A 121,896-nucleotide genomic window follows, 5' to 3' on the forward strand; every position below is an offset into this window, starting at 1 on the left:
TGTCTCTAAGAGTTTTACACACCTCGATTGTACCATACTTTTTACATTATTATTTTTTAAATCCTTCAAGCTCTGTCAAGTTGGTTGTTGATCATTGCTAGACAGCCATTTTCAAGTCTTGCCATAGATTTTAAAGCCGATTTATGTCAAAACTGTAACTAGGCCAGTCAGGAATATTCAATGTCGTCTTGGTAAGCAACTCCAGTGTATATCTGGCCTTGTGTTTTAGGTTATTGTCCTGCTGAAAGGTGAATGTGTCTCCCAGTGTCTGTTGGAAAGCAGACTGAACCAGGTTTTCCTCTAGGATTTTGCCTGTGCTTAGCTCTATTCCATTTATTTTTATCCTAAAATACTCCCAAGTCCTTGCTGATGACAAGCATACACATAACATGATGCAGCCACCACCATGGTTGAAAATATGAAGAGTGGTTCTCAGTGATGTGCTGTGTTGGATTTGCCCCAAACATAACACTTTGTATTCAGGACAAAAAGTGAATTTCTTTGCCAATGTTTTTTCAATTTTATAGTGCCTTATTGCAAACAGGATGCATGTTTTGGAATATTTGTATTCTGTACAGGCTTCCTTCTTTTCACTCTGTCATTTAGGTTAGTATTGTGGAGTAACTGCAATGCTGTTGATCCATCCTCAGTTCTTCTTTCTTCTATCACAGCCATTAAACTCTAACTGTTTTAAAGTCACCATTGGCCTCATGGTGAAATCCCTGAGCGGTTTCCTTCCGCTCCGGCAACTGAGATAGGAAGGATGCCTGTATAGTTGTAGTGACTGGGTGTATTGATACACCATCCAAAGCGTAATTAATAACCTCACCATGCTCAAAGGGATATTTAATGTCTGCTTTTTAAAATTTTACCCATCTACCAACAGGTGCCCTTCTTTGCGAGGCATTGGAAAACATCATTGTTCTTTGTCGTTTAATCTGTGTTTGAAATTCATTGCTCGACTGAGGGGACTTCACAGATAATTGTATGTTTGGGGTACAGAGATGAGGTAGTCATTAAAAAATATATGTTAAACACTATTATTGCACACAGAGTGAGTCCATGCAGCATATTATGTAACTTGTTAATCACATTTTTACTCCTGAACTTATTTAGGCTTGCCATATCAAATGGGTTGAATACTTGACTCAAGACTTTTCAGTTTTTTATTAATTTGTAAAACTGGAAAAACAATTTCACCTTGATATTATGGGGTATTGTGTGTAGGCCAGTGACACAAGCGGTGCGTTCGTAAATTCACTCTGGCTATCTATTCCGATTTCAGAGGACTCTTGACTAAGTGTACCAGAGTGCAGAATAACTGATCAATTTACGAACGCTCAACACCCGCTGAATATGGCCTGTGTTAGTAAACGTCGGCAAAAAAAAAGTCTAATTAAGTTGTTGCCAGCAGCACAGTTACAGTCACCAATGCTCTGGATAAAATGAAAACAGCCTAACCAGCTCTGCTAGGGCAAGTAAAATGGTCAGAGTGAGGTGTTCTCTCACTTGTGTCTGGAAGTAGCTACCAAGGTAGCCAACGTTAGAAAGTTAGCTTGGGTGCTTGACTGCCGTTGTGTGGTCGGAACGCTCGGACCAACCCTACTCCTCCTTTAGACCGTTCACTGTGCGCTCTGAACGCTCCGAGAGCGAAACGCTCTGAATTTACAAACACACCCAAAATATAAATTTAATCAATTTTAAATTCAGGCTGTAACATTTGTTTGTGTGAATACTTTCTGAAGGCACTGTATATGGTTGTGTGTAAAGCAACTAAAGAGATGTCTTATTCAAGACACTGTTGAACTATGTTACTCTATTCCATTCTGTAACATCTGTTTTTACCTCGCAGAGTGAGGTTCGCATCCTTGGATTACTCTCCGGGGCCTTACCGTGAACACTATGAAGACTACCCCAGGAGTTTTGACCTCCAGACATTCCACGCCCTGGACGTTCTACGCCAGAGCACCAGCGCCTCTCAATGTGCCCCCGAGACGGCTTACCAAGAGGAGTTTGGCCTGCAGTCCCACCTCTACCGTCAGTGCTGCTTCATTCCTAGCTCTGGTCCAGAGTGTTACTTGCTTTTTGCTGATAGAATCAGCAAGCCACATGTAACGCCATGGACTAGAGTTACCTCACTACCATCTCTCTTTTCATCTATTGTTCTGCTCCTTTAATACACCTGAAGACTGTAACGCAGGGGTAGGCAACACTGTTCCTGGATTTTGTTCCAACTAGGCACCACACCGGACCAACTGAGCTAATTGATCAGTTCAGTGATTGCCTAAATTCAACACACATGGTCTTCCAGGTCGGTTAAATCAAATATCCCTGGTACCCCTGGTATAGAGTGATTCCTCATGATACCAGGGCAACAAAAAAAACGATTTGGGGAATTTTCACGAAATGTTTGGAGGAAGGATTGTTGACATATATTTGACATTTGTATCTAAGAGCATAATTGAGAAATAATGAATAGCCTACCAGGCCTCCTTACGACTCCATAATGTTTCATCTGTGAGCTACAAAGCAAATATTGGTGTCATATGACGCTTTATCGCTTGCTCTGTATTATGAGTAGTATTTGGATTTCAATAAAACATGTTTTACGTTCATTTATGAATATTGACAAATGTAAACATGAATTTTGAAAACATTTTTTTTTTAATATATATATAATTTTTTCTATATATTGTTGAACGTAATATACTCTACCGCCATAGCAAAGTTCCAGAGTGGGATCTCTGCTACTTTTGGAGTTATGATTCAATTTGTAAGCATTACCAACAGACTGAATGTGAAAATGCTTTTCAAAATGGTCGCCCCCTGCTGGTGATTTGCAGGATGTGCAATGATACAAGTTAAAGTAGGGCTGTGATTGGTTACATTGCCTGCTACGCCAATTTCTCTGTATAAAATGGGCCATTATTTAAAACTAGCAGAGATGCCACTCAGGAACTTTGATATGCCCGTAGAGTATATTATGTTCAAATTTGCAGAACAAGCGATAAAGCCTCATATGTCACCAATGTTTGCTTTGTAGCACATACAAACATAATGGAGTCTTAAAGGAGGCCTGGGTAAGGTCAAAATGTCATAAAGATGCCAACTTTTATTCATTATTTCTCAATTGGGCTTTTAGATACAAATGTCAAATATACACTGAGTGTACAAAATATTATTGTCACTTGTTAAATCCACTTCAACCAGTGTAGATGATTCACAGGACACAATTTAAATAAGGATTTCTAAGCCTCGAGACAATTGAGACATGGATTGGGTATGTGTGCCATTCAGAGGGTGAATGGGCAAGACAAATTATTTAAGTGCCTTTGAACAGGATATGGTAGTTGGTGCCAGGCGCACCGGTTTGGGTTAAGAACTGCAACGCTGCTGGGGTTTTCACACTCAACAGTTTCACATGTGTATCAAGAATGGTCCACCACCCAAAGGACATCCAGCCAACTTGACACAACTGTGGGAAGCCTTGGAGTCAACATGGGCCAGCATCCCTGTGGAATGCTTTCGACACCTTGTAGAGTCCATGCCACCACGAATTGAGGCTGTTCTGAGGGCAAAAGGGGGGAGGGTGCCACTCAATATTAGGAAGGTGTTCCTAATGTTTGGTAAACTCAGTGTATGTCAACAATCCTTCCTATAAAATACCATTCTATGGATACAATTTTGTGGAAATCCCCCAAATCATGGTCTTTTCTTATCCTGGTTTAGTGAGGAATCACTTTGCTAACGTGTATGTCTAAAAAATGGAGTAAATCTACTAACTTTAAACTCTAATCATTTATAAAGGCCTAACACAGCATAATAAGTATATGTTGTTACATGTGAAATGATGTGTTTAATATGTGTTATTTCAGCTCCGGATAACACTAAGTTTACCCTGTACTCTCACCCTGGGCCTATGCAGCGGTTGGAGACAGGGAGTGAAGAGGAACATTTCACAACACCATGGCAATCAAACTGAACTCCATCCATTAAAAGTAACCAATGAAAATGGTGCATTGCATGCATTTTTGTTTGAATGACTGGTTGTAAAATCTTGCATTGCAATCATATATACGACTGTAGAAGCATTTCATCTCAAGTAATGCTAATATATAATGTGTTTATTATATGTACAGTACCAGTCAAAAGTTTGAACACACCTACTCATTCAAGGGTTTTTCTTTATTTGGACTATTGTTGAATAATGTTGAATAATGGTGAAGACATCACAACACATATGGAATCATGTAGTAACTAAAAAAGTACCAAGAGTGTGCAAAGCTGTCATCAAGGTAAAGGGTGGCTACTTTGAAGAATATAAAATATAAAATATATTTTGATTTATTTAACACTTTTTTGGCTACTACATGATTCCATATGTGTTATTTCAAACTTAACTGGTACTGTATATTTCTATGAAAGTCCATTGGCACAAAAAGTGTAATTAAATCCAAAAATCTTAGCAAATATTAATCAAATCAAATCAATCCTTATTTATTTATATAGCACATTTCAGACATGGAAGCAGCGTAATGTGCTTCACAGGAAAAAAAACTAAATTAAATAAATATAAATACAAACAGAAATATTTACTTAACAACAAACATCAGAGGATAAAAAACTAAAGAATATCAATAAAAAACTAAAAGACTAAAAAGCACCTTAAGGAAAAGCAGAGCCAAAAAGATGTGTTTTAAGATCCATTTTAAATAGATCCACAGTTTCGTTCCCTTCAGGTTCTCTGGCACGCTATTCCAGAGGCTGGGGGCAAAGTAACTAAAGTCTGCCTCTCCATGCCTCTTGGTCCTGGGCTTTGTGATAGTTAAAAGGCCAGTACCAGAGGACCCGAAGGACCTACTGAGTACATAGCTGGCATGTCTGGCATGTATTGGGGTGCACAATCGTGGATTGATTTCAAAACCAAAAGAATAATCTTAAAATTAATTATAAAAACTCACAGGCAGCCAGTGCAGAGACTTTAAACCAGGTGTAATGTGTGCTCTCTGTCTGGTCTTGGTCAGTACCCGCGCTGCAGCATCCTGTATGTTTTGCAGTTGACCAATGGCTTTCTTGGGTAGACCAGACAGGAGAGCATTACAGTAGTCAAGCTTACTTGTGATAAAAGCATGGATGAGTCTCTCTGTATCAGCCTGAGAGAGAAACGGCCGTACCTTGGCAATGTTCATCAGGTGGTAAAAAGCTATTTTGGTCACATTCCTAATGTGTGATTCGAAATTGAGTTCAGAATCTAAAATGACACCTAGGGTTTTTACCTGGTGTTTTATCTTTATTGCCCGTGAATTAAAATGTGCAGCCAGAGTCTCTCTCTGTGCTTTGACTCCAACAGTAAGCACCCCGGTCTTGTCTTGATTTAGCTGGAGGAAGTTCTAGCCATCCAAGTATTTAAATCGCAAATACAGTCTAATAATTTATCCGTGGAGCTAACATTCTCTAGTGACATAGAAATGTAAAAATGTGTAGCAGTGAAAATCAATGCTGTGCTTTCTGATAACACTGCCAAGGGGTAACATATATAAACTGAACAGTAATGGACCCAAAATCGAACCTTGAGGAACAACATCTACAATAGAGGATATGTCAGTAGAAAGCCCCTTGGTAATGACCAGGTCCTGAGTATGGCTCCGGTTATGGGTGGGCCCAGTAACATGTTGGATAAAGTCCAAAGAGCTGATGAAGATGAAGATGAATAAAACCAATGGCTTTGGAATCAGTCTCTTTGTCAACATGAAAATGAAAATCGCCCAACACAATGATTTTATCATAGTTCTCAAGGACATTAGACAATAGTTCAGAGAAATCCGTAAAGAAAGTGGGGCAGTGCTTTGGTTGCCTACACAGGGTTATAGCCAGCACTGGTGGCTGACATTAAAACCGCTTAGATTTAAAGTCCTCTGTTTAGGGGACCTGCATGGTTCCGGTACCGGTTACGACCAACATTTTGGCTTATAGATCGATCTTTAGACGCCGTAGATTGAAATGGCTTGCCTCTCCATGCTTCTTCTGAGCCTGTGTGACGTAGGATGGGAAATCAAATCAAACTTTATTTGTCACATGCGCCGAATACAACAAGTGTAGATCTTACCGTGAAATGCTTACTTGCAAGCCCTTAATCAACAGTTCAAGCTAGAGTTAAGAAAATATTTACCAAATAAACTAAAGTAAAACATAATAAAAAGTAACACAATAAAATAACAATAACGAGACTAAATACAGGGGGTACCGGTACCGAGTCAATGTGCGGGGGTACAGGTTAGTCGAGCTAATTTGTACATGTAGGTAGGGGTGAAGTGGGGGGGTGTCAATGTAAATAGTCCGGTGGCCATTTTGATTAATTGTTCAGCAGTCTCATGGCTTGGGGGTAGCTGTTAAGGAGCCTTTTGGTCCTAGACATGGTGATCCAGTTCCACTTGCTGTGCGGTAGCAGAGAAAAGTCTATGACTTGGGTGACTGGGGTCTTTGACAAATTTTGGGGCTTTCTTCTGACACTGCCTAGTATATAGGTCCTGGATAGCGGGAAGCTTGGCCCCAGTGATGTACTGGGCCGTAATCACTACCCACTGTATTGCCTTACGGTCAGATGCCGAGCAGTTGCCATACCAGGCGGTGATGCAACCGGTCAGGATGCTCTCGATGGTGCAACTGTAGAACGTTTTGAGGATCTGAGGACCCATGCCAAATCTTTTCAGTCTCCTGAGGGGGAAAATATGTTGTTGTGCGATCTTCACGACTGTCTTGGTGTGTTTGGACCATGATAATTCGTTGGTGATGTGAACACCTGTAGTCCACGATCAGCTCCTATGTCTTGCTCACATTGAGGGAGAGGTTGTTGTCCTGGCACCACACTGCCAGGTCTCTGACCTCCTCCCTATAGGCTGTCTCATCGTTGTCGGTGATCAGGCCTACCTACCACTGTTGTGTCGTCAGCAAACTTAATGATGGTGTTGGAGCCGTGTTTGGCCACGCAGTCGTGGGTGAACAGGGAGTACAGTAGGGGACTAAGTACACACCTCTCAGGGGCCCCAGTGTTGAGGATTAGCGTTTGCAGACAGGTTGTTGCCTACCCTTACCACCTGGGGGCGGCCCGTCCGGATGTCCAGGATCCAGTTGCAGAGAGAGGTGTTTAGTCTCAGGGTCCTTAGCTTATTGATGAGCTTTGTGGGCACTATGGTGTTGAACGCTGAGCTGTAGTCAATGAACAGCATTCTCACATAGGTGTTCCTTTTGTCCAGGTGGGAAAGAGCAGTGTGGAGTGCGATTGAGATTGAGTCATCTGTGGATCTGTTGTGGCGGTATGCAAATTGGAGTGGGTCTAGTGTATCCGGGAGGATGCTGTTGATGTGAGCCATGACCAGCCTTTCAAAGCACTTCATGGCTACTGACGTGAGTGCCACGGGGTGGTAATCATTTAGGCAGGTTACTTTCGCTTCCTTGGGCACAGGGACTATGGTGGTCTGCTTGAAACATGTAGGTATTACAGACTCGGTCAGAGAGAGGTTGAAAATATCAGTGAAGACACTTGCCAGTTGGTCCGCTCATGCTTTGAGTACACGTCCTGGTAATCCGTCTGGCCCCGCGGCTTTGTGAATGTTGACCTGTTTAAAGGTCTTGCTCTAATCGGCTACCGAGAGCATTATCACAGAGTCATTCAGAACAGTTGTTGCTCTCATGCATGCTTCAGTGTTGCTTGCATCGAAACGAGCATAAAAGGCATTTAGCTCGTCTGGTAGGCTCGCGTCACTGGCCAGCTCGTGTCTGGGTTTTACAGTTTTTAATGTCCCGTTGGTAGGATAATCTTGATCGTAGATCATCCATTTTATTTTCCAATGATTGCACGTTGGCCAATAGAATGGATGGCAGTGGGGGTTACTCACTCACCTACGAATTCCCAGAAGGCAGCCCGACCTCCTCCCCCTTTTTCTCAGTCTTTTCTTCACGCAAATGACAGGGATTTGGGCCCTTTCCGAGAAAGCAGAATATCCTTCATATCGTACTCGTTAAAGAAAGTGTTTTCTTCCAGTTCGAGGTGAATAATCGCTGTTCTGATGTCCAGAAGTTCCTTTCGGTCACAAGAGAAGGTAGCAGCAACATTTTGTACAAAATAAGTTCAAAAATATGTTACAAACAACGCAAAAAAACTAAATAGCACAGTTGGTTTGGAGCACGTAAATGTCAGCCATCCCCTCCGGTGCCATTCTATTCGGAAACCACTTCTAATCTGAAACCACTTGAAGCTGGGATGTCCCTCCTACCATTTAATTCGCTCTTCTGACTGTCCACTGGCTGAACCCTACTGTATATCACAGCCATTGACAAAGCACATGCCTGCCATACTTACATCATAGCACAGCAGGAGAGCGTGGTTTAATCACTGTAGGACATTCAGAGATTCATTTATAGCCATAAATCTAAAACCCTTTCTGTTTGTCATAGATGGACAAGATTAATATGAGATGAAAGGTTCGTGAAGCCAAGCTAGAGCTCTGTGAGACGTTCACAGTGATGGGGGCAGATGTTTTGATCAAGAGAGCTTTAGAAAATATGCACATTTTATCTAATACTAAACATACAAATACGTATTTTACACTTTTAAGGAAGGTGGAATTTTATAGTTAATTATTTAAGAATTTGATTATACTGTATTTAGAAAGCATTTAAGTCATTTCATCCCTTATTCAGTTTTGTTGAATAGGAAATACATCATATAGGAAATACATCATATCAAATCTTTCAGATTTTCATATTTTTATCATATTTGTACTGTGTATTTGACCTTGTGTCCTCAAAGTGACTACACCTCAGCAATTCAATTATTTTTACCAGAAAAGTGAGATTTTAACCGTTGTTGGAGTATGCAGCATTACTAGTTATTGTTTATGGCCCTCTCATGATAAATAATTAATTTGCGGGATTATGTAGATTGCATTTTTTAAACAGTATAGCATGATACTCAAAAGACTCAAAGTCGCCAAAAAAATGTCCTTACAGCTGAGAACATTAGTAAAAATAGAGGCTGTCTCCCCACCCTTTTCCCCTTTTTTGATAGAGTATGAAAAGCTGTAGTCCGGGGGGAGGCTTCAATAATAGTGGCACTACAATCTGAAGACAGACATGTTTCAGTGGGAAACATGCAATGAACTTTGCACTCAGTAATGAGGTCATTCACGAGAATGGTTTTCCAGTGATTGCTCTAACATTTAAAAGTGCCATATTCAATATGTGGGCCACTCTGGGGCATCAGTCTCGAGGTAACCAATGGAATAACAAATACATGAATAATGTTACAACCACGTTTTCTGAAAGTCTCCAATCTATCAGAATGGTAGGAGATGACAGTTTTTATAAACTCAGTAGAAGGCTGATTTAGAGGAACATAATTTAGTTTACTCACAAAAACCAGAGACATTTCTACGGGAGTTGATATGGTTTCCAAGTCCTCTGTTGCTTATTCTGCCAGGAAGGACTGGATCACTATCAGACCCTGTCTGTCAGTCTCCAAAACAGTTTACAATGTTGCCGGAAATACTCCTGGAACCCCTGCGGTTAGGGTGAATCCCATCTCTTTAAAAAGTGCAGGTTGCTCCCACTGCAAATCAAAGTTGCCACAAAAGGAAACATTCCTGTTGTTATAAAGATTCTTCAGGTACTCGTTTAGGGCAACAATCATTATCTGGAGGGATGATTCTGGTGTGAAACAAGAGATCTAAACTATAAGGAAGTAGAATGTCATGGCCCTTGGTCCACTGAATGTTTGGGACTTTAAAAAACAAAAGAAGGAGTAAACTTATTAAAATGACACAGAACCTGTTCAACAGCAAACATGACATACAGTTGAAGTCGGAAGTTTACATACACTTAGGTTGGAGTCATTAAAACTAGTTTGTCAACCACTCCATAAATGTCTTGTTAACAAACTATAGCTTTGGCAAGTCGGTTAGGACATCTACTTTGTGCATGACGCAGGTAATTTTTCTAACAATTGTTTACAGACAGATTATTTCACTTATAATTCACTGTATCACAATTCCAGTTGGTCAGAAGTTTACATACACTAAGTTGACTGTGCCTTTAAACAGCTTGGAAAATTCCCAAAAATTATGTCATGGCTTTAGAAGCTTCTGATAGGCTATTTGACATCATTTGAGTCAATTGGAAGTGTACCTGTGGATGTATTTCAAGGCCTACCTTCAAACTCAGTGCCTCTTTGCTTGACATCATGGGAAAATCAAAAGAAATCAGCCAAGACCTCAGAAAAAATTGTGGACCTCCACAAGTCTGGTTCATCCTTGGGAGCAATTTCCAAATGCCTGTATGACGTTCATCTGTACAAACAATTGTATGCAAGTATAAACACCATGGGACCACGCAGCCTTCATACCGCTCAGGAAGGAGACGCGTTCTGTCTCCTAGAGATGAACGTACTTTGGTGCGAAAAGTGCAAATCAATCCCAGAAGAACAGCAAAGGACCTTGTGAAGATGCTGGAGGAAACAGGTACAAAAGTATCTATATCCACAGTAAAACAAGTCCTATATCAAAATAACCCGAAAGGCCGCTCAGCAAGGAAGAAGCCACTGCTCCAAAACCGCCATAAAAAAGCCAGACTACGGTTTGAAACTGCACATGGGGACAAAGATCGTACTTTTTGGAGAAATGTCCTCTGGTCTGATGAAACAAAAATAGAACTGTTTGGCCTTAATGACTATCGTTATGTTTGTAGGAAAAGGGGGAGGCTTGCAAGCCGAAGAACACCATCCCAACCGTGAAGCACGTGGCAGCATCATGTTGTGGGGGTGCTTTGCTGCAAGAGGGACTGGTGCACTTCACAAAATAGATGGCATCATGCAGAAGGAAAATTATGTGGATATATTGAAGCAACATCTCAAGACATCAGTCAGGAAGTTAAAGCTTGGTCGCAAATGGGTCTTCCAAATGGACAATGACCCCAAGCATACTTCCAAAGTTGTGGCAAAATGGTTTAAAGACAACAAAGTCAAGGTATTGGAGTGGCCATCACAAAGCCCTGACCTCAATCCTATAGAAAATTTGTGGGCAGAACTGAAAAAGTGTGTGCGAGCAAGGAGATCTACAAACCTGACTCAGTTACACCAGCTCTGTCAGGAGGAATGGGCCAAAATTCACCCAACTTATTGTGGGAAGCTTGTGGAAGGCTACCTGAAACGTTTGACCCAAGTTAAACAATTTAAAGGCAATGCTACCAAATACTAATTGAGTGTATGTAAACTTCTGACCCACTGGGAATGTGATGAAATAAATTAAAGCTGAAATAAATCATTCTCTCTACTATTATTCTCACATTTCACATTCTTAAAATAAAGTGGTGATCCTAAATGACCTAAGACAGGGATTAAGTGTCAGGAATTGGGAAAGACTGAGTTTAAATGTAGTTGGCTAAGGTGTATGTAAACTTCCGACTGTATGTGCTTTTACCAAGCGATAGTACCCACATATTCTGAACAGCTCGGGACATTACGCAAACCCAGTGGACCTGATAGGAAGACATGAGCCTGGATTGTCTGATTAATAGGTAGTGTACACATAGATTGTACAACACATTTGAGACAGTACAACACATTTGTGATACAATGGAGAGTTTGTCTGCACAAAAATGTTTACACAACCGTTGTCTCAAGTGAGTTATACATCATTTGTACAACCTGAGTGTGTAGGGGGACATAGTGTTTGGTTATTGAATACAGAACCACATTTCTGAACGTTTTGTTCAGAAAACGCAAAGAAAGACAAAGAAAACATGATGGCATCTTAAGTTCTTGATGATTGGTTATGGTTTCCATTCAAGGTATTGTGAGTTAAATGGTAGGCAGGATGGGGCTCATATTACACATTGTTATAGCTTCAGTCTTGAGTTCTCATCTCGACACCCACAGTAATTGACATAATCAGGTGATCACAGTGACTAGGCAAAAATAAAAATAAATGCCAGCTAACCAGTCAACCATGTATGCTTAGTGTGGTACACCTTGCAAACATGTGTTTTCATTGTGTTCAGTTGTATAATACACAGTAATATCATGGGATCATGTGTTTGTGGAATGTTTGATTTTGGGATAAAGTGAAGTCCATTTGAACAGGTCACAGTTGGTCTCGGATGGACCAAAGTGTTAGTAACCTGAACGACAAACACAGATGAAAGTGATGATAAAACGAGGAGTCAATTATGACTGCCACTGAGGTCCTTTAGATAAGAATCATGTCAGGTGTAGCCCGTTACTGCTTGGCTGGAACAAAAAACTGCACCGACACCAGCCCTGACAGGTGACCAGATTGCCCAATCCTGGTTTAAAGTGATGGTTAGAGTTTGTGTCATCTTTATATCATTGTTCTCATGCTACATTGTGCTAACGCAGACTTGCCCTTTAACACCTAAGCTTCACTCCCACCTTTGCAATTAAGATCTACAGTGTCTGTGTACATACTGTACTTTCCATTACTTTGCTGACGTGATGGGTTATCACCCAATGGCCTGAGAACAAAATGTGAAGAATTGGCCCACCTGGCTACCCGTCCGGCTACCCATCCTTCCCGTATAAAAACCCTGATGTGTTGTCTGCCAGACACAGAAGAGTAGGTACAGCTCGATCAGCTGTGCTATTTTACACGGAACACTGTTCATCGCTTACCTGATCGGAACGACTGGTAAGGACATTTTTATTTAACGGACTCATTGTTTTGACCTGTGTTGAATGTTCAGTGAAAAGTCAATGTTATGGTCGTAGAGATACTTCTGAGAAATGTGATGTACTTTGAGAAAATGCATGTTTTGATAATTGAGTTCTCACAACATCACCGATTTGCTAGCTAGCTCAGAAATATACAAATGTAAATACATAAATAAATATACATTTTAGAATTGTATATATTTTTTATATTTAAATACAAGAATAAATAAAAAACTTGATGTTTATTCATCCCTCACGGTGATAGCTTTGAAATATATTGGTTATGGTGAATACACTATACGTACACTTGACAAAACATTTTAAAACATACATGAGAGTGTTGGTTGAAAAATCCTTCAATTACCTGCTCAGGTTTCATCTTTTTTTGCCGACAACAATAATGTAAAGCCTCTCATGAACTTGAATTGAAGAGTTTCATTCCAAAAGGATATTCTTTAGGTACCTTCGTGTGTGTAAAATATTACTGTTCTCAGATTTTTAATTAATAGATTTTAGATGTGTATTAAAATGGGTTTTTGTTGCAAAATGCTATATATTGTTTAGCTGGAATGGAATGTTGCTATCCTGTATATTTGACTGTGATATGTGGTTGTCTCACCTAGTTATCTTAAGATGAACGCACTAACTGTAAGTCAATCTGGATAAGGACGTCTGCTAAATGACTAAAATGTCAAAAGAAAATATTTTACATACAGATCTCATATTACTGTATTGATTAATTTGGTTTATATATTGACGTCACACATGTATTATAAGTTCTTTATTAAAAATGTAGTTATTTATCACATTTGACTGTGTAAAACCCAGCAGTGCTACTTATTCCTCTGAGAGTGAGAAGGATATATAGCGTTTTGCCACAAAACATGATTATTTGTCTCTCTGAAATTAAACCATCAAGTGATAGATTTCAAACAAATACACGTCTGTCATTGAACACCATGCCATGATTAGATGGTGAAAAACCATCCATCTCTTTCATAAGTTCTTTAAACAATAAAAGCTAATTTACCAACATTTCAGAAAATGGATATAGTGTAAGCAATAATTTCTGATGAAAAAAAACAAATGTGAAGAATTGCTGTATGCAGTTCCTTCGGAAAGTATTCAGACCCCTTGATTTTGTCCACATTTTGTTACGTTACAGCCTTACTTTAATGACAAAGAAAAAACAGGTTTATAGAAATTGTTGCAAATTTACATTTAAAAAAAAACTGAAATATCACATTTACATAAGTATTCAGACCATTTTACTCAGTACTTTGTTGAAGCACCTTTGGCAGCAATTACAGCCTTGAGTCTTCTTGGGTATGACGCTACAAGCTTGGCACACCTGTATTTGTTTTTTTCCCCCCTTCTTCTCTGCATATCCTCTCAAGCTCTATCAGGTTGGATGGGGAGCGTCACTGCACAGCTATTTTCAGGTCTCTCCAGAGATGTTCAATCGGGTTCAAGTCCGGGCTCTGGCTGGGCCACTGAAGGACATTCAGAGACTTGTCCTGGAGCAACGTTGTCTTGGCTGTGTGCTTAGGGTCCTTGTCCTGTTGGAAGGTGAACCTTCACCCCAGTCTGAGGTCCTGAGCGCTCTGGAGCAGGTTTTCATCAAGGATCACTCTGTACTTTGCTCTGTTCATCTTTCCCTCGATCCTGACTGGTCCACCAGTCCCTGCTGCTGAAAAACATCCCCACAGCATGATGCTTCCACCACGAGCTTCACCGTAGGGATGGTATTGGCCAGGTGATGACCGGTGCCTGGTTTCCTCCAGACGTGATGCTTGGCATTCAGGCTAAAAAGTTAAATCTTGGTTTCATCACACCAGATAATCTTGTTTCTCATGGTCTGAAAGTCCTTTAGGTGCCTTTTGGCAAACTTCAAGCGGGCTGTCATGTGCCTTTTACTGAGGAGTGGCTTCTGTCTGGCCACTCTACCATGAAGGCCTGATTGATGGTGTGCTGCAGAGATGGTTGTCCTTCTCTAAGGTTCTCCCATCTCCACAGAGGAACTCTGGGCTCTGTATGAGTGACCAACAGGTTATTGGTCACATCCCTGACCAAGGCCCCTTCTCCCGCGATTGCTCAGTTTGGCCATGCGGCCAGCTCTAGGAAGAGTCTTGGTGGTTCCAAACTTTTTAAACTTTTCGATTTGTTCTTGGGGACCTTCAATGCTGCAGACATTTTTTGGTACCCTTTCCCAGATCTGTGCCTCGACACAATCCTGTCTCGGAGCTCTACGGACAATTCCTTCAACCTCATGGTTTGGTTTTTGCTCTGACATGCACTGTCAACTGTGAGACCTTATATAGACAGGTGTGTGCCTTTCCAAATCATGTCCAATCAATTGAATTTACCACAGGTGGACTCCAATCAAGTGTTCTCTGTTTGTCTGTTGCCAGTTTGTCTTGTTTGTCAAGCCAACCAGTGTTTTTGTGTCAGCTCCTGCTTTTCCCCAGTCTCTCTTTTCTCGTCCTCCTGGTTTTTGACCCTTGCACGTCCTGACCTTGTACCCACCCGCCTGACCACTCTGCCTGCCACTGAGACTGCCTGCCGTCCTGTGCCTTTGCCCCACCTCTGGATTACAGACCTCTGCCTGACCTGACCCTGACCCTGACTGCCGTCCTGTTCCTTTGCCCCATTGCTGTAATAAACATTGTTACTTCGACACAGTCTGCATCTGGGTCTTACCTTGATTCCTGATAGTATAGTGTTTTGGAATGAAACTCTTCAATTGTGCCCTTTGTGTAGAACAGCCTTACAGCTTATCTTTGTAGGATAATCATGTATTTTTGTTATCCTATATCTTTCCATACCATTCTAAACAGATCACCCAAAGACAACATGAAGCTGGAGCTGCTGGTGGTGTTGGCTGTAGCAACCCTGGTTCCCAGCCTGTCTGAGGGGCTGCTGCTCTCCAAATGTGAGCTGAAGGACAAACTGGCAGAGGCTGCTGACCAATTCAATATGAATGAGAAAAATGCAGCAACAGGTGTTGAACTGGACGACGTCTTGGCCAAAAGTGGGTTGTGAATTCTATGTAGGCCTATTGTATTTCTGCGAGTTTCGAGAGATTACTTGAAGGTGGTGTGAGATAGCAAAAAACATCAATGTCACTGAACAACGTCTCAAATTTAGTTAAAGGGGAAGTTCAATATTTTACAATTTAATGTTAAAGGGGTCGTCAACCTAGTAGTCTATGGACCTGGAGATTTTTTTTCTTTAAAGAGCCACTACAAACTTCAGTGAACTTCAGCTAAAATCAATTGGAATGATAGGGGCAATTTACAAAATTCAATGGCCAAATCAAGTGAGATAAACTCAATAATTGATTAAAGTTCATTAAAGGTGATTTGGCCATTAAAAAAAACATTGCACGGTTGCCCCTAGCTAGCGGTTCCTAAGGTTAGCTGAAGTTTGTAGTGGCTGTTTAAAGAAAAAAAAACATGGATTACAGTTTATTTTACAGACTACTTTCAGGGTGAGGAACCATCTAACATCAAGTTGTAAAATACTGAACTTCCCCTTTAATGATGGCACCCTGAGGATCATGTCAGGCTTTTGATCATGTCAAACCCTTACTTTGGTGTTCAACAACACACCTCCAGGTACTGCTGTTTTAAAACGTCCAAATATATAATCTCTCTCTATTCCCTTCCTGCTCTCACTGTGACTTGGTTGGTCCAGTTATCTGCAGTTTGGACCTAAAGTCTGGCTTAAACACCAGCCTTGTGACCAGCCTTGTCCTGCGCAAACCTATCCTGCATAAACCCAAAAGGCGCCCCATCAGCAGGAGACCTGTGAGACTTTTCGGGCGCAAACGTCCAGGTAGAGATGTTGAGTCAAAGGAAGATGGAGTTAGTTCTGAGGGAGAAGAGGACAAGCCTAGACCTAATGGGAAGCCTGGGGGAAAGAGTCCAAGACCTATAGGAAAGCCCGGGGGAATGCAACCAACACCTACTGGGGAAACAGAGGGAGTGAGCCCAAGATCAGAGAGGCCTGAGGGGAAGAGACCGAGACCGAGACCAGGGCGTCCTGCGAGAGGAAGGAACAAGCGTGAGGCCGAGGAGTCCACTGGTGATGAGGAAGAACATGACAAAGTTGAGGCGCAAGAAAGCAAAGCGGCGGAGGAGGAAGAGTTTGGCGGCTATGAGGACGAGGGTGATGAAGATGAGGTTGACGAGGATGAGCTGGACGAGGAGGACCTGGAAGAGTTAGAGGCGGAGCTGGACGAGCAAGAAGGAGAGGAACTGAACGAGAGAAAGGGGAACAGGAGGAAGAGACACATCCCAAAGCAGTTCAAAGGTCACGGACACAGCCGCAAGCCACCGCCACGTAAGCCGATGCGCAAGCCGTTCAGGCCATTCAAGCCGATCAAGACCCTGTCCTTCAGCTTTTTTGGTCTCTTCCAGCTGAGCAATCGCCTCGCCTGCGTCTCCTCCAACACCACTCGCTCTCTCAATCTCTGTAAGACAGAGTGCAGCTGTGAGTACAAACATCTTTCCGTCCACAACCTTATTAGCACAATGTCATCAAATGCCTGCATGTATGTATGTACAGTACATGTATGTATGAAAAAATGAATGAAATAATAAACGTCAGGCTTTTGATCACGTCAAACCCTTACTTTGGTGTTCAACAACACACCTCCAGGTACTGCTGTTTTAAAATGTCCAAATACATAATCTCTCTCAATTCCCTTCGTGCTCTCACTGTAACTTGGTTGGTCCAGTTATCTGCAGTTTGGACCTAAAGTCTGCCTTAAACACCAGCCTTGTGACCAACCTTGTCCTGCGCTAATGAATGAATGAATGAATGAACGAACAAACAGATGGATTGTTCTTGTGTCATGAGACAAGACAAGAGAATAGAACTAGTGGGTTTCGTAATCACACTCACTCCGTTTAGTCCTACGTTAGCGAACCGTTTTAAGGTTCGCTAATGTGCACACAAAGGCCTTAGGCAATGTGCACACAAAGGCCTTAGGTAATTGACGGGAACTGTACTGACTGTATGACTGTTTCTGCCCTTCCAGCCTTCGTTGATGATGACATCCGTGATGACATTGCCTGCTTTGTGAAGTCTCATGCCTGGATGTAAGTTAACGCCTGCCAATACTAGTGAATAGTGAGGACAGTGACATTGATGCCACACTGATGTTGATCCATAAAACATGAGAGTGAAGCAGCCCCCTGACAGCACAAAAGAGGTGTGGTTTGGGCCTTAATTACTGCAATCTTATTCAATAGCAATTTGACATTCAAAATGCAATAACATAAATGGTTACTTTTGTACGGTAATCGTCTTTTAAGCCGCTGTACAACTTTGAAGCAAGAATATACAATAAGAAAATAATAATCACCATTTTCATTTGTGTATTCCAGGAAGGCTCTGAAATGTGCCAAGCTGCAAGCCTCTGAGTACTTTGAGTGTGACCAACCATTTAACAGTACTATGAGTACTTTGCAAACAACAAAATGGCATTTTCCTTCTTTCTCTGAACTCTTATCTTCTGCTATAAGTGGCACTTAGCAAATATGCTACTTTCCATCACCTCTAGATGGCGTGCTAGGGAGGATTTGAGCCCGTTATTCCTTGGGACAAGTGCCTCCTATAGACATTAGGCAACAGTATCCCATTCTCATTCTCTCCTCCAACTGTCCAACTACCACCAGTAAGGAAGTTCAATTTAACAGATACCATTATGTTGAAAATGTCTCCTTTGTTGCTTGGTAACATTTCCTTCTTTGAAAAACAAAAATACATAAAATGATCATGAAGACTTTTGGTTTCCAGTGTATTATTTCCTATATGCAAATATCTGAATGTCTGTACATTGCTTGTGTGTATTAAATAAATACAATTCTATTAAATTAAGCATTCCATTTTAATCTCAAAGAAATGAAACCCAACATGTATTATTAAGTTGTCATTATTTGGAGGGATGATCATGGTATGAAATGAGATATGTAGAATAGAAGCTACCAACTGGGTACAGACATCAATTCAACGACGTGGTGCAATAAGTACCCAATTGTCATAATAGAGTAAAAGTAAAGATACCTTAATAGAAAATGACTCAAGTCAATGTGAAAGTCACCCAATAAAATACTACTTGTCTAAAAGTATTTGGTTTTAAATATACTTAAGTATCCAAAGTAAATGTAATTGCTAAAATATATTTAACTATCAAAAGTAAAAGTATAAATCATTTCAAATTCCTTATATTAAGCACACCAGAAGGTACCATTTTCATTTAAAAAAATATTTAACAGATAGCCAGCAGCACACTCCAACATTCAGACATCATTTACAAATGAAGCATGTGTGTTTAGTGAGTCTGGCAGATCAGATGCAGTAGAGATGACCAGGGACGTTCTCTTGATAAGTGTGCGAACTTGACAACTTTCCTGTCCTGCTAAGCATTCAAAATGTACTTTTGGGTTTAAGGGAAAATGTATGGAGTAAAGAGTACATTAGTTTCTTTAGTGAAGTAAAAGTAGTCCAAAATATAATAGTAAAGTACAGATACCCTAGAAAATGACTTAAGTAGTACTTTAAAATCACTGATTCAACGTCTATCCCCCGTTGGTTCAATGTAATGTTGTTGAAATGATGTGGAAACAACGTTGATTCAGCTAGTGTGTGCCTGTAACGCTCGTCGTTAGGTGGAAGAGAGGAGGACCAAGGCGCAGCGTGGTAAATGTTCATGATGATGAATTTGAATGCAAAATCCAACAAACAGAACACTAACAAAATAATAAAGGACGTGAACAGACCTGAACTTGAGAACATATAAAACATGAACGCACGAACAGGAACAAACGAACGAAAACAGTACCGTGTGGCAAACAAACACAGACACGGCAACAATCACCCACAAACAAACAGTGAGAAAGTCTACCTTAATATGGTTCCCAATCAGAGACAATGACAAACACCTGCCTCTGATTCAGAACCATATCAGGCCAATACAATGAACCCTTACATAGAAACACATAACATAGAATGCCCACCCAGCTCACGTCCTGACCAACTAAACAAGGCTAAACAAAGGAAATAAGGTCAGGAACGTGACAGTGCCCAGTGGGTATTAACAGAACATGTCATGGGCCTTGGGTCAGTGGATGCTTTGAAAAAAAAATGGGGGTAACAACAATAACAAAAATGACAAAAATGAGAAACATACCTAAGCAAACTTGGTATATTCCAAAAATATAGCCTGTGCACTGATTCAAATAATATATTGTGGTTCCTCTAACCACAATTTTGTCAATTTGAAAACATGATTCATTAACAAAGTAATCTGTACACATTGCATAACTTGATTATTCATCAAACTGACTGGGAGCAGAAATCAGCCCAATATTAGCCAAATAATGTTAATTCGGCACAAAATCCCCAATGTAGTCAGACCCACTGGGCTAAAGATGGACCAGCCCATCTCTCATTTGCCAGAATTTTGCTGTGGCCATTCTGCCTCTGATTACTTATAAATCCCACTGACTACAGTACAGCCTCCTAAGAAACATAATGAAGAAAGCCACTGAGTGCTTGGGCTGGGGCTGCTGGAGAATGGGAGCAACTGCAATGACATGACAAAAATGACAGTTAACCAGCAAACCAAAATTTGTTCTGTGAACGTTCCCAGAACATTCATTAGGTTGCCCTAAAAGTTATAATAACACAAAACGGTCCAGTTGTGTTGATGATAATACAATGTTTGTATAAAACATTTGCCTGGTGGTAAAAGAACGTTCCCAGAACACAGTTTCTTATTACATTACCTGGAAACCCAATAAGAACATTAGTGGAATGTTCTGTGGTGTTTTTTTACAGATGGTGTGTACAACATTTGAGTGAATGTTAGAACATTCTAAGGATATTTAATTTAAAACATTTTCTGAAAAGAATCAAATGTAATTCTTCATCAAAAACATTATTGAAATGTTTTTGGGATGTTATCATCCTAATGTTAGATAAAAGCCTAACTAAAACTTAATGGGAATGTTATTTAATGTCCTGGGAATGTTCCCGGTTTGCTGTGAACCAGGTAAATGTGTTGCAAGTCCACAATTTACATTTCTGTTTGTTCTGAACACTCTATAGCCTTAATTAAGGATCAGACCCTTTTTTTTTTTTAAATCGCCTAAAATGACATACCCAAATCTAACTGCCTGTAGCTCAGGACCTGAAGCAAGGATATGCATATTCTTGATACCATTTGAAAGAAAACACTTTGAAGTTTGTGAAAATGTGAAAGTAATGTAGGAGAATATAACACTTTAGATCTGGAAAAAGATAATACAAAGAAAAAAACATGTGTTTTTTCCCCCATCGTCTTTGAGATGCAAGAGAAAGGGCAAAATGTAATATTCCAGGTTAGGCGCAATTTCGATTTTGGCCACTAGATGGGAGCAGTGTATGTGCAAAGTTTTAGTTTTAGACAAAATGTTGTATCAAAACTGCCCAAATGTGCCTAATTGGTTTCTTAATACATTTTCAAGTTCATAACTATGCACTCTCCTCAAGGAAAGCGAGAGAAGCAGAGTGGGCGGTGGGACCATTGAGCATTATGAGCATGGGCGAGGGCTGAACAGGGCGGGACTAAAGTTGTAGAAAGCTGAACTTTATTAAAATCCTCTACGATATTTTTTTATTTCACCTTTATTTAACCAGGTAGGCCAGTTGAGAACAAGTTCTCATTTACAACTGTGACCTGGCCAAGAAAAAGCAAAGCAGTGTGACAAAAACAACAACACAGAGTTACACACAAACAACCGTACAGTCAATAACACAAAATAAAAACTTAAAATCAAATCAAATCTATGTACAGTGTGTGCAAATGTAGAAGAGTAGGGACGTAAGGCAATAAATAGGCCATAGAGGTGACATAATTACAATTTAGCATTAACACTGGAGTGATAGATGTGCAGATGATGATGTGCAAGTAGAGATACTGGGGTGCAAAAGAGCAAGAGGATAAATAACAATATGGGGATGAGGTAGTTGGGTGTGCTATTTACAGATTGGCTGTGTACAGGTACAGTGATTGGTAAGCTGCTCTGACAGCTGATGCTTAAAGTTAGAGAGGGAGAAATAAGACTTCAGTTTCAGTGATTTTTGCAATTCGTTTCAGTCATTGGCAGCAGAGAACTGAAAGGAAAGGCGGCCAAAGGAAGTGTTGGCTTTGGGGATGACCAGTGAAATATACCTGCTGGAGCGCGTGCTACGGGTGGGTGTTGCTATGGTGACCAGTGAGCTGAGATAAGGTGAGGCTTTACCTAGCAAAGACTTCTAGATGACCTGGAGCCAGTGGGATTGGCAACGAATATGTAGCGAGGGCCAGCCAACGAGAGCATACAGGTCACGGTGGTGGGTAGTATATGGCGCTTTGGTGACAAAACAGATGGCACTGTGATAGACTACATCCAGTTTCCTGAGTAGAGTGTTGGAGGCTATTTTGTGAATGACATCGCCGAAGTCAAGGATCGGTAGGATAGTCAGTTTTATGAGGGTATGTTTGGCAGGATGAGTGAAGGAGGCTTTGTTGCAAAATAGGAAGACGATTCTAGATTTAATTTTAAATTTTAATGTGAGTCTGGAAGGAGAGTTTACAGTCTAATCAGACACCTAGGTATTTGTAGTTGACCACATATTCTAAGTCAGAACCGTCCAGAGTAGTGATGGTGGGCAGGTGCGGGCAGCAATCGATTGAAGAGCATTTAAAAGCAGTTGGAAGCCACGGAAGGAGTGTTGTATGGCATTGAAGCTCGTTTGGAGGTTTGCTAGCACAGTGTCCAAAGAAGGGCCAGATGTATACAGAATGGTGTCGTCTGCGTAGAGGTGGATCAGAGAATCACCAGCAGCAAGAGCGACATCATTGATATATACAGAGAAAAGAGTCGCCCTGAGATTTGAGCCCTGTGGCACCCCCATAGAGACTGCCAGAGGTCCGGACAACAGGCCCTCCAATTTTACACACTGAACTCTATCTGAGAAGTAGTTGGTGAACCAGGAGAGGCAGTCATTTGAGAAGCCAAGGCTATTGAGTCTGCCGATAAGAATGCGGAGATTGACAGAGTCGAAAGCCTTGGCCAGGTCGATGAAGACGGCTGCACAGTACTGTCTTTTATCGATGGCGGTTATGATATTGTTTAGGACCTTGAGGCTGAGGTGCACCCATGACCAGCTCGGAAACCAGATTGCATAGTGGAGAAGGTACGGTGGGATTAGAAATGGTCGGTGATCTGTTTGTTAACTTGGCTTTCAAAGATTTTAGAAAGCCAGGGCAGGATGGATATAGGTCTATAACAGTTTGGGTCTAGAGTGTCTCCCCCTTTGAAGAGGGGGATGACCACGGCAGTTTTCCAATCTTTGGGGATCTCAGACAATACGAAAGAGAGGTTGAACAGGCTAGTAATAGGGGTTGCAACAATTTCGGCGGATAATTTTAGAAAGAGTGGGTCCAGATTGTCTAGCCCAGCTAATTTGTAGAGATCCAGATTTTGCAGCTATTTCAGAACATCAGCTGTCTGGATTTGGGTGAAGGAGAAGCGGGGGGTCTTGGGCAAGTTGCTGCAGGGGGTGCTGAGCTGTTGGCCGGGGTAGGGGTAGCCAGGTGGAAAGCATGGCCAGCCGTAGAAAAATGCTTATTGAAATGATCGATTATCGTAGATTTATTGGTCATGACGGTGTTTCCTAGCCTCAGTGCAGTGGGCAGCTGGGAGGAGGTGATCTTATTCTCCATTGACTTTACAGTGTCGCAAAACGTTTTGGAATTTGTGCTACAGGATACACATTTCTGTTTGAAAAAGCTAGCCTTAGCTTTCTTAACTGACTGAGTATATTGGTTCCTGACTTCCCTAAAAAGTTGCATATCGCGGGGCTATTCGAAGTCCGTCATGGCATATGGTTTACATCGTTTTCATGCTCATCAAACCATTCAGTGAAGTTGAAGCCTAGGCTAATCACCGGTGATGGCCATTGTGCTCGTGCCAATAGCCTATCTCAAATAAGATACTTTGAAAACACTGCTGTTCACTCAAAATTAGGAGTTGTTGAGAAAGAAAAATTGTCAGCTTCTACAGACAGATCCCACTTGGAAAAACTGGTTGAATCAACGTTGTTTCCACATCATTTCACCCCCCAAAAAATCAATCTGATGATGTTGAATCAACGTGGGAAAACTGACTGGATTTGCAAAAAGTAATCAATTTAAGGGCATTTTGTCTTTTTTTCACCCAACTTTTCACCTAAATCCAATAACATGGTGACATGTTTTGTTGATTTCATGTTGAATTCATATTAGATGAAAACTCAACCAAATCTAAATCAAAAATAGACGTTGAATTTACATATGTGCCCAATCTTCTCTTTTCAGCAGTAGGCATTTGCTTTCCAAACTGAATATTTTTCCCACTATTGTATTTTGAAATTTGCAAAAGGCAAACTGACAGCAGCAACCAACCATAGAAATATAATCCATAGATAGAATTTTCAATTCAAGTCAGGACTGGCAGCCATTGCCAATGTACCCATGAGTTTAACAGTCAAATTCCCAGGGTTAGAGGTTCCATAACCCTTCTATGAATTATATGTCTATGGCCACAACAGAACAAGCTGTTCTACTGCATATTTACCACGCTTGCTGAATCCACAGCTATTTTTTAGATGCTATTGCTCCTCGGTGGCTAAATGATGCTCTCTGGTGTAGTATTTTGAAGGCTTTTATTTAGGCCTATGTCTATTCAGACAACGGTAGCCTAAAATAATTTAAGGCAAAATCATTTATATTTCAATTTATCAGAGGGTGCTGCAGCACCTCCGGCCTCCCTACTTCCCAAACCCATGTAGGAGGCTACTGAAAAAAAGCATGTGCAGAAAATACAGATTTGGTTGCTCTGTCCTTAATTATTGTTGAAGATCATGGTCGGCGTATGACTTCATAAAAGTCACTTATTTCTTACCACTTCCTAAATCCGTTATGGTCTGGCGTAGGTATAATAGCTAAGTTGGTAGAATTATATGTTTTGCTGGAGAAATGTGCTGTAGACTTATAGTTTGTGGGTGTATAAGAACCTCTCGTAAACCACAATGTGAAGTATTGGCAATGATTTAGAGTGAAAAGATGGATTCCTTTGTAATGGGAATTTTAATGTTTGTGCTTTTCTTATATCAAATCATTTCTGGGTAACCTTACTGTGATTGTTTTCAATTCAAATGGATAAAAATAAACAAAACAGCTTCTTAGCAAAGAGCAATTTCTCTAGAAAGAATTTGCTAGGACTGTCTAGGAGCAGTCTGCGTGGGGAGGGGAAAACTGAAAACTATGGTTTGGAGGTTTGGAACTCTCTTTGTTATTGGTCTATTAAGCAATTTACCGCCTGGTGACCGGCAGGCCAAAACTCCATCCCACCAAAACAGGCTGACATTTCAGGCGATCTTTTCAAACAACTCTTACATTAAAATGGCATTATCATAATTTTCACAATATTATTCCAACATAAATATATAAACTCAGCAAAAAAAGAAAAGTCCCTTTTTCAGGACCCTGTCTTTCAAAGATAATTCGTAAAAATCCAAATACCTTCACAGATCTTCATTGTAAAGGGTTTAAACACTGTTTCCCATGCTTGTTCAATGAACCATAAACTATTAATGAGCATGCACCTGTAACAGTATAACTTTAAACCGTCCCCTTGCCCCGACACGGGTGCGAACCAGGGACCCTCTGCACACATCAACAACAGTCACCCACGAAGCATCGTTACCCATCGCTCCACAAAAGCCGCGGCCCTTGCAGAGCAAGGGGCAACACTACTTCTAGGTTTCAGAGCAAGTGACGTAACTGATTGAAACGCTATTAGCGCGTACCCGCTAACTAGCTAGCCATTTCACATCTGTTACACTCACCCCCCTTTCAACCTCCTCTTTTTTTCCCGCAAAAACCAGTGATCCGGGTCAACAGCATCAATGTAACAGTATAACTTTAAACCGTCCCCTCGCCCCGACACGGGCGCGAACCAGGGACCCTCTGCACACATCAACAACTGACACCCACGAAGCATCGTTACCCATCGCTCCACAAAAGCCGCGGCACTTGCAGAGCAAGGGGCAACACTATTTCTAGGTTTCAGAGCAAGTGACGTAACTGATTGAAACGCTATTAGCGCGTACCCGCTAACTAGCTAGCCATTTCACATCCGTTACACACCTGTGGAACGGTCGTTAAGACACTAACAGCTTACAGACGGTAGGCAATTAAGGTCACAGTTATGAAAACTTAGGACACTAAAGAGGTCTTTCTACTGACTCTGAAAAACACAAGAAGAAAGATGCCCAGGGTCCCTGCTCATCTGCATGAACGTGCTTTAGGCATGCTGCAATGAGGCATGAGGCCTGCAGATGTGGCCAGGGCAATAAATTGCAATGTCCGTACTGTGAGACGCCTAAGACAGCGCTACAGGGAGACAGGACGGACAGCTGATCCTCGCAGTGGCAGACCACGTGTAACAACACCTGCACAGGATCGGTACATCCGAACATCACACCTGCAGGACAGGTACAGGATGGCAACAACAACTGCCCGAGTTACACCAGGAACGCACAATCCCTCCATCAGTGCTCAGACTGTCCACAATAGGCTGAGAGGCTGGACTGAGGTCTTGTAGGCCTGTTGTAAGGCAGGTCCTCACCAGCGTTTATCGTCAAAGGAATCAGCGTTACACTGAGGCCTGTACTTTGGAGCAGGATCGATTTGGAGGTGGAGGGTCCGTCATGGTCTGGGGCGGTGTAGCACAGCATCATCGGACTGAGCTTGTTGTCATTGCAGGCAATCTCAACGCTGTGCGTTACAGGGAAGACATCCTCCTCCCTCATGTGGTACCCTTCCTGCAGGCTCATCCTGACATGACCCTCCAGCATGACAATGCCACCAGCCATACTGCTCGTTCTGTGCGTGATTTCCTGCAAGACAGGAATGTCAGTGTTCTGCCATTGCCAGCCCGGATCTCAATCCCATTGAGCACTTCTGGGACCTGTTGGATCGGAGGGTGAGGGCTAGGGCCATTCCCCCCAGAAATGTCTGGGAACTTGCAGGTGCCTTGGTGGAAGAGTGGGATAACATCTCACAGCAAGAACTGGCAAATCTGGTGCTGTCCATGAGGAGATGCACTGCAGTACTTTAATGCAGCTGGTGGCCACACCAGATACTGAATGTTACTTTTGATGTTGACCCCCTAGTTCAGGGACACATTATTCCATTTCTGTTAGTCACATGTCTGTGGAACTTGTTCAGTTTATGTCTCAGTTGTTGAATCTTATGTTAATACAAATATTTACACATGTTAAGTTTGCTGAAAATAAACGCAGTTGACAGTGAGGACGTTTCGTTTTTTGCTGAGTTTATATAAAACAAGTTTACTGCACTGTGCCTTTAAGCTCATTCTTGAAGTGAATACTGTACCTTCACACAAGTAAATCCTCAAGATACTCTTGAAACAGTGTTATATCATTGTTATATGTCATATTTTGGTTGCTTGGTTTATTACAGACCTATCCTCCATCATCACCTCCACAAGGCCAGTTATCGGTGGTCCTCCACCTGACCCAACAACCTTCTACGCACATGGAAGAAAGTAAAGAGTCTAACAGCAGTCTAGAGGCCTGGCCGGTGTGAAGGGTGAGAGTAACAAACATGAGTGAGACTGAGGCTTTACTTGCACTGGTGTTCTGCACTAAATAGAGGTTGTCCTTTCCTACTTTCACAGATCCATGCAGCAGACATGAACATACTGGGCCAGGAACAGAAGATCAGCCCTGGGACGGAATGTCTTGCAGTCTCCAACAGACCAGCTCAAAGTCCTGTGGTCCAGGGCAGACCAACAGCGGAGCCCCAAGACCGGCAGAGGGTTGGCTTGGCTTTGGGCACAAGGCCACCTCCAAGTTGACCCCATGAAATCTATAAGATTTCTGTTCATATCCTGTCTAGAAACATTAGTGGAATACACAGACCCTTGGCCCATTTTGCATGCTGAGTTGGTTGCGTGGCAATGGTTGACAAGTGATAGGTAGAGTGACATATGACAATCAATCTTTGACTCTTACACATGTCGTCTGGGATCAGACACTAAATAGATGGGAGGATAGGAGGAGCGCACCGCAGTCAGAGGCTGTCATTTTAAAAGCAGAGCAGTCATTGTATTTTAATTGTGACCATGTAATACTTGTTCTGATTGTAAAATGGGATATTGTTTTTAAATTGCAGAGGAAGCCTCCACCAATGGGGAAGTACACCCCTTCACCAATGTGAAACACAGGCTGCGGGTCCTCCCAAGGGTGTCAATAATATTAGCATGTACTCTGAATGCCACACTTAACTTCTCATACCGCATCAGCCAATCATGGCTCTGGCTGGTGTTCTCACCCCCAACAGCTGCTTGTGCTAGTTACACCATTTAGCTCTGATGGAACAGCCTGGGAATACCCAATTGAAATGATTTTATCCATGTTTAAAATGCTGGGCACTGAAGTGTACAATATGTGCATGTTATGTAGTAAATTCAGTGTGGTGTAGACCACCGGAACCTCCATTTTAAAATTATTTAATTCCTCTTTTGTACTGGAAGCAAGCTTTATGCTTACCAAAAACCACCCAATTTGACACATTTTGTAATAAAGTTTATTTACAGGTTGTAGTAGAACAAGGAAGTGTCTGTACACTTGTGAAGTTGTGAGGGACTACAGTACACATACAAAAAGACATACAGGAAACAAGAACATTTAAAAGTTGAAAGTGCTTTGGTTCTCAGGAATTTGGAAGGCGTAGCCGTCAGTCGTGATTTCTGGAGCAACAGACTCGTCCTCCTCATCCTGAAAGCAAGACAGATGGTGTCACCAGAATAGTTTAAAATTGCAACTTCATCCACCATGGCTGAGTTTCACTCAAAAGAGCTGTTCTCTACCAATAACACCTGAAGCCCTTTAGAGTCACAGTAAGGTGCACCAAGTCAGATGTGAAAAGACACTTGTGGAATAAAACCCAGCTCATGGTCAATGTCTCCTTTTGATAACAATCAGCCGCTTCACCCATGAATGGACCTGAAAGAGGCGAGACAAGCTAAAGAGGACAAAAGTGTATTTGGACTTAGTCATTGCTTGGTGAAGGTCTCACCTCGCCAGAGAAGTACTTCTCGATGAGGTTGAGAGAGGCCTTGTAGACCATCTCATTCTCGTGGGACTGCAGCGCCTCGATCTTGTCCAGGCCGCCACACTCCTCGATCATCTCGCACAGCTTCTCCACCTCGCCGATCTTCTCTCCTGCCTAAGACGTTTAGTATGGGTTTTCACACGCAAATCCATTGTATCCATTTCTAATTTTAAAATCAATAAAAATTACATATACAATCAAATTTGAAAATAGCAAATCAATGCCAAAACATGAATGTCTCAACAACCGGGCTATAGAAGTTACTTAGAGTGGTAGCTCCCATGCATAAATCGCAGAGATTAATATTTTCCAGGCAATCAAAACCCACAGACCAGCACGGTCCAGCTGTCTCTAGGAACCACAAGGCAAACTGTCAGTGTTACAGGGTGCTCATTAACCATAATGTGTTACTGATAGAATTATGGGTTGTAAGAGGGATATCTTCACCGTCATAATGATTGTGTCATGACTTAAGCTCTACCCATTGGTTCTTCCAACAGACCAGAAATGAACTTACCAGGAAGATGTTGGTTATGGCGTCCAGAATGACCAGGATGGTCTTGCTGTCCTTGGCCGAGAGCAGGTTGAGCAGGGGCTCCAGCACATTGGCCTGTACCAAATAGATCACCTGATCCACTGTCCCCCCGCTGGTGTAGTTGGTGATGGCCCACACCGCCTCCTTCTGGGTCTTGTAGTCTCCCTGGTTGAAGAAAAAGACAAATGGGGCAAGGTCATAGAGCTAGCTAGGGGACTCATCTTTGTATTTGTGCCATTAGTGTCTATGACAGCATTGTCAACACCATTGAGGCAATATCAATTTTGGAGCAGTCAATTTCCTTCATGATTGGCTGACCACTCCTGATGTCCCAGTTGGACATGACTCCAACGGGTTAACCAGGAGAGATCAGCCAATGAAGTCCAAACAGTTGAGTACATTCATATGGTGGAAGGCCTCAACGGCACTGCCCATGCTAACACAACATTTTGGCCACTAGAGGCCTCTATCAATCTCTATGGGCAGGTCTAGCTTCATGCATAGACTCATTCACAGGTTGCATTTCTGCTGTCGGCACCCTCAGACATGGAGTGCAGATGTCTGTGGAGCAGCACAACAGAAACCAGGCATAAGATCAGTAGGCATGAAACGGAAGAAAACAGTCGAACGGGGGAGATCAAATCTGAGGCTGCATGTAGCAATCGTCTAGGATCAGGTCCTAAAAGGAAAAATGTATCTAGTCGATCAGCCCTTGATGCATACTAGCCCCTGAATGGTTTGCCCCCTAATGAAGAACCCATGTTGTACCTTTTTGAGGATGTCCACCAGCAATGGAACGAGGCCGGCGTTGAGGACTTCCTGGATCTGGGTGTCCTTGCCAGCCGTGACGTTGGACAGGGTCCAGGCCGCCTCTTTTTGGATGTTAGACTTGTGGTGGCGGAGCAGCGCGGGGAACATTGTCAGAGCGCCTGAGTTCAGCACACACTGCGTCTGCTCATCTGTGCCAGTCACGATGTTGCCCAGCGACCGCAGAGAGGGAGTCTGGAAAGGGGGGGGGGGGGGGGGTCAGGATTTGGATGCAAGCTACACAATTGCCTGCTGTCTGTGACAACAGGCTTTCCTCACTAACTTGGAATGTCTCAACAACCGGGCTAAGGAAGTTACTTGGAGTGGTAGCTCCCATGCATAAATCGCAGACGTTAATATCTGCCCGTCAATCAAAACCCACAGATCAGCACGGTCCAGCCGTCTCTAGGAACCACAAGGTCGACCACTGTACAGGTGCAATCAAACATGTAAAGCCTAGTAACCGTGGCAAAGGGACGTACCACGATGGTCAGCTCCCCGGAGCCAAGCAGCTGGACGAGGCGGGGCACCAGGCCGGCCTGCACCACCACTTCGATGCGCTCGTTAGGGCCGTCCGTCAGGTAGGACACGGCCCAGCAGGTGTCGGCCAGCACCTCCTTGTCGTCGTGGTGAAGCAGGCGCACCAGCGTGGGCAGCAATAGCTGCACGGCCGCCAATGGCGGGGCAGGGTTCTTGTTCCGACAGAGGTTAGACAGGGTCCATGTCACGTTCCTCAGGTAACCAGACTGGAAGGAGCAGGGAGATGTTGTTAGAGATCAATATGCCACACCGTTACCAGCTATATTTAGATTTATGGATGCATCAAATTGAGGTAATGAGCAAAGACGAAGATGAGAAAGCTAAAGCAGTCAACTTTATATAAATCAACCACACCTATTTTACAAGAACCACCAGGAAAAATAGCTGATGAGTGGAATTTCCCACAGCACTTGCTAACAAATTCCACAACAACCCAGAGCTTTTAATCATTATATGTAAACTTACAGAAAACACAGACAGGTCAGGGGCGGCCAGCAGAGTCAGGAGGGGCTCAATGGCGCCGTGTTTGATGACCAAGTCCCTGTAGGTGGAGCCATCACCTAAGGAGGAATCAAGCCATGTCAAAAATGTGGTCACAGAAGACCGTTGACCTGGCATACAACCACAGAGTAAGGAGGCTTATTGCAAAAGGTATATTGAACTAACATATGTTCAAGTGGTAGTATTTTCAAAAGAGAAATACTGATAAATTGATATTGTTACTTGCCTGGTAGCAATATCAATCTTTATCTGCATTTCTGGTGTAACAAACATGAAGTTTCACACTAAAGTTGCGCCGGCGTAAAGATGTTTGAAAGACACAGGGTTTGACAGGAACAGGTATTCCAACAAACACGGGAAAAGCTTTCAGATCACTGTTCCTGTACTATCAATGACAATGGCAACAGTCATGCCATAGTCACTTTCGATACAGGTGAAAGTGTGCTTTCTCATACCAGCGATGTTGCCCAGGGCCCAGACGGCCTGCTCGCTGATGTGGGGGTGCGGGGACATCACCAGGCTGATGAAGGCTGGGATGGCTCCTCCGTCCACCACTGCGGTGGTTTGGTCCGAGTTGCCAGAGGCGATGTTGGTCAGGGCCCAGGCCGCTTCGAACTGTATGGGAGGACACTCAGCCAGGCTCAGGAAGCGGACAAAGTTTGAGATGAGCCCGGCGTCGATGATGCGATCAATGGGAGGGTGCCTCTCTCTGGACAGCAGCTTCCTGTGGTGGAAGAAGGCCAGGTCAAAAGTCATGGTTAGGGGCAGACAAGGCCTACAGTCAGAACGGAAACAGTGATTACCCAACACCGGTTTCCAGTGGAAAGCTTAGTGACTTACCTGGCTGCCTGGGTAGCCTGCACCTGATGATCTAGGCTTTGGCTATTTACACCAGCCACAATCTCCTCAACAGTCCAGTGCTGTGCAGGCTATGGAAACATGGCAGGATTACACATTAATTACATGACCTGGCATGCCATCTGTGGAGCGTCTGCATGCGTGTCAATGGGAAAAAAAGTGACGGAATATAGGCACTAGCTAACAGGCCTCTGATAGAGTACAGGACAGAAAGGAACCAAATCAATCTATTGGGAAAATTGACATCTTTGGCTTGCTCACCCTTTGTTGATGGCCTGTACAAAGTCATAATCCAAAGCTTGCCATTGCCCGTTTTAGTTTCAAATAAGGGTAATTACAGTATGGATACAAAATATTACCTGTGCATTTTGGTCCTTCTCTTGGAGTGGAGATGTAGGCTCATCTGGGCAGATACTGACGTTCCTTCTTTTGAGAAGCTGGTCATCTTTCTTTGCCTTTCGAAGTTCGACGTTGACCTCGACTCTTCTGCGCCTCAATTCCTGCAGATGAACAATGTCAAGTAGCATGGTGCTAAACAAATGGCAATACTGTAAACTAGGTGTTAATGGTTGATCAATCAAGATTAGGCATCAAAGGCGATATCAACTTACGTTGGTATCTTTTCCCTTGTTTTTGAATTGGGTGATACGATCGGCGTCGTTCGCAGTTGTCGACATTGTGCTCGTTGCTTATTGAACAAGGCGAGGACTTCACTGTAGTGTTGATCACTAAGGTGATGGGGTGGATAAAAAAAAAAAAAGTTAGCTATGTGCCTGTTTTAAATAAAATAACCAACGTTTTCCTAGCTAGCAAGACAGTTCCGCTTTCCTGCTGCCCAGCGAACTATAATCTGACGTAGACCACCATGTGGCCGGTTGAATCCGCTTAAATTTACAATTTTGTCATAACCAGTACACCAGAAAACCAGTAATAATTCAACAATATATCAACGCATATCATTTATATCGAATGCACCCAGTAACTACAATATTTTAACCATTAAAATAAACCATAACTAACAAAAGCATAAGGACCGCACTCACCTTGTTCTTGTTCTTGTTCTTACTAGCAATGACGTCAAACGTGAGACCGACTTTAAATTTCCGGCTTTCTCGATCTGTGATTGGCCCATTCGAGTCAAAGCACCTCTTCATTGGCCCCTTTTTGAAAAAGTCGGAAAGAGTCACTGGTGGTGAAGCGCTGTTATCGCGAGACGATACTACAGTTTTTCACAAAATGTGACAAAATTTGCCTGCGACATGTCGCAGAGCACAGTAGTTTAGCTAAACCGGGTAGCAAATATGTTGATCATTCATTGGCCCTTTTTGAAAAAGTCGGAAAGAGTCACTGGTGGTGATGCACTGTTATCGCGAGACGATACTACAGTTTTTCACAAAATGTGACAAAATTTGCAGAGCACAGTAGTTTAGCTAAACCTGGTAGCAAATATGTTGATCATGAAATCAAATATACACAAATCTATGGAACATTGCACGCATTTAGCGTCATGTTTTCAATTTTATAAATTGTGCCTGTGCTCACTCGGAACGTGATGACCCAGTGGCCTAATGGATAAGGCATCAGCCTCCGGAGCTGGGGATTGTGGGTTCGAGTCCCATCTGGGTCGTATTTAGTTTCCGTTTTACGTGAAATGACATAGAAAATAATAAATGATTGATAATAGCTACGTGGATTATAAAACCGGAGGGATGCACTCCGACAACAATTTGTCTCATATAAATGTGATTGCATTTGCAAACGTCTAAACTAAGCTATGGAGCTTTGACCCACGAAAATGTACCATACAAATCAATCACATACATAGCAATAAGGTTTAATCACGACTTTAATACAAATGTTTGAAATTTGCAATACCACGAGCATCCGAGCGTCGCCTCACAGTTTGAAACATTGTGTCCAAAAGGGGGCAGTGGTTCTACGCGTATGACTTTTACCGGTATAGGCTACACATTCACAGTGGCAAACATAATTGTATTTATTTATTTAACCTTTATTTAACTAGGCTAGTCAGTTCAGAACAAATTCTTATTTACAATGACGGCCTACCAAAAGGCAAAAGGCCTCCTGCGGGGATGGGGCCTGGGATTAAAAATACAGAATAAATACAATATAAATATAGGACAAAACACACATCACAACAAGAGAGACAACATAGCACTACATAAAGAGAGACCTAAGACAACAACATAGCAAGGCAGCAACACATGACAACACAGCATGGTAGCAACACAACATTGCAGCAGCACAAAACATGGTAAAAACATTATTGGGCACAGACAACAGCACAAAGGGCAAGAAGGTAGAGACAACAATACATCACACAAAGCAGCCACAACTGTCAGTAAGAGTGTCCATGATTGAGTCTTTGAATGAAGAGATTGCGATAAAGCTGTCCAGTTTGAGTGTTTTAACAGCTCGTTCCAGTCGCAAGCTGCAGCAAACTGAAATGAGGAGCGACCCAGGGATGTGTGTGCTTTGGGGACCTTTAACAGAATGTGACTGGCAGAACGGGTGTTGTATGTGGAGGATGAGGGCTGCAGTAGATATCTCAGATAGGGGGGAGTGAGCCCTAAGAGGGTTTTATAAATTACCAGTGGGTCTTGCGACAGGTATACAGGATGACCAGGTTATATAGGAATATAGAGTGCAGTGATATGTCCTATAAGGAGCATTGGTGGCAAATCTGATGGCCGAATGGTAAAGAACATCTAGCCGCTCGAGTGCACCCTTACCTGCCGATCTATAACTTGTGTATCAGTAATCTAGCATAGGTAGGGTGGTCATCTGGGTAGGGTTAGTTTGGCAGCTGGCATCTGAAAGAGGTGCGATTACGATAGAGGAAACCAAGTCTAGATGTAACTTTAGCCTGCAGCTTTGATATGTGCTGAGAGAAGGACAGTGCACCGTCTAGCCATACTCCCAAGTACTTGTATGAGGTGACTACATCAAGCTCTAAACCCTCAGAGGTAGTAATAACACCTGTGGGGAGAGGGGCATTCTTCTTACCAAACCACATGACCTTTGTTTTGGAGGTGTTCAGAACAAGGTTAAGGGTAGAGAAAGCTTGTTGGACACTAAGAAAGCTTTGTTGAAGAGCATTTAACAGAATAAATAAGAAACAATTAGTTGACACATTTTCATACAGTATTTATCCCGGTGTTTCACCCAACGGGCACAGACTTTTCTGTTTCCATCTATGCGGGCCGGCACCCGTGTCTGACTGGGCCATGGATCTAGCGGACCTGCTCTCATTTCGGGCAGAGAGGAAGAGGCGAAGCGAGAGGGATAATTGGGCCCAAAATCTGTCTTTTCCAGCAGGTGGCGTTTTTTCCCGTTTTTTCGCTCACCAAGCGAGGAGTTTTTGTATGGAGGTCAATGAGCGTGTCGAATTCGGTTAACAAAAAATGTAATGTCTTATTTGCTACGTGTAGATTATTTGATCGAATATACGTTTCGTAAGGATTACGTTGTTACGAGTGTACTGATATAAGTAGGACACGTGACATCCCGGCAACTTTGAGAAAAAAACAGTTTATATCGGAGTTGTGCCTGGTCGTCACTAGTTACTACAGCCATAAACACGCCAATTTTTTAAATGTCTCTTTTTTAAATATTATTTTAAACCTAACCATAACCACACTGCTAATCTTATGCCTAACCCTAATCTTAAATTAAGACCAAAAAGCACATTTTTGTTTTCATGAATATTTACTATAGACATATTTTGACTTTGGGGCTGAAGTAACTAGTAACTAAACGTTCACACGCGAATCTGTCCCACCTGATCTTGCCGCCTCCCGACTGCCTCCCATTTTTGAAGACATTTATTTTCACTGTTAGAGCGGGTACTAGAGTATCTGGTCAATATAATGGATAATCTGTGTTGAGGACCAAAGCCAGGCCACTGGTACTTTTCAGATGTAATTTACATAACAATCGCTAACTGTGAACTTTAACGCCGTGTTACTTTTTTTTATTACTGGTCCCACGCCCACAGCCTATCACAATCCGTAATCACTAATAATCACTATCATCAGTAATTAGTGAAATTAAAGGCTAAAATCTGGGCCACGTTTTATTTAAATGTCCCACACACAGTAGCCTACTAAAGACCGAAGGGCGTTTCATGCATAGAATTAGGAATTTAATAGGACCTCTATGGCTTCATGAATGAAGTGTCTCTGATGTCACTCTGTTTACCTCTGCGTCGGAGTGACACGCCTTCAATTCCAGGCTCGAGGCATATAAACCTCAGGAATTCAGAGCCACTCCAGCAGACTTCGAAGTTGGTTCAATAGTACTTTTCAGGATGACAGTGATTATTCTACTCCTGCTGGTACTTGCGTTGACTTTTTCTGAAGCGGAGGACAATGGTAAGTCGGGTAACAATTATTGCTGCTTTCCAACTATGTCTTATTACATTTACATGTTGCATTTTAAGGAGAAGAATGGTGACAGTATTATTGTAGATCAGAAGATCCATTAGGAAATAGCAAGTTTTAAAACCAATATACTTTGAAACTTTTTTTTGTATCTATTGTAAATGTGATGACATGGTGATTTATAAAGCATTTTCTCAGAGGTGCAATAAAGAAATAGATATATTGGCTTATCAAATCGACATTTTATTTATTTATCACATGCGCCGAATACAACTGATGTAATAGACATGACTAAATGCTTGCTTACGAACCTTTCCCAAATGATGCAGTTTAAAAATAATAATACAAAATATTAACTAACACGAGGAATAAAATAAAATACACAAGAATGGAGCTATATACAGTGAGTACCAGTAACCTACCAGATCAATGTGCAGAGAGAGGTACGAGGTATTTGAGGTAGATACAGTCTGCACATGAAGTCAGGGTAAAGTGACTAGGCATCCGGATAGGTAATAATAAGAGTAAAACAAGGAAAAGAATAGCAACAGCAAATTATGAGTGTAAAAGTGTCTGTGAGTGTGCGTGTGTGTTTGTGTTGTGTTGATATGCGTGCGTGTGTCATGTGTGTATGTTAGGGTTTTGTGTGGGAGTGACAGTGTAGTGTGTGTGTTAATGGTGTGTGTATATAACATCTAGCGAATGTGCGTAGGGTCAGTCAGTGCATGGTAGAGTCAATGCAGGTAGTTTGGGTACCCTTAATTTACCTTTTAGCAGTCTGGCTATTTAGCAGTCTTATGGCGTAGGGCAGAAGCTGTCTCGGGGCCTGTTGGTCTGAGAGCTGATGTTCCGGTACCGTTTGCCGGACGGTAGCATAATGAACAGTCTATGACTTGAGTGGCTGGAGTCTTTTGCAATTTTTCGGGCCTTCCTTTGACACCGCTTGATATGAGTTCCTGGGTGGCATAACTTCATGTATATTTATGTTTGGAATTAAAGTACATTTTATGATTGATATTAAAAAAAATATCTTTCACAAATATAAGCCTATAATTAAATCTCCGACATATCTAATTCAATATTTGTAAAGGCTACTTTGCAACAATATAATAATCTGAAATGTGCATATCATAAAGCTGGAGTTTACAAAAAGAGTGACATTCTCCTAATCTGACAACTATCGGTGTCAGGCAGTTACAGCTAGTTCGAATTACAAAGCATACTGCCACTAGACATTTACGTAAGCTCTTATCCAGAGTGATTTACAGGAGCAATTAGGGTTAAGTGCCTTGCTCAAGGGCACATCAACACATTTTTCACATAGTAGGCTCTAGGATTCGAATCAATGATCTTTCAATTACTGGACCAAGGCGCTTAACTGCTACCTCCTGTCTATCTGCCACCCCATAATGTCGGTTTTGATCATTGAGAATACAATGATTATCCTGTGAATGTTTTACTTTACTTTTGGGTGTTTGGCTTGTGTGCTGACAGTAAGACTATATAGGCGTACTTATAAGATCTGGATGAAAATGTCTTTATAAATGACTATGTAATATCAGTAAATTAGATTATATGGTGAATACATTAAAAAAACACAATTGAATAGAATATGTGCAGTGCATTTTGCATGCTTTAGTTCAGTGCCCATACTCTTTATATTTATTTTATGTTACCAGGTTAGTCTTATTGAGATGAAATATCTATTCTACAAGAGACCTGGCCAAATATCACCACACATTTACAACATAATAAAACACAGAGCATTACAGTTTAAAAACATAAATTTAAAGATTGAGCAGGCAAGATACTTTGGGGAGGTGTGGTGCATCCTGGGGTCAGAACATTGACAGCCCCCCACTTCATTGTCCACCATAGTTTTTACCCTAGCTTTAAACACATTCAAGGAGACAAGCTCCTGTAATTTCATGCCCTTTGGTAGTTTCTTCTAAGTGGAAAGGGCAGAGAACTGAAATGCTTTTTTTTACCCAGCTCTGACAGTAAAAAAATAATATTGATAGTCTCAAGCTATTGCTTATATTAAGAAGCAGTCAACTGTACTCAGAACCTTTTGATGGAGGTATGATATAGGGGCCATTGATATTATAATGTTATAATATACTGCTGAGTGTAACTGTCCTTGCCTGCTTTATCCAGAGCTGTTCTCCGTGATCAGCACCCCCCCTGAGAAGGGCCAGAGTGTTTTACCCGACCCTGGCCAGAACCAGAGCACAAGGCTAGGGGCCAAAGACCCCTCTCTCACCATCAACGAGCCCCTGGAAAAGAGCAGCAAAGCCGGGGACCCCAAGTACGCCCTCCACCCCCTTCCCTCTGGGGTCTGGCCCAAGCACAGTGACCCTCGCCCCGGCCCCCACAACAAGAGCAAGAAGGGCCCTAAAAATGACCGCCTGATCGAGCACAACAGCGAGAAGAACCGCGGCGAGGCGAGTCTAGCACTTCCCAAAACGCCACTGACCGCTGCTACCAACCGCACACAAAAAGTAAACGTGGACCCTTACCGAGACCCCCACACTAACTTCAACAACCCCCCGCAGATTGACCCGGACAGTCACCCCAACTCCAGATCCAGGGGCCACCCCCACATTCACCCAGCCACCCCCCCTCGCAGGGACCCCCCAACCAGAAAGATGGACCCGGAGGAGAACCGCCCTGGAGGGAAGTCCAGTCTGTACCAGTCCGGCGGCGCCAACCGGAATAACAGCCGCTCATCTGTGCTCCTCAACCGTCGCTCCTCCAGCCTGCTCTACCACTTCGACATCCTGAAACGAGGTACGGAAAGTGAAACTACACCCCCACACTATGTATGGTACAAAGGGAGTCGTGACAGTGAGACTGCTGCGATTTCGGGATAGTTAACTGATTACCCCTCCAGCCACAAATTGCTGCCTACATCTGGATTGAATATGTCCCTTTGTGTGAAGTCTTGGGGGGTGAGAGGTCATGATAGCAATGCTAAATATGCCTAAGTGAGATCAGTTATGATGCAGTAATTAAGGGGTGAGACCGGAGCGGGGAGGATGGGGAACGTGGAGCCCCCTCCTGCGGAATGCGATGCCTGGGTTCTGTAATGACAACCCTGGTCCTTCGAATGACACTGGAATGAAGTCTGGCTTCACACAAGCAGGCAAGGCACGGTCGGTCACTCTCTCTCCTTCTTCTCATCTCCGTCTCTCTCTTCCTTTCTCTTTGTCTCCCTGTCTCGCAGAGTCTGACTTCACTCACGAGGCCGTCTGCATGAGTGAGTGCAGGAAGGAGAAGGAGGAGAGAGAGCACTACTGCTACAGTGAATTTGGTGAGTGTGTGTGTGTGTGTGTGTGTGTGTGTGAACGAGGTTAGACTATTGTATGAGAGTGAGATGGATGGCCTGGCAACCATCTTCCAGTGATCTCTCCATAAAGACTGTAAGTGAAGTGAAGGGATGGGGAAAAGGGGACAAAATAAGGGCATGACACAATGTCTGGTGTAGTCTATTTGCAATCCGCCAATCATGCTGGAGTTTAGACTGGATTGACAGACATTCCCTTTGGTCATGTAGAGTCTTCTCACCATGGTGAAGTTGCCCCAAAACGCTGATCTTGGGTCAATTTTGCTGATCCTAGATCTGTACCTATGAGTGCTCTGTGCTACTATCCACTTTAGAGTTACAAACAATGACCTTTACTTTAATTTCACCATTTACCTTTGACATTTCAGCCGTCAATGGGATCGTTCATGACATAGACATGGTGCGTAAGGGGATTAGACTCATCACACTGATGGTGAGCAGCGATGGCTTCTACAAGATGAGCCGTCTCTACGTCACTCCAGACAGCTTCTTTCTCAAAGTGCGTCTCCTAGTCCTGGACACCTACAAATGTAGCAAGCCTTGTCCTGACATCAAACTAGGTAAGTGTCAATTTAAGGAACTAATGAACGCATCCCAAATAGCACCCTATCCCCTAAATCAAGGCTCTCCAACCCTGTCCCTGGAGAGCTTCCCTCCAACCCAGTGGTAACTGGGGCGGCAGGTAGGATAGTGGTTAGAGCGTAGGGGATGTAACCAAAAGGTTGCAGAATCTCCAAGGTAAAAATCTGTCGTTCGTCCCCTGAACAGGGGCAGAACGACAGTAGGCTGTCATTGTAAATAAGAATTTGTCCTTAACTGACTTGCCTAGTTAAATAAAGGTTACATAACTAAACTGATTCAGTTCATCAACCAGCTAATTATTAGAATCAGGTGCGCTAGATTGGGGTTGGAGTGAAAACCTACAGGATGGTAGCTCTCCAGGAGCAGGGTTGGAGTGAAAACCTACAGGATGGTAGCTCTCCAGGAGCAGGGTTGGAGTGAAAACCTACATGATGGTAGCTCTCCAGGAGCAGGGTTGGAGTGAAAACCTACAGGATGGTAGCTCTCCAGGAGCAGGGTTGGAGGGAAAACCTACAGGATGGTAGCTCTCCAGGAGCAGGGTTGGAGTGAAAACCTACAGGATGGTAGCTCTCCTGCCCTATGTGGTGCAGTAGTAGACCATATAGGGCAGGAGTATTCAAATCCTATCCTGGAGGTCTGAAGTACTGCTGGTTTTCTGTTCTATGTGATCATTAATTGCACACACCTGGTGTCCCAGGTCTAAATCAGTCCCTGATTAGAGGAGAACAATGGAAAAAAAAGCAGTGGAACTGGCTTTGCGGTCCAGTTTTGAATTTGAGGGATATAAGGTGCCACCATGGCTACGTTCCGATATCAACACTAGCATATTACTTCTAATGGATTCCCAATACATTTCTCCATGCTATGTGGTATACTATTATAGTCAATGGTACTGAACTCATGTCTACCAGTTGAGCAGAGAGACCAAATACTGCTAATAAATTCACTGACACCCTCTCTTACCCCAATGCTATTCTATAGGTAGCCGGTACATTGTAATGGGCCAGATCTACCACCGGAGGCGCCACCTCCCCAATGACCTTCTGGCCCTGCTGGGGGGCAAACTGAAGCCAGGGGACGGCCTCCTGCGCAGCAACAACTACGTCAAGCGCTTCAACAAGAGGAGACACCAGAAAGCCCTGGAGGCTACCCGCTCCAAGTGTAGGTGAAACCAAAACACACTATCGCCCCCTACAGCGGTGGAAAAGACATTGCAGCCGTCAACATGAAGTGACTGTGACCTATAACCCTACAGCATTTCAGCAGAGACGTAGATGGACGAGCCCAAGGTGTTGTTGTTTTTCCCGGCATGGACCTCCTGCACTTGTTTGTATCATAATCCAGGTTGAGTGGTAATGTTTTTGCTTGTCTGTCTGTACAGTCTTTACCTTGTAGCTTTGCGTCCTCTTCGATAGAAGACACAAGTGGAGTCTATATCAAAGGTTCTCATCTTTAAACCTCTGCTTGAAGTGTTGCCCCATCAGATTTCCTCATACTGTTGCTCTCTATTATTGTGCATGAGCATTTAGTTGGATAGAGGGCACACTTAACAAAGGTAAAAGATGAGCTCTCTAGTATACCTCTATGTTCATAAGTCTTCTATACTCATTTATTAAGATGTCGTAGTACTTCAAATGATCATTTATTCATGTCTGGTACATGAATCGGTCAGATCAGTGCCTCCCTCTTATTGGTTTCTTTTACGATTTAAATATTCTGCCAGCAAACCCAGAGTTCTGGTTCAATGGAATCATTTAGGTAGAGGACATTTTCATTGGCAAATTCGATGTAACACAACTTTTCATCAGAATGTTTTGGTTGTCTCGTGTCCACGTTTGAAGATGTTGTCCGAGCATGTGAAAGAAGCCCATATTTGCCCTGAGGGAGGAAGACTGCCAACTCCAGCCCCACTATTCATGCGAACACACACACACACACACACACGCATCTCCAATTGGCTTGTTCCAGGTTATCCCAATCATCCATGGGAAAGACAATCTGTTCAGATCTAGTTGCACACTGGTGCTTCTCCAATGGCAAGAGTCCAATTACATTTCGCCTTTGGAACTTGGTAGGAAACTTTAAAGGACTTCCTATTGACTGAGTATACAATATCAGCAAACTCCTATTTATGCCTGTAAGAAAAGCTGTCGCATCTTCACACTGTTTTGTTCCTGTCATTTGATTGCAGGAAATGCACTTTTACTGTATGTGAAAGAGAAGAGGGGGGTGGGATGTAAGACTAGAAAAGGAGCATCAACAACAACAAACCCCAGAGGAGGGAAAAGTTGAGAAAAGAGACAAAAAGAAACCTATTTTTCTAATGTTAAAGATGTGTACACGTTGAAATATCCGACGGAGAAAACAGACTTCATAAGGGAACCTGGTGGTATTAGTGAGTGTTTTTGTAAACCTAATCGTGGAAATCTGATCCCCGGGGCACCTGGACACACGGATTCAGAAAAGTGCGGCTCTCCTTGCCGGCTCTCTTTGGAGATGGTGAGGTGAAAGCTAATGCCACCTCTGACCCTTATTTGCTCATGCACACACACACAAACACACGCACCCACATCCGATGCGGAACAAAGTTCAAAGGAGACATTTTAGAGTGGCATAGCAAGGAGAGATGTGAGGAGGAGGGAAGGAGGGAGGGAAGGAGGGAGGAGGAGGGAAGGAGAGAAGGAGGAGGAGGGAAGGCAAAAAAGAAAGAAGAGAAAGAAGGTTATAGTGCCTACAGAAAGTATTCACACCCCTTGACTTTTTCCTCACTTTGTTGTGTTACAAAGTGGGATTAAAATGGATTTAATTGTCATTTTTGGTCAACGATCAACACAAAATACTTTGTAATGTGGAAGAAAAAATTGAATATTTATTACAAAGTTCAGAAAAATAAAATACTAATATATCTTGATTAGGTAAGTATTCACCGCATCATAGACAAAACATGTTACAAACACATTTGGAAGAGGTTACAGCTGTGAATCTGTAGGTGAGTCTCTAAGAGCTTTGCACACCTGGATTGTACAATATTTGCCCATTATTCTTGGTAACATTCTTTAAGCTCTGTCAAGTTGGTTGTTGATTGTTGTTAGAAAGCCATTTTCAAGTCTTGCCATAGATTTTAAAGCCGATTTAAGTCAAAACTGTAACTAGGCCACTCAGGAATATGCAATGTCTTGTTGGTAAGCAACTCCAGTGTATATTTGGCCTTGTGTTTTAGGTTATTGTCCTGCTGAAAGGTGAATGTGTCTCCCAGTGTCTGTTGGAAAGCAGACTGAACCAGGTTTTCCTCTAGGATTTTGCCTGTGCTTAGCTGTACTCCGTTTATTTTTATCCTAAAAAACTCCTGAGTCCTTGCTGATGACAAACATACCCATAAGATGATGCAGCCACCACCATGCTTGAAAATATGAAGAGTGGTACTCAGTGACGTGTTGTGTTGGATTTGCCCCAAACATAACGATTTGTATTCAGGACAAAAAGTTGTTGATCCATCCTCAGTTTTCTCCTGTCACAACCATTAAACTCTGTAACTGCTTTAAAATCATCAATGGCCTCATGGTGAAATCCCTGAGCAGTTTTCTTCCTCTCTTGCAACTGAGTTAGGAAGGACAGGCTGCATCTTTGTAGTGACTGGGTGTATTGATGCATCATCCAAAACCTAATGAATAACTTCACCATGCTCAAAGGGATATTCAGCATCTGCTTTATTTTGTATAATTTTTTACACATCTACCAAACGGTGGCCTTCTTTGAGAGACATTGGAAAACCTCCCTGGTCTTTGTGGTTGAATCTGTGCTTGAAATTCACTACTTAATTGAGGTACCTTACAGATAATTTTATGTGTGGGGTACAGAGATTGGGTAGTCATTCAAAAAGAATGTTAACCACTATTATTGAACACTGAATGAGTCCATGCAACTTATGTGACTTGTAAAACACATTTTTACTCCTGAACTTATTTATGCTTGCCATAACAAAGGGGTTGAATACTTATTGACTCAGGACATTTCAGCTTTTCATTTTTTATGAATAAAAAAAATGTTCTACAAACAAAATTCCACTTTTACATTATGTGTAGATCAGTGACACAAAATCTCAATTTAATCAATTTTAAATTCAGGCTGTAACACAACAAAATGTGGAAAAAGTCAAGGGATGTGAATATTTTCTGAAGGCACTGTATGTACATACATCAAGAGAGAGACCCTGGGAGAGAAAGAGAGATCCTGGGCTCTCTCCATTCCTGAGGGAAAACTTTGAATGGATGATAAGATAGACATCCAGGCCACAGACCCTTGGTCTGGCCTGTCATCTTTGACTATGATCATACTTAAAATGAGAGAAAAGCCAAAGGTTTGCACTGCGCATATCTCATCTCATACTACATGGAACTAATAAAGATGTATTTGTTTTTTACTCATTGGGTGTCGGTGTGGTCTGTGGGTCTTATTCATGTGTTATCGGTGGGGGCTAACACTCAGCCGAAGCCTTGCAAACACACATTCTTGAATGGCACCACAGAATTACATATATAATCCCTTTTGGATTCATTCCTGACCAAGATGCCTGCCATAATGAACACATTCTGGAATTATGAGGGTCTATGACATCAGCCTCTCTAGTGAATTATAGGATCTCTATGTATGGTGCACACAGATTTGAACTGGAGTGTATATTTAAAAATACTGTTTCAATCCTGATGATAACCCCTGGTGATTAAGTGCCCAAAAACAGGGTCATAATTAGGGTGTAATAGGGGCTCCGTCTGGCCTCGGGAATGATTTTCGAACCAAGCCGTTTCCATGCTTTGAAGTCCATCTGGGAACAGAGCTGGAGGGAACAGATGCAGTCGGGCAGGAAACGGGAGCTCGCTCGCATCTCGGCTACCATCACAGTGGGACAACATTCCTTTTGGAGAGGAATAGGGATAAGGGGTTGGGATGGGGGAAGAGGTGGGAATTTGTCCTAGTTCCTTCCTGCGTGACAGAGAGAGCGAGAGAGTTCCAGCCCCCAAGCCACAGTGAGAGGAATTGATGGGACTTGTGGTCATCTGTAGTCCATTTGGTGTCCATGCAAAGCTCTGGATTCAGTTAGGGGTTTGGAGTGAAGGGGGAGCGTGAAGAAGGGAGACAGGGAGGGAGGGGTGTGTATATCTTCGGTGAGAAGGGAAGGTTAAAGGAAAGCTCTTTTGGTATTTGTTTCATTAGTCCATTGTTGATAATAGTCCCAAAATGTTTTGCATGTCAGCAACAAAGTTTTCAAGATATGTAACTGAAAATACAGAAATCTGGCCCGTATGATGCATTTTGCATCATATGATGAAAAACACAGAATCATATGACGCAAAATGCATGATACGGGACTATATCAACAATGAACTAATGAAACAAATACCCCCAACATTTTTTGGGGTGTTTTCCTTTAATGACAGCGGTGACTTGTGTTCAACGCTCATTTATACAGGGGAAATACAATGTGTGTGTGTGTGGGGGTACCCAAAGTATAAGTGCTGCCCTCAGGCATCATCCCCTGCTTTGGTCTGGGTAGAAGTTGCCTCTAGGCACAGATCTAGGATCAGCTAATCCTCCACAAATGTCTTACCTTTTGTGGACCCCAGGAAGAGTAGTTGCTGCTTTCTCAGCAGCTAATGGGGATCCTACTAAATACCAAAATACCTGAAACAGGGAAGCTGACTCTAGATCAGTGTCTGAGGCAACTTAATTCAACTCCACCGTGGAAAGGAATGAAAAAGGTACAAACTACTTAGTATTCATTATATTATACGTTCCTGACCACGTGACCTGACAGGATGAACAAGTCCGGACAAAACTCCTGGCCCTTAAACACAAATTAATTACAACATAAGTACACAAAACCAAAGATGACAGCACATTGGACAATTGATGTCAAAAACATGACTTTATTATCTTGGATGAAATGTCCTATCAAGTACAAAAAAGGATCTCTTAAGAGTTGCCACAATCTGTTAAAAACATAGTATTTTCCCCCAGTTATGTTTCCTCTTACATTTACTAAAAAATGAAATATTTTCAGCGATATGAATAAATAAAAACAGATATTGTGATGAAGTTATTAAGAGATGTGTAGAACTGTTTGGTTCTTAAAAAAAAAAATCTTCAAGAAGAGTCAACATTCTCCACCCCGTTTTAAATCAATATGCACACAATATGCAGCACTTTTAATATAAAGGGCAATTTGACCTAAATGTAGAGTTCACTTTGACAAAAGATAGAGAATATCTATTGAATGTACAGGTAGGCTTAGTTGCTGGTTAAAAATGGACAAAAATAAAAGTACTAATGCTCTAAAAACCTCTAAAATCTCTTTGTATATTGACAGCCATATTATACAATATGAAATACAAACAGGTCTGTGAATAGGACTGACAAACAGGCTTCGGTCACCTCATCTCTCAACTCCGTCCACCTCCGAAAAAGTTGTTGGCACTTCAAACCAGGGTTTCGGTTATTCCCATTTCAATTCCGGAAGTAAACTAAAAATCCAATGAAAATGGACATTTCAGTTCACTTCCAAAACTGAAATTAAATTTACCCCAACCCCTCTTCAAACCTAAGGCTCCCCCCCTACTATTAAGTTGATCTTTAAGAGATATTAATTAAGAGCACCAGCGACAACTCCAAAAATGTTCTCCCCCCAACAAACAGTACTGCCTCGACACAATTATTACAGATTAGAAAAGAGTTCCAAATATGATAAAAATGCCAGTTCCTAAAAAAATCTTCATACAAACCCCAAATTAGAATAAAGATTCCTCAACGAAGGTTGACTTTCTGATTTACTGTTCTAGACCACAACATGTTTACTTGATGCAGTGGAAAACTCAAAAGCATTTGACTTAATCCTTTATAGGGGGCCTATGAGTTGAGAGATGCATGTGATCCAACCTTCTTGACAAAACATCGGGGGAGAGAGGGGGGAGATTGCGGTGTGGATGGTCAGTACACTTAGGTTAAATATGCCCTTCAACGGTTTTCACATTCTCCAAGTCCATCCTCGGTTATTTTCCTGTGGAAGGACTTCGGAGAGCTTTTCTTGTTTTCATCGGATGAATGTCTTCAATTAAAAATGTTAGAGAAGCCTCTACATGGCGAGAAATAGAGCTTGTTTTCTCTATGTCGGCTGTTTCATATACACCAATATTCCCATCTTAGGTGGTAACAAAGAAAAAGGAGAACAGAGGTTCAACGTCAGAAAAAATAAGGTTTTACAAACAGGATAGCATTTCCACAGTGAGACATGACATAGAAATGGTAACTTGGACTCTCCATGGCCTGTTTGGAGGTCAGGGCACATACATCTTCAAGGTGGCACCAAGTGGGTTCACGATGATCTAGGATCAGCTCGTTCCAAACACAAGCAGCCAGACAGGTGTGTGCTATTTAGACCCATTTCGAATGAGGGATCACGAGATGAGGAAGCAGAGACAGCTGGAAAGTGTCAGTGGTTGTCATCCCAAATGGAATCCTATTCCCTTTATAGAGCACTACTTTTGAACCAGGGCCCATATGGCTCTGGTCAAAAGTAGTGCACTATATAGGGAATAGGGTGACATTTGGGACATACAGTCTGAAATGGGAGTTGACCCCCAGGGAAGGAAGAATAGCTGATACAAAAGAGATGTGAGATTAGTTACGGAATAAACAACTTGAAAAGAGTCTACTGCTGCCTTGTTTCGTACTGCCCTTGAACGGCCCATTAGCTTATTGACTTCAGGGGGGTTTTCTCCCACCATCCCTCCATTTCATCCACCAGATCGGAAGTGCTTTGAAGGAAGGAAACAGGCTGTGAACTGAAAGTCTGAGCCTCCCTCCCCCGTCTGTTGGGGATGTGGTATCTCCCATCATGAATACTAAGGGTTTGGATAATGGAACCTTCCACTGCCAGTCTCTTCTCTTTCCACGGCCTTAGAGGTGGTTGAGGAGCGGCGAGGGCTCATACGGTTTGGTAACAAGGCCGTTCGGCCTGAAGCATGCGTCGGCTACGATCTTCGAGGAGTGTGTGCTGGTTTTAAACGGGGGTGTGACTCCCACTCCCAAGTCCGACAGGTGTGGTGGTGTGTGTGTGGACACGTAAGAAGTAGCCTGGCTTCCCCATTGGAGTATGAGTGTTCAGGGGGAACCACATTGGCAGCCATTTTGACAGTAAGCTTTAGAAGGAGTGCCGACTGTGTATTCTAAGAGGCTGTAGACTGCAGTTTGTTGTTATGAGACCTACAGAACGCAGAGAGAAGGGGAAACAGTTGATGTGATCGTTTGACGTGTTTTTTTTTATTTATTAAAAGCTTGACAAATCACAAAATATGCACGAGGGAATAAAAAAACACTTATTGGATGCCAGTGGGGTCAGACGTTTGCGCAGAGAGCGCAGCCATGTTGGTGTAATGTTCTAGAAGGCTTGTATATACAGTGAGAACATACCATGTAAAACGTGGGACAGTCGAGTGCACCAGAAATGAACTGCAAAGCTACACAAAAAACTATGACCTATACCATACCATTATTTTTCTCTTTGAACATACAATACTCCTTCACAAAAGGATATAATATGCACATAAAACAATAACATTATACATTAATAATTCAGATAAAAGACTAACTGATAAATGTTGTTAGTCTTTTAAAAATGGCCAGCTAAGAGGAGATACAATCTTTGCACTTCATCGACACAATAAATGTACTCCATTAAATTAAATGATAGGTCATCTGCACATGTGGAACTGAGTTGAATACAACATTACATGTGTGACAAATGACTTTCAACATTTTAGCAAAATCTAATCACAACGATGTTGTGAACTAACCTTTTCGATACTTGATATTGTGCCTCACACGTCACCAGAATGAGATAAACAGAAATGAACTCAACTTCCATCTAATATATGTCGTCTGTGAATGTAAAAAAAACCTAACAGATGTTTCCCTTGATTGCTGTTTGTGACCAACATGGCTGCCATTATCAAAATGGAGAAATGTTTTTAAAGTGTCTTTCCTTCTAAAAATACAAAAAAAAACACACCTACGGTGTGGTTTATACTGTAAATATACTTTTTTACAAATAGTTTGACGCTGTTTTAAAGACATAAAAACAGCAAGGTCCAGGATAGCCTAATGTTTTTTTTTAGAGTGACCCCGGCACCCAGCTCAGATTCCAACTACAAGGCCAGACTTATGACATCACAATCTGTAAGAGAGGGAGAGAGAATGGATTACATAAACACATGCAGGTGGAAGCACATGGTCATAAGCACACAAACACGCAATGCAGGCGGAGGGGAGGAGGTATAGATGCAAAACTACGTGCAAAAGACAGGAGATGGGATGCTAAGGACATTGAGCATGGATTGGACATTGCTACTACACAGCTCTAAAGTGAAAAGGGTGGGATGAGCTCAGAGTTCAAAAGGTCAGAGTTGACTGACGAGGTCTTACCTGCTGGCTTTGAACCCTTTGAGCTTCTGGACGAAGAAGTTCTCGAGGACCTCGGCGCTCTGGTAGAACGGCGAGTCGCTGGGGTTGTAGTAACGGCAGTTGTCGAAGACTTTGGTCATGTCCGCCACGAACTCCGTCAGCTTGATGTAGTAGCGCTTCTGCAACCGCTCCTCCATCGTAGAAAGATCTAGAAGGGAGGAAGAACAGAACATGAATCACCTCGGACTCATCAAGTCGACTCTTCTCCAGCATCTCGCATAGTTGCTTCAAAAGTAATTGCAGTTTTTGTGGTGTGAATGTTTGATAGATATTCAAGTATGCGTCTGAAAGCGCAATACATCACTTGTACATCAACTTGACTGTCAGAAATCCCAGCTCAACGCCAGGTTCAAGCCTCAATCTCTGCCTCGGCCCTTTCAAAGTGAATTACACGGGATGTGACCGAGCGGCCGACCCGTCGATTCTGGCAACATGCTGTCACCGTTATGAAATTCGCCTTTGAAAGAAGTTGAAAGTTGACCCTCAATTATTACGATAGGTAGCGAGGTAAGCTAGCAACAAGCCTGGTCCTTCATAATTCCCCAAAGGGCAGCAGTGGTTTTCTCCCGTGTCGCGCCCCAAGGCTCCATTTTAAACAAACATATCCGATTCTTAACCTTCCCTCACCCCCCACCCAGTCAGCAGGCCGACCCCTTGCCCATATCAAAGAGGGCCTTCTTCTCCGTCATCAGACTTCATCTACAAACCCCAAACTTACGCCGTCCGGACCGCCGTGGCTAGACTTGGCTTTTTTTCCTGCAGGGTGAAAAGGTTTCTTTTTTGCGGGAGGTGGACTAGAGTTTCCAGGCCCAAGTCGAATGCACTGTAGTGTAGAAGGGGGCTACTGTAGTATCCAAGTGTAGAAGTCTCTGGGGTTTTTCCGCCAGCTCATTAATGGTTTGTTTGTGTGGAAGTTCAAAAAGGCCCTGTTGACGCAAGTCCGCCTTTTACATGGGCAGTTTGATCTGAGTTGGAGGCCTTTCCTCTCGAGCAGGGCGATGGGGTGTGTGTGTGCGTTTGGGGGTGTGTTTGTGTGTAGCAACTTAGGAGTCCCTTGTGATGACTATTCCATTTATGACAACAGCACCTCTTTTTACAATGTTGAATCAATGCAAACCGGCAGAACTCTCCCCCCCACTCACCCATTGGTTCCTTAATGACTCCGTAGTAGTCTGGGGCGTCGTTCGGATCCACCGGCTCCAGGAACGGCCACGCCATTTTGTGAGCCTGAGAGAGGTAGGGAGAGAGAGGGAGAAAGAGAGGAGACACTTGAGAGACGTGCAGAAAAAAAAAAAAAAGAAAACGAAGGAAAACAAACAGAGGTTGAAAATGGCATTGGAAGCAGCTGGTTCAACACAGATGTGCTCCGTCTACGTCCGTGCCATGCGGACACAGAGGAGGGGAAGAAGAGAGAGGAGAGAAGGAACAGGGTGGAAAAACCCCTGTAGCCAGGGCAGTTGTCCAAGTGCCGCCCAGGGGACCAGCATACAGATCAGATAAGAGATGAGAACAGAGGAGGGCTTTGTTTCGTACCGTCCCGACGCTACGCTAGGTAGAGAGGGAAGGAGAGCGAAGGGAGGAGGGAAAGAAGGGGTGACATACCTGTAAGGAGCGCAGGATTCTCCTTAACCCCTCGTTATCCTTGTCGGTGAGCGGCGTGAGCACCGTCATGGCGTCCTCTGTGGACTGGCACTGCGGACACACGTACTGGTCGATGTGGTTGGCCTCGCTCTGCAGGATGCCCACGCAACGGCCGTGGTACCAATTCTGGCAGCGGTCGCAGCCGATGTAGAACCTGAGCGGGGGCGAGGAGGAGGGTGGCAGGGGTGGGTCACGTTCATTGTGCTTGATGAACACGACCCTGGTTTCTGTTCCAAGTCTGATTGAAGAAATAGACTCTGGCGTGTCTTGAATACCCTCGTCGCATTCTAAATAGTAGGCATTTTGGGTATGTGAAATTAATTTATAGTAAGGAACATTTCAGAAAATGTGTATGCTTTAAAAGCCAGGGTGATATAGACATACTCATTTCAGGTTTACATCGAGTAGAATTCGCTGCACACTATTGAAGGAGAGGATAGTCTTTGGAGTCCCATGTGTATAGGGTAATAGGGGATGTGCTCTACCAAAATTAACAAATGGCGGGAATCGACGCAATTGTGCATTAGATGATGCAGTCTCAGTATGGATGAGCCTGGAATGCTGATATGTTTTGCTTGGAAGGTTGTTTTTAGTAAACAGTACGTTGCAAACAGCACGTAGTACGATTAGCACACAGTATGTCGTTTTAGTCAGTAGTGGGCAAGACAGATTTCGGACACGGCCAATGTCTCGGCATAAGGAATTCAAGCTGTTACATAGAACAACCTTCAACATCAAAGGAAATATGAAACAATACAACGTATAACTGAAACTAAACAACAAAAGCTCAACCGATATCACCATCTAATAGACAATATTGTACGTTTTCGCCACTGAGGAACCATACAGACAAAAACACACACACACACACACACTCCTATGCACTTACTGTGCTTCATCGTAGGGCGTTCGACAGATGCAGTAGAGCTCCTCGGTCTTTCCCTCCTGGGCCCGCTTGCACTCGCTGCAGATGTAGTCGTCCATCTTCTTGGCGTCCTTCTCGGTGACACCCACACACTCGCCGTGGTACCAGTTGGTGCACAGGTCACAGCCAATGTAGAACCTGGGAGAACACAGGACGTGAAAGAATGCCAAATCACTATCGGGTCAAATGAGGTCATTGTAATCACCATGGTTTCAGGTGCGTTTGTTAGGAATGTATTGAATTGTTGCCATAGTGTTTCAACTTCCTGGTTGATGGCATTTCAGGAAGATAAATAATGGAGAGTCACCTGTTAAAGTCCCAACACACCGCAATAGTTTCAGGTGAAATTGATCTTCACTTCTGATAATTTTTGAGCTTCCTCGTAAATGGTTAATGGTATACATTTTGACTGTCTCTTCAGAGAGGCATTGGCGGTAGCTTACTATACATTTAACGTGTTTGAACTATATTGAGGCTCCTCAGAAGGGCTTTAGACAAGGGTCATGTTTGAGTTACAAACATTGGGTCCCAAATGGCACCATATTCCCTAGTGCACTACTTTTGACTACAACCCAATGGACACCCTAATTCCTGTATAGTGTACTGCTTTTCACCAGGGCCCTGGTTAGGGAATAGGGTGCCATTTAAAACACAGCTGGTCTCTTACTTGGACTCGTCGTAGGGCGTTTTGCAGACACAGTAGAGCTTGATCTCCTTCTTGCTGTCTGAGGTAGTGGTGGTGATCATCTTCTTCTTCTTGGTGTTAGCCGTCGACGCCGCGTCCCTCTCCTCCTCCCGCTTCCGCTTGTGGACGAAGGCCGCCGGGTTGAGTTGGGAGGTGTGTGTGAGGGCGTGATGCGTGTGTGCGGCGGCGGCCGCCTGATGGGCGGCGGCCTGGGCCCTTTCCTTGTCCCGTCGCAGCTTGGCGAGGTCCCTCCTCAGCTCATCCTGTGGAAGGAGATAAGGGTAGAGAGTAAGATCAAAAAGTGTGTGTGTGTGTGTGTGTGTGAGTTGGACATCTGTGCACAGCTCTGCTACCATGTGTCCATCGTGAGTACAGTATCTTCATGGGAGAATGCCGTGTGTGTGTGTGTGTGTGTGTGTGTGTGTGTGTGTGTGTGTGTCTGACCTGCGTCTCCAGCTGCAGCTCCTTGTCCAGCAGGGCTCTCTTCTTGAGGATCTCAGCCTTGAGTATCTCCTTGTGCCGGCAGAGCAGCGACGACAGCTTGGTGGCGTTGGCCTTGGTCCTCTTCTGCTCGCCTGCTTCCTCCTTCTTCCTCTTCTTGACCGCCTGCTTCTCGTCCTTGTCGATCTTGTCCAGGATGAACTTCATCACCTGGTTGCACACAATCATCCTGGGTGGAAGGGGAGAGAGACAACATGTTATAGGCCTTATAAGACATTATAAAGGCTCCTATACGCTTATAACAAGTTTAGCATTATGCTGCCAGCCACACAACATCCTGGGGGGAGGGGGATAGACATAACATATTATAATACTTGTTATGAGATATTATAAAGGCTCATACATGCTTATAGCCATTTATAAAGATGAATACCAACAGGAACCCAATCATCCCGAGGGGAGGGATGGATGGGATTTTAAAACATTTTGTATTTAGGTGAAGGGACAATGTACAGTCTTCATTTCAGTGTTCCCATCAATGTAACATGAGAGTTAGCTATGAAGCTCATTTTCATCCATAGTCCAGTGAAGGAATTTTAAGGACATTTGAAGTGAATATATTTTGGAGGGGGTTATTCAAATGATCAAATATAAATTGACTTGAAGGAAATGTAATGTATAATGTTTCCATACATCATAAACCATTCCATCACCCGTTACCTCACACTACGAAACAAAACACTGTAAGCCAATCGGTAGCCATGCCACAAGGTCACATGTGACAGATGTCAAGAGTGTTTTTGTTCCCCGTGTTTATTTAGAGGTGGGGCCGGAGAGCGATGGAAAGATAGACTTGCAATAGGAAGCCACTGCTCTCTCGCGCTCTTTCTCTTTCTCACACACACACACACACACACACACACACACACACACACACACACACACACACACACACACACACACACACACACACACACACACACACACACACACACACACACACACACACACACACACACACACACACACACACACACACAAGCTGTGGAGGTCAAGGTCAACCATGGTTCCCAGACACTGGGGAGCTCTGGTCAAAAGTGGTGCACTACATAGGGAACAGGATGCCATTTGGGACACACAGCCACAGTGCCCGGACTTGCCCTGCTCCAGGACTGTAGGTCTGGTTTAAACCCAGTGATGAGGACACAACACATGGTCTGTCTGTGGTAACCTTTCCCATGACCCAGACACATTAAATATAACCCCTGGCTTTCTCCACAGGGAGGGAGAGGATGACACCTCCACACACACGGCGGGTCAACACAAGGTCTGATCGTCATGGCAACAGCGCTAGCTCCTAGCTCCTAGTCCCTCACCTCTGGTTCTCCTCTCTCTCGGCGGGGGACATGGGCTTCTTCTGCTTGAGGTGCTCGATCACCGCGTTCTGCTTCATCACCACCTGTCACAGAGGAGACCGAGGTCAACTCACACGGTTCCGTCCCAAATGGCACCTGATTCCCTCTGTAGTGCACTACTTTGGACCATGTTCCATAGGGTTCTGGTCAAATGTAGTGCACTATATAGGGAATGGGGTGCCATTTCAGAGGTACCCATAGTGTGTATGCACTAGACTAGTGGCACACGCAAGCCACAAACACACACACACACACACACACACACACACACACACACACACACACACACACACACACACACACACACACACAGACAGAGGTAGCATTTAAAACAGACAAAGACGGTGGCGGTGGACAGCTTGGAAAATAAACCAGTCGTGGGAGCAGGCTGTTTGAGAGGACTGTTTATGTGCTGATGTCAGAGAGAGACAGGGCCTACTATAGTGTTACACCACCTGTGTCTGGCTGGCTGGCTACACACACACCTCCCCATCATCCAAACACACAGACATACGCGCACACACACGCAAGTACACATTTCTGATATTGATCACCTGTTTCTGGATGATGTGGCTCTGGCTGGCTGCCACCAGCGCCTGCTCCCGCTTGGCCTCGGCCGCCAGCCTCTTCTTCTGCTGCTGCTGCTCCCTCAGCTGCTGGATCCTCTGGAGCTGCTCCTGCACGCTGGCCGTCTGGATGGTCACCACGTTCTGGATCGGACCTCCAGGCTGGGCTCCCCCGACCCCGGGTTGCTGGATCTGGATGGGAAGCTGGAGCTTGATCTGCTGGGGGAGAGAGCCTCCGGAGGTCCCCTGTTGGGCCTGGAGCTGAGCCAGGACCTGGACCTGTTGCTGGAGGCCTGGGACGGTGATGAGCTGGTGGGAGGAGCCCTGGAGCTGGAGGGTCTGCTGGGGCCGGCACATGGGAGTGCCTGGGGGGTGTTTGAGGGACTTGACCTGGAGGGGGGTTGGGGATTGGATGGGCATGTGGGCCTGGGTCTGGGAGGGGAGTTGGCTCTGGGGGGTGGTGGATGGGGGGGTGCTGGTGGCCAGGGCGGCGCCGGCCTGGATGGGAGCTGCAGCCTGCTGGGCGGGCTGGGCAGGGGCCTTGGTGGTCTGTCCCGGGGCGGTGGGGGCTGAAGGGAGGAGAGGAGAGAAAGGCAGACCTTTAGAAGACACACAGGCTATGAATATTTTATACAGGTGAATATTTGAATGGTAAAACAATGATCTGCGAGTGTGTGTGTGACTGCTGGTGGGCTACATAACATTTGGGTACTGGGTCCTGTTCAGTGGGCACTAAACAGGATAAAACACTTTTGACGTATGACCGTAACCTCTCACTGTTTGTTCGAAAACATTTCCCCCTTTTGTGTCTACTGAACACAGCCCTGCAGTGGATGATGGTGACCGTGTGTGTCCGTATCCGTGTCAATAACACACACGATTATCAGCTCCTTTGACTACCTGTGGAGGTTGGGGTAGCGGCAGGGGCCATTGGGGTGAAGAGGAAGCGTTGGACCTGGCCGTTGGGCATGGCCGCCTGCATGAGCTGCTGACCGGGCCCGGGGATGACCGTGACCCCCTGAGGGATGACCTGCAGCTGGCCCGTGGCCTGGCCTTGGCCCTGGATCATCACCGTCAGGCCCTGGGCCCCGCCGCCTGGCCGCTCTACTGCCTGGCTCTGCTGCTTCTGGAGAGACAGGGAGATGAGGGAGGAGTGATGCTTTTGGAGGTAGTTTAGAGGTACAACGGTAGCCTGGTCCCAGATCTGTTTGTCATGCAATATATAGCAACGACCATAGGAGTTGGCTCGACAAACTGATCTGCGATTAGGCAAGGGTGTACTACTCTTTCAAAAAACAAACAGACCATGTTGAAACTAGCACATATAGACATACTAACAGGGACATGAAAGGGAGTTATTCCGATCTTTCCCGTTGAATAGGACTAAAATCAAAACATACTTGTTTTGAAAGGTACAGAATTACGATACACTAGATGCGCAGAGCAGAAGCCTATTGTCCCACTGTTGCCTAACATCAGTAGAAGGGTTATTATGGGGTAGCTGATGTTACCTGGGTGAGCTGGGTGAGTTGTGCCAGGGTGAGTTTGACCTGGCCCTGGCCCTGCTGTGCTCGCTGCTGGGGTGTCTGGGCCGTGTTGGGTTGGCCCGGGGTTTTGGGGGCACTGCCCACCCTCTGCCCGGCCACGGTGGTGACGGGGCTGGCACCCGAGATGGCAGTTGACACGGCCTGCCCGCGGATGATCTGAGTCACCACCTGCTGGCCTGCCTGACCTGGAGGAGGAAAACACACACACACACACACACACACACACACACACACACACACACACACACACACACACACACACACACACACACACACACACACACACACACACACACACACACACACACACACACACACACACACACGTAAGTGGACACACACACAAGTACAGACACACACAGTCAGAACTTGCATGAACACACAAGTTAGTGAAAGAGACTATTCTAACTGGCCTATCAAGCTAAAATGAGTGGGTAAATAGAAACAGCCTACCTTGCTGCACCATGAGGGGGGTCCGGAGGATGGTTTTACCCATGGCGCCTGTCTGATGGATGGGGGTGCGGATCACGGTCATCCCCGGACGGATCTGGCCTCCAGCGGTGAGCACCTAGAAACACAGCCAAGATCAGAAACACTGGGACTTCCCCTTATACCACAGGGACGACACTGACTCCAGTGAAGGGTTGCTGTTAATAGTTCATGGGGAATTCTTTCAATAACGTGTCGATCACGTGTTACTGCTAATGACCTGTTTTAGAGGGCTGTGGGGAGAAGAAGTGACAAGGGGGCAGGGTGGATGTCGGTAAGGAAGGGTGAATTTGAAGATCTAGGTGGGGTTACCGTAAAGCCCTTTGTGACAACTGATGGTGTAAATAGGGTTTTATAAATAGATGTGATTGATTGACTGACAGATGGGGAAAGATGGTCTACGGGGTGTAACCTGCTGTGGTGAGCCAGGCATGCCTGGCCTGATGTTGATGGTTGTGGTGCGAGGCTGGAACGAGGCGAAGGTCTGGGCGCCGCCAGCTTGGCTTGAGGGAATGATGCCCAGCACCTGCTTCTGAATCATACCTGGGGAGAGGAGAGGACATTATTACTGTGAACATACAGGATTGGTATTTATCTAATACTCTGCATCGTTGAAAAAGGACCTGTAAGTAAGCATTTCACTGTCAGTTTACACCTGTTGTTTATGAAGCAAGTGACAAATAAAAGTGATTTGATTTATATCACCATAACATTAGCATTAGGGAGAAAATCAATATTCAGAATACTATACTTGTGTGTTATTCTGACTTTTGATGATCAAATGCGTCACATTTAAAGACAGAAATGAATCCACTCAAAATTCACCAACATCTGTTAAAAACGCTATCCCTAATCTAGTTATTCACTTTTGTCTTTTGGCAATGAAGAAAGCTGAAATGTCCCCTCAAGGCTACCAGTTTCACTTCATCAGGTATAGAAACAAACTATCCATTCTGCACGGTTCATGATGTATCAATATGTCACTCAATAAATTACTTGTGGATTTTGTTCCTTTCAAGTCGCAACCCTCTCTGATCTTGACCACAGTAAATATTAACCCAGCAAGTAAACAACATCAAAACTATCTTCAAACGGGGTATGTTTGTTTGAATCCATCACGTATGACCTGCTCATAAATTATGTATGTTTTTTTCCTTGAATTCATATTTTTTTTTATAGTGTTTCATATTTGTTACTTTGGTCGCGCTTCAATATTTTTTTCTCTCGCGTGGACACAGGACGGCAACCCAAATGAAAACGCGTTTCCTCAAAAGACGTTAAATTGTCGTCTTTTTTTCTCTCTCTTCACCATCTCCTCTCTCTGTGTTTTTTTTGTGTGCCTTTGATCTGACCACAAAACCGATCAGGTAAAGCTATACATCAATGGTTTCCCTCTTCAAATAGCGGAGGTTAAATCAGCTACAGTAGAAGACTGGGGAGTTTCAGTTCTGGCACCGACATCAAACGCCCACTTCATAAGTGTAGCTGTTTGGAGAGTCGGTGAGCTAGCGAGTAAGCGACACAGAAAGGAGGGGGGTGGAAATCCTTCCATCCTCCACCTCTCTATAGCGGGTTACCTGTCTGACGAACCAGACCTCAAGGTAAACTTGTTTTCCTGCTCCGCTTCCTTAGCACGCTCCAAAACAAACAGGCATTGAAACAGTCACGCTGGAAAAATATACTACTGCCCCTTAATACCAGCTCTCTCTCTCCCTCCCTGGTCGACAGGATGAAACACAGTTGTCACTAGACAGGAGCGCTGTTTGTTTGCCGAGTAATTTAGCCTACCCGCTTGAAACATGGATGTGTTGTGTGTGTGTGAATGAGAGAGCATGTGTATGTGTATATATATTTATTCAAGGAGTGTAGCCATGAGCCTGACCACCCTTTTATATAGATAATTGGAAACAGGAAAGATTTTGTGAAATATGGGAGGCACAAACGGGTTCAGGACAAGGTCATGTTTTTGCATTGTATAAGTTTTAGTAATAATGGTGAAAAAGCTAAGCCTTATTGAAGTAAGACAACGTTTCGGCACAGATAAGGCTACGAGCTTATCTTCCGTATCTGACCTTTATCGACACTAGAAAACTACCTCACCTACAATCACTCACACACTAACAACCAAGTATTAGTCCAGGTCAGTCATTGTGAAGCATCTAATACTTACAGATATCCAATTGGAATTTCAATGAATTGCCATTTGGCTGAATAAACAAATGAAGGTTTGCGTCTTTAAACAGTGTTGTACACTCGTCATCAACCCACTATTAAAGGTGAAATCAAACGGGACAGTGGTTCTAAAAATATGAACCATCACCTCATCCGATGGGTCAATATTGACTTCTAAATTAGCTAGAGTGCTACTTCCAAAGACGGTCTGGCTAAGTTCTTAGACTACACAGTCTACCGTTCTGTCCCACCTAAAATAACAATGTTCTATTCCATTACCATGCCGACAGGGCACAACTAGACGTGATGTGCATGTGCTACTCCAGACTGAGCCACTGACTCACAGGTTGGCGGGTGGCGGCGCACCACAATGGGGTTGGCATCGAGTGGGCACCGCACCACTGGCCTGGTCAAGAGGACAGAACTTACCACAGTGTTGTGCCACATCAGTTGTGTGAGACAGTGCTTCTGTCAATAGCGGTAAGTTAGGTTAGTGGTCGGAGAAGACGGCGGTTGGTAGAGAAACATTTTGCTTTCAGTCATCCATCCTTGTCATCATGGAAAAAGGGAGGAATGAAGGATGCATTTGAACAGCATTAAAACAGGGACCTCTCTCTTGTTTAATTTAACCTTATTTTACCAGGTTCTCCCATTGAAGTCAAAATATATATTTTTCAAGCGAAACCTCTCGCTCGCTGTGTCTCAGGTGTGGGCACAGGGGAGTTACTGTACCTCCTTGAGTGTTTGGCACGTTGACAGTGACAATCTTGCTGTTGGCGGGCAGCGGCAGCTTGGCGGTGAGCACCTTGCCCCCCATGGACGTGCCCGTGATCTGGAAAGTCTGTCCGGCCGACGTGGCCACCGTGCCCGGCGAGGCTACAGGGAAATATGCAAATGAGGCTCTGCTCGAGAGTCTAACAACAACCGCTGCTAAACAAGCACAGCTGCTAGCGGTGACTCAAACATTACATTTAGTTTGTTAGGGGTTGATTCATACACCAACCACTACTACTTTCTATTTGCAAGGATTCCCTACTGAGTAAAAAATAACATCACATGAGTATAAATTAAATCAGGACACATTTTATTGAGATTCAATGAGGTTATTCTCTTTACCAATCTACTGGCTTGTGAACAAAGAAAAGGACCTATGACATACCTCCACTGGGCTGCCCCTGCTTGACCCAGGAAGCAAACGACTGCTGGAAGTTCTTGTTCTGTTGGAAGGTGACGGGGGTGCCCATCTTGGTGGCCAGTACCACTTTGGTTCCGGGGGTGGCCTGGCCCGACAGGGTCACTACCTTGGGGGTGGAAGCGGGGGTGGCTGGGCTCCCCGGGGTGGTGACGATGGTAGAGCCAGCGCCAGTTTTCTGGTCCAGACGCTTCTAGAACAAGAGAAACCGTGAAATAATCCGGAAACACAACAAAACATCCCTATTTTTCACACGGCTGGTGGTCCTACTCACCTTGGCCTGTTCCACCGCCTGGGCTTTCTCTTTCTCAACCCTTTGAAGACAAAAAGAGATGCATCATACACAAACCAGAGAAAGAGTTAGAAATAACTATTTTCCCCCCCAAATGAATGCAATTAGCTATACAAAAAGTATAGTAAAGCAAATTTAGGGAATTGTTTAAAAAAAATTAGTCTAAGAGAGTCGAAGTGGGTTAATAACAGAAACTATTGACAGTTCAATCCAATAGCATGGAGTATGCAGTTACTATGCCCCCTAGAACTCGTGCCCTTTGCCCTCTGACCTCTCGGAGAAGGCCCTGATCTCCCAGAGGTCCAATTCCTCCTCGGCAACCCAGGACTCAATCACCACCGGCCCAGTTTCCTTTTTGGGCTCTGGCTTCTTGGGCCGCAGGTTGCTGGAGCGCAGGCCTTTCCTCTGTGGCGTGTGGGTCTCTGTATGTGTGTGTGTGGAATGGATGCAAGAGAGAGAGGGGGGTGGGTAAGGGTAGAGCAAGAAAACAAAAGTAGAGGGGGAAGGAGTGAGAAGAATAAGAGAGAAAGAGACTGAGTCAACAATGGCATTAAATGAACCACCTTGACAAAAAAATAACACAATCACCATCATCCTCTCTTTTACATTCCATGTGGAGTTTTAATCTAGCCGGCTGCTGCTCCCTCACCTTTCGGGGTCTCGGGAGCCCCGAGGGGGCAGATAATCTTGCGGATGCAGTATTCCGAGCGGATGCCGTAGGGCCCCACCTCGCGGCGCTTGATAATCTCTGTGGTGGTGATCTCCGTCTCGGAGGTCTCTGTGGCAATGAGTGGGGATAGGGCTGGGTTGGTGTAGGATGAAGGAGGAGGAAGATGCAGAGAACAACTCCCAAGACATGACACAGTAACGACTTAATATGCTGCCATTCAATACAGTACACAGGAATGACATTCCATGGGAAAAGCCTCTGACATTTGAGTAAAAAAAGAGTAGCAGAGGAAATAGGCTTCATAGTGGATATTTTAGTATATACACTCCCCTACGTATTTATTTGAACAGTAAAACTAAAACCTTTAATTTGGCTCTATACTCCGGGATTTTGGATTTGAGGTAAAAATACGAGCCAACAGCACATAGTCACCTTTAATTTGAGGGTATTTTCATACATACAGTGCCTTCAGAAAGTATTCATGCCTCTGCACTTATTCTACATTTTGTCGTGTTACAGCCTGAATTCAAATTCAAATTCTGAATTCAAATGGAAAATATATATTCACACCCTTGAGTCAATACCTTGTAGAAGCACCATTGGCAGCGATTACATCTGTGAGTGTTTCTGGGTAAGTCTCTAAGAGCTTCCACACCTGGATTGTGCAACATTTGGCCATTATTATTTTCAAAATTCTTCAAGCTCTGCCAAATTGGTTGTTGATCATTGCTAAACAACACGTTTCAGGTCTTGCCATAGATTTTTAAGCAGATTTAGGTCAAAACTCAAACTCGGCCACTCAGGAATATTCACCATCTTCTTGGTAAGCCACCTCCAGTGTAGATTTGGCCTTGTGTTTTAGGTTATTGCCCTGCTGAAAGGTGAATTCATCCCCCAGTGTCTGGTGGAAAGCAGAAAATCAGGTTTTCCTCTTTGATTTTGCCTGTGCTTAGCCTCATTGCGTTTATTTTTTTTTTTATAATGAAAAACTCCCCAGTCCTTAATGATTACAAGCATACCTATAACATGATGCATGTACTATGTAATGTATTGTATTTGCCCCAAACTTAACATTAACACAAAGTTCCTTACTTTGCCTCATTTTTTGCAGTTTTCCTTTAGTGCCTAGTTACCAAACAGGATGCATGCTTTGGAATATGTTTTATTCTGTACAGGTTAGTATTGTGGAGTAACTACAATGTTGTTGATCCATCCTCAGTTATATCCTATCACAACCATTAAATTCTTCAACTGTTTTAAAATCACTATTGGCTTTATGGTGAAATCCCTGAGCAGTTTCCTTCCTCTCCGGTAACTGAGTTAGGAAGGACGCCTGTATCTTTGTAGTGACTGGGTGTCTTGATATACCATCCAAAGTGTAATTAATAACTTCACCATGCTCAAAGGGATATTCAATGTCTGCTTTTTTTTCTGCCAGTGTCTCACTTCCACATTGGAGGTGAAAGGTGGCCGAACTAGAGCAGTGTTTGTCAGACCATGAGACATCCAGAAAATCATTCTTCTTACGTAAATGTCTGTAGCGTCCGAAAGGTTTGTCCTACAAAACTATTATGACCGCTCTATGGAAAGGGGAGACCCCGTTTTGCTCTACAACCCCCACAAGTGTCAGAAGACTCGTCTGAAATCGGTACCGTAGTGTGATTTGTTTGGTAGCAACCGAACCGTTCGAGCTACAAACGAATGGGCAACACATTTTTACTCCTGAACTTATTTAGGCTTACAATAACAAAGAGGGTGAACTCAAGACATTTCAACAATTTTTTTGTTTAATTTGTAAAAATGTTGAAAAACACAATTTCACTTTGACATTATGGGGTATTGTGTGTAGGCCAGTGACACAAACATCTAAATTGAATCCATTTTAAATTCAGGCTGTGTAACAACAAAAGGTGGAAAAAGTCAAGAGGCGTAAATACTTTCTGAAGGTACTGTATCCGTTTTACGGTTTAGAAATTCAAACACTATGTCATAACTATTTGTACAAATGCACTCATATGTGTGGTAAAACGTTTAGTATTTGGTTCCATATTCTCAGCAGGTAATGACTAAATCAAACTGGTACACTTCCCCTACAGTGTATATGGGTGTGTTGGTGAAGAGATACTTGAAGAGAAAGGATGGTCTACCTGTGCGCGTGGTGCCTACAGCGGCGGAGGGCTTGACGGCCATGTCATCCCACCTCAGACAGGCCCACAGTAGCCTCAGCATCAGACTGACCCCTGCCAGGGACCTCACTGTCTGGAGACGGTACCTGCAGAGACAGACAAATAGGTTACCACACACACAAGCGCGTGAACACACACACACAAGTGTCTGGGGTCACCAATGGAAAAGAGACTGCACATACACACACACACACACGCACACACACACACACACACACACACAAACACAGAGAGTTCATAAAGTTTATAAGTCAACCCTGGCAGCCTGGTAAAATGACCGTGTTACTTCCTTGTTTCCGAGGTTGGCTATGAACCTGACTCTTTGGTATGCTTCCACAGCTTTAAATGGCTCTATTGGCCATTTAAAAAGGGGACAGTCTAGGTGTCTGTCCCAAATGGCACTCAAATCCCAATAGAGTGCACTACTATACCATAGTATACCATAGTGCACTACTTTTGACCAGGGCCCTATGTAGGGAATAGGGTGCCATTTGGGATACATTCAGAGAAAGCCATTCCCCCTTTCCCAGTGTGACTGACTTAACCACAGGCAGGGAAAACATCCTCGGAGCGGTTAATGCGCAACGCGAATATCCTGACACTTGCAGACCGCCAATATGATTCACGTCTAGCAGTAAAAAGGCAGTAAAAGGCGGTGGTCAAAATAGCCTGAGGTCTCTCTGAGAGCCACAACAGTCACAGGGGCCAAACCCACTAACGGCAAACAGAAGACATAACCAACAAATCAACAGGACAAGACGTGAATATCGTTCGCCGGAGCATTAATGCTCGAGAGGTTCCAGTTATTGTGGTGCAGTGACTGTATCATAGCTCAGAGTTGATGGAGTGCAAGGCTGAAACTAACGCTAATCAGAAATCAGATGGAGCATTAGAAAACCCATATATTTAAAGCCCTGAATTTTCTCTAGCCGGGTAGTCTGGAAAAACTCAGGGCCCTAATCATATCAAATAATGCAGCTAGCTAAGGCGCTAGCCTGTTGAAAACAGGGGCGCCAATGAGAAATCTTAAAAACTGTGTTCTCACCTCCATGTGATGCCATAGGTGGGCCTGGGTGAGGGGTAGGGCCAGATGTCCTGGGCCGGCTTGGCGTTGTAGCTGAAGATGGACACCTCACGGATGCCACCCCGCCGTGCCAGCTTCTTCAGGTCGTTGTTGGGCAGGACAAAGATGCTCTTACGCTGGCTCTTAGTAACAAACTTGCGATAGGATGGCAAGGCGGTTCCTGAGCGCGTCTTCTTGGTGCGTGAGAACTTGAGGAGGCGAACGCGGCCCTTGGTGGAGGTCGACGAGGTAATGCCCCCCGAAACAGAGGAGGTTGAACGAGAGGACTCCTTGCGGGTGGCAAGGAGTGCGGTCTTGTACTCGGTCACCGTTTCGCTCTGGCTCTCGTCTGATTGGCTGTCGGGCGTGGGTGAGCGCATTTTGGTCACGGTGGTTTTGGTCATGGTGGTGAGCGTGGACACCACGCTGCTCTCGGTGGTTGAGACAATGGGCGCGGCCGTCATCCCCGAAGAGCTTGAGACCCCCGCCGTTAGACGAGACTCTGAGAATACCGTGGTGGTGGTGGTTGTTGTGGTGGTTACCTGGGTGAGTGTGGTGTTACAGAGGGATCCAACCCCACTGTTGCTGCTCTCCTCCGCAGAGCGCACCGACGAGGGGGCCATTTTGTTGGGCGTGGTAGCATCGGGCTTAACTTCCATGGGCTGGGTGTTGTTGAGCTGCTGGGTGCTCGTAGACCCGAGCGCCTCCACGTTGTTTTCCAACCTGGCCACCTTCACCTGGGGCTGGTAGTCCTGCTCCGACACTATGACCTTGCTCTCCAACTCTACCCTTGGAGCTGGCCTTGGTTCCGTGCTGTCAGGCCCAGTCCTCTCGGCTACAGGGGCCACATTGCCGTTGAGCAGGGGCTTTAGGGGCGAGACTACTTGACCCTCTCCCTCCGCCTTGCCTAGGCTGTTCACTTTGACCTCAGAGCTGTTAATGAGAGCATTGGAGGCCTCGTTTGGAGTTGGTAAAGAGTTGGTCAAGGCTTTAGCCTCCACACTGTCATTTCCATTGATCTGAGGTAGAGAGGAGGGCTGGGACCCAGTGGCGATGGCCTCGGTGCTGCTCTGTCCGTTGTCCTGCCTCTCCTCAGGCCCCTTCCCGTTCTTCTCTGTGCTTTGCTGGGGGGGTTTAGGAACGGTAGCTGCACTATGGCTGCTCTCCTGGGTTATAGTGCTTGGAGGTATCGTTGTGGAGTGGGATTTAAAAATGGCCACTTCAGGTCCTGCACCCTCGGTGGAAGCGGGCTTGGCACTGGTAGACTCTGATGGTCTGCCAGTGTAGTAGATCCCACCTGAAGTTTCCATTGGTTCCGCTGTGCTGCTGGGCCTTTTAAGGCCCTCCTGCCCTGAACCAGCCCCTGTGGGCCCTATAGTCCTCTCAGGGAGGTCTCCCTCCTGTTTCCGGGGGGTCATTTGGTTTTGTGTTCGTGGGGATGCTTCAGCTGCAGGCTCTTTGGGTGGGGTCGCTGGGGCTGGCTGAGGGACCCCCTCAGCGGTCTTTGAAGGGTCCTCCTTCACCTCCCCTTTGACTGACAATGGAGCAAGCGCAGGTGGCACCGAAGGGGTGCTGAACTCCAATTTCACTGTGGGGCTCTGGGCCTGGAGTGGGGTCTGTGGCAGGACCGGAATGGTCTTTACTGGGGTAGGCTTGGCCAGGGAGACCTGAGCCCTTTGCTTCTCCTCCAGGGCGTGCTGCTTGACGCGGCGCTCCAGCAGACCGTCCAGCTTGGAGGCCTTGACCTTCTTCTTGTAGGCCACGCGTGTCAGGAAGCCCTGGGCCACGTCCACCACGTCGTAGTTGAAGGGCCTTGCATTCCCCTCACCGGGCTCCTGCTTCACGCACGTCGTCTCCGTCTCGGTCCCTGGGCTGCTGCTGGTCCCTGAGAGAAAAACAAAATGGACACAAGTTACTGGATCATTCTTCTTGTCCTCTCTCGTCAGAACAATGGTGAAGAAGCTTAGTGCCCAAGTATGGAAATATATGAGCCACCCTTCACATTGGCATGTAGAGCAGTATAAGATCTGATGGATTCAATAATACGTGTGACTGATATTGCATGTGTTATTTAGCGAAGTTAAAGCTAACAATCAATAAGGGAGTCAATGACAGTCTATAAAAGCGCTCACCTTTTTCATCATCTTGTCCTGAGTCTGAGAGGCTAAGGTCCACCTCCATCTTGTCATCAGCCTCCTCTGCAGTGGAGTCTTGCATCTTCACTTTCGCTCGCCCGTCACTCTCTTCTTTCTTTCCCTCCTCTAGCTTTTCCTTCGTCTTCTCTTCCGACAGGCGGTCTGCTGAGGGCTCTGGGGTGGTAGTGGTGGTGGTGGTAGCACCCCCATCTTTCTCTACGGATCTTCTGCTTCCCTGGGGGTCTGAAACTACAGTTGTTTTGAACAACCTTGGCCTTGGACCCAGGTCCAGCAAGTTGCATTTCTCACCACGTCTGGCAGCTGTGAAAGAAGAAAACATACAGGTTTGAGTTATCATAGACACATTTATATTAGTAGAGTCAATTTCACAGAGGACATTATCCCATGTGACTTAATAATTGAATCGTACATTTCTCACAACTTTCGGCAATTAAGAAGGAGGAGTTTGACAGCTACGTGTACATTTGTCCACTGAATTCCTTGATTTCCTTCAAACCAAATCATAGAAATGGATAAAGATCTCTATTTGGATATAATACATTTTTTGCATTGACATTGCAAATGCTGTCACAGATGCAATAAAGGCACAGATACAAAGATGAGAGCTCTATCTATCTCTATGAAGAGGACACAAACTAGAACGCTCCTACTGACCTTCTAGCTCGGCGCGGTAGTTGGCGTTGGTGTTGCCGGGCAGCTTGGTCAGGAAGCGGTGCACGTGCGTCTTGCTGATCCAGCTCCAGCCGCCCCACCCCGTCACACGATACTCCTCTCCCTTCTGCTTCCACACCTTCACACGGGAGAGAGAGAGAGACGGAAAGAGCGGAATGACGGAGAGAGAGAGAGGGGGGAGGGTACAAAGGGATGAAGAAAGTGGGCAGAGAGAGAGAGAAAGGGAGAGATAAAGGAAGTGGACAGGAGTGAGAGAAGGGAGGGGAGAGAGAGAGAGAGAAATGAGAGGGCCTGAGGGTATTTACACCCACCATTAAGTAAACACATCTAGCAGGGCCACTATGTGAAAGATGACACTCGCACCGGAGCTCTGACACTCACGCCTCAAAGGGCTTTTTAGCAGCGGTCGCCATTCTGGGAGGCAGGAAGTTGCAATTAAACACGTCTTGGCGATTAGGGGTGGTGGTGAACGGCCCAGTCATAAATAGAGTGGTAGAGCTTCGACTTAAAAGGGCCTGAGCTCGCTCGGTAAAAAGGGCCAAATGAAAAGGGTGTATGTGTCTGTGCATGTGGAGCAGCCCTTAACTGTGTGTGTGGGTGTCTGAGTGAGTGTGTGTGTGTGCGGGTGTCTGTGATTGTGTGTAATACCTGGTGCTTGATGGGGAAGGTGTACTTGACCCAGGTGGCCTGCTGCATGGTCTCCTCGTCCTCCAGCTTCTTCTCCCTCTTCTTCACCTTCTCCTTCTCCTCCCGCTCCATGGACGTCATACGGTGTAGCCTGCATGGTGGCACAGAAAGGGGGACGAGAGAGAAAGGCAAACACAGTCAGTTCAAAAGCGGCTTCCTTCAATGCACTCTGGTGTGAGTGAAATGTCTGGGGTAGCCCGGATCATAAAGTAGGAGGGTAACTCCCTCGTTGCTCTTGGCAAGGCTCCGAGCAACACACACACAAACGATGTGAGCCCCATGACTGACTCTGCACACCCACATACCCACCCTTACTATAACATAATCAAGTTTTTTAAAGAGGAGTAGAACAGGTAGCAGTGTTTCCCCCAGCATATAAATATTGCGCTATACGCCGGGGGTGGGCCATTGGATCTGCTGCTGATCACCTCTGGGTAAACTGGTCTTAGTGGGACGGGAGGGGCCAGAGGAGCTGCTAGTGGGGTAACGTTCCATATGGCACACAATACCCTCCATTTGGAAGGCACTATATTCCAATGTTTATACAAGCATATCACTTTGAGTGCATACTGAATGCATTGCTTCATACGATTTTTTACTTTTTATTTAACTAGGCAAGTCAGCTAAGAACAAATTCTTATTTACCACGACGGCCTACTTGTAAAGCCCCCCCACCCCAAACCGGACGACGCTGGGCCAATTGTGCGCCACCCTATGGGACTCCTGATCACGGCTCGTTGAGATACAGCCAGGGATCGACCCGGGTCTGTAGTGACGCCTCTAGCACCTTAGACCGCTGCGCCACTCGGGAGGCCCACCATGGATGTAACGATTCACCGATACACGGTTCAAATGTCTCGCAGCAGATGGCTTACTTCCCCACGTGAGACTAGATCTGATCTACGAGACACAGATTAACCTCTATATAAATAATACTAACAGTCATGGGAGCCTGGGACTTGATAAACCGGACAAGTACATCCAACAAGAGTCGAAGGACAGAGGGATACACTAGCTAGAACCTTCTCATCGAGGATCTGGTCGGACAAAAAAGCATGACGGAGGCTGGCCAATTGCATTTCCCCCCCCCCCCACGGTGATCATCAGGTTGTACTGTAGGTGACAGGGCAACATGTGGACTAAAAACAGCATAACACCGGGTATATCACAAAGCATGAGCAAATTAATTAGACAGCTACAGTAATTTTGAGAAACATTAATAAACAGTTTGGTTGATTTTTTTGTCAAATTAATCAGTATGATAAGCAGCTAGCTTGCTAGCTCCCATGCCAATTTCAAGTCTTTCAAAACTAATAATTGACTAACTCGGAAAATATGAAGTTATTTCAGAATGAAAGTTAACTGCCTAGCGCACTATGCTTTGTGACATGTTAGCTAGTTATACACCAGTTAGATAATGTCAAATTAAATTGTATTGGTTACATACACATGGTTAGCAGACGTTATTGCGAGTGTTGCGAAATGCTTGTGCTTCTGTTTCCGACAGTGCAGCGATATCTAACAATTAATCTAACAATTCCACTACAACTACCTAATACACACAAATCTAAAAGGGGTGAAAGAGAATATGTGCATATAAATATATGGATGAGCAATGACAGAGCGGCATAGGCAAGATGCAATAGATGGTATAAAATACAGTATATACATGTGAGTAATGCAAGATATGTAAACATTATTAAAGCGACTAGTGATCAATTTATTAAAGTGGCCAATGATTTAAAGTCTGTATGTAGGCAGCAGCCTCTCTGTGCTAGAGGTGGCTGTTTAACAATCTGATGGCCTTTTGATAAAAGCTGTTTTTCAGTCTCTCGGTCGCAGCTTTGATGCGTCTCGTGTCTGAGCCGTTGACTTGCAACTCAACTTTGCCTCTATACTGACATTTTGCTTGTTTAATTACGTTGCGGAGGGAATAACTACACTGTTTGTATTTGGCCATATATTTGGCCATATTCCCATGGTTAAATATGGTGGTTCACGCTTTCAGTTTTTCTTATCAACGGTTTCTGGTTAGGGTAGGTTTTAATAGTCACAGTGGGTACAACATCTCCTATGCACTTCCTTATAAACACACTCACAGAATCCGTGTATAAATCAATACTATTTTCTGAGGCTACCCGCAACATGCCTCAGTCCGCGTGATCATCTTTGTGACACTATGTTAGCTAGTTATCCCCAGTTAGCTGGTTCTCCCCAGTTAGATAATGTGTCTTCACTTATTTCTTTGTGACATTATGTTAGCTAGTTATCCCCAGTTAGCTCTATATCGTGGCGCTCCACCCGATAGGGAAGCTCTGCTCCTAGTGGTTTACCCCGCTGCCTAGGCAGTGAATAGCCTGAGAAAGAATTATGCACACACCTGCAGCCAATAGGAGTACAGGTGTCCCGATATAAGGGTACGCTTCCCCTCAATCAGTCTCCCATTATCTTCAGCGACAGGACTGGACTGAAGAAGCCTAGAGAGAAGACTCAGGACGAACCCGCCGTAGATTTCCTGGTCTCGACGTTATGCTTCAACGAGCACGCATTTTCCACCCCCAAAATCTATTTTTAAGAGCCCAGTGTCGTTGCTCCACTATGGTAGCTACGGACCCACACAACTTATGTTTTGTGTGTTTGGGTTCGCAGCACGCTAGGGCGGCTTCACAGATCCCCTGGAATGCCCTAGATGCACCCTCCTTTCTTTCAAGGAAAGGAAACAGCGGTGGGCATTTTTCAAGGGTGATCTCCCTCTGGAAGACGCCATGTCTGTGCTAGCCTCAGATTCTGAGGCAACATATGACGACGGCGTCTCCGGAGATGACGAGGATGCTGGGAAGTGTCTGGGTTTTTTCTCCGGAAAAGCCCAGTCTACCGACCAATGCTGAAATGACCCCCCTCCCTAGGGAGAGCAAGGGGAATTTCACATCCGTGGGTGAGGAAGAGACGGGCTCTGAGTTTTCAGCAGCCCCCTCCTAGAGCAAAGGCCTCTCTGTGCTCTGATTTTACAGGGCTCATTGAGCGGGATTGTACTGCCCCCCATTCCCACCAACCCGGAGGCGGCCCTTAATCTAGTCCGAGACGGGCAGTGGTGCCGTTGGCACCTGCCATGCCCTCACTCACTAAGTCTGCGGAAGGTGCATGGGAATCGCCTTTAACAGCCAGAGCGCTGATGAAGGCGTACAACCCATTCACCAGAACAGACGGTGAACAGCCTCAGGAGATCCCTAGGCTCGAGGACGTCCTGGCTGTGTACCTCGTCCCAGGTTCGAGCTCCTGGCCGTCGTCCAAGAAACCCACATTACGGACAGAATTACAGTCCAGCTGGTAGGGAAGTCCTTCACTCTAGGAGTGTAAGCTGTAGCAGCAGCTAACAATATTGCCCTTCTGGCGGGCCTCTCTATCCCGTCTCACCACGGGTAAGACTGAGCTATCGGGAGAGGAGATAGAGGAAGCATCGAGAATTTCCGGCGCCATCCTCCATCTCATACAGACGTCGGCTGTATGCGGCGGGGAGATCCATGGCCACTTTGGTGGTCGCAGAAAGTCTGGTGCACCAAGAGCGGGCCCTGCCCCTCCGGCAGCACCAGAGAAGACAGCGGCAGGAGAGGTCTTCATCTCGTCGCTCTGGCGGCCTAGGGGCAGCCAGAAGAGACGACGACCATGACGGGAGAGAGCGCAGCACCTCGAGTGACATCGCCCACTGTTCATCCCCCACCCCTGCAAAGGGATGGAGGAGCTAATGTGTCCTTTGTTAATAAAGAATGTGTTCCATCTGACTTTGTAACAAGAGAACCTCTTTTCCATAACAAACTCGAGACCGTTCAGGTTCCTTCTCTCTATCTCTCACCAACCTGTGTGTAGCACAGCCCACCAGGGGTGCGTAGCTGAGCACACATGAGGATGTTGAAGGAAAATTACATGAGGGCAGCAAAGCGGATGCTCTTGATGAGCTGCCATGCTATACCTCATAAAAACCCTCTACCACACTCTCAGGAGTAATGTGGTTAAGGGTTTAAAGAACAGCTCTCGTACACAGACTCATGTTGGGCCGATGACGCAGTCACTATTGGGAGAGGGCACACTAACACAGGCGAGCACCTCAGTTAGTTTAGATCAGACCTGTGCTGTCTTCACGGAGGGCTGGAACCACAAGGTTACATGTATAACCAAAGTAGCGGCGCCCCCGTTTCTCACAGAATGCGCTAATAATCCCAACCCTATACCACACACACTCTAATGAGTAATGTGGATAAGGGTTTGAGGAACAGCTTGCGTACACAGCCCCATGTTGGGCCGATGACGGAATCACTGTTGGGGGACGGTGCACCGACTCAGGCAGGCGCCTCAGTCAGTGCAGCTCAGACCAGTGCTGTGTTCACGGAGGGCTGGAACCACAAGGTTACACATAAAACCAAAGTGTTGGTGCCCCCGTTTCTCACAGAACGGGCCAATATTTACTCCCCCTTTCGAGGGGGGCCCACCCTGGGCTGTCCCACCACTTCAGAGTCAAGGGACAGCGGAGCTTGGGCCATAGAGGAATACAGGTCCTTCCTTCTGTCTGTACCACAGCTTGGCGCTCTCCTGATTTCAGGGCATTACTCAGCAAAGCTGCACCCTCTCTTCCTGGCTAAGTCGAACACTGGTGAAGGGTTATGCCATCCAATTCCACCAAACTCCTCCCCCGTTTTCGGGCGTGGTGGAGACGGTGATGAAGATGCCAGAGAAAGCAGCCGCTCTTGTGAAAGAGATTACGCAACTTTTGGCGAAGGAGGCGGTCACAGTAGTTCCCCAAGAGCAAAGGAACAGCGAGCTATATTCGCTCTACTTCCGAGTGCCAAAGAAGACAGGGGAAACGAGGCCGATATTGGATTTACGCACTCTCAACGAGAGCGTAGCAAACCCCCCTTTCGAATGCTTACGACAAAACATCTACTGGAATGTATCCACAACAAGGACTTTGTGTAAGCATAGACCTAAATGACGCATACTTTCATGTGCCAATGCATCCGCGTCACAGGAAGTTTCTGCGTTTCGCCTTCCAAGGGGTGGCATACGAGTATACCATTTGGGTACGCCCTGGCACCTTGCACCTTTTCCAAATAAGGGATAAGGCTACTAGCCTACCTACTGGTTCTCGCCCCGTCAGCAGAGCTGGCGATCTCACACACAACACAGACAGTGATTCGCTGTGAATTGGGAAAAGAGCACACCTTGGCCCAGTCATCTAATTGTCTACCTGGGATTACAGCTAGACACTGACTATGAAGGCTCGAATTTCGGATCCTCGGCAGGCTGCCTTGCTGCTAGCCCTACGAAGGTTTCATCCGAATCACATGGTGACAGCGCATTCCGTCATGACACTCTTGGGACTCATGTCGTCATCCCACTCTGTGGTTCCGCTGGGACTTCTGCAAATGCACAGAACAAAGCGATGGTTTGCCCAACTACGACTCGACCTAGCGAGGCACCGTTGTTGGTTGTTGGGAGTTCCCCTCTTGCTCAGAGCGGACCTGAACTATTGGAGAGACTCGTGCGTTCTGACGCAAGGGGTCCCAATGGGCAGAGTGTCCTCCTACATTCCAGTGTTTACAGACGCTTGTCTGACTGGATGGGGAAGGACATGTCAGGCTCGGGCGGTACGTGGTGTGTAGCCTCCCTAGGGACGCCACATCAACCTCCTGGAGTTGGAGACAGTTCTGCTGTTTCTGACCCACTTCGTGTCTACCCCACGGGGTCGCAACGTGGGAACGCGGCGGCTTAGGACAGCGGCTAGAGCCACGCTGCCCCAGTGGGATTTAACTTTGGTACTCGAGGCACTCTGCGAGACGCCGTTCGAGCCATTGAATCAAATCCCCCTCAAGATTTTGTCTCTGAAGACGTCACTGTTGCTTCCCTTGACTACAGCCAAGCGCGTCAGTGATTTGTGTGCTCTTTCGACGAGACCCGACTGCCTTGTCAACAATGGCGACTTGAGCAGAGCGGTGTTACGTCTTAACCCGGCAGTTATGCCGAAGGTTAATAAGAGCTCATATAGGTCACAGACCGTTGTGCTATGGGCTTTCTCCCCCCCCCTCATGTGGAGCGGAGAGGAGAGGCTTCATTGCCTGTGCCCGGTGCAGCGCACGGCAATGGTTAGGTCATCGCCTCAGTTGTTTGTGTGTCACGGCGCTAGCACACTTGGTAGACAACTTTCAAAACAGCGGCTGTCTCATTGGCTTTGCGAAGGCATTGATTCGGCTTATGAGGCGGCAGGGCGGCCGCACTCGTAGAGTAGCGGCGTCTACGGCCCTTTTCAGAGGAACAGGGGTAGAGGATACTTGTGCAGCGGCGTCTTGGTCGTCACCATCTCCTTTTATCTGATTCTACCTGTTAGACTTGTCGTCTAACTCTCTAGCACGTTCTGTACTCAGCGTGGCTGAAGGGAGAACTTGAGTTAATAAGAGATGCAGAACTATTGGGCAGGGATCCCATTAGGTCCGCTCTCTTAGTTGTCAGAGAGTAAGACACGTGTGACATGACCTTTGTTTGACACCGTCAGTACGGCAGGGAATGTCTAGACTGCCCACCAGTGTATCACTGTGTCGGGGCAGAGTGATGAGGGAAATAGTGCTGTTACTAGTGTTGCTTTACTATTAGACCGGTTACTGAAATTGATGGAATATTGAGGTATCTATCTATCTGCTGAGGCAGAGTAGCTGGCTCATATTCTGTTATCTGCCCACGAATCATTGGCTTTGCCTATGGATTAAGTGTGGCGGGTTACACTGAGGAATCAGTGAGTAGGCCTTCTAAATTGGTTCAGCCTGTACTCAGCTTTGCTGATGGGAAGGCTAGCATTAAGGAGGGAAACGCAGGATCAATGGACAGGGTTTCCATTAGGTCCACTTTCTCCTATTAGAAGGACTACATGACATGACTCCTGGCTGGGGTGGCACAGTAGAATCATGTATTTTACCCTGCCCACAGGTCTATGACTGTGTTTGGGTGGAAGGATTAGGGATATAGTTTCTGTAACTGGTGTTACAGTACTATTTGACCCATCTTTAATACCGACAGAGTGTTGAGTTCATTATCTGCTTGTACAGATTAGTATGACTCATATTCTGTATTATCTGCCCACTAGTCATTGCCGGTGCCTCGGGACTGAGTAGGGCGGATTAGACCGTCGGGCGGATTGTGACAGTCTGTTTTCACAGTGTGTTACAGTATTTGGTCGCAGCCATTGATGGAACAGACCTTTTCATTAAGTTGGGAAGTGTTAGGTTAGGCAGGGAGTACATTTTAGAGTGTTACGCTCTGCCTTAAACCACTAGGAGCAGAGCTCCACGATATAGAACGATAGTTACCAGAGTTGTAACTCCAGCCCTATGAGTGGAGCGGAGCCCCATAGGACTTAAGGCCCTGCCAACCCCCAGTCTCGCTGAATTTCATTTCTCGGGTGGCTGATTGAGGGAGAAGCGTCCCTTATATAGGGAGATCTGTACTCATATTGGCTGCAGGTGTGTGCATCATTTTTTCTCCGGCTATTTGCTGCCCAGGCAGCGGGGTAAACCACTAGGAGCAGATCTCCCCTAAGGGGCTCCGCTCCACTCATAGAACTGGAGTTACAACTCCGGTAACTACAATGTGTCTTCACTTATTTCTTTGTGACATTATGTTAGCTAGTTATCCCCAGTTAGATAATATGTTTTCACTTATTGCATCTGCATGCTTGTTGCGTTCTTCCTGGTGCACTTTGTTTGTGAGCTGGCTGCTGATTCTAAATAGTATAATCTAATTTGTTCAAAACAGTGGCAGCATGTTCGGCAGTGGTCATTTGTTTTTGTTTTTTACACGCGAAAGTGAAATAGGTGTATTTCTGCTGCTGTTCAAATACACAGATCGCTTTATATACAGTATCTTCTCAAAGAAACTACCGTTCGTTCAAAAACTTGGCATTGTATTTCTGTCACGCTGCTTTGTTGACATCTCTAACCACCCAGCGCCCCGAGTAGTCAGCAGCCGCCACTGGTCTAGGGTTTACACTTGTTATAAGAAGTCAGACTTGGAAGTGGCTGCAGACTTGTACGATTAAATGGTATTAAGGCGTTATTTGAAGTGGTAATGACATGTAAGGATGACATAACACGGTAAAATAGGTTCTCTTGATGACTTGATGCCAATTTAAAGTGAAAGACGTGACTGTGTGTGTGTGTGCGCTTTGAGTCTACTCGCCTGGTGTGTCCCAGAGAGTCCTTCCAGACAGGGAGCAGGGCCACAGGTTTGATGGCACACTCCAAGATGGCCATGGCCAGGGCAAACTCCCTGGCCTTACTGCACATCTGCACCGCCTTAATCCAGTTGTTCCTGATGAAAACCAAAACAAAGCCAAAGGGAGTCAGACAATGGTGTTATCCATCATATGGAAGCATGGTGACATCAAATCATGACAGTGTGACTTTAATTGTCACGTGGGACTGCTGGGGTCAGAACTGAACAAGAGCAGAGCACGCTAACGTCAATGAGCATGTAAAAACAAACATGTTATCACCAAATAATGTCCCAAATTAGTATCTGAATAATAGCCTGTGCACCCCTCCCCTAACGAGGAAGAGCACACAATGGTTAAACGAACACTTAACCCCCTAAGGTCGATGTCCACGCCCCCTGCATGAATCTAACTAGCATAATAAAAAAATAAAAAAACAGTTTAAGCTAGACATGTCTTGTTTTTTGCAATCGACCCGTCTCAATCGACCTCATCCGCCGATGTCGCACTTCTGCATCTGCGGTGAAAGAGCTAGAGCGGTGTTTGTCAGACCATGAGACATCGCGAAAATCGGTCTTCTCGCAAAATCGTCTGTAGCATCTAAACAGTTTGACCTACAAAATTATGGAAAGATGACTCCCACAAACACGATGGTGTTCTCTGTTTTGCTCTACGACCCCCACAAGCATCTTGGGACTCGTCTGAAGTCGGTACAGCCGATCTGCCAACTTCTGTCTGTAGCGTCTGAACAGTTTGGGCAACAAAACTAATATGAGTCCTCGGTGGAAAGGGGAGACTCTCACGAACATATACACGTCGATTGTTTTGTTCTAGGACACCCACAGGCCTCACAAGATTCGTCTGAAGGTCCCCCGGTACCAGTTGAAAACATTTATGGAAGTTTATATGGAGACGGTTTAATGCCAAAAATGAGGGGTTAAATAAATGTTTAAAAAAAATGTATGTTCCTGGTCTTTCTTATATCTCTCAGATATAGGACAGACACTTCAAAACAAACTTCCCTTTGATTTTCCGGGGGGACTGTTGTTCAATGTAGTGAATATGTTATTCAACACATTTGTATGGGCTTACAGCAGTAAAGCAAAAAGAATATAATCATTCCCATTTTTTTTTTAATACTTCAAGGGGTCTTAAAATTCTAAATCAAATAGCTAAATTATCCTTGGTATGACCTTCTTAAAACAATTCCATATAACTTAGTAGAACCCCCCTCCCCTGGCTTAGACTCTTATGGGTTAAGAACATTTTGATCATATTCTTTCAAAACATATAAATCAACCAACTAGGATCTCAAAAACACCCAGAGCCCACATTCCATCCGTACCTGTGTGAGGCCCAGTTGGGGTGCATGAAGGGTGCGGGCACGTTGGTCTCCAGCTGGATGATGGTGAGGCGCAGCGTGGAGATGGTCAGCACTTTAGAGCCGTGGATGGAGCCGTTCCACTTGAAGTCGCCTGCCGGCGTCATGCAAAACTGAATAATAAAATAACCGTTTTATATGTGGAGAGCTTTTCATTACATGGGGAAATCACAAAGCACTGTACATCTAAAACACAATTAAAAATGCTTTAAGGAGCAACAATTAGAAAGATAGAAGAAAAGAAAACTGCTAAAATGAAACAAAGATATAGGGCCAGTACTGTACAAGATACAAACACGATTGAAAGGAGGTATCATAGACTTAAAGGGATACTTCAGAGTTTTTGGCAATGAAGCCCTTTATCTACTTCCCTCACAGTCAGACAAACTCATGGATATCATTCTTATGTCTCTGCGTGCGGTTTGAAGCAAGTTGCTAACTAGTGCAATTGCTAGTCAGCATTGGCTCGCAAAGCTACCTCCAACTTCCTTTATACTGGACGCAGAGGCATAAAAGGTATCCACGAGTTCATCGGACTCTAGGGAAGTAGATAAAGGGCTTCATTGCCAAAATCTCAAAGTATCCCTTTAAACAGTTGAACTTAAAACTTATCGCAAGTGTTTATCTGTTCAAGTTTCTGTTGACTCCTTCAGGTGTGTGCAAGCTAAAGTTATCTTAAAATACGTTTTATCTTAAAGTTTACCTTGTGAGAGAGGTGTCGCCGCTTGTCCAGGTCCTCACGGTGCTGGGGCTTGTTGAGGGCCAGAGTATTTCCGCTGTATTGGTTGTGGTAGACGCGGTACTTGCCCTCCTGGCCCAGCTTGAAGAAGTGGCTGAGTGTGCCCTTCATCACCACCTCCTTGCTTGTTAGGCTGCGCGTGCTGAGGCGCGACACGTCGCCCGCCGGGTTCACCACCAGTACCTGGAGTGAGGAGAGGGGGGTCAAATCAAAGGTAAATCAAATACATTATATTTCGATAACAGACGAGCGACACTTGAAATAAAAGCATGATATTCTTAGAAGAAAAAAATTTGGCCCACGATTACGAAAAATATAAATAATCTCAAACAAAGTTTGGTACACCGGGCAACAACCTAAGGATAGCTAGAAATGCAATGGCTAATCAGTATTTTTTGTAGATGAATAGTGATCACCTCTTTGCCCTCCTTGTAGCCCTTGTTGGCCTCGTGAACGGCTTCCTCCACCTTCTTGCTCTTCAGCTGGCTCAGCTTACTCTCTGGGTTACGCAGGCGGGTCACCATGCGGCCGCCCGGAGTGACTGCCGACCGCTTGCCACCAGTCTCGCCGTTCACCCCCTGGTCGTCCTGGCTGTTGATAGAGGACTGAGAGGACCTGTCGGCTAGGTCGGGCTCCTCCGGGACCCTGGGGGCATCCCTGGCAATAGTGCTGCTGTTGCTGTTCTCCTCACCACCGGGCTGAGAGGGCTGGCTCAGGCTGGGGACCCCCTCTCCCCTGGGAGAGCTAGACACAGAACCTGCCTTCTCTGCCAACCACAAAAAAAATCACAACATAAGTCTCTATTTACAATCATGCTTTAAAGGGATGTTATACTGCAAAATCCAAGTTTAACACATATTTTCCCGACGTCAAAGTTAGTAATATGTCAAGACGAGTCCACATCCCACTCAATCATCCCAGCATCACTACTCTGGACAGTTCTGACTTAGAATATGTGGACAACTACAAATACCTAGGTGTCTGGTTAGACTGTAAACTCTCCTTCCAGACTCACATAAAACATCTCCAATCCAAAGTTAAATCTAGAATGGGCTTCCTATTTCGCAACAAAGCATCCTTCACTCATGCTGCCAAACATACCCTCGTAAAACTGACCATCTTACCGATCCTCGATTTCGGCGATGTCATTTACAAAATAGCCTCCAACACCCAACTCAACTAATTTGATGCAGTCTATCACAGTGCCATCCGTTTTGGCACCAAAGCCCCATATACTACCCACCACTGGGACCTGTACGCTCTCGTTGGCTGGCCCTTGCTTCATACTCGTCGCCAAACCCACTGGCTCCAGGTCATCTACAAGACCCTGCTAGGTAAAATCCCGCCTTATCTCTGCTCGCTGGTCACCATAGCAGCACCCACCCGTAACACGCGTTCCAGCAGGTATATCTCACTTGTCACCCCCAAAGCCAATTCCTCCTTTGGCCACCTCTCCTTCCAGTTCTCTGCTGCCATTGACTGGAACGAACTACAAAAATCTCTGAAACTGGAAACACTTATCTCCCTGACTAGCTTTAAGCACCAGCTGTCACAGCAGCTCACAGATCACTGCACCTGTACATAGCCCATCTATAAATAGCCCAAACAACTACCTCTTCCCCTACTGTATTTATTTACTTATTTTGCTCCTTTGCACCCCAGTATTTCTACTTTGCACACTCATCTACTGTCAAATCTACCATTCCAGTGTTTTAATTGCTATATTGTATTTACTTCGCCACCATGGCCTATTTATTGCCTTTACCTCCCTTATCTTACCTCATTTGCTCACATTGTATATAGACTTATTTTTCTACTGTATTATTGACTGCATGTTTGTTTTATTCCATGTGTAACTCTGTGTTGTTATATGTGTCGAACTGCTTTGCTTTATCTTGGCCAGGTCACAGTTGTAAATGAGAACTTGTTCTCAACTTGCCTACCTGCTTAAATAAAGGTGAAATAAAATAAATAAAAAATAAAATAATGTATATAGATCCAGCTATATGCCTCGACCCAACGAACGAATAAGCACCAGAGAATTAGGAAATTATACGGTGCCTACCCTTCTCATTCATTTTGGATTGTGGCACGTAATCAAATCTACATATTTTTGTTTGCCTGGGATGTGGACTTCTCAAGAGAAGACCAAACAGACAGTCCCTTCAAAGTTCAAATGACATGAAATAGCTCCCTCTAGTGTCATGAAGCAGCATGCGTGACATTCCTGTAGCGCCCACACACAGCCTTTTACACAGCCAATAGAGGTATGATGATTCAAAGTAATGATCTGGACCCATGCATTAAAGGCATGACCAATCACCCCTTTAGGGGATGAGCATGGGGGAGTAGGATGACGTTTCCCCTAGACATTGATCCAAGGTCAGTTCTGAGTTTCCCTCCAAAAATGGTGAGGGAGGGGTAAGGCTGATTGTAGATCTGAGCCTAAGGTCAACGTCTACACAGAGGTGAATATGGATGTCAACAGATAAGACACCAATCCAATGAAAGATTGAAGGTACAGTGTCAACATGACAGGAATGCAACATATGGCCAAACCCAACACACCCTGTTTTACACCAGTAGTACAGTAAAGGTAAAGCTCTTTATTCAAATGCAACGCATGAAGATGGATATTGAATCATGGCAGCCATGACGGTTAAACTTCACAATGAGACATGTTCTCTAAGGGCAAGCATCCAACAGTGGGCACACTGATGATAATGATAACAAGCCGGCGAGCCAGAAGCAATGCACTTCTGCTGACTGGTTAAATAGCGCCCGCAAGGCTCAGAATCAAATGCTATGTCTGAAAGTCATTGTGATTCATGCCAAGCTATTCAGTCTGATTGCATATCAAATAAATTAGCTTTAAGCGTTATTTTGGAATGAAATAAAAGCAGGTATCCAGCAGAGTTGCGACAAGTGTTCAATAACGAGGCTGAAATTCAGGTGTATGAAAGAGATGAAAAATCCTGCAGTTTGCGGGATAAATTATTGAGGTGATTGACAGCCAATGAAATGAGGGATGCAAGAGGGACAGCGACCAATGGTAGAGTGGTCCGACAAGGGGAAGGCGGGATGTGAGGAGAGGAACAACCCAAGCACAGGAAGTTAATGGAGGGGGTTGATGAATGGGGTTCAAAGTTCACAGTGACACCACCCCCTTGGTACCTTCAGCCTCCTGCATTCCCTCCATGTTGGTTAGGGCCTCGTCCCCAGGCTCTTGGGCCCCAGTAGGGAGGTCTTGCCCCCCCACGGCAGGGCTGGTGGCCTCTGTTGCGGGGAGGGTGGGTTGTGGAGCCAGAAGATCAGGCTTACTTCCCTCAGGGATGGAGCCCTCACCAGTAGAGGGAGCCAGCTCAGCTACAATCAGAGTCGCAGATATTCAGAATTTGGCAAACTATGCTACATGTTGAAAACATTCTAACTCCATTCAAATGTGCATTCTCACTAGAATGTAATTATCTTGGAACTTTTAGTGCCAAGATGGCGGCCAATAAAATTACACATTTCAAACAGAGTTGGTCAAAGTGTATGTATCAGACTGTGTGGAATATGCACAACAAGCACTTCCAGCGTGTGTATATAGAAGATGCTGTATTGTAATAAGACTAGCAGGCATTGTGTAAAACTTGTGAGTACGCTTATTACAGAGGGGTTATCAGCAGTATTGCTGAAGGCATTGTTTTAAGATGACAAAGTGGTCTCCGATGTGTTGACAAGCAACATAAGGGATTTCTAATTGGCTCAGAAAGAGAAGAGAGCTGTGGGAAACGGATCAATAATTAATTAGGTCTTCGTCGCTCTATATCAAGACATAGTAATATCAAACAGGCCGTAGAGCCTGTAGGACCACGATGTAGCTGTAGCTGTAGTTAGATGGTGTGTGTGTGTGTCTCTTACCTGTAATGGTGGTCCCCTCCTTGGTCGCCTGGTCATTGTCCTTCTCAGCCTTACCCTCCTCGCCTCCCTTCTTCTCGAGTTCATCAGTCTTCTCCTTGGGCTCTCCCCCCTCCGTCTCCTCCTCCTTCCGGAGAGTTTTCTGCGCCTCCGCCTTCTCCCTCTCCTCGGCCGCCCGGCGCTTCACCTCCTCCAGCTCCTCCTCCTGCTTGGCCCTCAGCCGGTCCAGGATCTCCTCTGGAGAAGGGAGAGGACACAGATTGATTGATTCATTTAATTGATTAGATAATTAAAATACATATTATGTATGTCTAAAAATGTTTAATTATGGCAAAACTAAACATCTTTAAAACGTTCAGCCAAAAATATCAAATAACGAGCAGTATATAGACTAAACACTATCAAGGACAACACAAAAAAATCTGAGTTATAGAGAATGGTGATAAGTCAGGTAGAATTTGAAACCAGCAGGACAGCAGAAATCAAGGCGCTGAGTTATGCACCTCTGAGCTACACCTTGACGGTCTCATATACGGTCTGAGCATAAACTACGGTTTTATTGACTAGCCTATAAAACAGTTATAACTCAAAGCATTTTTCATACTCTCGCCAGCAAGCGATAGTGAGTAGAGTCAGTCAGCCTATGCATTCGCTATAGCTTCATCCCACACTGACAGAGAACGCTAAAATCGATACATCTTCTGATTTGATCACGGCGCAATTCTGACAGAAGAATCAAACTAGAGGTCGAACGAATATGATTTTTCAGCGCCGATACCGATTATTGGAGGACCAAAAAAAGCCGATACCGATTAATCGCATGATTTCTATATATATATTTGTAATAATGACAATTACAACAATACTGAATGAACACTTATTATAACTTAATATAATACATCAATAAAATTAATTTAGTGTCAAATAAATAATGAAACATGTTTAATTTGGTTTAAATAATGCAAAAACAAAACGTTGGAGAAGAAAGTAAAAGCGCAATATGTGCCATGTAAGAAAGCTAACGTTTAAGTTCCTTGCTCAGAACATGAGAACATATGAAAGCTGGTGGTTCCTTTTAACATGAGTCTTCAATATTCCCAGGTAAGAAGTTTTAGGTTGTAGTTATTATAGGAATTATAGGACTATTTCTCTCTATACGATTTGTATTTGTATTTCATAACCTTTGACTATTGGATGTTCTTATAGGCACGTTAGTATTGCCAGCCTAATCTCGGGAGTTGATAGGCTTGAAGTCATAAACAGCATTGCGAAGAGCTGCTGGCAAATGCAGGAAAGTGCTGTTTGAATGAATGCTTACGAGCCTGCTGCTGCCTACCACCGCTCAGTCAGACTGCTCTATCAAATCATATAATTATAATAACACACAGAAATACGAGCCTTAGGTCATTAATATGGTCAAATCCGGAAACTATCATTTCGAAAACAAAACGTTTATTCTTTCAGTGAAATACGGAACCGTTCCGTATTTTATCTAACGGGTGGCATCCCTAAGTCTAAATATTGCTGTTACATTGCACAACCTTCAATGTTATGTCATAATTATGTACAATTCTGGCAAATTAATAACGGTCTTTGTTAGGAAGAAATGGTCTTCACACAGTTCGCAACGAGCCGGGCAACCCAAACTGCTTAATATACCGTGACTCTGCTGCACAGAACGCAAGAGAAGTGACACAATTTCCCTAGTTAAAAGAAATTCATGTTAGCAGGCAATATTAACTAAATATGCAGATTTAAAAATATATACTTGTGTATTGATTTTAAGAAAGGCATTAATGTTTATGGTTAGGTACATATTGGCGCAACGATTTTCGTGAATGCGCTGTGATTGTGAAGTAGGCTGTGATTCGATGATAAATTAACAGGCACCGCATCGATTATATGCAACGCAGGACAAGCTAGATAAACTAGTAATATCATCAACCATGTGTAGTTAACTAGTGATTATGTTAAGATTGATTGTTTTTTATAAGATAAGTTTAATGCTAGCTAGCAACTTACCTTGGCTCCTTGCTGCACTCGCGTAACAGGTAGTCAGCCTGCCACGCAGTCTCCTCGTGGAGTGCAATGTAATCGGCCATATTCGGTGTCCAAAAATACAGATTACCGATTGTTATGAAAACTTGAAATTGGCCCTAATTAATCGGCCATTCCGATTAATCGGTCGACCTCTAAATCAAACTCTCAAACCTATGCTTGAAAGCTTGCTACTGACTGTGCTTTTCTCTGGGTTATACTATAGGAATGGCCATGTAGTCTGTCTGGGAATGAGCACATTAGCACCCAGCTGTGCTTTGAATTGAACACCGCCTCAAAATGAGACTTATCTGAAATGATAGCCGCATAGCGAAAAATTGTCACGGCTTATACAACTGCTCAATGCGGTAAAAACAAAGAAATTAGCCTGTATTAATGTGTGACTTCCACTCTATGGCAGGACCACATGCGGAGAAATTTAAGTCGTACTCTGTAATGAAGCAGGTTATTTCATATTTCGGGGGGAAGGATGGAATGGTGACAAAGAAAAACGGGTTGTTTCAGGCATCAATGATAGCCTACTTTCTCTGTCAATTGTCACTGGACAGCATGTATGTGTGGGTGGTGGAGAAGCCTTGACAGCAGCCTAAAGTGTCTTCCTAGGGGGCCCAGTCTGGGATCGCTCTCCCAATGCCAGTGTCTTATGGAGTGTGTGTGTGTGGTGTGTTTGTCTATGTGCATGTGAGAGAGAAAGTGTGTAAAATGCTCTTTCAGGCATAATGTGATTTCCACAGTTCAGGAGCCGGTCGTAAGTAGACTCACTGGGGAGATTTCAAACCATTGATTCTCAATGGGAGGCACACCAACAGAGAACTGGATCTCAGTCTGTATCCGAGTCCATCACAATTGCACAGTTACAATAGCCTGGTCCCAGATCTGTTTATACTCTCTAACACAGTCCTACGGTCATTGCCATGTCAAACATAAACAGATCTAGGACCAGGCTACAGATACAAGTCCCAATCTAAAAAGCCTCAGCAATAGCATACATAGCCTAATAGCTGTTACAACAGCTTCCTATTATTGTCGTCACCTCGAGACCACTGATAGGTAAAAGGATCGGATAGCCTTAACACCATATCACATTCAACCATCCCATTTGTTCTTTCATCAGATCAGTTGTCATGAAGGAGAGGAGGAAACTGTTTGGAGCCCAGCCAAACTGGGACTGGAGAGTAAAGTTGTCATGGAATGGCTGTACTGGTTCCTATGGCCCTTCAACATGACTGAGTAGTATTCACTTAACTGGGGGGAGGGCGAGCGAGCGAGCGAGAGAGCGAGAGAGCGAGAGAGAGAGAGAGAGAGAGAGAGAGAGAGAGAGAGAGAGAGAGAGAGAGAGAGAGAGATCGAGGGAGAAGAGATGGGAGATGAGAGAAAGAGGGGCAGAGAGAAAGAGAGCAAGCAGGATAAAGAGAGATGGATGGAGAGGGAGACAGACTGGGCAGAGGAGGAGTCATTGGCAGGCTCTCTGGTGTTAGACAATGGAGCTCCTCACACTCTCAGAGCCAGGGACCTTTGGCTCAGCTGGACTGTCTTGGCTAACTTGGCTACGTATAGAAGACAGGAGGACACCCAGCACAGCCATGTCCCTCCTCGTCTTCCATCTCCCTCTCTTTCTTTGTCACCTTTCTCTCCTCTATCGCCGTCATTCTTTCGCCATCTCTTTCCTCCCCTTTCTTGACCTTTTGCCTCCATATTCTTCCACAGTTCCTCAACTCCACCCCACCAATGACTATTGCCTCTCTATCCAACCATCTCTCTCTCTCTCTCTCTGCCTCAGAGGCATTCAGTCCTGCTATCTTGGACCTCCTCCCAGTGAAGCCTGCTGGAGCAGTGCCACAGCCCCCAGAGACTACAGCCAGGCCAAGCCAGCACAGGAGGAGATAGAGGCACTCAAACACAACCAGCCAGCCAACCTGCCACTGCCCCACTGATTAAGGCCTACTTACCCAAATAGGAGGGGTTTGGACATATTTAGGATATTGCTTTGGGACGGCAGTGGAAAATCCACTATGATAATCTGACAGAGGCGGGTGGGAGAAGGACAGCAGTATGCTAGTCATATACATTAGTCCTGAGTGATTAGTGCATTTTGAGGTCGGTTCAATTATCACATTTATTTATTTCAATTATTTTTTTAAACATTAAATGCACTATGTGGGTTAAATGCTGTAACAACAGAATAAAACAATGAATAAAGTCCCACGATGCAAGTGACTGCCAATTACTTATTAACCATCAGCTGTTCACATTACTTTAATAAAATATTTCTGTTGTTGTGTATATTACAACTTTATTAATTAATTCAGTCATCATCTCGTCTCTATAAAACTGCTACCTATGCGGTCTGACAAAATCATTATTTTAGTAGTTCTTCAATACCAACTATCAATCACTTAGATCATGTATTTTCTTCTGTCTCTTCCGTAGCATGCGGTAAAAGAAACAGACAGGACACGTAGTTGTGCAATGGATTATGGTCATCGTAGTTAATTATAATTTTATCTGCGCTAAAATATGTAGAACATTGGCCTGTTGGAAACTACAACTCCCTACCCCATCGCACAGTTCGGGCATGATGCGATTTATCTCTAGAGAAACTGCAGCGCAATGTGCACATTGAGCTCACAGAAAAAAACTGAACAAATTGGAATTCAAATAATGGAACTGACATGGTGAATTAGTTGTTAAAAAATAAAAAATAAATTACCCACAACACTACCATATATGGACTAGAGGTCGACCATATAATCGGAATGGCCGATTAATTAGGGCCGATTTCAAGTTTTCATAACAATCGGAAATCGGTATTTATTTAATCTTTATTTAACTAGGCAAGTCAGTTAAGAACACATTCTTATTTTCAATGACGGCCTAGGAACGGTGGGTTAACTGCCTCGTTCAGGGGCAGAACGACAGATTTTCACCTTGTCAGCTCGGGGGATTCAATCTTGCAACCTTACAGTTAACTAGTCCAAAGCTCTAACCACCTGCCTCTCATTGCACTCCACGAGGAGACTGCCTGTTACGCGAATGCAGTAAGCAAAGGTAAGTTGCTAGCTAGCATTAAACTTATCTTATAAAAAACAATCAATCAATCAATCATAATCACTAGTTAACTACACATGGTTGATGATATTACTAGTTTATCTAGCGTGTCCCGAGTTGCATATAATCGATGCGGTGCGTATCGTTGCTCCAATGTGTACCTAACCATGAACATCAATGCCTTTCTTAAAATCAATACACAGAAGTATATCTTTTTAAACCTACATATTTAGCTAAAAGAAATCCAGGTTAGCAGGCAATATTAACCAGGTGAAATTGTGTCACTTCTCTTGCGTTCATTGCACGCAGAGTCAGTGTATATGCAACAGTTTGGGCAGCCTAATTTGCCAGAATTGTACGTAATTATGACATAACATTGAAGGTTGTGCAATGTAACAGGAATATTTAGACTAATGGATGCCACCCCTTAGATAAAATACGGAACGGTTCTGTATTTCACTGAAAGAAGAAACGTCTTGTTTTCGAGATGATAGTTTCCGGATTCGACCATATTAATACGACCCAAGGCTCGTATTTCCGTGTGTTATTATGTTATAACTAAGTCTATGATTTGATAGAGCAGTCTGACTGAGCGGTGGTAGGCAGCGGCAGGCTCGTAAGCATTCATTCAAACAGCACTTTCGTGCGTTTTGCCAGCAGCTCTTCGTTGTGCGTCAGGCATTGCGCTGTTTATGACTTCAAGCCTATCAACTCCCGAGATTAGGCTCATGTAACCGATGTGAAATGGCTAGCTAGTTAGCGGGGTGCGCGCTAATAGCGTTTCAAACGTCACTAGCTCTGAGACTTGGAGTGGTTGTTCCCCTTGCTCTGCATGGGTAACGCTGCTTCGAGGGTGGCTGTTGTCGTTGTGTTCCTGGTTCGAGCCCAGGGAGGAGCGAGGAGAGGGACGGAAGCTATACTGTTACACTGGCAATACTAAAGTGCCTATAAGAACATCCAATAGTCAAAGGTTAATGAAATACAAATGGTATAGAGAGAAATAGTCATATAATTCCTATAATAACTACAACCTAAAACTTCTTACCTGGGAATATTGAAGATTCATGTTAAAAGAAACCACCAGCTTTCATATGTTCTCATGTTCTGAGCAAGGAACTTAAACGTTAGCTTTCTTACATGGCACATATTGCACTTTTACTTTCTTCTCCAACACTTTGTTTTTGCATTATTTAAACCAAATATATTTGAGGCTAAATTGATTTTATTGATGTATTATATTAAGTTAAAATAAGTGTTCATTCAGTATTGTTGTAATTGTCATTATTACAAAAAAAAGGAGAGAGAGAGAAAAAAAAAAAAAAGATTAATCGGTATCGGCTTTATTGGTCCTCCAATAATCGGTATCGGCGTTGAAAAATCATAATCGGTCGACCTCTAATATGGACTACTATATCTAGAGCCTTACATGAGGTGCATGTGCACATCCCTCCTAACAAACATGCACACACACACACACACAATGCTAATGTGCCCAACTTGCATGAGTCATAACTGTAAAACCCATACACACACACCCAATACCATGGATCTGAACTGAGTAAGTGTGTGTGTGTGTGTGTGTGTGTGTGTGTGTGTGTGTGTGTGTGTGTGTATGCTGCCGTGCCGATCAGCGCCCTCACATTACCAACACAGAGACATTAAGAGGTGCAGCCGTGGGCAGGAGGCAATCTGCAGCCTCGTTGGAACCGACCGAACAGAGAAAATGATGCCAATGATGAATATCAACAAAAGACAGAGCGTATCTGCGTCCCAAAAGGCACCCGGTCAAAAGTAGTGCACTACATTTGCCATTTTGGGACACAGCCAGAGTAAGTGTTTGCTCATCACTTAACACCATTCATTCACCATAGGGGGAGAACTGAAAGGGGAATAGAGTAATAGACTAGTAGTTCTCTTCAAACCACTGAGCATTGTCAAGAGGCAAAACCAATGACTGATGGAAATGACAGTGGCCCAATTCAGAGAGACTGTTAATATATTCCATTGAGGCAGGCATTGCTGTAATTGTGCTCCTTTCCCTCAGACGGGCAACAGCCAAACAACCATTCATTGATTTTATTTGTCAGAGTCAAACGCTAATTACTGGAAGTACCCGCTCTTGACTAAGTGTGCATCCCAAATGGCATCCTATTCTCTTTATAGTGCAATACATAGGGAATATGGTGCCATTTAGGACACAACAAACTGTCTTATTTGAAGAAAAAGCCTAACCTTACTTTATAATGTAAAAACAAATACATAACAGCTTTACCCTACCAAACTGTGCTCAAAATTCACTGGGGTCTCAATAGATTCAATGTAAAGCTGTCACCCATCCAATGATAGTAACACAATGATAGACTTCAAAAGGAAGGAAACAATAGGATGTGTACTATGGGGAATGTAAGGTTAGTTATCTAACAACGTACAGAGAGCTGTATTCAATAGGCATGTTGTCAGTGTGTAATACCGGTAGTTTAATAGTAAATAACTACGCAAACAACTGGTAAAACCTTATTCTGAAATGACTGGAAATGACAAAACTAGTCCTAGAATAAACAAGAAAAAAAATCCCAAAACCTGTGTGTGTGTACCCTAGGCCTCGTTCAGTAGGTAAACGTTGCAGAAAAGCAATTAATAGAGATTTTTATTCTACCTTATTCAACATGTCAGATAGATGTAGGTTATGTAGAACAAACATGCCCTATCTGAACGTGTCCACATCTCTTACCGTTGGCAGCGGTGAGGAAGCACTTGTTGACGCCGCGGGCCTTGTTGGTGAGCTCCTCGGTGATGTCCATGTGAGTGTGCACCTCGTCCCTGATCTCCTCCAGCGTGGCATACAGGTGGGCCTCCCAGTAGCCCTTGTCCAGGCAGTCGATCAGCTCAGCCAGCTGCACCTTGGTGCTGTAGTACCAGATGGTCTTGTCCTCCTGCTCGCCGTCCTCCTCACTGGGGTGGAGGAAGTGAGCGAGACACCGGTGGAGGGGGTGGGGAGAAAAAAAGGAGGGGAGCGAGATAAGAGGGAGATGGAGGGGACAGGGAAGGAGAGAATATGGGAGACAGAGAGGGATAGAATAAGAGAGAGAGGATGGAGAAAGAGATCAATGTCTTTGATTAATTGATGCCATCATCAAATGACGAGCAGTAGAATGAAGAACATTTAAGCAGACACCTGCCATTGTAAATTGTCCATTGTAAGGACATAGTACTGACAACTATTTAATACATGTGTCTTCTATGGTGCCAGTTTTCCTTAAAAGGGCCATTCAGCCACTTTACAAACTCATATTCATTATCTCCAGCACCATATGGGTGTCTAGCTATGTGAAAACGGTGTGTTTCTATGATCTGTGGTTGCAAAGATAAGAAGGTCCTAAATGCTTCTCTGTGACATCACAAGGTAGGATTAAAAGTAAGAAAAACTGTGATTTTCAAAACCTGAAACGAGTTTCAAGCCAGAGGGAGGGTATTTTATTGCTCCACGTCACCGTGAATCTCAATGTGTTTGAAAAATCACCGTTTTTAAAATGTTTTAACTTTTGATTACGTCATCGGGTAGAACGCAGAAAATGCGCATTTTTCACATACACTGTATGTAGACACTGGTACTGTGCTGGAGACAATGAAAATGAGGTTGAGAAGCGGTGGAATTGCACTTTAAGTTTTAACATTGACTTAGCTGCAATCAAGGAAAACATGATTATTGGGAAATTAAAGTTGTAAGACCTTTGAGCGCTCTAGGCATGCATAACACATAGGCCCACATCAAATATCAACAAAATGGACAGCTTTGTGCACAGCAGGGTCTAGGCCTGGGTCTCACTAGCCTTAGGCAGTATTCCAACAATATAGTCAGCATCCTCTCAGGATGCAACCACCCACTCGAGACACACACACAATCTCTCTCTCTAAGGGGATGGTGAAGATCGTTTACACTGCTCCCAGTGAAGGCCACCTTCTTGAGTGGGAGCGGCAATGAGACAGTGAAGGCTACCCCCGAATCCCTCTGTTCAGGTGTGTGTGTCTGTACTCGTGTACATGAGTGTGTGACACTCTCCTCTCAGGTTAAAGGAGTCTGCTACCACACCATCTGTGACTAGTGCTTAATAGCTGGCGTATATGCTATCGCTTAATAATATTTGTGTGTTTACATTGTCATTATCCTTCAAACAAGCGAGGCATTGGCCTTTCTATACCTTACCAGAGAAGCTAAAAAAGTGATGTAGCGAAGATTGAAGAGTGCCATCTGTCATGTAAAAAAAGCTCACAGTTTGAACATGATCACGGGTCAATTGCTTGCACTTTTGCTTCAATTCTGATTCTGGGTTAACAGTGTTTCTTACGTGTATAACGTCAGTGCCTGATTGAAATTGACACTGTAAACGTGAATAAATAAGTAATGATCACTTATAATATATTACTGATTGTTTGGCACTTCTGTCGGGGCTGGCTAGCTAGCTAGTGTCGGGTAGCTTTAGCAACAGGGTGGAATGGCAAGAGTTAGCTGTTTATATGTTAGCATAGCGATTGCTGCATTAGCCGCGAGCCTGTTAGCTAGTTGTGAACACTCCTGTGTAGATGGCTGCACTCGTGCGGATGTCTCTCAGCTCACCCTCACTCACCCTTGAATCAGCTAGCTAGCATAATAAGCTGTCAGGTGATCGACATGGCTTATTCTCAGAGCTGTGCAGTTTTAGCTTGCTTGTATAGCTAAATGAACTAATGTAAAAGCTAGTTTTTAGCCAACGTATAAACAACTCTTTCACCTAGCTTGCTAGCTAGCAAGTTGGATAACGAAAGTTTATTTAATTAATGCAATGTTAGCTAAGATAATAGAATGATCCTAGCTAGCTAGCCAGCTACATTTGTCAGCGGGAGATTTATTTGCTAAAATGAAGACACCTTTGAGTCAGCTAAAGATCATCTTTGTATCTACCAACTAGCAGTTAATTTACTACATGTCAACATATTTTGTGGACTAGTCCTAACATGTACTTTATAGTTATGTCAGAGCAATGTGCATTATATCATTGTCCACTGAATTAAAAACCCAAGACATCTCAAAGACCAGGCAAGAAAGTTAGATCTAAATGCTTTGTAAAAAAGCCAGTCCTAAATTGCTCCGTCCCCTATGGCCCTAACCCCTCGATGTTTGCAGACCTGTATGGTCTGGGTAGGTAGGCTATAAGCAGTGCAATGATGGATCTCACACCTTACAGATCTGCAAAAACAAATGGTTAGGGACAAGGGGAGGTGTAGGGAGTGGTTTGAGACCTGACTTTCCCAATCACACAGAGTTATTGGATGCTAGCCCACCACCTCAAAGCTCAACATTGACAAGAGAAGCTGCTCTTCCTCCCTGGAAGAGCCTGCCTGCTCCAATACCTCTGTCACAGTTAACAACTCCATTATGGCCTCTTACCAGACTGTATAAATCTCCTTCACACTCTCCACTGGCTCCCATGAGCAGTGTGCATCAAATTCAAATCACTGTTGCATGCCTATAGGGTAGCAAGGCGAATCGATCCTGGCCCAATCTTTGTCAGCACTGCCAAATGTATTAGTCTTCATATTGCCATTATATATGTACATGTTGCACGTCTTCTCTCCAAAAATGTTTTTATCCCGTAGCTGACCTAAGAGCACTGTTGGAGGTACGAGAGGCTGAGATACCCAGAAGGTAAACAACAACATGTATAATTTGTAAATAATGTTTAGATCAGTGTTCCCTGTTCTTGGGGGCCCAAAGGGGTGCACATTTTTGTTTTTGCCTTAGCACTACACATCTGATTGAAATCATCAAAGCTTGATGAGTTGATCCTTTGAATCAGCTGTGTAGTGCAAGGCCAAAAACAAAAATGTCCCCAGGACCAGGTAAAGGGTCAACCATAGTAGTACGTCACGCCTGGACCAAATTAGGGTTAAGTGCCTTGCTCAAAGGGCACAGACAGATTTTTCACCTTGTCGGCTCAGGTATTCAAACCAGGGACCCTTCAGTTAGTGGCTCAACCCTCTAACCGTTAGGCTACCTAAGAAACACTGGTTTAGACAAAAGTGTCAAATACATGCCCCACATTCTTCCTCCAAAGGACCTTTCTATAGAAAGACCAGGATAGCCATTAGCAGTTGCCTTCAACACTCATCCTTTCCTTTTAAAAAGGAGTTTGGACACTATACTCAGTTTAGTATCGTGGTCTTCATTTCACATTGTGATGACAACGGTTTTCATGTTCCTCCTAGTGTCAGGACAGCAAACGGTTAACACAGCAGCATCCCTTCAAAGACTGAGGTGTTTTAGGCAGGGACATGATAGACCAGGCCCAATCCTGCACAACAGCCCCAGGTCAGACAACAGCCCTAGCCCATCATCCCATCCCTCCACCCTAACCCCGTGTTTCCCAATCCGTTCCTCCAAGGCCCCTAGCAATTTTTGTCCTATCACACCTGATCCAACTAATCAATTGCTTGAGAAGGGATGTCCAGGGGGATATAACATTACAGAATACTCAGATATAAATGTATTGTCTAGAACAGACACAATTATCTGCCAGGTAGAATAGGAAGTTGAAATAACTATTTATTACACTGAACAAAGATATAAACGCAACATGCAACAATTTCAAAGATTTTACTGCGTTACATAAGGAAATCAGTCAATTGAAAGGCCCTATTGATTGTAGGGCAGATATAACTGTCAAAGGGATTCCTCTCGGGGCAGTTGAAAGGCCCTAATCTATAGATTTCACATGACTGGGAATACAGATATGCATCTGTTGGTCACAGATACCTTCAAAAAAAGGTAGAGGCGTGGATCAGAAAGCCAGTCAGTAACTGGTGTGATCACCACTCCTCTTCAATGGCTGTGCGAAGTTGATGGATATTGGTAGGAACTGGAACACAATGACGTACATGTCGATCCAGAGTATCCCAAACATGTCTGATGAGTATGCAGGCTGGGACATTTTCAGCTTCCAGGAATTGTGTACAGATCCTTGCGACATGAGGCCGTGCATTATCATGCTGAAACATTCACATTGTCTGCCATTTGCCCGGTACAGCTGAAACCGGGAACTAAATCTCCCATATGTAAAGTGTTAGTTTCATGTTTCATGAGCTGAAATAAAAGATCCCAGAAATGTTACATAAGCACAAAAAGCTTATTTCTATCAAATGTTGAACACAAATTTGTTTACATCCCTATTAGTGAGAATTTCTCCTTTGCCAAAATAATTCATCCACCTGACAGGTGTGGCATATCAAGAAGCTGATTAAACGGGATGGTAATTACACAGGTGCACCTTGAGCTGGGGACAATAAAAGGCCTCTAAAATGTGAAGTTGTGTCACACAACACAATGCAACAGATGTCTCCAGTTTTGAGGGAGCGTGCAATTGTCATGATAACTGCAGGAATGTCCCCCAGAGCTATTGACAGACAATTTTATGTTAATTTCTCTACCATAAGCCACCTCCAACATCATTTTTGAGAATTTGGCAGTACGTCCAAAAGGCCTCACAACCCAACCGCAGAACCTCCACATCTGGCTTCTTCACCTGCGGGATCGTCTGAGACCAGTCACCCAGACAGCTGAGGAGTATTTCTGTCTGTAATAAAGACCTTTTGTGGGGAAAAACACATTTGATTGGCTGGGCCCGGCTCCCCAGTGGGTGGGCCTATGCACTGCCAGGCCCACCCACGGCTGCGCCCCTGCCCAGTCATGTGAAATCAATAGATTAGGGCCTAATGACCTTATTTAAAATGACTGATTTCCTTATATAAACTGTAACTCAGTAAAATCTGTGAAATTATTGCATGTTGCGTTAATATTTTTGTTGAGTATAATTTTGTAGTGAGTGAACGTTTGTTTGTTGTTGTCTACTTACACCACGATGCGGCGGTCCAGGAACCAGTACTTGCGGCGGTGGCGGTCATAGCCGATTGGCAGCTGGCGGATGTATGGCCGGCTCTTCTGCGCCTCCGTCACACAGTCCACTACGCCGGGCACCTTGTGTGCCACGCAGACCTCACACTGCCACTCGTCCTCGGGTACCTCCACCAGCGGCGGCTTCACGCACTCCAGGTGGTAGACGGCCGAGCACGTCTCACAGCAGAGAAGGTCCCCCAGCCGGTGGCACACCCTGCAGTGGTCGTCGTACGCCACCACCCCCTCCGACATTAACTCTTCTCTAGCCAAGTTGGTGGCCAAGAACTGGTCCACAAGGAATTGAAGGACCTTAATTTTGCTCTCGAGGGGCTCGTAGGGGTACTCCTCACCCTCCAGTAAAGGGAGCACCTGGCGGTACTCTGGGTCACTCTCGCAGTAGGCGCGCACCATCTCGGGCCAGGTCATGCCGTCGATGAAGTAGAGTGTGGAGTTGACGCTGTCCTTGAGGTCGGCAGGACCGAACGTGGTGTTGGACGTGTCCTCCTCGCGCAGGATGGCCTTGAGCAGGGCGGTGTGGGTCTCAGCCAGCAAGGTGCACTGCTCCTGGCCCGCCAGCGCCGCACAAAAGTCCTCGAAGCGGAACGGCGAGAGGCGCAGGACCGAGCCGAAGTTGCGCAGCACCTCATAGACGGCCGAGATGTTGAGGAGCTGATTGGCCGGCACCAGCAGGTCCTCTGAGGACTTGGGCAGCTCCAGGGAGGGCACCTCCTTGGCCTCGAAGATGGGCGAGCGGGGCCGGTGCGGGTGTCTGCCCCTCCGGCCTGAGACAGAGAGGGATGAAGAGAGAGAGAGGGCTATAAATTATGTAAATAATTAAAATCAATCAAGAGACATAAAACGGGGTCAGGAAAAAAAGGCCCTTCAACACTGAGTGCTGGACTCTGAGAAACACAACAAAAACAGGTGAAGAAACAAAGACAAAACTAGATACATACCGAATGAGCCAAAGCAGGCAGCACAATTTCCATCAACCATAACAGCTGTCGATGTTTCTATCAAACAGGCAGGGCTTCTTATTCAACACATTTGAGTGTGTAACTATTTTGTTACTGTTTATTGATAACAGCTCTGTGAATGTGTGCATTACTTTCGCTGTATCAACTTTTAAGCACAGCGTATTGGTTATAACCAACTCGTATTTTTTACCCTTCCATAAATCCCACGGTTTATAGAAAGTCTGAATCTCTTCTACAAACAGAATTTCTCCCTTTGGAAAGAGAACTTTTGATTTACTCAGTACATTTAAAAAAAAAATCAGGTCTTAAAAGTGTAAATAAGCTGACCTAGCACCTGGTACTTGAGTATTCACTGTGCAGTGGAGAATTTGGCCTTCCTTCACTCACTCTACCCTGGGCCAGAGTATGGGTGCTGATCTAGGGTCAGCTCCCCCTGTCCATGTAATCTTATTCATTATGATCGAAAAGGCTTAACTGATCCTAGATCAGCACCTTTTAGGAATATGGGCCCTGATCAAGTTCAGAATCTGAAACATAAAGCCAGGGATCCACACCATCTGATATCAGCTAGAGTAGGTAGGTATAACAACTAACATACTATAGTTTTAAATTAGATTTCAAACATTAGACAGGGTGTAGGCATAGATGAGGTGACATTAAAAATGACCAACAAGCACCTCTCCCCTGAGCGTGTGCCCCCAGTGAGGGCTGTGTACAAACACCTCTGCCTTCATTCCTCCCGCCCTATGCACAGAGTCTCTGTGTATGTGTAAGCATGTATTTGTGACTCAGTGTGATAAAATGAGTGTGTGTGATTATAGGTCATATGAAAGGCACATAAACCACTCATTGAACAATTCAGCCATATTCACAAGTTAATCGAGCCTATTTGGGGTAGGTTATTTGCGTAATCAGTCACTGGGGTGCAATGGAGAGATAGAATTATGATTCAAGAAATACCATGTTGTCTAGGCTGTACACATCTATGCTTATGAGATGTGGGGCAAGTTATGAAACACATTCACAGACATTTAAGGATGCATACCATATCAATAAATCTATAATTTTATGGAAATATTATTCTGCCTTGCATTATGAATCAGCAGATCCATTCCAGGTCTACAGGAACATATGGAATTATGATAATTTAAGATTTTAGTGACCACCATATGATATCAGAAAATGTACAATAATTTATACTAATCTTATACATAATCCTGAAAAATACAAAATGGTTCCTTATATTGCATACATGGCTTAAAAATGGACTACATGAAGACCAAAGTACATGAATGACATCAATGTCACTTTCACTAATGTTTTGACATTATACAAGATCAAAACTATTGACTTTACAGTTCAACAATTATTTTTCAAAGAAGGTTACCTTTGCTCTTCGTTTACATTGATAGATTGGCTTTGCTATGGTTACCGTACAATTTAGTACGTGATATTATAATGAGTTCAAGCTGCAACAGGTGAAATTAGAGCGCCTCTTTTCAAAACAAAGGGCCGCGCGATGATGTCCTGTCAAACTGATTTGACCACAATCTCACGAAATATATCGCAACACTTGATTTTCTGAAGGAAAAAATGTTTTAAACTAAGGGAGGGGGGATAAATTACAACTAGTTGATGAAACTGACCCTTAATTGTTTACATCTACTACAGGAACTGTATATTCATGCCATGCAAGGCGACAAAGTATCAAAAACGCACGCGCAGTTCTAAAACAAAAGGTATAAATCTTATCGTGATATTTTGTAGCCAGATAGTGCAGCATGGCATGCTTGTTGACGATAATTGCTAAATGAATGAATGGAAAGTAGCTAAATGTTTATCTGGAACTAACGCCTAATATGTTGCATGCAAAATGGTGCAATTATGCAAATGAACAATTCTACATTACAATAATCCCCATTGTCAAATTCGTGTTCATTTTTGCCAATAGTTGCAGATTTTTTTTATAACAGAAAACATGCGAGGTGACAGTATTGTTCACTGTGCGCGAACTAGCAAACGATCACCAGAGCTCCTAAACAAAGGCCTGTTTATGAGTGCAATCTCCATTTTGAACAATGCAGCTTACTTCCCAAATGTGCTAAATAAAAACTAACACTTTGGCGTGCATTTGAAAAATGCTTCTAAATTGCATTTGCAAGCAAACGTACCTGGAGTGCTGCCGTGCGTGCTATCATGGCTCCGAAAGCTGCTATCTGTACAGTAGCTAGCATCATCCTCATCTGGTAATTCTTCCAGAAAATCGGACTCATTGTCCACGGCCTCCTCTTCGTAGTCTGAGGGATTCTCGTGTAAAAGTTCGTCTTCCTCCGACCTCAAACTAATATTATCCTCTTCCTCGTCGCTGTTGTCATCGTAGACCACCTTGCACAGTGGCCGTCTCCCCCTGCTGCCGCGACCACCTCTCGAACCCCTGCCTCTTCCTCTGCCCCGCGATGTCGTCGTTGCTCCAACTTTCCCCCGGCCCCTGGACGAATGGTAGTTTTCTCTCCGATGAATTTCTGTATCACCGGTATCCACCACCGAACCCCGTCCGCGGCCACGTCCTCGGCCCCTTCCCCTACCACGGCTACCTCTCCCTCTCCCTCTTGAACCGCGAACTGGCCCAGGGGAAACCTCCTGCATCTCCGCTGTCTGTTTGGGCGGCCTTCCTCTTCTCCCTCGCATTGTAGCAGATGTATTATTTTTAATTTCAATTTTAGCGCGCGACTAGTCCACACAAACCCGAGAAAACGGGCAACCTCGGAAACCCTAACCAACGTTGCGATAGTCTCAATTAGCCCCACCAAGCCCCGGGCTCAATTTTTAGTAGAATGTTCAAATAGAATGGCCGGCGTCCCGCTTTAGGTCGCCTGCAGTCGCCATTTTTCTTCGGATATCTCCCTCCACTGAAAACAGACAGCAGGCCCTGTATGGAGGTCACGTGACTACTATTCTACAGTAGACGCAGTTAGTTCATAAAATGTGTTATCCATGCAAACGTGATGCCCCCACGATTGTTTATTTACGTTCACTTGTCATGTCAATTCATACAAATCAAGAAAATATCGATTTATTACAATGTAACAGCGTCGTCAATTTGCAGCTGACGTCGTCATTCTAGCCAGAATGTAAGCAAGCATACGTAGTCGGCCACAGGAAAGATCAGAATAATGAAACCAAGTTGTTGTTTCAGAGTTAGAGCAAATATTATCACATATTAGGCAGAAGTTCACTATGTGTCAACATTTAAATAATGTAGCTATTGGTAGTTGATTTGTTGTTATCAAAGAGACTCCGTTTGTAATGTTGATGCAGTTATTCGATTAACTTATTTTAATGGCCAAAAAATACTCATAAGATATTGTGTATTGCATTGGATAATTGTATGCATTTATACATTCAAACATTGTGTTGACTTATTAATGCACACAGTGGATATTATGAAGAGGTCATTCAACATTCTGGATCAGAACGAAGAACATCAGAATAGTTCCATCACCATGGAATGAATGATGGTGACATAACCTACCAATGTAGCAGTTGTGGTGTAACACTGTTTCTTTTTTTCCTCTTTGTTGCTACAATGTTTCCTAAATACCTCTCTTATGATAGGGCCTAGCTACATGATGTTTAATTACAGTCTGTGGTTTATGTTCTCAAATGTAGCCTATTTAGATAAGGCCTAGTATGTCTAGTGTACTGGTTGGTGCCTGCTCTCTGTAGTATGTCTATGCCAAGGCTTTTCTCTTTAAAGCAAGCACATTGCTTTATTAACTCTAGCAGGCAAAAGTCTAATTATTTCGATGTTATAGCTACATTTTTCAATAGAAGCAGCCAGCACAGTGAATGGTAGTTTAAGGAGTAGCTAATAGTCTTAAAATGATAAATAGTAGCAGGTTTAAATGGATATGGGTTAAATTGGGAATTATTTCACATATAAATATCAAGTTGTCGTGGCCGAGTGGTTAAGGCGATGGACTAGAAATCCATTGGGATCTTCCCGCGCAGGTTCGAATCCTGCCGACAACGATATCTTTTGACGATGTAATAATAGTTAATGGGAAGTTGTACTTCTAATCCCCAAATCATTCAACTATACATTTGTTACGTACATTTGAATGTAGTTAATATCTTTATATTACCTACGGTCTTCATGCAAAAGGTGGTACAACACAATGGAAAAGGGCACCTCCAAGTGTTCAAAAATAAATACTTCATTTTCTGGTTGCATGTTCCAAGTAGCCTTTAGCAGTATTGCAAAAAATATTGATGTGAATATCTAAATTACATACACTACATGACCAAAAGTATGTGGACACCTTCTCGTCGAACATTTCAATCCAAAATCATGAGCATTAATATGGAGTTTGTCCCCCCTTTGCTGCTATAACAGCCTCCACTCACCGAGGTAAAATCAGTTTCAGGTAGGATATTCGACGGATATTCCCCTGTAGTTTTCCTTACGTCCACCAACAGCAGTCAGGGACCGTTAACACAAATAAACATTTTCAAATTTCAATTACTCCTAAAATGTTCAAAAGTGGTTCTAGCTAATTGACAAACTGCATCAAATTGACAAACTAAAGGGTGTGCAATGTGTAGGGCCACTGAATGTAGATTCTGAACCTTGTTTGAAGTCAGTAGGTCACATGACCAAGGAGCTATTGAAAAGTTAAAGTTTGAAAAATGTATGTAAAAACATGTGAGATGAAAATGGAAAAACTAAAGGGTATACAATTTGTAGGCCCACTGAGTGGACATTCTGAACCTTGTTTGAGTCAAGTAGGTTAGATGACCAAGGAGCTTTTGACATTTGTACTTTGTTTACGCTCCCTAACTAATTCAACTACGAATCCAAAATGCTGCTCACATTTCAACACGTTTATTAGCTTTGGAAAGTGAATTAATGTCCAAATTGTGAAAATAAGACCTGTGCAATGTTGTGCGCAATTTTTTCCAACATCATGACACTTATTTGGAGTCTGTGGCTCAAGTGGTTTGAAAGCTATTGAGGTTTGAAAGCGCGAATATCCGTTGAATATCCAACTAATGAGGTTGGGCACTGATGTTGGGAGATTAGGCCTGGTTTGCAATATGCGTTCCAATTCATCCCAAAGGTGTTCGATGGGCTTGAAGTCGGTGTGCTGCGCAGGTCAGTCAAGTTCTTCCCCACCGATCTCGACAAACCATTTCTGTATGGACCTCGTTTTGAGCACGGGGGCATTTTCGTGCTGAAAAATGAAAGGGCATTCCCCAAACTGTTGCCACAAAGTGAAAAGCACAGAATCGTCTAGAATGTCATTGTATTCATAGACTGTTCTCTCTGCTACCGCACGGCAAGCGGTGCCGGAGCACCAAGTCTAGGTCCAAAAGACTTCTGAACAGCTTCTACCCCCAAGCCATAAGACTCCTGAACAGCTAATCAAATGGCTACCCAGACTTTTATGCTACTGCTACCCTCCGTTTATTATCTATGTATAGTCACTTTAACTCTACCTACATGTACATATTACCTCAATTACCTCGACTACCCGGTGCCCCCATACCGGTACCCCCTGTATAGCTTCGCTATTGTTATTTTACTGCTGCTCTTTAATTATTTGTTACTTTTAACTTATCTATTTTTTACATAACACATTTTTTCTTAAAACTGCATTGTTGGTTAAGGGCTTGTAAGTAAGCATTTCACTGTAAGGTTGTATGTGACAAATACAATTCGATTAGATTTATTATGTAGCGTTATGATTTCCCTTCACTGGAACTAAGGGGCCTAGCCCGAACCATTATTCCTCCTCCACCAAACTTTAGTTGGCACTACGCATTGGGGCAGGTAGCGTTCTGACATCCACCAAAGCCCAGATTTGTGCATGGACTGCCAGATGGTGATGTGTGATTCATCACTCCAGAGAATACGTTTCCACTGCTCCAGAGACCAATGGCACCGAGCTGTACACCACTCCAGCTGACACTTGGCATTGAGCATGGTGATTTTAGGCTTGGGTGCGCAGCTGCTTGGCCATGGAACCCCATTTCATGAAGCTCCCGACGAACAGTTCTTGTGCTGACTTTGCTCCCAGAGGCAGTTTGGAACTTGGTAGTCAGTGTTAAAACAGAGGATTTTTACGCGCTTCAGTGGTCGGGTAGGCCGTTTGGAGTCTTTATCCGACTGGATAAAAAAAAAAAAAAGATCCCCACCTAATTTTAAAACCTAACTTGCGCCCGTGCCTGTCAGCAACAGGTGTGGCTGAAATAACAACATTCACAAATTTAAAGGGGTGTCCAAAATTTGTGAATTTAGTTATTTCAGCCACATTTTGTATATGGTACCATGTAATCTTAATTTAGACATACGTACGATAACCATACAACTCATCATGATGGGACAAAGGCGAGGGTCATTTTGTGCATAGGGTATTTTTAATACAAATACTGTCATATGAATTCAGAATGGACTTTGTTAGAATGCAACACAAAATGTATCTATAGAAAACATGTGCTACTATAATGTGATTGGGAGATGTCATTCACTGTCCAAATCGCCTATATGAAATACAACATTTAACCACAAGACTGTCAACCATATGGAAGGTTGAGACCCATTTCCATTTTTAGACATGTCAGTATTCTGTATATTCCTGTAAAAAAAGGGGCAGTATGTTCCATAGGTTAAAAGTATCTATGCCATGATGAAATATCATGGGACTATATAGTTTTCTACATAATTCATATTAGCAAATATTTCTACTACACCCACCCTCAGATTATACAGACAAATACAAATCACATGGCTATAGGGACCGAGGCCTCGGCAATGCCACAGTTCAGAACTAGAGAATCATTTGCTCTACACATCTGGGAATCAACTAGACTGATCCCAGATCTGTTTGGGCGCTGCACAGCCAACTCCTATGTTCATCGTTGAAAGCACAAGCAGATCTGGGACCAGTGTAGGTATCTACAGTAGATAGGTATGATATAGCAGTTTAACCATGGACATTTCGGTAGCGTACCAAATACAAAGTGGAACACAACGATGCAACTGACCAAGAGAAAAATGGGGAGAAGGTCAACAGCAGAGTTTAATTAGAAATAATCTGTAAATATGGTCTAAAACAGCTCAATGACTTCTATGGAGTACTGGCTGATGTCCTTCGACGGCTTCATTTTGTGGAGCTGTTGAAGGCTGCCCTCGATCTGCCCCAGTTCAGAGAATAGTTTCAACTGGAATGGGTAGATGGGGATAGACGTTAAATGAACCCTTACAACAAAGAACCATACACAGTACGTAGAACCATACACAGCGAGATGAAGTAGATGCACAAAGTAAATAGCAGTAGTGTGTCAATTTACGCAACAAATACGAGCGTTGAAGCGTATGGCTAAACTCCTCCACTGGGTTGGTTCCGAAGCGGGCACGTTTTAGCAGAGTGGAGCGAACCAGTGCACATGCGCAGATACTCTGTGTGACTGTGTGAGAGCAAAGTCTTGCATCGTGCTCATCCTAATATTGTCGATGCTGCTCGTGACAGAAAACGGCTAGCAATTACAATTGCAACACCACTTGCTTTTCCAGTTTGAACCACTGAAGAGGTAAACATTCCTCCCTGGGTGCCTCAAGTGGGTTTCATTATCACAGCAATAAAAACAAATTACACTAGTTATCATCAAGGGAACCATTATGACAAAAATGCTCAACTATCATTTGCGGTGAGGACCAGAGAGAAAGCACATACCTGGGACTTGACAAAGCTTTGGAGACTTGACAACAATCCTTTGGCATCAGGAGCCATGACCAAGACCATGAAATGAGCATCCAACAACAAGCACACCCAGTCAATGATCTAGAAAAGAAAAAGGAAATTCAGAACACACACACATTAAGTTAATGCTATACAATATAATTACATGCATTCACCTTTTGTATAACTTTAATGCTTCCATGTACCAACCTGTGTCATTGTGGGCGATCTCAAACCTGCCGTTTGTGTGTAGACGTCTTGGGGATATTTCAAATAGACGAACTGGAGGTACTGAAGAAAGAGCTAGGAGAGGAAAGGAAACAGAAGGATGCAACCATCAGTCTTTCAACGTATCCTCATAGCTAACTGCAGTTAATAAATTGGAAGTCAATAGAAGAAAAAAAAACACCATGGTATATTGCAGGATTACAGTCAATTCCAATTCAATTCAGGAAGTAAACAAATGTGATCATTCTTCAAATGGGGAAGATTGGAATTTACTTCCTGAATCGACTTGAATGAAATTGATCCCAACTATGGCATATTGTCAAGGAGATGAGAGACAGGTAGCTACTCACAATAACCTGCTGAGTGTTGAGGTCCTTCAGGTGTGGGAGCAGGAGGTTGTCACTGTACGGCGTCTGCAGGACCGCATTACTATAGCAGCACAGTTAAGTTATAACACCTCCACACATGTTTAAGAGTAATGTCTACGGACTGGTGCTGTATATTAGCGCAAGGTAAACATTATGGTGCATTGCAGCCGACTGTTGACAATGAAATGTGTCAGTGTATCTATCCCTATTAATGAACAACTGAACGAATCAACCAATTAAACAAACCTATAGTGAGAGGATACAGTAACACAGCCTTGTGTTAGTATCATCAATAGTCAGATGGATTGAACCATCAAATACACGGTTTAATCAACAATGACATTATCAGATATTACTGAAGTCTTGCAATGGAATAGTGTTTAGGGTAATGGTTGTCCAGACTACACACAAGGATACAGTAGCACAGCCTTGTGTAGACCCACGGGGCAGACCTCCAGCTGCAGTGTGGGGTTCTTCTTATCCTGGTGCTGGGGAGGTTTTGGCTGGTGGTGGGGGTCACAGCTGTCCTCCTCAAACAGAGGGGGGCTGAAGCCGTTCTGTTGGCCCCCCCGGGCCCCCGCCGCCAGCAGGCCCTCCATAAACACGCTGTCCGGCTCCAGACTGACCATCTCCACGTCGCCGTCTGGCACACTTGGAGGGAGGGCGACACACAGCCGTTACAACAACGATCCTGATTTCAGGCTATTTATATGAATTGACAAACTATGTATTTGCAGTAACAACACTTGGAAGCATTGGAAATGGTTCAAACAAAACAAGTTCTAGAAATAAACAAACTTAAAAATAAACAATTTAAAAATCAATACACAGCCACAAAGAGACCGCTTGGTTTACAATGTGGTGGAAAGAATATGCATTGGACACAATGAGTAGAAACTTCAACCATCAAAAGAGAGCACAACAATTAGGCCAACAAATACATAATCAAGCTCCAGCACTGGTAGGAAACACTATCCTGAACTTCACCAGAGTGAATCTCATTCACAACGTATAGGTTGTTACACAAGACGCCCCATACACCATCGAGTTAGACTGACCTGATGAAGGTTTTGAGGCAGGCACACGTGACCACCTCAGGGATGTCTGGGAAGAGCTGCAGGCAGAGCTGACACAGGAAGTAGTCCTTGTGCTCCAGGGCCAGCAGCAGGAGGTCGGGACACACGCTGCAGAAAGACATAGAACAGGTCAGAACCAAACCAAAGGTTTCAACAACAGTCTGTGTGAAAATACTATAAAAAAAGATTCCTTTCCTAGTCTCCTTTCCTTCATTGCTACTGATAAGCGAAGAAATAGGATAGGTACCCACCCAACATGTCTTCACCTATGATGTCTGGCAGTGTTTGAGACCACCTAAAGCGAGACCGATTCAAGACCAAGACCGGAGAAAATAGAGTCAGTCAAGACCAAAACCGGATGGGGTGGGCGAGACTTAGTCAAGACCGAGACCGGGAGGGTGACAAGCGGTCCGAGACAGAGTCAAGATCGAGCCACGAAAAAGTCCAATTCAAGACCATGATTGTAATTTTGTCATAAGGCCACCATAATAATGAGTTCAACATATCCAGTAATTCAGTGTTCATATTCCAGAACACATGGATTCTTTAGACATTCAGAATAGTGAAAAAAAATGCAACCTGAGGGAAAATGGAGACACTACAAATTATTACTAAACCAAGTCAGTGGAGAACAATGAGGGCCTTCTACAACTTCAGAGAATTTATTAAATAATTATAACAATAATTATAAATTACATTATTCTTTTCAATTATGTTCTGATTGAATATCTACAGAATTTGTTGGAAAGGAAAGGTTAACACTGAAGAGAAAAAAAAGATGCAATCATGATTCTTTTTGGGTGGTCTCTTGGGAGATAAAACTAGCTAGCTAAGACAGCCATTGGCTAGGCCTTCTATCTAGCTTATGATGGCATCTGCCATTCAACTGTATTAGGGTAACATTTTGGAGTGACAGTTTAATCAACCAATCAATTTGACTTGTAATAGGTGGGACCGTTTCGACAAAAAAAACATGGTAACTACTGCCTTCTCAAAGGCCAACAGGTCACTGCGCAATAGGGAGCAGTAGTTTCCCCATAGTCTAGCTAGCCATCTTTTGTTGCAGACTAGTTTGCAGAGGATGTTGTTGCAAATTTGTTAGCTTCTCCCTTTTCAAGAATAACTTTCAACAAGAAGTTAAGTTTCAAATGATCATCTGGTGAGTGGAAATGTTTTTTTTTTATTGCACCACGCTTGCTGTTAGCAATCTCTTTGAAAATAACGTGTGAAATATTGTTGCATTTAAACTTTAGGTCACTGGTTACTTTGTGTGCTAAACATAAAATGTTTTACGCAATGGGAAGTAATAGTTGTACATTAGCGTAATGGTTGTGTTTTTCCTATTCTCATGATTGGGACCTACTGGCTTATTATGTCCAAGTTTATAGACTGTTTATCCTTTAACATCATGCTGTCTTTCCATCGGCCCTATGCGGTGGTGGTAGTGGTGCCTGGTAAAGTGGGTATACTCACATTTTGCTAAAAAATAAATCCCAAGGGGCCTGCCCAACGAAGGAAAGGTACCCGGTGTGAAAAATCCTGTTTTCTACATTTAGAAAAATGTGTTTTCCTATATATTTTTCAGATGAGCACTATAAAAATAAAATATATATAAAAAATAAACTTCTATAATAGAAAAACACAAATGTGATGTTCTAGGATATTACATTTACATTTTAGTCATTTAGCAGACGCTCTTATCCAGAGCGACTTACAGTAGAGTGCATACATTTTATTACATTTTTTTTAAACATTTTTTTAAACATATTACATATTACATTTTTTTACATACTGAGACAAGGATATCCCTACCGGCCAAACCCTCCCTAACCCTAACCCGGACGACGCTATGCCAATTGTGCGTCGCCCCACGGACCTCCCGGTTGCGGCCGGCTGCGACAGAGCCTGGGCGCGAACCCAGAGACTCTGGTGGCGCAGCTAGCACTGCGATGCAGTGCCCTAGACCACTGCGCCACCGGGAGGTCTATATTCAGGAGACCATTTGAGGTCTGGGAGAAATACAAAAAAATAAATGTATATATATATATATATATATATATATATATATATATAGTTGAAGTCAGAAGTTCACATACACCTTAGCCAAATACATTTAAACTCAGTTTTTCACAATTCCTGACATTTAATCCTAGTAAACATTCCCTGTCTTAGGTCAGTTAGGATCACCACTTTATTTTAAGAATGTGAAATGTCAGAATAAAAGTAGAGAGAATGATTAATTTCAGCTTTTATTTCTTTCATCACATTCCCAGTGGGTCAGAAGTATACATGCACTCAATTAGTATTTGGTAGCATTGCCACAACATGATGCTGCCACAACAGCATGTGTACAACAGCATGTGAAATTTATTGTCAATCAGTGTTGCTTCCTAAGTGGACAGTTTGATTTCATAGAAGTGTGATTGACTTGGAGTTACATTGTGTTGTTTAAGTGTTCCCTTTATTTTTTTGAGCAGTGTACATCCACAGGTACACCTCCAATTGACTCAAATTATGTCAATTAGCCTATCAGAAGCTTCTAAAGCCATGACATCATTTTCTGGAATTTTCCAAGCTGTTTAAAGGCACAGTCAACTTAGTGTATGTAAACTTCTGACCCACTGGAATTGTAATACAGATTATTTCACTTATAATTCACTGTCTGTAAACAATTGGTGGAAAGATTACTTGTGTCCTGCACAAAGTAGATGTCCTAGCCGACTTGCCAAAACTATAGTTTGTTAACAAGACATTTGTGGAGTGGTGACTCCAACCTAAGTGTATGTAAACTTCCGACTTCAACTGTATTTATTTATATTTGTGGGGGGTACTGAGGAGTATATTTTTGTAAAAATAATGTATTATTTTTGTGCTCAATCTGATTGGGTGGGCCTGTGTCCACCCATGCCCACACCCCCGATGCAAACAGGGCATGACGACTGAACTGCGCATCACAAATAGCCTACTAACCAAGGCTTCAGACCAACACATGGTTTGCATCCCCAGTGTTCCCATTTACTGGTAGAGGTCATACTTTGAAACATCCTTCCTACCTACCCTACCGGCTATCGACGTCATTCTTCTGAGCTGCTCCATGCCAAAACCAGTCGAGAACTGTGTGCTCTAGCTGCCTGCAGATGATATTCTGCTGAAACTAGGCTATGGGTGAACATACTCATATATTTTGCGTGCTTTGTGATTGTGTAGGCTAATTTGTGCATGATTTCTCTATTGTACTACATAATTGATACGTCGTATATACATCCACTACACTACTTTGCATCAGTGGGGATTAAGGGAGTATTCGCAACACCTACTACACCACTGTCCCTTTTCCAAAAAGTACACTCTCCTACGTGTGCTGGTATTATTGTTGTTGTCCTTTCAGCATCATTAACCTGTCACACACTGAAGGCCTGTAGGTTCACCACTGTACTAACCTGTCACACACTGAAGGCCTGTAGGTTCACCACTGTACTAACCTGTCACACACTGAAGGCCTGTAGGTTCACCACTGTACTAACCTGTCACACACTGAAGGTCTATAGGTTCACCACTGTACTAACCTGTCACATACTGAAGGCCTATAGGTTCACCACTGTACTAACCTGTCACACACTGAAGGCCTGTAGGTTCACCACTGTACTAACCTGTCACACACTACACACTGAAGGCCTATAGGTTCACCACTGTACTAACCTGTCACACTGAAGGCCTGTAGGTTCACCACTGTACTGACCTGTCACACAATGAAGGTCTATAGGTTCACCACTGTACTAACCTGTCACACACTACACACTGAAGGCCTGTAGGTTCACCACTGTACTAACCTGTCACACACTGAAGGTCTATAGGTTCACCACTGTGCTAACCTGTCACACACTACACACTGAAGGCCTGTAGGTTCACCACTGTACTAACCTGTCACACACTGAAGGCCTATAGGTTCACCACTGTGCTAACCTGTCACACACTACACACTGAAGGCCTGTAGGTTCACCACTGTACTAACCTGTCACACACTGAAGGCCTGTAGGTTCACCACTGTACTGACCTGTCACACACTGAATGCCTGTAGGTTCACCACTGTACTAACCTGTCACACACTGAAGGTCTATAGGTTCACCACTGTACTGACCTGTCACACACTGAATGCCTGTAGGTTCACCACTGTACTAACCTGTCACACACTGAAGGCCTGTAGGTTCACCACTGTACTATCCTGTCACACACTGAAGGCCTATAGGTTCACCACTGTACTAACCTGTCACACACTGAAGGTCTATAGGTTCACCACTGTACTAACCTGTCACACACTGAATGCCTGTAGGTTCACCACTGTACTAACCTGTCACACACTACACACTGAAGGCCTATACGTTCACCACTGTACTAACCTGTCACACAGTGACGGCCTATAGGTTCACCACTGTACTAACCTGTCACACACTGAAGGCCTGTAGGTTCACCACTGTACTAACCTGTCACACACTGAAGGCCTGTAGGTTCACCACTGTACTAACCTGTCACACACTGAAGGTCTATAGGTTCACCACTGTACTAACCTGTCACATACTGAAGGCCTATAGGTTCACCACTGTACTAACCTGTCACCTACTGAAGGCCTATAGGTTCACCACTGTACTAACCTGTCACACACTGAAGTCCTGTAGGTTCACCACTGTACTAACCTGTCACACACTGAATGCCTGTAGGTTCACCACTGTACTAACCTGTCACCTACTGAAGGCCTATAGGTTCACCACTGTACTAACCTGTCACACACTGAAGGCCTGTAGGTTCACCACTGTACTAACCTGTCACACACTGAAGGTCTATAGGTTCACCACTGTACTAACCTGTCACACACTGAAGGTCTATAGGTTCACCACTGTACTAACCTGTCACACACTGAAGGTCTATAGGTTCACCACTGTACTAACCTGTCACACACTGAAGGCCTATAGGTTCACCACTGTGCTAACCTGTCACACACTACACACTGAAGGTCTATAGGTTCACCACTGTACTAACCTGTCACACACTGAAGGTCTATAGGTTCACCACTGTACTAACCTGTCACACACTGAAGGTCTATAGGTTCACCACTGTACTAACCTGTCACACACTGAATGCCTGTAGGTTCACCACTGTACTAACCTGTCACACACTGAAGGCCTGTAGGTTCACCACTGTACTAACCTGTCACACACTGAAGGCCTGTAGGTTCACCACTGTACTAACCTGTCACACACTGAATACCTATAGGTTCACCACTGTACTAACCTGTCACACACTGAAGGCCTGTAGGTTCACCACTGTACTAACCTGTCACACACTACACACTGAAGGCCTGTAGGTTCACCACTGTACTAACCTGTCACACACTGAAGGTCTATAGGTTCACCACTGTACTAACCTGTCACACACTGAAGGTCTATAGGTTCACCACTGTACTAACCTGTCACACACTGAAGACCTATAGGTTCACCACTGTACTAACCTGTCACACACTGAAGGCCTGTAGGTTCACCACTGTACTAACCTGTCACACACTGAAGGTCTATAGGTTCACCACTGTGCTAACCTGTCACACACTACACACTGAAGGTCTATAGGTTCACCACTGTGCTAACCTGTCACACACTGAAGGTCTATAGGTTCACCACTGTACTAACCTGTCACACACTGAAGACCTATAGGTTCACCACTGTACTAACCTGTCACACACTGAAGGCCTGTAGGTTCACCACTGTACTAACCTGTCACACACTGAAGGTCTATAGGTTCACCACTGTACTAACCTGTCACACTGAATGCCTGTAGGTTCACCACTGTACTAACCTGTCACACACTGAAGGCCTGTAGGTTCACCACTGTACTAACCTGTCACACACTGAAGGTCTATAGGTTCACCACTGTACTAACCTGTCACACACTGAAGGCCTGTAGGTTCACCACTGTACTAACCTGTCACACACTACACACTGAAGGCCTGTAGGTTCACCACTGTACTAACCTGTCACACACTGAAGGTCTATAGGTTCACCACTGTGCTAACCTGTCACACACTGAAGGTCTATAGGTTCACCACTGTACTAACCTGTCACACACTGAAGACCTATAGGTTCACCACTGTACTAACCTGTCACACACTACACACTGAATGCCTGTAGGTTCACCACTGTGCTAACCTGTCACACACTACACACTGAATGCCTGTAGGTTCACCACTGTACTAACCTGTCACACACTACACACTGAAGGCCTATAGGTTCACCACTGTGCTAACCTGTCACACACTACACACTGAATGCCTGTAGGTTCACCACTGTGCTAACCTGTCACACACTGAAGGTCTATAGGTTCACCACTGTACTAACCTGTCACACACTGAAGGCCTGTAGGTTCACCACTGTGCTAACCTGTCACACACTACACACTGAAGGCCTATAGATTCACCACTGTACTAACCTGTCACACTGAAGGCCTGTAGGTTCACCACTGTACTAACCTGTCACACAATGAAGGTCTATAGGTTCACCACTGTACTAACCTGTCACACACTACACACTGAAGGCCTATAGGTTCACCACTGTGCTAACCTGTCACACACTACACACTGAAGGCCTGTAGGTTCACCACTGTGCTAACCTGTCACACACTACACACTGAAGGCCTGTAGGTTCACCACTGTACTAACCTGTCACACACTGAAGGTCTATAGGTTCACCACTGTACTAACCTGTCACACACTGAAGGCCTGTAGGTTCACCACTGTACTGACCTGTCACACACTGAATGCCTGTAGGTTCACCACTGTACTAACCTGTCACACACTGAAGGTCTATAGGTTCACCACTGTACTAACCTGTCACACACTGAATGCCTGTAGGTTCACCACTGTACTAACCTGTCACACAGTGACGGCCTATAGGTTCACCACTGTACTAACCTGTCACACACTGAAGGCCTGTAGGTTCACCACTGTACTAACCTGTCACACACTGAAGGCCTGTAGGTTCACCACTGTACTAACCTGTCACACACTGAAGGTCTATAGGTTCACCACTGTACTAACCTGTCACATACTGAAGGCCTATAGGTTCACCACTGTACTAACCTGTCACCTACTGAAGGCCTATAGGTTCACCACTGTACTAACCTGTCACACACTGAAGTCCTGTAGGTTCACCACTGTACTAACCTGTCACACACTGAATGCCTGTAGGTTCACCACTGTACTAACCTGTCACCTACTGAAGGCCTATAGGTTCACCACTGTACTAACCTGTCACACACTGAAGGCCTGTAGGTTCACCACTGTACTAACCTGTCACACACTGAAGACCTGTAGGTTCACCACTGTACTAACCTGTCACACACTGAAGGTCTATAGGTTCACCACTGTACTAACCTGTCACACACTGAAGGCCTGTAGGTTCACCACTGTACTAACCTGTCACACACTGAAGGTCTATAGGTTCACCACTGTACTAACCTGTCACACACTGAAGGTCTATAGGTTCACCACTGTACTAACCTGTCACACACTGAAGGCCTATAGGTTCACCACTGTGCTAACCTGTCACACACTACACACTGAAGGTCTATAGGTTCACCACTGTACTAACCTGTCACACACTGAAGGTCTATAGGTTCACCACTGTACTAACCTGTCACACACTGAATGCCTGTAGGTTCACCACTGTACTAACCTGTCACACACTGAAGGTCTATAGGTTCACCACTGTACTGACCTGTCACACAATGAATGCCTGTAGGTTCACCACTGTACTAACCTGTCACACACTGAAGACCTATAGGTTCACCACTGTACTAACCTGTCACACACTGAATGCCTGTAGGTTCACCACTGTACTAACCTGTCACACACTGAAGACCTATAGGTTCACCACTGTGCTAACCTGTCACACACTGAAGGCCTGTAGGTTCACCACTGTACTAACCTGTCACACACTGAAGGCCTATAGGTTCACCACTGTGCTAACCTGTCACACACTGAAGACCTGTAGGTTCACCACTGTACTAACCTGTCACACACTGAAGGCCTGTAGGTTCACCACTGTACTAACCTGTCACACACTGAAGGCCTGTAGGTTCACCACTGTACTAACCTGTCACACACTGAAGGTCTATAGGTTCACCACTGTACTAACCTGTCACACACTGAATGCCTGTAGGTTCACCACTGTACTAACCTGTCACACACTGAAGGCCTGTAGGTTCACCACTGTACTAACCTGTCACACACTGAATACCTATAGGTTCACCACTGTACTAACCTGTCACACACTGAAGGCCTGTAGGTTCACCACTGTACTAACCTGTCACACACTACACACTGAAGGCCTGTAGGTTCACCACTGTACTAACCTGTCACACACTGAAGGTCTATAGGTTCACCACTGTACTAACCTGTCACACACTGAAGGTCTATAGGTTCACCACTGTACTAACCTGTCACACACTGAAGACCTATAGGTTCACCACTGTACTAACCTGTCACACACTACACACTGAATGCCTGTAGGTTCACCACTGTGCTAACCTGTCACACACTGAAGGTCTATAGGTTCACCACTGTACTAACCTGTCACACACTGAAGGCCTATAGGTTCACCACTGTGCTAACCTGTCACACACTACACACTGAATGCCTGTAGGTTCACCACTGTGCTAACCTGTCACACACTGAAGGTCTATAGGTTCACCACTGTACTAACCTGTCACACACTGAAGGCCTGTAGGTTCACCACTGTGCTAACCTGTCACACACTACACACTGAAGGCCTGTAGGTTCACCACTGTGCTAACCTGTCACACACTGAAGGCCTATAGATTCACCACTGTACTAACCTGTCACACTGAAGGCCTGTAGGTTCACCACTGTACTAACCTGTCACACAATGAAGGTCTATAGGTTCACCACTGTACTAACCTGTCACACACTACACACTGAAGGCCTATAGGTTCACCACTGTGCTAACCTGTCACACACTACACACTGAAGGCCTGTAGGTTCACCACTGTGCTAACCTGTCACACACTGAAGGTCTATAGGTTCACCACTGTACTAACCTGTCACACACTACACACTGAAGGCCTATAGGTTCACCACTGTACTAACCTGTCACACTGAAGGTCTATAGGTTCACCACTGTACTAACCTGTCACACACTGAAGGTCTATAGGTTCACCACTGTACTAACCTGTCACACACTGAAGGCCTGTAGGTTCACCACTGTACTAACCTGTCACACTGAAGGCCTGTAGGTTCACCACTGTACTAACCTGTCACACACTGAAGGCCTGTAGGTTCACCACTGTACTAACCTGTCACACACTGAAGGTCTATAGGTTCACCACTGTACTAACCTGTCACACACTGAAGGCCTGTAGGTTCACCACTGTACTAACCTGTCACACACTACACACTGAAGGCCTGTAGGTTCACCACTATACTAACCTGTCACACACTGAAGGTCTATAGGTTCACCACTGTACTAACCTGTCACACACTGAAGGCCTGTAGGTTCACCACTGTGCTAACCTGTCACACACTACACACTGAAGGCCTATAGATTCACCACTGTACTAACCTGTCACACTGAAGGCCTGTAGGTTCACCACTGTACTAACCTGTCACACACTACACACTGAAGGCCTATAGGTTCACCACTGTGCTAACCTGTCACACACTACACACTGAAGGCCTGTAGGTTCACCACTGTGCTAACCTGTCACACTACACACTGAAGGCCTATAGGTTCACCACTGTACTAACCTGTCACACTACACACTGAAGGCCTATAGGTTCACCACTGTACTAACCTGTCACACTGAAGGTCTATAGGTTCACCACTGTACTAACCTGTCACACACTACACACTGAAGGTCTATAGGTTCACCACTGTACTAACCTGTCACACACTGAAGGCCTGTAGGTTCACCACTGTACTGACCTGTCACACACTACACACTGAAGGCCTATAGGTTCACCACTGTACTAACCTGTCACACACTGAAGGCCTGTAGGTTCACCACTGTACTAACCTGTCACACACTGAATGCCTGTAGGTTCACCACTGTACTAACCTGTCACACACTGAAGGTCTATAGGTTCACCACTGTACTAACCTGTCACACACTGAAGGTCTATAGGTTCACCACTGCGCAAACAGGTCTATAATAGATAAAAACTTCAGGTATTACTGTTTCAAGAAAAGAGTGTATATATTTGGCCTGGCACCAACACTACTACGAACTGACAACCCTGTTCACATTCACTTTCCATGCATCCAACATAGCCCATTATTCTGATAACCCCCCTTTCCAAAGGACCAATACTCCCGTGCTGTAGGAGGTCAACCCAATGCCACCCTCACCTGTGGCAAAGGCACTGTGTTTGCACCAGCTGTGCCAAGGCCCCGGGAGCGTAGAAGGCTGTCTCGACCTGGCTTCGGGCCACCAGGTGGCAGGCCAGCCGGCCCACCGAGAGCTGCAGGTCCTGGGCATCGCCTCTGGAGACCAGGGCCTCCACCTCCCTCTGGACCTCCTCTACTGGACCAGTCTGGAGGGGTTGGAGATTGACCACAGTCAACACCTAACTTGACATTTCCTCAAGGACAATTATATCTGATATAAATATACTATGAAAGGGACTGGTCATTTGTGGTTCACTCACAATGTACAACATCAAAACCTGCTTGAGACTAAAACAGAAGAGCACAATGAGCAGTTGATCTAAAATACCTTGATTAGCTCCAGTACTTGGTCCACTGTGAGGGCAGGCGCTGATTGGCCCTTCCGTCTCAGCTTCTGTACAAGGGAGGACCAATCAGAACAGGTGAAATTAACATGACTCCATTCTGGTGGTAAAGTATTAGGGTCAACCAATTCAGGAAGTCAGGTTAACTTACACTCTTCCTGGTATCCACTATTTTGGTGGGCCCCTGTGGCTGATCCCCGTGCAGTAGGGTGTTCCAAGAGGGCACAGCCACTGACGACGTGGACACTACAAAACCGCAAATGAAATAAAATCCCACTCACTAAACTGTTAGTTTATAATAACATTTCAAGGGCTGCAATTCAGATGAAATGTCAACAGTAATTTACAGATTTAGTACATCAGATAGGTGAGGGAAACATATGCAATGAAGTGTGATACAGGAGTGATATAGCTTCATACAAAATGGCTTCCCATTTACTACTTTTGACCAGGGACACCAGGGCTTGTATTAAAAGCAGTGCACTATATAGGGAATAGGGTGCCATTTTAGATTCAACCAGGCACTGTCAAGGACGACTAACGCCACTCTGGTGACTGTTTTACTGAGTAAATGCCGCGTTACCTGCGATCCCGGCGCATCGTAGTTTCCCCAGGGCCGAGGCCAGGGAGCACTTCTGACACTCGTAGGGAATGACGGAGAGGGCCTTGCCATGAGGGACAAACAGCTTTCCTAAATAACACCAGACCTGAGGGGAAATGAAGGAATGATCATTGATATAAACAGGAGTGAAGCGGGTCTTATTTAGTGCAAGATACAAGTATAGTCATGAGAGTTGTGAGGCAAATTCAAAATTTGCAGTATTCCTACCTGTCCATGGATTCTTCCCACCATCTCCCTGCCAGCCTGAAGAGTCTGGAAATTAGTATTCCAGATGCAGAGGAAATCTGAAATGTAAAAAAATTATTGAAAAAAGGATTGGATGGATGTCAGCAATAGGGTTAAAGCTCCCAAGCATACAAGGGGAAGATATCACCATGTTTACGCGGCATCAAATCAGAACTTCAAAAAGTACGTATCTAAGGGTTGATGTTGGATTGGGTGAATGTGTGTGAGAATCATAATTCAATCAAATTCATGAACTACAATTCCAATTTCCCACATGAGGAAAATCGACATTTTAGTTTAGCTCCTGAATTGACATGGCATTGATCCCAACCCTGATATTTACCTTTGCCCGTCCTGGCGGAGGGATGGGGCATCCCCACCACAGCCACATGAGCTTCGTCCAGGGCCACCGCCGAGGCAGCTCCCAGCTCCCCCTCCCCAACAGGCAGCCTCAGGCGCAGGCTACGAGGCAGGTCCTGCACCCCTTCCAGCCCCACAGGCCCCCGCACCGCCACCACACTCTGGTACACACAGCCGTTAGGGTCTGGAGAAAAGAGAGAGTGAGATAGAAGACAGAGATAAAAGTCAGGTCAATCATAGCCTTATGACACCATCACATAATTGAGAGAGCAAGGTTCTCAGGAAAACCATACGTTTATCACGAGGCTGGAGCTACGACGACCGACCACCGTTTTTCATTGTTTGTGAAGTGGTTCATTGATATCGAATGCACTACCATTTCAACAGTATTCTAGTTATCTGGGGGGGACCATTAAAGCTGAACTATATAACTTTTTGGGCGACCTGACCAAATTCACACAGAAATGTGAGTTATAGATCTGTCACTCATTGAAAGCAAGTCTAAGAAGTGGTACATATGTTCTATTTCTATGCTTTCTGTTCTTAAGTTTCGTTTTCCCGTCACCACACTTTCGGTTTTGTACACCAGCTTCAAACAGCTGAAAATACAATATTTTTGGTTATTTAAAAAGGCATTTCACAGCACATTGATTCTCTACACTATAAGTTAGTTATTTTCAGTTTGTGACAAAACAATTAGAATTTTAACAACCAGGAAATGCCAGAACGATTTCTGCATAATGCACCATAAAAGCTGAATTAACATCACTACATTAACATTTATAACATACTACTTCGGCATGGAAGTGACGGCCGTACTCACACAGGTAGAGCAGGTTGATGTGTTTGTCCCGGAGAGAGGCAGAGAAACTCAATGGGGGAGCTCCAGAGTCTTCTCCCTCCAGCCTATACTTCTGTAGGGTGTTGGGGTTGAACCTCTGCGCATACAGGAAGTGCTCCCCTTTCTGTGACAGACAACAGGGAAGCCATGTTAAGCACGACAGTGTGGCACCGAATTCATACGTGCACAAAATATAGCATGTTGCAAATGGCACCAGGTTTATGCCTGCTCATTGGCAGGTCATTGAGTACACGGCTATTCAGTGTACCGGTGTACCGCAAGGAAAGGATATTCTTTCTACCTGCTCTGTCATGAAGAGGACAAAGTGTTGTTTCTCAGCCACGATGTTGGTGCTCCATCTATGGGGTAACATGAGGACATTGTCAACTGTGTGCATCTCACACAATAAAATACTGCTTACCCAAACAAGCCAAGTACTGACAACATTATCATTGCCTCTGACTCACTGTAAATTAATATGGTTGCAAGTCTTTTTTAGACTACTTTAAAAAAATATATATAATATCCATGGCTCTGAAGGAGAATAAGCCAACCGGCCTCTATAGTGATGGGACTAAAGCCAACCAACCCGAAGGTTATGGATCGCTAATCCAGACTAGTGTCCATTGTCTGACCTTATGACCTCCTCCTCTGACAGGATGTCCTCTATGGGCTGCTGGGGGGCGGAGAGGAGGGAGTCCAGGAGTCTGACTGCCCCTCTCTGAAACAGCACCACAGGCTCTCCCCCAGGGGCAGAGTGGACCCTCCATACATCAGCAGATACCTAAAAGACATGCAGACACACAAGTAGTTTTAAGACCAATAACTGCGAGACATCGCAAAATGACTGCAAAGTCAGAGGAAAGCCTGAAATAAAAAGGAATTGTATGGCATAATTTGATTCGATTATGGTACAATGACGTCACTGGCACAGGTCATGTTAATTTGCAGAGTATGTCACCATAATTGACAAAGTGAAATTGTTTGTGTGTGAGAGGGAGCAAGAGAGAGCTCATACTCACAGTTGCTTTAAATGCTTTGTCTAAACTGAGGTCTTCATCTTTCCAAACTCTGATGACCTAGCGAGTAAACATTTATTGACCACGAACAACATGAAGACAGAAACGTTATTTTAAGAATCAAGTCCAACGGTCAAATCCAGATGTTTTAAATGCGTTTAGTTTCCATGTTTGTGGGACGTGTCCACAAGTGTTACCTTGTTGTCGGAGACCACTACATACTCCTTGGTCTGAAAGTTGAACACTGCAGGACAAGTCAACAGCTGTCCCTGTTTCACCGTCCAGCTACCCAGAGGCTTCTGGTCTGAAACCTGTCAACACAGCACCTCATACGTAAACACTAGTCATTTGTCAACACAAACACAACCTTTGTCATATTATTACGGTAAGTTAAGTTCATATTCAAATACAAGACGAGTGTGACTACCTTTATGACAGTGGCACCAACGTCAACTAACCAAACAAACCCACGCCAAGCAGCTATCTAGTAGTACTGTTCTCATTGAAACAGTACGTGTGATAACGTCCACCTACGTGCCGTCGATTGATTCAAGTAAACCGTCTGAATACGCAGATGTGTAGCTAGATAGTTGTTAAACACCATTGCAATACTGGTAAGAGAGTGAGCAATTTTTATATGTAACTAGCTATATTTTGAAACGCGTCGGATCCCCCACTGCAATGTCAATGGACACGAGTGTGCCATCATCCCATCAGCTGAGCTGGTTCAACATTTCAGCCACTTGTATTGGTCAACATTACCTTGTATAAAGTGACAGATCTCGTGGAATCGGTGACGACGGCATGGTCACTGTCTCCATCCAGTTCAATTCCCTGAATTGCCGAATCTGAAGCACTTGGAGTTTGTACAAGTCCGCACAACGTGAATCCCTCATTCAGCGTGGCCATGCTGGATGAAGAAAATAGGAAGTGCAAACCTCGCGAGACTTACTCACGGCTACCATAGAGTATTCAGTGTAAGGTTTATGGATGGAAAAACTTCAGTGAGATCAGACAGCGCCCCCTGTGACTAGTTTATGGTATTTCATATTGAGTTGTGGTAATATTGTGTGATGCCTGTAGCGGTCTGTGCCCCTGTGGTTATATTCAATATACACTATTTATACAAAGTATGTGGACACCCCTTCAAATGAGTGGATTCAGCTATTTCAGCCACATGTATAAAATCGAGCACACAGCCATGCAATCTCCATAGACAAACTTTGGCAGTAGAATGGCCTTACTGAAGAGCTCAGTACCTTTCCAACGAGTCAGTTCGTAAAATAATTGCCTTGCTAGAGCTGCCCCGGTCAACTGTAAGTGCTATTATTGTGAAGTGGAAATATCTAGGAGCAACAATGGCTCAGCCGCGAAATGGCAAGCCACACAAACTCACAGAACGGGACTGGCGAGTGCTAAAAATTATCATCCTTAGTTGCAACACTCACTAACTGAGTTCCAAATTGCCTCTGGAAGCAACGTCAGCACAATATCTGTTTAGTGGAGCTTCATGAA

At 44.2% G+C, this 121,896-nt stretch overlaps 5 protein-coding genes and 5 non-coding genes across 10 annotated transcripts; 4 read left to right on the forward strand and 6 right to left on the reverse strand.

The window, feature by feature from the left end:
- Positions 1-12,629: 12,629 nt before the first annotated feature.
- On the forward strand, positions 12,630-18,512 carry LOC120027253 (histone-lysine N-methyltransferase SETD1B-like). Its single transcript, XM_038972162.1, has 5 exons — positions 12,630-12,698; positions 15,559-15,752; positions 16,418-17,215; positions 17,766-17,826; positions 18,115-18,512. The coding sequence occupies exons 2-5, from the start codon at positions 15,575-15,577 to the stop codon at positions 18,260-18,262; spliced, it is 1,185 nt and encodes a 394-aa protein (XP_038828090.1). The 5' UTR covers positions 12,630-12,698; positions 15,559-15,574; the 3' UTR covers positions 18,263-18,512.
- A 9,882-nt stretch (positions 18,513-28,394) lies between these two features.
- On the reverse strand, positions 28,395-33,322 carry LOC120065556 (importin subunit alpha-1-like). Its single transcript, XM_039016623.1, has 11 exons — positions 33,225-33,322; positions 32,793-32,909; positions 32,541-32,681; positions 32,164-32,252; positions 31,779-32,047; positions 31,288-31,382; positions 30,765-31,028; positions 30,244-30,477; positions 29,458-29,640; positions 28,905-29,054; positions 28,395-28,603 (listed from the first exon to the last, which is right to left on the reverse strand). The coding sequence occupies exons 2-11, from the start codon at positions 32,856-32,858 to the stop codon at positions 28,514-28,516; spliced, it is 1,581 nt and encodes a 526-aa protein (XP_038872551.1). The 5' UTR covers positions 32,859-32,909; positions 33,225-33,322; the 3' UTR covers positions 28,395-28,513.
- LOC120028533 lies at positions 29,173-29,307 on the reverse strand. Its single transcript, XR_005473463.1, has one exon. It is a non-coding gene; the product is annotated as a small nucleolar RNA SNORA84 (small nucleolar RNA).
- Positions 30,569-30,703, reverse strand: LOC120028541. Its single transcript, XR_005473464.1, has one exon. It is a non-coding gene; the product is annotated as a small nucleolar RNA SNORA84 (small nucleolar RNA).
- On the reverse strand, positions 31,631-31,758 carry LOC120028335. The gene has a single exon (XR_005473430.1). It is a non-coding gene; the product is annotated as a small nucleolar RNA SNORA71 (small nucleolar RNA).
- A 413-nt stretch (positions 33,323-33,735) lies between the features above and the next one.
- On the forward strand, positions 33,736-33,808 carry trnar-ccg. The gene has a single exon. It is a non-coding gene; the product is annotated as a tRNA-Arg (tRNA).
- Positions 33,809-39,144: 5,336 nt separating this feature from the next.
- LOC120027261 (procollagen C-endopeptidase enhancer 2-like) lies at positions 39,145-43,144 on the forward strand. Its single transcript, XM_038972175.1, has 4 exons — positions 39,145-39,374; positions 39,811-39,897; positions 40,299-40,490; positions 41,494-43,144. The coding sequence occupies exons 1-4, from the start codon at positions 39,233-39,235 to the stop codon at positions 41,679-41,681; spliced, it is 609 nt and encodes a 202-aa protein (XP_038828103.1). The 5' UTR covers positions 39,145-39,232; the 3' UTR covers positions 41,682-43,144.
- A 3,272-nt stretch (positions 43,145-46,416) lies between these two features.
- On the reverse strand, positions 46,417-99,994 carry LOC120065564 (nucleosome-remodeling factor subunit BPTF-like). Its single transcript, XM_039016631.1, has 32 exons — positions 99,280-99,994; positions 96,091-96,913; positions 90,936-91,156; positions 83,102-83,335; positions 82,370-82,561; positions 79,612-79,961; positions 79,160-79,378; positions 78,421-78,569; positions 77,042-77,173; positions 68,786-68,915; positions 68,120-68,255; positions 67,442-67,765; positions 65,292-67,194; positions 64,208-64,332; positions 62,040-62,192; positions 61,662-61,812; positions 61,373-61,412; positions 61,066-61,291; positions 60,639-60,782; positions 58,147-58,277; positions 57,699-57,813; positions 57,210-57,430; positions 56,599-56,824; positions 55,687-56,267; positions 55,094-55,176; positions 53,721-53,946; positions 53,259-53,539; positions 52,556-52,729; positions 51,628-51,820; positions 51,168-51,252; positions 49,987-50,173; positions 46,417-48,768 (listed from the first exon to the last, which is right to left on the reverse strand). Exons 1-32 carry the CDS (start codon positions 99,794-99,796, stop codon positions 48,732-48,734), a joined length of 8,709 nt encoding a protein of 2,902 aa, XP_038872559.1. The 5' UTR covers positions 99,797-99,994; the 3' UTR covers positions 46,417-48,731.
- Positions 99,995-101,058: 1,064 nt separating this feature from the next.
- Positions 101,059-101,140, forward strand: trnas-aga. Its single transcript has one exon. It is a non-coding gene; the product is annotated as a tRNA-Ser (tRNA).
- A 2,343-nt stretch (positions 101,141-103,483) lies between these two features.
- Positions 103,484-121,291, reverse strand: LOC120027268 (nucleolar protein 11-like). Its single transcript, XM_038972187.1, has 18 exons — positions 121,144-121,291; positions 120,579-120,692; positions 120,385-120,441; positions 119,998-120,146; positions 119,664-119,721; positions 119,345-119,486; positions 118,505-118,705; positions 118,144-118,220; positions 117,898-118,021; positions 117,466-117,560; positions 117,299-117,364; positions 116,932-117,116; positions 106,505-106,630; positions 105,864-106,097; positions 105,429-105,507; positions 105,061-105,153; positions 104,845-104,952; positions 103,484-104,332 (listed from the first exon to the last, which is right to left on the reverse strand). The coding sequence occupies exons 1-18, from the start codon at positions 121,288-121,290 to the stop codon at positions 104,219-104,221; spliced, it is 2,169 nt and encodes a 722-aa protein (XP_038828115.1). The 5' UTR covers position 121,291; the 3' UTR covers positions 103,484-104,218.
- Positions 121,292-121,896: the final 605 nt, after the last annotated feature.

This window comes from Salvelinus namaycush, chromosome 2 (assembly GCF_016432855.1).
Source record: "Salvelinus namaycush isolate Seneca chromosome 2, SaNama_1.0, whole genome shotgun sequence".
NCBI classification, from domain to species: Eukaryota; Metazoa; Chordata; class Actinopteri; order Salmoniformes; family Salmonidae; genus Salvelinus; species Salvelinus namaycush.

What these genes read in the sequence shown, in the direction of transcription:
- LOC120027268 (XM_038972187.1), bottom strand. Translation starts at nt 121,290, where the DNA reads ATGGCCACGCTGAATGAGGGATTCACGTTGTGCGGACTTGTACAAACT. An exon ending in TAGTGGTCTCCGACAACAAG is followed by an intron (nt 120,442 to 120,578) that starts GTAACACTTGTG and finishes TTTACTCGCTAG; the next exon opens with GTCATCAGAGTTTGGAAAGA. An exon ending in TCCTCTTCATGACAGAGCAG is followed by an intron (nt 119,487 to 119,663) that starts GTAGAAAGAATA and finishes TGTCTGTCACAG; the next exon opens with AAAGGGGAGCACTTCCTGTA.
- LOC120065556 (XM_039016623.1), bottom strand. Translation starts at nt 32,858, where the DNA reads ATGTCGACAACTGCGAACGACGCCGATCGTATCACCCAATTCAAAAAC. An exon ending in GGCCCTGGGCAACATCGCTG is followed by an intron (nt 31,383 to 31,778) that starts GTATGAGAAAGC and finishes ATTCCTCCTTAG; the next exon opens with GTGATGGCTCCACCTACAGG. An exon ending in CTGACCTGTCTGTGTTTTCT is followed by an intron (nt 31,029 to 31,287) that starts GTAAGTTTACAT and finishes TGCTCCTTCCAG; the next exon opens with TCTGGTTACCTGAGGAACGT.
- LOC120065564 (XM_039016631.1), bottom strand. Translation starts at nt 99,796, where the DNA reads ATGCGAGGGAGAAGAGGAAGGCCGCCCAAACAGACAGCGGAGATGCAG. An exon ending in GACTCTCTGGGACACACCAG is followed by an intron (nt 68,916 to 77,041) that starts GCGAGTAGACTC and finishes GCCACCATGCAG; the next exon opens with GCTACACCGTATGACGTCCA. An exon ending in ATCAGGGCCTTCTCCGAGAG is followed by an intron (nt 61,413 to 61,661) that starts GTCAGAGGGCAA and finishes TTGTCTTCAAAG; the next exon opens with GGTTGAGAAAGAGAAAGCCC.
- LOC120027253 (XM_038972162.1), top strand. Translation starts at nt 15,575, where the DNA reads ATGAAGCTGGAGCTGCTGGTGGTGTTGGCTGTAGCAACCCTGGTTCCC. An exon ending in GGACGACGTCTTGGCCAAAA is followed by an intron (nt 15,753 to 16,417) that starts GTGGGTTGTGAA and finishes TGGTTGGTCCAG; the next exon opens with TTATCTGCAGTTTGGACCTA. An exon ending in GTGAAGTCTCATGCCTGGAT is followed by an intron (nt 17,827 to 18,114) that starts GTAAGTTAACGC and finishes TGTGTATTCCAG; the next exon opens with GAAGGCTCTGAAATGTGCCA.
- LOC120027261 (XM_038972175.1), top strand. Translation starts at nt 39,233, where the DNA reads ATGGACCCGGAGGAGAACCGCCCTGGAGGGAAGTCCAGTCTGTACCAG. An exon ending in CTTCGACATCCTGAAACGAG is followed by an intron (nt 39,375 to 39,810) that starts GTACGGAAAGTG and finishes CCTGTCTCGCAG; the next exon opens with AGTCTGACTTCACTCACGAG. An exon ending in TTGTCCTGACATCAAACTAG is followed by an intron (nt 40,491 to 41,493) that starts GTAAGTGTCAAT and finishes GCTATTCTATAG; the next exon opens with GTAGCCGGTACATTGTAATG.